This window comes from Squalius cephalus (genome assembly GCF_949319135.1).
Source record: "Squalius cephalus genome assembly, chromosome: 20".
Classification (NCBI taxonomy): domain Eukaryota; kingdom Metazoa; phylum Chordata; class Actinopteri; order Cypriniformes; family Leuciscidae; genus Squalius; species Squalius cephalus.
In genome coordinates, this window is record NC_137141.1 from 28,713,838 (window position 1) to 28,858,016 (window position 144,179).

Genomic DNA, 144,179 nt, shown 5'->3' on the forward strand with positions numbered 1-144,179 from the left:
TCAATAAATAGTCAGGCACTGGTAAAATGGGTTATATTGTAATAATGTGTGATTCATATTGTATGTTGCTTGCAGTAAATAAATTGTCAGAATACATGCCCATCAGTAGCCTGGGAAAACCCAGACAACTTCCGGCAAATTTAGATTTGCTCTGCAAGTAGTCTGGCAAAGAGCTCATTCAAGACCATTTCCAAGCCGTCGAAATCGAGGCACCAATCAGAAACGTTGAGGCGGGCTTTACACGATGACGATCGCTCTGATTGGTTTTAGGTCTATCCAATTGCGCCCCAGAGGCATTTGAGTGACGTCCGTTGGTGAAGCGCACCAACTTTTAAATGCATTATTATATTCAAATTGCAAACACATGACAGGAACACACGGTAGGAAATTAAATTAGATTTAATAGAGGATTTTAACTGTGACAAGATGATTGACAGGGCAGTTTACATGACAGGATGCACGCGACAGATCCGTCTGATAAAGATGACGAACTAGTATGTCCCAAAGCTTGCCTACTTTTTTGCTACACATTCAAAAGCAAATACCTTTTCTTCACAAAAAGAGTACATACTTTTATGGCGTAGTTTAACTTAGGCGAATTGGGATGGGACGCAGCATATGGCTTTACACGATGACGATCGCTCTGATTGGTTTTAGGAGTTTTAGGTCTATCCAATTGCGCCCGGAGGCATTTGAGCGACGTCCGTTGGTGACGCCCCTTTGGAAATGAGTTATTAAAGAAGCTTTGCCAGACCATAACTCAGTTACTACTGAGAATGGTCTGGTTTTAACCAGGCTAGCCCATCAGTGCAGTGTCTTTTGACTCCATAATGGTTTATTTATCAGCACAGACTAAATGGTGCGTGCTAACCAGCCAAATCTAGTCCCAGAATTAATACTGAAATGTATCATGATTTGAAATTTTTTAATCTCCTTAGTGTGTCTCCTTATCTCCATGTCTCCTTATAAACATGTGTAACCCCAGTGAACAGGAACAGTTCTCTCTCTATATTGAGAAAAGTGGAGAGATTATTTTTAAGAAACTGACTCCTGAAATCCAGGGCTCATGTGATATTGCCAGTGCTGGGGCTGCATTTTTGTGTTAAACCTTGCTGTAGGCTACTGTACGAAAACTCAATGCAGCTCTCTAACACCTTGCCGTCAGACAGAATTTAAGTTTCAAAGCTGTATCCCGACCAGATAAAGGTAGTGTGACCTGTGAAGTCTATTTTACTGTGCATGGAAATGGAAATACTGCCATTCAGATTGATGAAACCATTAAAGAAGAACACAAATGTTTTTAGGGTTTAGGCCAATTAGAGATGTTTTTAGGTGTAATGTTTTACTTTCTAGGATTTGTGTGTGTGTTCTTGTTTAACCCATACAGTGAGAGGATCAAATGTCCCCACAAAGATAGTAAAATGTGAAAACTTTGACATGATAGAAAACAGCTTATAAATCATACCAAGTGATGTTTTTTTTTTTTTGAAAATGTAAAAAAGCAGAAGGTTTGCTGTGAGGGGTAGGTTTAGGGGTAGGGTTAGTGTAAGGGGATAGAATTTACAGTTATACAGAATAACCATTACGTGTATGGAAAGTCTACATAAAGATATAAAAACAGGTTTGAGGTTTGTGTGTGGTATTGGTAAACCCAAGCCTGGATGCCAGCCGAACTTAGCCCCGCCCACAACATTTTTAGGTCGGGAAGAAGAACTAACCCTAATTCTGACTAGAATCTGAGTATGACGACGTCAGGCTAGGTAAACCGTATGTTATGGGACAAAATGTACTTATAGAGCTCTAACTCGAATCCACTGTTAAAAAATAATCATTCACCCCCCACCATGATTTTCTCTCATTTAGATATCCGCACCCGATCGTCACATCACAATTATTCTACTCAGTGTTAAGCATGATGATATGGTAGCATATCACACTGCAGTATACCGCTTTTAAATGAACATTTATTTAAAGCAAAAGTTCCTCTTTGGCGAAATTACATTTCCTTAAAGGTTGGGTAGGTAAGAATTGTCTAAAGAATTTTTTTTCAAATTGGCTTAAACTGTCTTTATATACCAATACATAATTAAAATGTAAGTACTTTGAAAAAGAGAGTATAAAAATTGAGTGACTATAGTGTATTTAATCTTCAAAAAACACAGCTCATTAATTCCTATCGGGACGAAACAAGTGATTGGCTTGCGCGACTGTCACTCTCCGTCGCCATGACTACCGCCGCTATTACTGGCTCTGCCCACGTGCACGCAGTCGCGCACCCGTTTTTAGGTGGGAGTGAATGGAATTAATGAGCTGTGTTTATTGAAGATTAAATACACTAGAGTCACTCAATTTTTTATACTCTCTATTTCAGAGTACTTGCATTTTAAGTATGTATTGGTATATAAAGACAGTTTAAACAAATTTGAATAAAAGTTTTTTTTAGACAATTCTGACCTACCCTACCTTTAACTAAACCAGGGGTCGGCAATAGGCAATTGCTGGCAAGTAAGCAAAAAGCGAGAGATGTGTATTTAATTCAGATAACGTACATCGCACAGCTCAGAAAGCACGAGCGCTGCACATCACTCGCACACAAAAGTTATACTGACTGACAGCTTACAGCTTCTTCTGCTCTATTTTGTTGCACTTAAAAAAAAAAACTTGAGAAAAGCAAACTCCGCTCATGTTGGTCACTTCATGTGTTTCAAATCCTGAAGCTCAATTTACTTCATTAAAAGTAGCGAAACTACATTTTTATTACCAGTGTTGATGCCGCTCTCTCTCCCATTGTGGTCTTATCTTGAAATTAGCTGAAAAGAAGTATGTCCAAATTCACAGTACTCATAAAAGAGTAAAAGTACCCGTATGATCTACTTCTTCCGGGGAGATTCTGAAGTGTGCATATGATGGACACTTTTCTATCCCATAGGGCTGCTCGATTATGGCACAAATCATAATCAAGATTATTTAATTATTTAAACTATTATTTAACACAATTATAGGTGGGTGATATGATCAGTCTTCTTTCATGATATGAAACGTCAGTGAAATTTCACAATTATCAATAGCCTACTCAAGCCTACTAGGTTAATTAATGTAAGTAAAAGTCCTCAAAGCTGTTACAGAAGACAAGTAAACAGTTGGCAATACAATAAGAACAAAGAAACTAAATTACAAACAAAACCGACAAAAAAATACAACAGAACAAAAATACATATTAAATAAAGGGGTTGATTATAATTGCACTTTTTTAACTTTTTCACTTTTAACTTTTTAACTCAAAGTTCAAAGCAAAGGGAGATATTTTCTTTTACAGAAATTGCTTTTTAAGGACTACAACAAACAGCTGGTAGGGACTACACAAGCTTCCTCCCAGGTAAGTGACATCACTAACCCTAATATTTACATAAACCCCACCCCCGGGATTCCGGGAACATGATTTATAGATTACCATGAAAGAATATGCTAATCAATGACTAGAAGATAGTTAACTCCACATCAGCTACATAAATTCATCAACTAACCATTCAGAAATGCCTTGTTGTCCGCCCCCCTGTGCCGGGAGCAGCAGCTCATTTGCATTTAAAGGGACACACACAAAAACAGAGCGTTTTTTGCTCACCCTCAAAAAGTGCCAATTTTAACATGCTATAAAAAATATCTGTGGGGCATTTTGAGCTAAGACTTCCCAAACACACTCTGGAGACATCAGAGACTTATTTTACATCTTGTGAAAAGGGTATTATACCACCCCTTTAAATAAATAGTGCTTTAGGTTGTTCATGTACTAACAGTGATATTCAGATAAGTAATAGCACAACAGAAATTAAATAAAGAAATCAAATGTAAAATAACACTGCTGGATACATTTTTAACACTTAGTTCAAGGAAGATGAGGACGATGAAGACGATGATGCAATAACACAAGGTTTATCTCAGAGTAAACAGCCAACAGCATGCTAACATGAACAATACCAGACAAGGAGTGCAGGTGAGGGAACATTTAAGAAGGAATACAAATGAGGATAATCAATCACATACAGCTGACACATATGAACTAATGATAACGGTAACCAAGGAGACAAACGAGTGGTGGGAATCTGAACAAAGAAGACACGTGACAAATTAAAAAAAAATAAAGGTCCATGAAAATGAAACTAAACTGAACAGAATGGTGACAACATTAAATACACTAATACTTGTCAAAAGAACAGTTTATTCATTCAAGAGCAGTGAGTGATTTTATCACTTGTTGTTTGATTAACAATAATGTCTGCAGCAGATTTATTAGGATGCTGTCATTTTAAGAGCTAATACACACTGCGTTACACACACGTTCTTTCTCAGTGTTTACATTCACTTGAGAGGAGACATAACCGACTGTGTTTATGAGGATAACTGCCAAAACAGCATTTTGACATATTTGTATGTAGGCTATTTGACCGTTTAGGCACCATTTGAATGGTAGTGAAGCCACGTTACTGGCCCTGTCCCAAATGGCACCCTAAACATTCACAGTCTTCCTACAGTCTTCCTTTCCTAAGTAAGGCCGCTTTGACTGTCGGTAAAGGTCTGCTGCAAAGCTCGCATATAGTGCGGGCTCAGCAAAAGTGCGCATCTGGGTGCATATCAACCGCAAAGGGGGCGCTCACATTGTAAGTCCACAAGACAAAAAGTGCACATAAAGTGTGCCATTTGGGACAGGGCCACTGACGCTGCAGGTCACATGATAATGACAGCATGGCGAATGTAGTACGTCCAGATTACATTCATACTACACACACTCATACTATATAGAGCATATAGTGGTCGTGAAGTGGCCTACCTACTCAAAAGAGCATGTGATTCTTTTCCCATAAGCACCACCACACTCACTAATGAATACAGTATTCATCTACTTGTAATTAAGAGCATTCTGAAAGACTGTTTATGTGTTATCAACATGTCAATGTATTATATAAGCAACACAGCCAATGACATTTATAGCTGGGGAGACTGGACTGATTTTCTACTGTTTAGTGTCAATCACCATCTAAATCAGCCAGTTAAGAGCTACATTTAGCCTTAGATGTTTTATGAATATGGTCCCTGGCCCTGGATCACAGGTTTTATCAGCTGACAATTTTCACTGCACATTTAAGAGTGCAAGTTGTAACTATTATTAACAATAATGGAAAGCTGACGCTTATCAGTATGTCACAATATCACCCAGTTAGGACTTTGTTTTGCACCATTTCCTGCCACTAGTCTGTCATCATATTGTATTCTGTTTACTAATACAGCTGTGTTTTGACACAAATTTCACAATTCAATTCAATTAAGATTCACAAGCTTGAGATTCTGGCAAATTTTCTCAAGGAAAAGAAATCTCTCAAATAATGCTATAAACTAGGCTATAGCCTACATGGGAGTCAATACTACATAATATTAAAGGTTAAAATGAACGGATTCGAACACTTAAATTACACTCAAGGATTTTATTATATATTTTTTATTATCTTACATACGTTTTATAATAATAATATAAAGTTTTAGTAGGACTAACTTTAAAATTACATTATTTTTTACTCAAAATAGTTTTTTGAAATACAAACATGTAAATTGTGGCTGTCAACTTGACGGATTCAAACATGCATTAGCCTATTGAAGAACATTAAAAATTATAATTAAAATGTAGGGTGATTAGAAAAATGCACTTCTCTATAGTCACTGAATATGTTTTTTGTGACGTAAATGTGAAGTTTCGACATTGTTTACAAACTGCTTTAATGGCGTCTTTCTGTGATTGAAACACTGATTGAGCTTTCATGAGACATGATACAGATTTCCATAAGTTTTACTGTATCTTTTAACATACCTTATGATGTTCATTCATGTTTATGTGTTGCTAATGCTATAACTAGTATTAAAGGGGAGGAGATGATCAGTTCACTTGCGCTTCGGGCTGCTGCTTCTCTTAAACTACAGCGATCTGTCACGCTCACGCCATACAGCAATAAGCCCGGCAAAGCCATGATTTACAGTGAATTTAGAACAGCTAAGGGGCGTTCCGCGTCGTGCCTAAAACCCCCTTAGCTCTTCTAAATTCACTGTAAAACACGGCTTCGAGGGGCTTATTGCTTTTATAAAACGGTTACTCCATAAAAATATTCATTTTAATATTTATTTTATTCATAAAATAAACACCAGCAACAAAAAATATAACGTTATAACACATTTATTTAACACAAACGGCAGTTGCGCAGTAATACTAATGTAATGCGGTCACAGGTGTATGTTTGTTGAGTAATCTACGGCTTCGAACGCGGCTCAACCAATCAGAATCAAGGACCGGAACTATCCGTTTTATAAACGGCGGGCATTTACTTTTTAAAATTCCTAAGTAAAATAGGCAGAATTTAAAATCTGAGACTTTGTTTCAAATCAAAAGCAACAAAGCTTATTACGATTATTGGATGGAAGGAGCCCTACAATGTCCCGCTCCCATTGATCAACTGAAAAAAGGATAGACTCGATTCTTGAAATTTGAAGCCCCAATGGTCCAAAAGCAGTGCTTTGCAACACAGACGGGGTGAATTTATGAATGAAAATGTGAAAGTTCTGTCACAAAACGATGTTGTTACGTATCCACGCGCTTTTTTAAGTGGGTATAACGTATACACGGAAATCCTTCACCTTTCCTAGTGGGTAGGCCTATAGGCTACTACTGCGTAGCCTATAGGCTTACCTGCTTATATAGGCCTTTTACGTGAAATATACGGTTTGTACTGTATAAAAACTATTACGTCTATGGAGAGTCCCCACAAAGAAGCGAAACCGTGTGTGTGTGTGTGTGTGTGTGTGTGCCTGTGTGGCCTACCGTTCGGTTCCTTCCAGTGTGGAAAAGTAACACAAAAGCAACATCAGTACAAACAAAAGTCACACACCGCCATCTGCTGGCCAACTAGCCTATATCAGGAGATTCAAAGTCACTGAAAACCTTGTGCTAAATCTTTCTTTAAAAAATGTAAAAGTGAACAAGTGCATTAATGTCTTCGAGTGACTATTATTACCAGATGAGAAAATTACAAAGTGTAGCTGACAAAGCCATTTCTCTCTCCTCTCACACGGACCTCCCATCTGAAAGAGATGACAAGACAATTACGCCGCCAAGATTGATCTTTCAAAAGGCTCTTCACTTCTTCTGTAATTACATACTTGATATGACGTCTAATGAAGATATTGTCAAGTTTGCAATGTATTTAAGGGGAAAGGAAAGAAAGTAACCCCTCCGACTATTTCTTTTTTGTCTCACATAAGATGCTGCAGTCTTCTTTTTTTTTTTTTTTTTTAATAGACATATATTATGTAGCCTATGTCAAAGATGAATACACTATTTTGGTATACACTGCAAATTGTTGTTTGTAAGTATAGTATCTGCCATGTAGAATTAGGCCTATACTATAAGTTCACAACATCTATTAGATCTTGCTTCTGTGTGTAAGAGCATAACATTAAGCCTCGTTCTAATTAACTAACTCTAAATAACATTTTTGGGTTAAATAAAAAGTTAGTAACATCAGACCAAATGTAGATCACAGTTATAAAACATCATCTATGTCTTCCTCAGGGCTACTTTGTTGTGAATGTCCATTAATAAGACGCTGCTGTCTTGCAAGTATTATCCTTGCATTCATTACACAACATAATTCAGAGGAGATTTTTTCCTCTCTTCTGCTTCTTTGATTTCACATATGGAATCGTCCAGGAGATTAATAAGCTTACACTGGATTTATGTGTGAAAATGTCAGCTGCGACTGCAGACCTGACTGAACAAACAAGTCACATTTCCATATTTCATCAGTCTGTGGTGTAGCCTACCTGCCGTGGCATCAGGCATTATTGGGTTTTTATGTCTCTAGCTTCTGAAAAAAATAAATCTGATGCAGCATCACACTGCTACAATCTCATTAGGAGTGAATGCAAATGTGCTTCCAACCAGTTAGAGCTTTTGAAGGTGGGAGTAGAGCATGTGCTGGATGGGCTCTAATGAAGTACGGCGTTGGAGAGGAGACACTTTCATTGATGGAACTGACTCATTCGCATGAAGAGCACTTTATGTCTTTATCTCATTAATCTTAACAAAAATACATGGGAAAATAACCACAGTTTACCACATAAATACTCATACAAATCTGTCATGTTGGACAGGAGAAGAATGAGAGCTGGTGCGAAGAGTTAGTGTACTGTCAGGTAGATTAATGACTACGGATGAAAACAAATCATGTAGTTATGGTGTCAGCTAGACCCCCTTTTGCCTTCAGAACTGTCTTAATTCTTCATGGCATAGATTCAACAAGATGCTGGAAACATTCCTCAGAGAATTTGGTCCATATTGACATGGAAGAATCACGCAGTTGCTGCAGATTTGTCTGCTGCACATCCATGATGCAAATCTCCTGTTCCACCACATCCCGAAAGTGCTCTGCTGGATTGAGATCTGGTGACTGCATTTGAGTTAATTTGAGTGTAGTGAGTAACTCATTGTCATGTTCAATAAACCATCTTGAGATGATCTGAGCTTTGTGACATGGTGCGTTATCCTGCTGGAAGTATCCATCATCAGGATGGACATGCAGCAACAATAGGACATGGTCAGCAACAGTCAGGTAGGCTGTGGTGTTTAAACAATGCTCAGTCGGTTCTAAGGGGTCCAAATTGTGCCAAAAATATCCCCACACCATTACAGCACCACCTCCATCAGCCTGAAACATTGATACAGGACAGGATGGATCCTTGCTTTCATGTTTACTGACCCTATTATCTGAATAGTGCAGACTCATCAGACCAGGCAACGTTTCTCAGATCTTTATTGTCCAATCTTGGTGAAGCTGTATGAATTGTATAGCTTCGGGTTCTTGTTCTTATCTGACAGGAGTGGCACTGGTGTGTCTTCTGCAGCTGTAGCTCATCTGCTTCAGGTTCGACGTGTTGTGCGTTCAGAGATGCTCTTCTGCAGACCTCGGTTGTAACACGTGCTTATTTGAGTTACTGTTGCCTTTATATCAGCTCAAACCAGTCTGGTCATTCTCCATTCTCCAAGGCATTTTAGCCCACAGAACTGCCTCTCACTGGATATTTTCTCCTTTTATACATGAAAATCCCAGTAGATCATCAGTTTCTGAAATATTTAGACCAGCCCATCTGGCACCTACAGCCATGCCACGTTCAAACTCACTTATATCCCCTTTCTTCCCCATTCAGATGCTCAGTCTGAACTTCGGCAGATCATCTTGACCATTTCTACATGCCTAAATGCATTGAGTTGCTGCCATGAGATTATTTATAAATTATAGCCTATATAGACTATAATACATTTTAGTAAATATGTAACCATTATAACAATTATTTTAATGATAAAAACAATAAAACATAATTTCATAATACTGACTAGAGTTATTTTCTAAGTCACTGAAATAGTGTGGGTTCAAATTATAAATGCAGACTAGAAACTAGAATAAATAGGCTAATGGTATTTTACATTTGCTAGAAGTGACAAGTTTTTTGTCAAAAATCAAATGATTAGTGTAGCTTATGTGACACTGCACTGAACTCTAGAATAGTGTAATTGTTGAATTATGTTACACAAATTCATCAAGACCTACAGCATGCACTTCATTCCAAAGCATCTTCCCAATAAAATATAAATGACTAGGCCAACGTTCAGTTTACAGACACTAAGCTAAATAGGCAGATGCATTTTCAAGGCTTATAGCGCCTCCTTTAGGAAGCATAGTGATTTACATACATTTGTAAAACTGTAGGCCTATAATTATCTTACAATTGTGAATATTAAAAAATAATAATTCAAGATTAATTTAACCAATTGCAAAGAGGCTGGTGTCCTGGTGCTATTTGTATTATGGATTAAGGTTTACTTCAGAAATTAAATCGTAAAATAAAAGGCAATAACGAAACAAAGAAAAACAACGTAGGCTAAAATGTTTTTCCAAACCTGTATTACAAAAATATGAGAGGAACTGACAGCGTCATTCATCGTTCACGGTTTCCATAGAAAGATGAAGAACGTTAACCTAGAAACGCATAGTTTACTATTGTACAGATTTTTCCTCAAACCCACAGAGCAAACGAAAATGAGCGGAACCATTGTTTCTGGGTCTAGTGTTACCCGTGTCATTCCACTGCTGCGCTCTTACAGCAGGCGGCGCTGAGCAGTCGTGAAGTAGTTTGATGCTGGAAGTGTGACAGGGCCATTACGAGAAGACCAAGAGGAACGACATGGCACTAAACTTGACTATCAACAGTAGCAACCCACCTCTAGGTAAGTACAAATGCGACGTGTTCAATATATTACAAGCTACATTGCATTTAGCCGCTGAGCTCGCGCACCGGTTCAATGGACTGACACGCAGAACATCCTCGTGCCGTCGTGGCAGAATCTAAAATTAACAGTCTGCCATTCCCAATGTTCATTAGGCTTTACTTGCCTTTCACCGCTTTACATTTTAATAGATTCAAAGCTAGATCTTTTACTGTAATAGTTTGGGACTGCTTCCCTAAAAGTGATTCAGAAGTATGGCTAATTTGTGCATGTTTTGTTTTCATTATTATGAGGGTAAGAGGGAGTTTTGTGGGTTTTGCAGTGATTACAGGGCAAAACCAAGGTTTTCTTGGTTATAGAGCCTTTCCACAATATAGCTAAGATATAGAAATGTTGTTTTAGCTGCAGAATGGTATTTATTATTTGGTAAATGAATTGAAGTGCGCCATCCAGTGCTTGGGGAAGCTGTGTCACTGGCTGATGCAAGTCATTTGAAAGAGCTGTCTGAATCTGTTTACTCCACACCTGTCTTTGAGCTGCAGGATGATCTAACTCCTTCTTTTATAAATCTTTGATTGTATATGTGTAGTAAGGTCAAATCTTTTTAATGGTCTCATGTGATGGATTAAAATTGCAAAACCAGTGGGAAATGCGATAAACCAAAATTGGTGTGACTGGTTTTATGCAGTAGCCTACAGTAAATGGGTGTCTCAGACATTTGTTGACAAACCTTAATTGTCAAACCTGATTTTCTTCATAAATGAAATTCAGAGAACGAACATGCATAAAGCAGGAAATTCCATGCATTAAATGCTTGCATAAATTAATGCAGATATGCAAGTCCTGAATTGAGGTAATAGTATCCGCCAACAGTTTCAGGGTCAAGTTTTAAAAAGCTTAATTTTAAAATATCAAGAAATGTATATGACGAAATGCTGTAAACAGTGCTTTTTGATAGTAATTGTATCCATTTTGTATTTAACTAATGTAACCCTGTTTTAAAATGTTTTCCATTTACTGTATTAGGCTATGTGATGATATTTCCTTCATGTTCATATTGTTATAAGCAGTACTAAAGATACAGAGTATAAATATATTGTATTTAATCATGCCAAATTCAAATAAACATTTAATACAAAGCCTTGAAGAAGTTGAATGTGCATTTGAAAACCAAAATGACATTTAGGCCTAAATAAAAACTAAAACAATATTTTAAAAAACGTATAATTAAGCTCATAATTAAATAAATGTAAAATTCATCAAAAGAGATTTTTTGTCATGGCTTTCCTGCAGAAAGACCTCCATGTCGTCCCTGAAAGCAAAACTTACTTATATTAGGAATGTAGGTGTAAAATGTCTCTACAAGGGAAAATGCACCACAGACATTTTTACATATTCTATTCATACGAGCTGCAAGATTCTGGATAAATTGAGAATCACGATTGAGAATTGTTGTTGTTGTTGTTTCAAATAGAGATTGTGATTCTGAACAGACAACTAAATAAAATAACATTTACTTGAGATTCTGACAAAATGTTTACAGTTGCAGTCTGTTAAAAAAATGTTGAATTAATTATTTAAAATGAGTTAAATCGGTTTGAATGACTGATTCAATGACAAATAAGTAAAAAAAAAAAAAAAATTGCAGTCACTTGTCGCCACTTGTCGCCACTTGTCGCCACAGTCACAAAAATGATTTGCACAGAATCTAGATGGACCAGTTTGGTCTGTTTGTTTTGAGGTCATCTCATAATGTAACCTTATAATGAAAGCAAATCTGTTTCTGTTACATTTTAGGTTGGGCTTTTTGTTTTCTGCTCTCGCAATTCACAATTAAATAAGATGTGCAAATTAATATTATTGTGACAGTTCAGAGAATTTGTTTGCATCAATTAATTTTTTTCTAATTCATTAGGTAATGTTGTACATAAAAGGAGGGCAACAATGCAGTATAAACAAGGAGGACGTTATTTTTAATTGCAGTTTTTGTGTGTGTGTGTGTGTGTGTGTGTGTGCGTGCATTTATGTGCAGAATTATATCATAGGATTTATTTGGAAATAATTTCAGCTTAGATTTGTGTTTGCACACAGCAGGTACTGTATTAGATTTCTCTGTAATTCACCTCTCTGCCTGTAGGGGCACTGTTGACTGCTGAACATGTGAAGGGCAGCGTCAATCTCTCTGTGAAGGAGGGCAAAGACACCATGCTCCGTGTCTCTGAGTGAGTATATGGCCTGTATGAGACTACAAGTGCATGCTTTATGTATAATATAATAATTATAGTGTTTTATGGACACATTAGGAGGATACACCACGTACAAATTTTTTCTTGTATTTTTATTTATAGTATACGCATTATTCTGTCTAATTTCCCATTTCTCTCATTCGGTGCGTCTCTTTCAGTGAGGTGCAGTTCAGTGACGTGAACTCCATCACCCGTTATCTTGCCCGAGTGGCTCCGGCATTGGGACTGTATGGTTCTAACATGATGGAGCAAACTGAGGTTAGATTTGGGAATCATAAACTACATTCCACTGGCTCTCTATAGCATATTACAGTCTTTTCATCAGTTAGCAATGTTGTTGATTATGTTCTGTCTTTTGCAGGTTGATCACTGGCTGGAGTTCAGTGCCCGTCGTCTCTGTGGTCAGTCAGATCTGTCTTCTGCTCTGGCAGATCTGGATAAAGCTCTGGCACTGAGAACATTCCTGGTGGGTCACAGTGTGACACTGGCTGACCTCTGCATCTGGGCTGCTCTCAAAGGTCAGTCATCTGGCCAAGATAAATATATATATATACATACATACATACACACACACACACACACACACACACGCATACATACATATAAACATATATACACATATATTAGGGCTGGGTATTGACACAAATTTCACAATTCGATTCGATTTCGATTCACAAGCTTGCAATTTGATTTCGATTACGATTTGATTCGATATTGATTATTTTGGATATCAGGTACAATACATTGCATATTTTCTCAAGGAAAAGAAATCTCTTAACTATTATTGTAAACTATGGGAGTCAGTGTAGCCTACAGGCTTCATTAGTCTACTATAATATTGAAGGTAAAAATGAACTGATTTGTATACAAACACTTAAAATACACTTTTATTTATTTTTATAATAATACAATTATATGAAATTATATAAAAATTTAAATGGTGGCTGTCATAAAAAACTTTCCAGATTTATTCAAACATGCATTAAATATTGAAGAACATTAAAAATTATAATAAAAATGTTATATGGTGCATATATTTAACAAAATGCTCCTCTCTGAAGTAAATTTTTCTAGCTGACTAACAAGTTTATGGTCACTGGATATGTTTTTTCTGAAGTAAATGTGACGTTACATGACATTGTTTACTAACGTCTTTCCACGGTTGAAACACTGAGCGTTTCCATGTGACATGATACGGACTTCGATAAGTTGTAATTATCTTTTAACACACTTTCAGATGCTCATTCATGTTTATTTCGTGCTATAACTGGTATTAAGGCAGAAGAGAAGATCATGTGCGCTCAGCGCTGCTGCTTCTCTTAAGCTGAGCTGCGCCAGAGCGATCTCACACCACAGCGCCAAAACGGTAGTTATGTTTTTGAATTTCGTAAGAAAATGGACGTAATTTGAAGTCTGAGACTTTGTTTCATATCAATAATAACAAAGCACAAAGATTATTGCGATTTATTGGATGGGATGCGCGCAACAATGTTCCATTCATTCATCAATTGAAAACAGGATGACTAATCGATTCTTGGGATTTAAGAATCGATTTCGTTTTGTAAAAATATGTAAAAGATTAAAATCGAGAAATCAATATTTTTTTTACCCAGCCCTAATAAAAAAAAAAAAAAAAATATATATATATATATATATACACACATATGCATGCATACATACATATAAATATACATACACGCACACACACAAACACACACACACACATATATATATATATATATATATATATATATATATATTATTCACTTTAGTTTCGAGTCCAAAATCAAGACAACTTAACATTTGTGATAATTCTCAAAAGGAAATGGCGAGTCACAGGTCAAGCCAAGCTCCTATCCCCATCTGTGCCGCTGGTTTTTGTTCCTGAGCTCTCAGGTGCCATTCAGCTCTGTGGGCAGTAAATGGGCCAGCAAGATTGCCACCAGCACAGCCACTGTGAGTTTGTTACCAACCCAGGGATATGCTTTTGGCTTTCTGACAGACTACTGCAGTTCTGTATCTGTTCTTTTAAAGAAAACAAAAAGTTTGAAACAAGTAACATTTATATTTTCAGCTAAAATTTACTTTGCACATGGAACATGCCTTTAAATGTTAATAATGTTGTTCTTTTGCATGATTTTTTTAGCCTGTGGACAAGGAAAAAAAGCAGGATGTGGGAAAGTTTGTGGAGCTCCCTGGTGCTGAGATGGGCAAAGTAATTGTGCGGTTTCCCCCTGAGGCTAGTGGGTAAGTAGCATTAATGTATACAGTGAAGGTCTTTCACAATATACTAACGCTCAGAAGATTTTTTATATATAATTCGTTACACTGAAATTTATTATATTACATATTAATCAAAAATGATTTACACCTTCACAAAATCCAAACATTCAGTAGCCGCGTTTCCATTACCCTTCAAATTGCGCAAATTGAAATTGCGAATTGAAAATACGCCCAATGGAAACTTTTATCGCAAAAAAGTTTTTATGCTTTACGAGAGGAAAAAAACATCGGTTAATGGAAACGCCATCATTTCTTAATAATAATCTTCATAATAATAATAATAATAATCATAATCTTTAATGTTAACTGATCTAGTTAACTAGAGTTTAATAAATGGAACCTTATTGTAAAGTGGTACCGATTTGTTATACACCGATTCAGTGTTGGACAGATCAGTTGTTTTAACCATTCATTAAATGGAATCGGTTCAAAGGAGTCATTAGTTCGCGAATCGGACGTGTTATTAGCGGACTTGTACGCGTTGTGTGATTATCCCGGCAGTTTAGGACATCGCACAAGATTTGTCAACACAGAAAACATTTCATCATTGGATAGGTTTTGTGGCGCACCGCCACGAATTAGTCTATGTGTGGGAAACACTGTTGTTTTTGAACTTCCGTTTTTGCAGTCGCTCTGTATATTTCTATGGCATTGCTGTCCAGGAGTAATTAGCTTTTGAAGTGGATTTACTTAATGTAAAGTTAACGAAAGTTATCATGAGGATTGTAATGTTTAAAGCAGATGTCTTAACAAATGTCAGTAGACCGGGAAGATTTTAAAACCAGCCGTGCATTCATAAATACGCAAGATCGCTGTGAAAATACAGACCGGAAGTCAAAAGACAACGAGCGCAGCGCTGAAAAGGGGCGGGGCTACATAAGGTCTATTATAACGTTATAACCGTTTAAGATATTTTATACTTATTTCATTTAGAATGTTATTTAACAAGTGCAAGCAATACGAATATTATCGAGAACTAAAATATTTCTTTATGGGTGTGGATGCCTAGCTGACTGGGCTGTGCAATGTTTTTCCTTGTTTTTACACACATTGTTTTGCTATATTTTATTTTTAAATGTAGTTATATCTACATATTTGTATATTTACAGTAGGCATAATTGGTTGGGAATAAGACATTGTGTATGTGTATGCACTATGAGTCCAAGTCAGTTTTCTCTTCATGGACAGAAAAGTGTCCATCGATTCTATCGTTTTCGTCTTTCTAATCTCCGGCACTATGCACTGGCGTCAGGCAAACCTGGAAGTGTCTATGCACACACTCGCTATATAGAAAAGCCTTCAAGGTGGTCATATAATATGCAACTAACCCATTTAATAAAAAATAAACTTTTTCAATTTAAAATAACTTTTCTATTTTTATACGTTTTAAAATGTTATTTATTCCTGTGATTGCATAACAGAATTTTCAGCAGCCATTACTCCAGTCTTCAGAAATCATTTTAATATGCTATGGAGCTCAGGAAACATTTCTTGTTATCAATGTTGAAAACAGTTGTGCTGCTTCACATTTCTGTGGACATCTGTCGATGAATAGATAGAAACAACATTATAAGTGTCATTTTTGAAAATAATGAATTTCTTTCAACAAAAAAAAAGTACTTATCTCTAAATCTTTGAAAGGTAGTGTAGATTAGTGTCTCTCTAAATTATCTTTCCATCTTCTCAGATACCTGCACATCGGTCATGCCAAGGCAGCTCTACTCAACCAGCACTACCAGGTCAATTTCAAGGGCAAGCTCATCATGCGTTTTGATGACACAAACCCTGAAAAGGAGAAAGAGGACTTTGAGAAGGTATTTTGCCTCGTTTCATACACTATTTTTGCCCATATCCTCTATAAATGGCCCATATCCTCCCCCCTCACTAATTAACACTGTATTTGAATTGAACCTGCATGTTTGGCATGGGCACCAAGCCTCAATACCTGTCTATACATGCAACTTTACACTATAAATGTAACTTATTATTATTATTATTAACTTCCAAATAATTATTTTTCGACACCCCTGGCTAAGCTAACACCTTTTTTTCTACAGGTCATCTTGGAAGATGTGGCCATGCTACAGATCAAACCAGACCAGTTCACCTACACAAGCGATCACTTTCCCACTATCCTGCGTATGGGGGAGAAACTTCTACAGGAGGGCAAGGCCTACATAGATAACACTCCTCCAGACGTCATGAAACAAGAAAGGGAGCAAAGGGTCGAGTCTCAAAACCGCAGCAACTGTGAGCTTCACTAGTACTGGTCTTATTATATGTCTTCATCACAGGAAATGTAATTTGAGGTATTATAATGAATATGTTGCGTCCGTCTCTCCTCAGCTGTGGAGAAGAACATGCAGATGTGGGAGGAGATGAAGAAAGGCACAGAGTTTGGCCAGACCTGCTGCATGAGAGCGAAGATTGACATGAATTCCAACAACGGCTGCATGCGTGACCCCACACTCTACCGCTGCAAGAACGCTCCTCATCCTCGCACCGGCTACACTTACAAGTGAGTGGATATCATACTAGTGTTACTTGCATACTAGCTATTTTTAATCAGTCTTGGTCTTGTCAAATGTCGGTTTTAGTGTAGGTTTTTTTTTTTTTTTGTCAAGTTTTATTTGACTAATGCCCGGTTTCACAGACAGGGCTTAGATAAAGCCAGGATTTAGTTCAATTAGGACACTTAAATAATAGGGACATAAACAATAAAATAGGGACATAAACGATAACAAACGCTAAAATCGAACCACTTTAATTTCCAAAAGAAGGTTAGTTTTGGGCCAGAGGGAGGACCCAACTACCGAGCAACAAGGACCTAAGTTTGATATTTTAAATAGCAGGATTAAATAAATGATCGCAATCCCACTGTACATCAAGCGCATCACTCCATTGTTTTAAATGCGCTCAACAACTAACCGGAAACAGCCAAGGAACAAAGACGTCACTTCCTTAGACCGACGAGTAGCTGTTGAAATGGTCTATAAGCACAAGTAAAGAGTGTCAATTCATACGCATGATTTATTTTGCTCATCATTGTATAATATTTGCTTCTGTTTTTTTTTTCCTTCTTTTTTGTTGAAGAACATTAACGAATTTTACACTGCATGCAGCGTGTTACCAAATATGGCTAAATGACGCTTCCTCATTGATGTTCCTTATATATTCTTTTTCTCTCCTTCCATCCAGAGTGTACCCCACGTATGATTTTGCGTGCCCCATTGTGGACAGTGTTGAGGGGGTGACTCATGCCTTGCGTACCACTGAGTACCATGACAGAGACGAGCAGTTCTACTGGGTAATAAATGCTATTGGTCTGCGTAAACCGCACATCTGGGAGTACGCCAGACTCAATCTTAACAACACTTTGCTCTCCAAGAGGAAGCTCACCTGGTTTGTTGACCAGGGCTATGTGGATGGCTGGTGAGTATCATGAGAGTCCTCACTGTCTTTACTTTATAGAAAAAAACTCTTTTGGATTGTATGGTAAAAATGTGTTTCTTGCTCTCCCCGTCTTTCCTTTCTGTAGGGATGACCCTCGTTTCCCCACAGTCAGAGGTGTGCTCCGTAGAGGAATGACTGTGGAGGGACTCAAACAATTCATTGCTGCTCAGGTATGTGTATTTCTTGCAATTAGAATGACTTTTGGCCAAGAATACAAAAGCCACAGAGTTGTTACAATGATTTTATCAAAGCAATGGCTGTTCTTTGCTGTGACACTGGTAAAATCACTAGTAATTGCACACTTTATAAAATAGCACAGACAGCAATTTTATGAAAGACATCATTGGTCCATAAATGTAGCTAGTATAGCTATTAAAACTTAACTTTATAGTTATAGTGTTTTCCCACATCAGCAGTTTTTACAATTCAGATTTAATTCCTTAACCAATTTGATTCACATCCTTTTTTCCTTTCTGCCCATTCCACTGTGTTAAAGGGAGGCTCAAGATCTGTAGTCAATATGGAGTGGGACAAGATCTGGGCGTTCAACAAGAAGGTAAATATTAAAATCACGTCATGGCTGCACCTAATCTCCAGCTGGTCCTTGTCATCCCATTCATTCACTAGTTAAATACCCTGAGCAGCTGGCTAACATCTCTACATTCTTTCAGCAATATTTTGTCAAGCAAAACTTTAATTTGAAACTAATTTTCAAAACTTTAGCCTCTAATCTCACCAGTCCCTCGGTACGCACCAGATATTCTGTTCACCTTTTGTGCTTCACTCTGCTTTTTACGTTTGCACGTCACCCTCCCTCCCACTTTCTCATTCTCTGTGACCAACTTAAATGCACTTGCATTTACTAGTTTATTAAAGTAACTTTTTTTTTTTTGTAATTTCTTAATATTAATTAGTAATAATTAAAACAAGAGTTATTTGTTCTGTGTTGCTTTTAATTGTGATTTAATGTTTAATGTTATTGCCACCATCTTTCAAAAGCTACACATGTTTGTAATTCTGCATCTGACCCGTTATCTACACCTCATTTCCTGCATCAAGCATGACCTGAGCTCTTTAACACTCTGCTCATTAGCTGTAAGCTTTAGTCTTCACTTCTTTTCTTGATTTGGCACCATTCATTTTTTCACCCATTTTTTTTTTTTTTATTGAATACTTGACCCAAAAATGCAAATTGTTGTAATTTACTTAGTAAATTAGTTTTTATTCTTAGGTGAATTATTTATTTTAAATGGCTAATTCACTCAAAAATTAAAGTTCTGTCATCAAATACTAGCCCTCATATCATTCTAAACCCAACCCCAGTACTTTCGTTCATTTTCAAAACATTTTTTTTTATGAAACCTGTTTCTGAAAGTCTATTCTAACAAAACTTTTGACCCTTCAAAAAGTTCATAAAGGCATTGTAAAAGTAATAATCCATATGAATTGAATGGTTTATTTTCACATATAAACATTGATCATAGCATATACAAAAATGATGCACAGAAGTTGAACACATGAAAACATGCATGATTGACATGCGTGACACGAGAACAAACCTCAACCTCAAGCATGGGTGTTTTAGTAGCAAGGAACTATAAAACCTCTTAAAGGGGTCCTATTATGCTTTTTCACTTTTTCAACTTTAGTTAGTGTGTAATGTTGCTGGTTAAAAAAGCATAAAAAAGATCTGAAAGGTTACAAAGCTCAATGTCCACTCCAAAGGGAGATATTTTATTTCATAGAATCCACTTTTCAAGAACTACAAAGAATGGCTCATTTGGACTACAACATGATTTTTCCGGGCTTTATGAAGTCATAATGCTCCTCATTTAAATAACCCCCGCCCACGGAATACTTAGAAAAGCAGACGAGGCCTGGGGGATCTCCTGCAATGTTATAGAGATGCTGTTTTTTCCACATCTCATTTGTTTGAACTTCCAAAGGCTGAAAAACTTAGAATGATTAAAATTTACTTTAAACGCTGTTCCTGAACATTATAATCCCGATGTTTCCCTGTGCTCTGCACATTTTATGGAGAATAGCTTCCAGAACCACAATGCAGGCTACACATAAAAGCTCATAAAAGCGGGACAATCTGTTGTTAATGAATCACAACTTATAAGTATGTCTTATTATTTGTAGTTTCGTTTTCTATTAACAGTTCTAATTATAAGGTTTATGTTGTTGCTATACACTCTCCTGGTAGCCAACATTAGTGTTGATATAGTGTTGTTTAATATAGCTTTTGTAAGCTCTCGCTTTTGTAAGGCTGTTCACCGCCCCTTAGGAAAATTAAACTTTTTTTGTGATCTATTACTGTTTGTATAACCATAGTTTTCTGACAAATGTCATGATTAAATGGTGGATAACATTGTATCAAGAAAAACATACCTCTCTGAAACGTCCTGTGAAATCCGTGCTTGCTAAGTCTGTGCATGAAATCCGTTCTGGATGATTCTCATGTTTGTTGACATTGTCAGGGTCTGAATCAGGTTTGAGATTGACGCCATCCTTTATATTTACACTAGAGCAGAACTCGCGGTTAGGGAGGGGCGGGAAATTTACCGAAGCACTGAATGAAATCTGAGAATGAAAGCACTGCCAATCACAACACACTGGGCCAGCTAACCAATCACAGCACATTTCATATTTTGGAAGGAGAGGCATCATCGAGAGACAGGAGCAGTAATAATGTAAAATATGTGAAAAATGTGTTTTTTTAACAATCAAGCATGAAAGCATATTCTAGTACACCCCAAAAACAAAATCAAGACTTTGTGAAAGGGCATAATATGACCCCTTTAATTTGTTCAGAGAAATTTTAGCCATTGCCTCTAGGGGGTCAACTTCTGGTTAGAGTTCCCTGATTTAGGTTTGCACAGGAGCGGTAATCGAGTGCTTGTGATATCATATCACATTGAAACACTTCCCGTTCTGTCTGTCTCTGAGCTCTGTATCCCCAGTTCTACATTAAACTGCATCTCACTCTTCTGTTTACAAGCTGCCAGTTAGCTGTAAAAAGGTACTCCTACTCCTCTTCCTCCTTCCTCTTCCTCCTCTTCCTCGTGTTTCCCCTACCCCTGTATTGTCTGCTCCTTCTTTCCATCTAATTTTCTATTTCCTGATCTATGGCTTTCGCAAAAGTCTGGATTATTCATCTGGCAGATGGATTCTTCACTCAAAACTGAAAAATCTCTCATCATTTAGACGTTCCAAACCTTATGATTTTCTTTCTTCCATTGAAGACACATATTTTGCAGTTTCCTGTCTGCTCTTTTTACATATAACAACATATTACAAATATTGGCCAATATATCTGCCTTGTCGATATATCGGTCAACCACTATTTACTTGTACGTTAGTTGTTGCTGTTATCAATGTTGATCGTTAAGAACTGTAAAATTTTAGTGGTATTGTATCGCCTACTGAAATAATTGGTATTTTGGACAACCCTGGTCTGTAATCTTGCACCTCGGATTCATTGAAGGCACAGATTTCTTCCTCTTTTTTTTCCTTCTGGCTTCCTCTCATATGCTGCAGCTTCTATCTGTGTTTATCGTTCATTTCCAGCCCTCATACAGCTTCTGGCAGATTCTATAGAAAGTGAAAATACATTAATTTTGAGAAATTCATGGTGTTCAAACTTATTTAGCTTTAGCGCTCCCCAGTGACTCATTTCAAAGTTTTTGCTCTTGATTTCAACTCTCTTGTTGTGAACTCCCTCATTTCCCAGTCAGAGAACATTGATAGTTACTGTTGATGTTATAAACCTACTTAAATAAAGGCTCCAAGCAGTTTTGGGCAGTAATTATGCACCCGTGTGGCTATTACAGTCTGTTTGGTACAATGTTTGGCTTGCCCTGCTCTTCATATCACTCTTCTCTACCTGTCCTTGCTCATCCTGTTTCATTATTCGGTCTGACCACCATTCAGAGCAATGTGAGAGCAAAGAAACTTGATTGACATATCTAAAGAATCATTTGTTCCCCTCTCTCTCTCTCACCCTCCCTGTATAGGTCATTGACCCAATAGCCCCAAGATACACTGCCCTACTAAGCTCGCAGGTTGTGCCAGTCTTCATTTCTGAAGCTAAGGAGGAAATGAAAGAGATTGCCAAGCATCCCAAGGTAATAGAATCTGCATGCACGCACCCCTAAAGAACTTGTCAGTACCATAGAAAATATTCTCATTAATTCATATTTAGGTGGGTAATGTATAAAGAGAGCCAGGTATATAAATTGGGCCTTGTCATTTGAGTCACATCCTATTTTGTGGGGATTTGCAGAATGCAGATGTGGGAATGAAGCAGGTGTGGTACGGGCCAAAGGTCTTTATCGAGGGTGCTGACGCAGAAACTTTCACAGAGGGTGAGACCGTGACCTTCATCAACTGGGGAAACATCATCATCACCAAAATCCACAGGTAAAATGTAAAAAAAAAAGACCCCTTACTTTGTGTGCTCTGACGCCAACTCTTGTTACAATTTAACATGATTGTTTTCTATTTTAATACATTTTAAAATGTAATTTATTCTTCTGGTAAAAAGGCAAAATTTTCAGCATCATCCTTCATTTACATGATCCTTCAGAAATCATTCTAATATGCTGATTTGGTCGTCAAGAAACGTTTCTTATCATTTTATGTGTCATTGCTAAATAAAATATTTCAAGGGCTGCCCCCTAATAGTCGACGAGAAGAGACTTAGTTGACCAAATGTTAATTAATCAGCTAGTCGCAGAAAAAAAAAAAGTGGCAAAGTCATACAGTGCACGACGGACTGATCATTAACATGACTGGTCCATGTGGTAATTATTTCGGGCAGGAAATCCAAACGTTCACCTATCATTCATCAACCTCATACATGGCTTATCATTTGAAACATGTTAGTAGTAGCCTAATGTTAGCCACACGGCTGCTCGCTCTAAGGTTAATGGTAACAGATAAATGTGTGCTATTATAAGGTGCATATCGCAAGTGTTCATGTGGAAGCTAAATTAGTACCGCGACATGTTTAACTTAACGTGCATGTCTCTCAATTGGTCCATCCACTATACTGAGATGACAAGTCAACTTCATCTTTGCAGCTGACACTAAACCTGAAAACTCTTGTTTATTAATAGATTATTAAAATATTCAGTCAGTCTCCATTCTGTTTTTTTGTTTACCTTCATAATCACTACTTTTGCCGGTGAGCCTCTGCAATTATTATGCATGCACTTGAGCTTAATTTATATTTTAAAGGCTCATTAATATGGTTTAGTATTTCACGGTCATGTGGAACTACTAGTATGTGAGTAATGGTACACAGGCCTATAATATTCTTTGTCAGCCCTATACATGTGTATTTACATGTAGATTTACTGCTGATATCTTCTGTCTTGGTGCCTGCAGGGACAGCAGTGGAGCGATCTCGTCTCTAGATGGTCGTCTGAACCTGGAGAACACTGATTATAAAAAGACCACTAAGATCACCTGGCTCACTGAATCCAGCCGTGCCCCCCTCCTGCCTGCTGTGTGCGTCAACTACCAGCACCTCATTACCAAACCAGTCTTGGGCAAGGATGATGATTTCAAGGATTACATCAACAAGAACAGCAAGGTGTGGTACTCAAGTCTGTTGTGGGTTGTTGTCTCTGTTTCTGTGGTTAAATTTGTGCCACAGTTGAGCAGTTTTTTGAGGGTGTGATCACATTAAAAAAATAAAAATCACATTCTCTTGCTTCCAGATCTGTTCTAGGCTACTTTCATGTATTATTTGAATAGAGAGTTCAAAAGGACAGCATTTATTTGAAATACAATTTTTTGTAGCATTATAAATGTCTTTACTGTGACTTTTGACCAATTTAATGTGTCCTTGCAGAATGAAAGTATTAAATTCTTTAAAAAGACACCTAACTTTTGAACAGCAGTGTATAAACCATTTAAAATCTGATGTGTATTATTATTGATTTATTTTTCAGATAGAGGAGAAGATGATAGGAGACCCTTGCCTGAAGGACTTGAAGAAAGGTGACATCATACAGCTGCAGAGACGGGGTTTCTATATCTGTGATCAGCCGTATGAGCCAATCAGGTTGCACCTCTAATCTGTTTAACACAGTATTATGAATCTTTTGTAACTATAAACATTTAAATATATTTTTTCTGTTTTTATACTCCATTTTAATTCTGTACTTCATTTGATCTATTCATTTAGCCCCCACAGCTGCAAGGAGAGTCCCTGTGTCCTGCTCTATATCCCAGACGGACACACAAAAGAGATGCCCACTGCTGGCTCCAAGGACAAGAGCAAGAGCCAGACAGCCGCTAAACCTGTGAGCACATAATTGGATCCATTTGTTCTCCTAACAAGTCAGACATTGAACAAAATGATCACTCTTTTCATATTGTTCTTCCTCCAGGTGAAGGCTGAGTCTGCTCCTCTGAGCAAAGCCAAGCTGGCTCCTGTCTCCAGCCCTGCTCCATCACCAGCAGGAGACTCTTCCTCTCTATCCTCCAGCATTGTGGCTCAGGGAGACCTGGTCAGACAGCTCAAGACAGACAAGGCCCCTAAAGAGCAAGTGGACGCCGCATTAAAGCAGCTTTTGGCCTTGAAGTCTGAGTTTAAACAACTGACCGGACAGGACTACAAACCTGGTATGGCCCCACCTACTTCCACCCCAGCACCGAAGAGCTCTGCCCCCACCCCTGCTGCAGGAAGTCCAAGCCCTGCCTCCACCGGTTGTCCGTTCACTCGTGTTGCTGAGCAGGGCGAGGTGGTCAGAAAACTGAAGGCTGAAAAAGCACCCAAGGTCTGTTGGTCATTCAGTTGCTTACAAGGGTCTGCTTAATTTAGGGTGCTATCTTAAGGTTCGGTCAGGAGCGAAATTTTACAGGCCAAAAAGTCCATTGTTAAAGTCGCCATGAAATCACAAGTGACAATTCTTGTTTATTTTTTTGTGGAATATTGCAGTATTTATTATAAAGGATTTATTTGTTTACCCTCGTAATCTTTAATCAAAATTACTTCCCCCTCCATCTTGCAACGACATCTCTTTTCTGGGTTCGTGTTTTTCGGTGCAAGGGTGGGAAAAACTCGCATGAGATCACAGCAATAGCAAACAATAATGATCCAACTATCTAATCAATTCACATTGGACAAAATCAAGTCCGCCCTACATATGTTTCACTCAAATATGTCACAATACGGAAGAAAAGAATATCGCAACTTCCATTTCATGCTGACTTTAACAGTGTATTTTCACATAGAAGTCACTTTTAAATGAAGCAGATTTCTCTTCAGTCAGCGTTGCAAATTCGCATCACCAACTTGAACGTGTGAAATGTTCTCCGCCCTCGCGTCCTTATTGCACAGATTCCTATTGAAATTTCCTATTGGATTTTACCCATGTTATTTTGCAGAGCAGAGATAAATGTGCCTGCATCTTAACAAGGTAGCTGCCTCTCTAAGAAGTATACGATAAAGCAGCTCACAAGGTTTTAGATCAGACATCATGTTAGGAGTTTAGTCTTTCTATAACTGTACCATCTTTTTTATTGTTATTTTTTTTATTTTGGGGTTTCACTGTTGACCACGTCATCTTCATTTTACAGGAGCAAGTAGATGCTGCAGTAAAACAGCTCTTGGCTGCCAAAGCTGAGTTCAAACAGCTCACTGGTCAAGACTACAAACCAGGCATGGCTCCTTCCACATCATCTCCTCCACAGCCCGCCCCTTCATCTGACTCCTCCCCTGCTGCCCTATACGGGCACGTGTCTGAACAGGGGGAGGTGGTCAGAAAGCTGAAAGCTGAGAAAGCATCAAAAGTGAGACTATAATTACATCTTGCCTTAGATTATGGTGAAATTAATATTTCCTTCAGGATTTTGTTTTTGCACTGGGGCCACCCTAAACAGTACTCAATACTTTTTTTTTTTCTAACATATTTTTTTGTTTTATAGTACTCAATATCTGTTGCAGATATGCATCTTTAACTAGCCACTAAAATAGTATTACAAAATGTTTTATAAATTGCAAATAATTGCTTTATATTATATATAAATATTTATTTAATTTATATAAAGTTATATAATATGAATTATTTGTTTAATTATGCATGCTTATAATAAAAATATAATAGATTTATTTATATATATATATATATATATATATATATATATATATATATATAATTTAAAAAAAAAAAATTTGCTATGGCGATTTCAGGAAACATTGCGTTTAATTTGTAATTTACTTGTTAGTAAAGCACCATGATTTTTCCCCCTCCTCAGGAACAGGTTGATGCAGCAGTGAAGCAGCTTTTGGCTCTAAAGGCAGAATATAAGCAGGTGACAGGGCAGGACTACAAACCTGGAGTTCCCCCCGCTGGTGCTTCTCCATCAACTCCAGCTCAGCCTGCCGCCACCACCCTTGCGGCGTCTGGCTCCTCTGACAGCTCTCCTAAGTCTATTCATGATCGAGTCACTCAACAAGGAGAACTTGTGAGGAAACTGAAAACAGACAAGGCACCCAAGGTTTTTGACTCATCTCAGCTTTGGTCATAGTTTTTAAAATATCTCATTTTTTAATGATTCTAAGTAGTATTCAACAACTGTTCATATTTTTACAGGATCAGGTAGATGCGGCTGTGAAGCAGTTGCTTAGTCTTAAAGCTGAGTACAAGCAGCAAACTGGACAGGAATACAAACCAGGCGTGCCTCCTTCCTCTGGTCCCGCCCCTGCACAGTCTAGCTCCACCCCACCTCAATCCAGCTCCTCCCCTCAGGCTCAAGCACTGTTTGCAGACATAGCCCAGCAGGGTGAGCAAGTGAGACGGCTTAAAGCAGAGAAAGCTCCTAAGGTTTGTTTGAATTTGTTTGCTAACAAGTTTAATAAATATTACATTTTTGAAGTGATTTTATTTTAGCTCTCCTGATATTGTAATTCATTTTTTTAGGATCAAGTTGATAAAGCAGTCAAGACTCTGCTTGAGCTGAAGGGTCAGTATAAAGCCCTCACTGGAGAGGAGTACAAGCCTGTGACTACCCCAGGAAGCTCAGGGAACACAGGGGGGGAAGACAAGAACCGTAAGGAGCGGGAGAACAAATCTGAGAAGCAGGGAGGAGGAGGAGGAGGAGGAGGACGTAAGCAGCAGAAGGGAGGAGAGAAACCTCAACAAGGTCAAGACTCTGGAGCAGGTGGAGCAGGAGAAGGCCAAGGGCCAAAGAAACAGACACGGTGAGAGGCAAAAACGCAAAGTAATCCGTACCGTGTCAAATGCCCTTTATTTATTTCCTTGAGACATGAGGGGCTTTCGCACCGGAGGAACCTTTTTTATAGTTCCTAGAACTATTGGCGAAAGTACCCGGATGTCGCCGTGTTCGCACCGCAGGAACTAGGAACGATTTTAGTTCTAGGAACTCTTTTGGAGGAACTAATTTATCTCCTACTTCAGAGTAGGATCTTAAACCAGCACTAAAGGAACTACCCGTGGCGTTAGTGTACACTGATTGACTGAACGCACACGAAACACCAGCACCTGCCATTTTTAAAACAGCTAAATGTTAACACAGATTATAGCCTATATATTTACTCCAGAAAAGAACTATACAAACATGGAAAACAGTGATAGATGGGCCTCTAAAACTTTACGCTGAGGAGAAAATCCAACGCGACTTTGAGGGGACCAAGCTAAACATGATTATGTATTTCTCCTCAGCTAGCAACACTGGACATCAACCACACGGCATAGGCTAATAACTTTTCATATACTGTCTACTTTCTATGTATAACAGTTCTATCTAATAACATATTAGACAGGACTGTTAGACAGATCGTAAACTAATGAACACAGAGAATGCAAGCATTGTTTGCTCTGGCGTTCTCAGCGCCGCCAAAATAAAGGTCCACCGCGCCATCAAATTAAAAGACACAGCAACAAGCTCGGCTTGCGTCACTTCAGAGTTCCTACTGGTGGTGCGAATGCAACAGGAAAACGTTCCTATGGGAACCATCAGTTCTTGGGGAACCATCCTGGTGGTTAGTTCCTAGAACTAAGTTCCTAAAACTATCTGATGCAAAAGCCCCTATGGATAAATACTTAAATGGAGGCTTGAGAAAGTTCTGCAGTTGTTTTAGTACTGCCACAACTGGTTTTGTCCTCCAAGACTAAACCCAGAATACAGTCTCTTTTCTCTGAATTACTTTTTCAGACTACACGCTGTGTTCATGGACACTTCACTAAAGGCTATTCAATTATTTATCAAGTATATTTTGCATTTACCAGCAGGATCTATAGATTCACTCACTTATTTTGTGTTTCTTAAATGTAGGCTGGGACTGGAGGCAAAGAAAGAGGAAAACTTGGCTGATTGGTACTCACAGGTAAACTGTGCACACATGATTTTGTAAACCGTAGAAGAACTATCTTTTCAAAGTTCTTTTTATTCAGCTGTTTAAAAATGTTTGTATTTGCTGTTTTCAGGTGATCACTAAGGCAGAGATGATCGAGTACTACGATGTCAGCGGCTGTTACGTGTTGAGGCCCTGGTCTTACGCTATCTGGGATGCCATCAAAGATTTCTTTGACCGGGAGATCAAGAAGCTGGGTGTGGAGAACTGCTACTTCCCCATGTTTGTCTCTCAAGCTGCCCTTGAGAAAGAGAAAACACACATTGCAGATTTTGCTCCAGAGGTGAGAAGCTGGAAAGAATGTAAGATAAGAAGTTTAGGGTCAGTTAATACTATTTTTCAGCAAGGATGCATTAAATAGTTTGAGTCACAGTAAATACATTTATAATGATAATCTGTCACTTTTTCTTCAGTCATTTCCTGTCGGACTGGTTCACAACCTTCGAGTCACCAGTCTGACTCTCTAAACATTAGGCCACGACTACCCCCTAAAATAGGGCTGTGACAGTTGCAGTTTTTTACCACCGCGGTGGTAATGGACCAACTACCAGTGGTGGTGCGGTGGTTGGGGGGTTGTTTTTAAATAAGAGAAACAAAGAAACAACACACTAAAGCCTGTAAAGCATTGAAATAAATATCAGTAAATACTGGTAACTTAAATAATATAATAAAGTTGAATCTATTTAAAAAAAAAAAAAAAAAACTTTCCTTTAATATTTCCACACAAAGACGCGTGATATAGCCTACCGCTCTGCGCTTTGAGAGGGATGTGGGACACGAGCAGGAAAGAGACCATCAATCTCTTTTCTGATATCTTCATGTTTTCTACTTGTTGTAAAAGGTATGAAGAGCGAATTTTATCTTCCACAAGGGTAGGGCATTTAGGCTATGTTTGATATTGTGCTGCCAGAGAAAGCCAAACTAAAATCACCCGCGCGTGTGAAACGCGCTTTACAAATAAACTTGACGCGCCTTACCAATTACCATATGTCTAATAACAAGCACAAACTGTGTTAAAAAGAATTTGACGTACAAGTAAAAATGTAGGCTATCTGTCCTACAGCGTTTTTTCTACTTTACCACAGTAAAGAATACGGAAATAATAGGCCTAATTAAAAGCGAACAAAGGAAGAAACATTTATAATCCCCTTTGGAAATGGGTGAGACGCGAGTGACGATATGGGAAAAGAAACAAGAGATTCCATGCAGGGATTTACATGCAGAGGCACAATTTTTGAATATTCGATTAGTTGATTTAATTATAGAATATCTAATAGTTTGAGCGATTATTCTCTAAAATAAAATCTCCATGTTTTCGGTGCTGATGCGGTGGTGACGCTGCCAGTAACGCACATAACAGCTGTCACAAAGAACCGGCAAAAGTAATGATTATGAATGTGTCAAATATAGCAAGGAGACATTTGAATTGTTTATTAATAAAGTGTTTTCTGTGTCAGTGTCGGGCTGCAAAGATGAAGTTGACGATGCTGACTCGTCATCTTCGCAGTGAACGCGCCTATAGAGAGAAATGCACGGAATACATAAGCATATGCTAGTCGGTTTATTTTCATTTGAATTGTTTTGTTTAAAAGTAGACAATTCAAGCTTTCTATATGGAATAACTAATGAAATATTGTTAAATTCGCTGATAATCGGGTGACCAGATCGCAAACCAGAATTCAAAGCCGACAAAGTTTAAGTTTATGGGCTCACGCACAGCTCTCTCATTCGTCATGCATTCAAACTTTTCCATGGCTGCGATGTAACATTTAATTGCTAACCTGTTATTTCTTTTGTAAACAAAGCTTTGTGCTTCACTCGTGTCATAATATTAATGTTAAACAGCATTCACATACAAAAAAATTGTTTTAGCGAACCACCGCTGGTGCTACTCAAGTTTACCAGCACAGCCCTACCCTACAAATTAAAAAAAATAATACGAAAATCTTACTTGAGAATTAAGTCAGCATATTAGAATGATTTCTGAGGGATCATGTGACACTGAAGACTTGAGTAATGGCTGCTTGAATTTTAGCTTTGCCATTACAGAAATAAATTACATTTTAAAATATATTATGATTGCAAAAAGTTATTTTAAATTATTTTCTTTTAAATTGTGTTTTTAATCAAATAAGTGCATATTTTTTAAAATTATAATAATGGATGATTGGAACAAGATCATGTTATGGTGGATTGTATTTGGGGCTTTTCAGTGTGTGGATAATAAATATGTATAAATAGCCACTCAAAAATGTGTGCTTTTTATCTGCAAATGTCTTTAGGTTGCTTGGGTGACAAGATCAGGAAAGACAGAGCTGGCGGAGCCCATCGCTGTACGTCCCACTAGTGAGACAGGTGAGCAACTGCAGCTGTATCTGAAATAGACTGGATTCTTATCTTTGTATTATCTTTTTAATACATTTGCATTCTTCTTACATTGATGCAGTGATGTATCCTGCCTATGCCAAGTGGGTCCAGTCACACAGAGACCTGCCAATCAAACTCAACCAGTGGTGCAATGTTGTGGTCAGTTTCAGCCTCAGTCGTACACTTTTACAAACACGTCTCAATTAAAGGCCTGTGTATTTATTCAGTTTCTTGCTGTTCTCAGCGTTGGGAGTTTAAACACCCGCAGCCCTTCCTGAGGACCAGAGAGTTTCTATGGCAGGAGGGACACACAGCGTTTGCCACCAAAGAGGAAGCTGTAGAGGAGGTTGGTTAAATGTGATCAGTCACACCTCACTCGCAACTTAATATTTACATGCTGATCTTGAAATAGTTGTAGCATGTTTCTGACACACTCTTTTAACCATTATGTGTGCAGGTGTTGCAGATTCTGGACCTGTATACACGGGTGTACGAGGAGCTGATGGCCATCCCTGTGGTCAAGGGCAGGAAAACAGAGAAGGAGAAGTTTGCAGGAGGAGATTACACCACCACTGTGGAGGCTTACATCTCAGCAAGCGGAAGAGCAATTCAGGTAAGCGTATATCGAAATTATTTTAATCCTAAGTGAAGAACTAAAAAGAACTTTGCCGTGAGCATATCAGGGCCTTTATTTTACAGTCATTGTTTAGTAGGGCTGAGAACCTTCTGATTCAAGATAAACTATATTTAGCTGCCATTACAAAATGTACTGCAATACGTTTATTACATTTTTTAACTCATTTAGCATTATGCCTTTTGGCTCTTGATGTCCATAATGTTTAATTCTGTTTAATTACTTTCATTGTTTAATTATAAACAAAATTGAATTATAAAAATAAAAAAAACATTGATGATATATTTGTGCATGATAAAGTATTTTTTCCAAATATTAAAAAAAATACAAAGAGACATTCTCTGTTTACAATCCCTCAAGACAGTATGGACTGTTTACATATAAACATACATTTTCAAAATGCTTGTATAATGCACAAAAGGTCAATACATACTAGAGCATGTTTCTGAGACTTGTATTTTTAAATTCAAACTTATTTAGCATGCAATGGCATCTTAAAAGCACACATACGTGAGACGCTGCAAACCACACAAGACACAAATGCAACATTCAAAGACAACTAGTGCATGTTTATGTAAAAAAACAAAAACAAAAAAATGGAAAAGCCCAGTGGATCACAGTGGAAGTCGGCCATACCTCTGCTGCAGAAAGTTACCTTTTTCTTATTGTATCAGCCATTATATCATCATCTCATAGCATTTAAAAATAGATTTTTCATTGTGGCAATTTAAAAATTGTTTGTCTCAAGAATGGCTTGTTTCCTCCCAAAGACAAGAATCACTATTACGATTGGTTATATTTTGGGTTAGGGATGTGAAACATTTTAAAAGCACTCGGAACAACTTAACAATGCCCTGGAGAACACCCGCAGCACCCTAACAGTCAGAAAAATTAAAAAATTGTTGCAGTATCGACGTACTGCAGTAAGATCTAAAACTCCTTATTGCTCTCTCAGGGTGCCACATCACATCACCTGGGCCAGAACTTCTCCAGGATGTTTGATATTGTTTTTGAGGACCCTAAGAGACCAGGCGAGAAGCAGCTGGCCTACCAGAACTCATGGGGAATCACCACTCGGACCATCGGAGTCCTGACGATGGTTCATGGAGACAACATGGGCCTGGTGCTGCCACCCAGAGTAGCATGTCTACAGGTGTGCTGGAGATCCATCATTTCTTGTTTATAATGGATTATAGCATTGTATGCAAACTTACACTCTGATTTGCAGGTCGTCATCATTCCTTGTGGCATCACAGCCACTCTGCCAGAAGCAGAGAAAGAGCTTCTGTTGGCCCAGTGCTCCAAGTATCTTTCCAGACTACAGGAGGCCAATATCAGAGTCAAGGCCGACCTGCGGGATAACTACTCACCTGGCTGGAAGTTCAATCATTGGGAGCTGAAGGTATGTAGGTTTTTCATCTCAGCATAATCACATCAATTAGGGCTGCTTGATTATGGCAAAAATCATAATCACGATTATTTTGGTCAATATTGTAATCATGATTAACACGTTTAGGAGTGGGTGATAGGACCAAAATCTTTTTGTTTTGTTTGTGATATATACTGTATCAAGTATATTTTGCTGGAAATAAGGTTGCTATATCAAAATTTTGGATTACAGTGAAATTTCACAATTCTGAAATAAACAATGCTTTAAGTATTTCATGTAAATCTATCTAACAGTATTCAAATAATAGCTTACTATAGAGAAACTGAATAAAGCAGTCAAATGTAAATAACACACTGCATAGTCTTCACTGTATTCATTGATTATACACAGATTTTTATTAAAGCAACTAAAGTTATAAATAAGATGTTTTTTTTCTTCTTTTGTAACATTGGCACAGACAGCAGCAGGTATATTAGGCCTAATTCACGGATCCTGTATACTGACAGGCATCTGATTTTTTTTTTTTCTCAACTGTTTATGCTCATTTAAGACATAACTGACTGTTTATGTGAATACTCACCAAGAGAGGCATTTTGACACTTTTGTGTATTTGACCATTTAAGCAAGTACCCAAAGTATACTTTGCTTGTCTTTGAGTATTTTTTCCAGCTTAATATGCTTATAATAACTCTCTTTAATATCAAACATCCTGAGTGAGTAGACTGTATTTTACTACAGTCACATTACATGATTTGACTCATTTGGATGCTACATTTGGTATCAGTACCAGTGGTATCAAAAACCAGGGATATGGGGTACCTGCTGATAGGCGGCTGCTTTCAGACGCTCACGTGTGTATCTGTACAAGCGCTGTGTGAAGAGCTTTCTTTTTACAACGTGTTTTTGAAATGTTGATCATTGTAGCCAATCACAGACATATCTCTCGTGTTTAGGAACGCAATGGCCAGTCAGAGGTGTTTAAGTTAGTCAGAATCCATTCAGCACTGCTCAGAACACCACACATTTTAGAGTTCTGCACACTCGCAAATCCTTTCATTGTTACTTACAAAGTGTAAACACAATGTAAATAAGAGATTAATTGTGCTGTGTAGACAGCTTTTTTTGTTAATATTGTTTTTGTATCAGTGAGCAGGCGCTGAATGTAGCCTAAATGATTGACGGTGATTATAAAGAGAGTGCTCTTTGCTCGCTTTCTGTTTACAACCCATGTACATTTTGGATAAAAGTTTTGTTTCTCATGCTCCTCAATACACTGCAAAGTTTCTGGATTTGCAACTTAGTTCCAACAGTTTTTGCTATGATACCGAAATTGGTACAGAGAAACGTGAAATTTTACTGGTATTGGTATCGAGTATTGGAATTTTGGTATTGTGACAATCCTAGGAGGAGCAAAAGCCACCACTTTAAATGAAGGGAACTGAATGCAGCTCGTAATTTATCTTGATTATGGTGTTTTCATAATTTAAATTATGAAACTAAACTTCGCACAGCCGTACCACCAATGCACAAAAGCTTTGTCTGACATCCTGTTTTCTGAATGCAGGGTGTGCCCATAAGGTTGGAGGTTGGGCCGAAGGACTTAAAACAGGGCCAGTTCGTAGCAGTAAGGAGAGACACGGGACAGAAAGTCATCGTGCCAGAGGCTGATGCCGTGAAGAGAATCCCAAACCTTCTAGAAGAGATCCAGAACAATCTCTTTAAACGGTACAAACAAACTCCTGCTCTCTAGTTCTTCACCTAGTATCACTACATTTGAGATCTGCCGTTTCCATCAGAGGCAGAATGATTTACTATTTTCAACTTGTCACAGGGCCTCTGATGATTTGAACAAACACATGGTTGTGGCCGATACGATGGAACAATTCCAGAAAGATCTGGACCAGGGAAGGGTAAGTAAACTGTGTGGATCCAGAGCTCTTTGGATACTATTTATTTTCAATTAAAACCAGAAAGGTGCCTAATTTATGCCATTTCTTACAGATTGTACAGATTCCCTTCTGTGGAGGCATTGAGTGTGAGGACTGGATTAAGAAGATAACAGCCAAGTAAGAGACTAATCTATGCTTTCGGGTTGTTTTTCCTAGATAACCAGTATTTAGTTTAGTATTTTTTCTTTAAACATTTCAATGCCAAAATCTCCCGAATATGATGATCGTCTGCAATGGAATTATTTTCCTACAATATAAAGGCAGCTATATATTTTAATGCATTATAAAGACCCAAAAATATTACGTGTGATGTAGAGAGACAGCAGGTCCTTAAAAAGTCTTAAATTAAGGGGCCAGTTGCATAAATTAGTCATCACGTTTTTTTTCTTTAAGACTATTCATAAATGTCAGTCAGTTACATAAAAACGTACATTGGTCTAATTTGATACCAAAAAGTACGATTCATTACCCTTTAACTAACTGCTAGTTGGTCATAGTAGTACTAGTTTATGCAACTGGTCAGATGTATCAAATTTAAGGTCATAAAAAGTCTTAATAATTTCAAGAGGTCTTAAATTTGGGGACAGAAAAACAGGAATGGCAATAATGCAGTGATTTAAATTCAAAGGGCAAAGATGTAATGAAATAAATGTGAGCGCTGCACATTTCAAAGTAAAAACGTGTGCTGTGGCGCCTTTCTTTGGCTCCTGGTTTTAGAGAGATGCAATCAATGAATACTGCACATTTATGCCAAGCAATTTCTTGATTATCATCTACTGTTGCTGAATCATGACTGTTTACTTTATGCCATTTATATCTCTTAAAAATGGTTTGATGGCTGAAATTTTAGGTTTTATAGAACATTTTATCAGGCTATTTATTAGGCAAAACATTTAATTTGTATTAGACTATTTGAACTAAAGTTGAAAAAATCATAGTTTTTAGTCTTTTTATGGTTTAATACGTGATCATAGATCTTGCTCTGCCTCACCCAAATGGCATTCATTTTATTTGTGTAAATTAATCAAATATATATTTTATTTTATTAATACATTTTATTGATTTAAATATTTTAATTTCTTGTATATTGTTACTACTAAAGGCGAAACTAATTCTAATATTGTAAGTTGGTGGCATTCAAAGTTGGCAGCTTTTTTTATACACAGTTATTGTTTATTTATTTCTGAATATTTATTTATTTCTGTTTATCAAATTCTGTAATAGTGTTAAAAATTGATACATTACACGTTAATACATTAACCAAAGATACACACACACACACTTTTTTTTTTTCATGGACCCCAGGAAGCCCTATTTAAAAACCTCTGGTCTTGAACACTAGAATATAATTATATCAATTAAAAGAAAAAAGATAAGATAGAAGTGGGTACTCTTAACACATACACTTTTTCCTGTGTCTCCAGGGATCAAGACCTGGAGCCTGGTGCACCTTCAATGGGAGCCAAGAGTCTGTGTATCCCCTTCAACCCGCTGAAGACCCTGCAGGCCGGCCAGATGTGCGTCAGCGGGAAAGAGCCTGCTCAGTTCTATACGTTGTTCGGTCGCAGTTACTGAAACCATCTGCCATCCCAAAATAGTGACTCCCCTTATCAAATGCACTAGTAGGATAACTGTAAGACATCTGTCATCTCTAACCACTCTAAATACTGCTTATTACTATATTTTGGAGGAACCCTCTATTTTTCTGGTCACAGATTTACTAGCTGACAGGCAGAGTTTTAGGCTGAGATTTGATGTTCTATGCGATATTTGTTCCATACTAAACCTTTGCACATCTTTGTCCTAAAAAAATTGCTGACAATTGTAAACAAAACATTATCTGTAATAAAGGGATTCTTAATTTCTATTGTTTTTGTGCTCTTTGTGACTTGTCTGGTATGTTTACATGGGGATCAGAAATTAAGGTGTTTTCCTAAATGATTATGTAACACTCCATAAACCAAGGGATTTCACTCTTCTTTATGTACATAAACATTTACTACACTACAGTAGTGGCCAAAGGTGATGTCAGGAGGGGATAGTTTTTAATGTCCCTACAAGTTCAATTAAACCATCAAAATATAAGGAAATATCATTTTTTATTAATTGTTTTAAAAATATGAGGAAAGAACAAAACACTAAACTTGGTTTATCCGTTCCAAATCCGTTCTCCCACCCCCATGATGAGAAATGTTGATATAGTGGCTTAAAATAAGCTTATTCTATTTTGTTTGTGGATGGAACGTAAGCATCTTCAGATTAAATAGTTATTTGTGGGTGTTTTTTCATTTTATTATGATAGAAAAGTATGTAGGACAGGAGGCAAAGAGGGAAAGAAAGGGGGACCGGATCAGGAAAAGTTCTCAAGCCTGGGCTAGAACTCAAGAAACTCAAAGTGCAACCATGTTGTAGATCAATGTTCTAACCACAAGGCTATCAGGAGAACCTAGCAAGCATTGGTTTTGTAAATATTAGAACCTCATTGTGTAAGAAACATGGGGGGAACGGAATCCGATGGCAAAAAATTCAGCTGTCGGATTCCGTTCCCCCACCCCCATTATGAGAGGTGTTGATGTAGTGGCTTAAAATATGGTGATTTTATGGTGTGGATGGAGCTTAAACCGCCATCAGATTAAAGATTTTTTTTCGGGTGTTTTTGCATTTTATTATGATAGGACAGTATGTAGGACAGGAAGCAAAGAGGAAGAGGGAGAGAGAGAGATAGACTTGAAAACTTCTCAAGCCTGGGTTAGAAATCAGGTCACTCAAAGTGCAACAGTGCTTTAGATCAATGTTCTAACCACAAAGCTGTCCCCGACATCTCACCAGGTTTGGTTTTGTACACATAAGAACCTCATTGTGTATGAAACATTTGGAGAACAGAATCTAATGGCAAACAATTCAGCTGTCAGATTCCGTTCCCCCATACTTATGATGAGATGTTGATGTAGTGATTTAAAAGTAGCTGATTCTTTCCTGTGTGTGCATGGAGCTTAACCGGCATCAGTTTGTAAACAATAGAACCTCATTGTGTAAGAAACATGGGGGGAACGGAATCCGATGGCAAAAAATCCAGCTGTCAGAATCCATGGTGTGGATGGAGCTTAACCAGTATCAATTTGATAAACTTCTTCCTTAAACTTCCACATCATAATCCTCTCCAAACTTCATAACAATGCAGATTAAGTTAACTGGGCAATAGTCATTATACTCTTCAGGACTGTTTTTATTTTATTTTGGAACTGGTATGATAATGTGTGAATCAATGGACCTCTGAAAAACGTCCACCCATGCAGGGGCTAGAAGCTAATTTTCCAAGAAAGCAGTATTTTCCAACGAGGAATGTTTTTACAAACATCATAAAGGTTATTTATAAAAAGCATTATTTTTTTTATTTTATTTTTTTTGTTGTTGAATAAACATTGTTTATTATAAATGCTTTTTCACTCAAATGCAAATACTGAACATACAAAGAGAGAGAGAGAGAGAGAGAGAGAGAGAGAGAGAGAGAGAGAGAGAGAGAGAGAGAGAGAGAGAGAGAGAGAGAGAGAACTACCAAAATAAAAAATTGTCAGTGGGTAATAATATAAAAAAAGAAAAAGGTATAAAAATATTAAATAAATAGCTTTGCAAAGGTCACTAAACCTCTCACAAAGTCGTTATATAACACATTATTTATAGCTTTCTTATTCATAGTGACTCTCTAATAGTGATAGGCAGTATCTGTAGTGTCATAATTGCATTTATGAATGTGAAATTGGTTAAAAAAAATTATGAAGGCAAGTATCAAGTAATGAAGGCTATGAGAAAAATATAATAATGAGCCGAGATAATGTAAGTTACTGTGAATCTCGCGAGACTTTTGCAGTAGGACGGGCACCCTTCTAGACACGAGCACGTGCTGGGCGTGTTGTCAAACGTACAGGTGCGCACTTCACTCTCTCCGCCTGTTCGCGTGACGTCAGATTTGTGGAAGAAAATTGCGGAAATGCTACGTGGAATAACTATTATAGGCAATCAGCGTTTTATTACATCTATTGCTGTTTGTTTATGAAGGTAAGTGTGATTGTCGTTTTATTGGCGTATATTTCAGTCAGTTTAACCACAAGACGTTTGTTTACTATTAGAGAATGTATCACACAAAAGGTTTATTTACTGTTAATCTGTTTACTGTTGGTCTGTTAATCTGACCTCTACATTGTTGAAAAGGCAAAGCAACGTTAATAAAAATACGATAAAGTGATAACTGATTGATAAAAAAATCATATATTTGTGTCAAAAAGCAACTTTTTGTAATGTAAGCTATGATTTTTAGTGGTTCTCAGCCTTCACAGAGCCCTCCTTTCAGACTGTAATATTCTCTATAACATCATAGCGCTTAACAGATGAAATTAATGTAAATTTTTTTTTTTACATAACTTAATTATTGCTGTAAAAGATTAGTTATGTAAAACTGGAAAGTTAGAAAATACATAATAGTTTATATCTTTAAGGTGTTTACAACACATGGAATAGAAATACAAACTACATCTCAATTCAATTCAATTCAATACACTTTATTGTAAATTTGTCTTGGACTCTGGTGCCCACATACACATACACAGACCAAAAACATAACAATCCATAAACCATACACAAGCACATAAAAATGTAAAATAAATAAAAAGTATTGCTTATTTAAAAGTCTAATCAACGTAGGTACAAAGGATTTCTTAAAACGATTGTATACACATAGGCAGCCTATATCATCTGCCAGAAAGCAGCAACTCATAAACAGTACTCATAAATAGCAACTCATAAATCGCTTATCTAAATAGTTTGTTTACTTTTTGCACAATTTTTTATTCTGTTCAACTGTTTTTATTAAAAATGTTAAATTGTGTTTAATGAATGTTCTATAACCAACAAGATACAAGTACCTATGAAAGCTTGTTTTCCGCCACAGAATAAAAAACAAAACATCTCCCCCATCATAATTCTGACTTTATGTCTCGCAATTGCGAGTTTATAATTCTGACCTTTTTTAAGAATTGTGAGATAAAAGTCAGAATTGCGAGAAATAAACCAGCAATTGTGAAAAAAAAAAAAAAAATATTTACCTTTTTTTCCACGATGGAACCAAGCTTTCATAAATACCTCATATGCAATTGTCCTGTAGGGATTAATAAAGTGTAAATAAAATATAATGTTTATGTAAAATTTTACTCCACAGACATTTTGTCTTCAGATTCCTTGGTCCTCTTCCTGGAAAAAGAAGCAAAGCAATTGAGGAAATGTCTTTGGAAGGAAGCATGTGTCATCTAACCTGCCTCTGAAATACAATGGGAACTCCCTGCAAACTGCACACTGCCAAAAGCGTAGCTACAAAGACGACAACAACAGAAATTAGGACAATATAGAGGCAACCCCTGCTGATCCTGCTACAGTTGGATTACGTTGTTGTGTGTAATGGGGGAATGTATGCTGGACCTCTATGGTGAAGATGGTTTTCAAAGTTGTGAAGGGTTTGACGAATGGTCCACGTTCAGTTCTGCGGACTGGACAGAACCCCAGCAAGATGACAAAGGGGTGTCAGACTTGGGCGGATTACAGGACAAAACCAGGAAGGAGGAATTATCAACCATGCCTGTGACAGAAACAGGAACTTTCCAGTTTCCTGAAAACGTACGTTCTGCAGTTTTGCATATTTAACTGTGGTTGCATGATACTAAAACCATTTAGAGGTGACATACTTTCAAACCGTTATGTCTGTGCTAAGTGTTACTGTGATATTTAACACTTATGTTTTACAGGCTGAAAATGGTGACAAAGTAAATCCCTGGTTCATTTTTAATGACTGCTTTCAAGTTGAGGAGGCTGAGAAAAATCTTATCATGATGGAAATCCCTACATTGTCCCAGCTACAACAGAGCACATTAGACATGCCCTCTCAGTCTGCAGCAATATCAAGGTACAAGTCTATTGCTTTTGCTACTGTTCACTATGAGATGCTTTGCAATTAGCCAAAGTCATTACAGCAGCCATCTTCATTTTTTTTTTTACTCGGATCTATTCATTCATTCACAAAATCAATTATAAATGCACATCATACAAACAATAACTTTCGAATATTACTCTTCAATGACTTGCCATAATCTTTAGATTTGCCTTTAATCTTTAGATTAGGTTCCAATTCTCACTATTAACTACGACTTATGCCTCAATAAATCCTAATTACTGCTTATTAATAGTTAGTAAGGTAGTTGTTTAGTTTAGGAAATGGGTTGGATTAAGGGATGTAGATTATGGTCATGCAGAATAAGGCATTAATATGTGCTGTATAAGTACTAGTAAACAGTCAATATCCTAGTAATATGCGTGCTAATAAGCTAGTAGTTAATCGTGAGAATTGGACCTTTAACGAAAGTGTTACCTATTTTATTATTATGAATATGTTTTATAAAAAATACAGTGAAGCAGTTTTGTTAAGGCGTTATAAATATTTGAAAACTTTTATCTGACAAATAAGATCATGTGGTGCAACCAAAAAAATAGAAACATAAAAAACATAAAGCTGGAAATCATATCATATAGAGATTATAAAACTTTATGAATCTTTACAAAGTCCTGATATTTGTAAAAAAAACGTTTTATCTTAAATGTTTGGAAAATAATGATATTCTTATTCTTATTCATTCATGTACACTCATTAAGCATGTATTCAAGCTGTATGGAAAATATAATTTTTACTTGTTAGTTGAAAAACATTTGGCAACATTTCTCACTTTTGTTTAATTTAACCTGAATTACTAAAATAACTAAAACAAACTAAACTAAAACTTTCTTATCTTCTTGTACAGTGACCTTGAGCTTGGGAAAGGCGCTTTATAAATAAAACGTATTATTATAATTATTAAAAATGACAAAAACACAAAGCCAAATGACTAAAACTGTAACTAAAATGTAAGTAAAAACAGAAAATGTAACATTTAAATCTAATAGCATGTGTGTACATTGTCATCATTTGCGTCAATGCGCTCAAACTATTTTTGCACAGTAAAATGTTGTGAATTATTACTCTGCGCACAAGCCTGTTTTAAATGATGGAATGTCATTGTCAAAAGTCTCTCTCTCTCTTTCCCATCAAGCCAAGCTGCACATTTCTGGTGTCATCTACAGTCTGGGTCAAGAATTCTGAGACTGTCCGGTCCCAAACCTAAACTATACTCCCATGAAGGACTGCTGAAATCACTGCAGCTCAGACACCCCGACGCACGCGCTGACTCACAGGTGCGCAGAGAGTGACATGGCTATGGACGGAGTATTCAGATTTAGCACATCACTCGACCCGCATCCTTTGTGCTACAGACATGACCTCATGTGGCTTGTTGAGGGGAGAAGTTGTGCTGTTACATATTCAGACTTTTGTGGTGCTATTAAAACAAAGCAACTTTCATTTTTTATTTTCAGACCACAACTCTGTCTGATCTTGAACTAGAAAATCCAGAAGACCCTCCTGGAGCTCTTATTCAAACCAAGGTTGGTGACATATCAGTATGATTTCAGTACAATCATTTTCAAAGAAAGTGTTTGTTTGTTTCATTTCTAATATATTTTTAGATAACTGGTATTAGTTATCTAAAAATAAGTTAACCTTTTCCAAGACATTTCATGCTTTTCATCTTCAGAAAGATCTTACTTCCTCCCCATATTGCTTGAGACATTTAAACAGGCATAAAAACAACTAATATTTGGCAAAAACTGAATAGAGATTGTCAGATTAAGAGATTGAACCACAATAAGATGGCAGTCTACCAAAATTATGGACTGGTAAAAATAATGTACAGTAGGATATAAACTAAGAATGATTTTTACACTCCTTAAAGGAATAGTTCAATCAAAAATGAAAATTGTCATGAACACAAAATATATTTTGAGACTTTGTTTGGACATTCAATAGAAGTCAAAGTTAACCTAAATATTTTGGTTACCAACATTCTTCAGAATATATTTTCTATTCCACAAAAAAAAAAATCATGCAGGTTTGGAATGACATGAGGGTGAGTATGGTAATTGATACATTATTTTTATGTATTTTTTAAACTGGTTTTTAAACTGGTTTCCTCCAAATTTGAGGTGTTAGGTGGTCTATGATTTGATTTATTTATTTTTTTAAGTATTTTTTGAAAATGATTTAGAGGAAATGAATTAAAGGTAAAAAATGAACAGGTTCATTGACTTTTAAACTATTTTTTGTAGCTGATGCCATCATCACACTGTCAGAATTCTCCAGGATTCCTCTATCAGATCTCACGCCAGTGGCTCAACCAGTACAGCATTAACCTGCGGCCCAACCAGCACAAGAAAGATCCTCTGCTGTAAACATCACATGTACACACACACACACACACACCGTACCTGGGTAAACTGTCTCTTTAAACAAAGTACAAACTTTTTCCTTTTTTCCTTAATGTATACACAAATAAGCACAGGTAAGGTCTTCACGCACTTTCACAAATATATCGCGGTAAAGCCTGCTTGACAAAAGCACAGGGACGTACTACTATGCACACTAGCTCAGGAAGAATTTCCTAACTTACTTGACATACACACTTACTACTAACGTAAAGAAGAGGCTGTTAACATAAGCATTAGAACAGAACTAACAAGTGCCTAATAAGAACAAAATCAAACCTCAAGTATATGAAGTTAACAGCCATATCAATATTTCTACATTCAATTGTCTGTTGCTGCCTAAGCTCATTGCTTACTGTTCTTAAATCTGTTATTTTTATTGAGAACTGATATCTTAAATGTTTGAATGTATTTGGTATATTTATATTGGAACTATTTAAACAAGAATAAATTAATATACAGCTCTAATAATTAGTCCTGCACTTTAGATCAGTTTGCCTTTTATTATTATTATTTTGTTTTTTTAAAAAGGACTGAAAAATGTAACTCAAATGTTTAATAAAAAAGAGAGGTTTAAACTCTTATGGAATAATATTTATTTCTGGTTGGGTGTGTCAATGAGTCTTAAAAATAGATTATTACATTTTCTGGAAGTCCTAGTGGCTTCTGGAGTAAATGCAATTAGATTTTTTTAGACTCAATACATGAATACAGATTAAACATTTTTGCATATGCTTTAACAAAAGTATATCTTTTAACTCAGTCAGGGTTTTTTTATGTGTCAGGAGGTTGGGCGATATGACGATATCGATAGAGATTTTTCTATATTTTCTGTATGTAAATATATCCGTGCAGAGCAGGACTGCTTAAAAATGATAGAGCAGAAAATAAACATGGATGCATGAAAAGAAAAGCGGGATATGCTTGATGATTTATTAAAAAGCACAATAAATACTGTACAGTACTGAATTCGGTACGGACAGGGAATGACAACGTGACTTGAACGCTTAAATACACACATCTATGTATCAAAATGGCCGTCTTGTTGAGTATTCACCTAAACACAGTCAGTTATGTCTAAACTGAAAGTAGAGAGTTAGGCAAAATTATTATTATCCAATATTGGATGCATACATAAGGTCTTAAAGTGACAGCAGCCTCATACAGGCCTACCTGCTGCTGTCTATGTTGTTAATGTTAATCGAATAACAAAAGAAAAGAAAACCATGCATTGCTCTTGACTGAATATCTTACATAGCTTTATTATGAATCTGTGTAGCCTATATGTAATTCATAAAATGTTAAAGGGCTTCCTGTATGTTATGTTAGAAGGGATGCCTTTGACTTTGTAAACTCCTGTGACTTACTATAGCTAATTTCAGTTTAGGGCTAATTTGATATCAAGCTTATTAATTATATCAACACAATTGATCACCAAATTAGTCAAGTTTAATGTTCATCAGTTTGAACAGTTTGCCTGATTTAGTCGACTGATAAATTTAGCTTTATGTGGCACTCCTGAGTTATGTGAAGCTGAGTCTGTCACACTTCCTGTCATTGTGTTTGTGTTCAAACTGAAAACAGAACTACTCTATATTTGGTCAAACCTAGCAAATAGGAAGTTCACTACTAGTTAAAAAGGTCACAGAAAATACAAGTTAACACATTTGATCTGAGCATCCGTTCTCACGCTCAAAGCATCAAGAACTATCCAGGGAGAACTGATTGATTACTCAGTCTTACCATCTGTTATCATTTATTGTACAGGTCTCTTTGTATAGATGTGTGTGTATTATTTTTGGAAACGTTTTGCATTGATTTGAATATAGAACATGAAAAGCTGATTAGATGAACATCAGATGTGGCAGAACCACATTTACCCTTAAATGCACCATAAAATGCTTTGAATAAAAGCATCTTCCAAACACACAAACTTCACTTTTGGTAGTCCTAGAGAGCAATGAATCACCAAACTGATACATTTGACAACCTTTATTTATAAAAAATAAGCCTTTTATCAGCCACATGCGTTTGATTGTGTAACTACGTGTCTTTATGCAGGCACACAGTCGTACGTGGCTATGATTCTCACCTGCAAGCGGACAAAACATCCTCTTTTTTTTTTGCTCATCAGCACCTTGCTCTAACCATTTCCTCTACAAGTGTCTGTGGCGTCTCGCATTATTTCACCAACAATTGCACAATGTTCTCCTGAATTCACACTTTGGCAAAATCTTTTCAAAATCTAGTTTTCAAGTTTTTAGAAAGGTCTCTTTGTTTATGGCAGGTTCATATTGTTTTGAAAACTTTTATAGTTTCAAATGAATGACTCTGAAAATGTCATGTGGTGTAACCAAGTAATAAATAAGGTTAAATAAGGTTAAAGTATTTAAATTATTTTATCAAACTTTTTAGAAATGTCATGCATAATCAACTTAAATTATAAGAGACATTGACAGTCACAACAAGGGTCCTTTCTATGATATCATTTCCTGCTTTATGTTAGTGACACCATTTGACTTTGGCAGAAAACAAGTTTTTTAAATATTAATAACTACTTGAGGTTTATTTAAGTAGTTAATATAAACCTTACGCAACAAATTAAAGTTGGTAATTTGAATGAAAGAGGTTGGATTTATGCAAACACAACCATTTGAGAAGTCTGCTATACGTCACCAGAGAGAAGTTGTTTCACCGTAACAAATCAAGTAATGACATTTTGATAAAAAAGTAAAAGTCAAAACATATTCAGGGATGAATCGTTCACAATAAGATCAATTAATTGTTACTGTAATGATATCAAAGGTATGGATGATTCATTTTAAAATAACAAATATAACAGGAACATTTCATATTTAAATTCGGTAACACTATTTTAAGGTGACGTAGTTACACGTTACCACATGTACTTACGTAACTCTATAATAAGTACATGTAGTTAATTAATATTACTCAGTAAGTAAGTACAATGTAACTGCGTCACCTTAAAATAAAGTGTAACCAAATTCTAAATTCTATTCATTCTTTAAATGTTATACAGGCTTCAGGAAGAGGAAAATAAAGTCCCAGTTGAGAAAAAATAAAATAAAAATCACACTAAAGAAGAAGATCTCGAGCTGCTTCGTAACCCTCGCAGGCCTTTGTGGATCCTCTTAAGAACACTGTCGCTGGTGAGAACGTAGAAAACTGGATTTATGGCACTGTTGATGGTAGACAAACCCAGAGAGATCGTATAGGGTGTGTAGACACTTCTTTCAAAGTCACATTTCCCCTTCAAAGAGTGATTGATGGCGCGTAGCAAAAGGATGACATGGTAAGGCGTGAAGCAGATCAGAAAGAACAAGACGACAGCCACGGCCAGGTTACGAACTTTGACTTTGGTCCGTAGCTTCAGGCCCGTGCTAGCTTGCACGTTAACAAGGATGGCCAAGTTGCAGACTATTAAAATGCACAGCGGGATGAAGAAACCGATGAAGAAGCGGGCATAGTTGAGTGCCGTCACAACATCAGAGGGGTTGCTTGGCTCGAAGCACCGCTTCTCCTCCATTTTCTCCGAGTTGCCCTCTGTCATGATGAAAACCGGCACGTGTCCCACAAAAACGACTACCACAATCACAACAGTGATGATCACGGCATGCCTCATCTTTCTCAGACCTCGAGACTCCACGGCGTAGACCACCCCGACGAAGCGGTCCATGGAAATGCAGCACATCAAGAAGATACTGATGTACATGTTGTTGAAGAACACATAGCCGGTGACCTTACAGGCCAGAGAGCCCCATTCCCAGTGATGGCCTCTGTTGATGTAAATGGCCCAGAGCGGAAGTGTCCCTAGATACATCAGGTCACATACTGACAGGCTGAGGAGGTAGATTCCTAGAACGTTCTTCCGATACACTTCGATGATCGTGAAGAAGACTGTGATCAGGTTGGCAGGCAGACCTACTGTGATGACTATACTGTAGAGAGCCACAAGTGGAAGTGGGTTTTCTTCATCGTAAGGCGGCTCACAACCGTTTGAGCGGTTTTGGGGTGTTAACGTTGTACTGGTTATGTTCATGGTCACTGGGAGGCTGAGGCTATCCAAAAAGATAGAAAAAAGAATAGTTAAATTGGCGTTCATTTAAAGAAACATGGGGTTAGCAGTAGTATGGCAATAGTATCTTAAACAGTGCTACCTTAAAGCTACACTGTGTAATTTTTTAAGTTGATTCTTTGCAAAAAAAACACTTTGTTCTTTCAAAATGATATGTAGTCATTAATGTGTAATTACTTATACCATCTAATCAAGTATTCTCGTAAGCGTAGAATCTGCCATTTAGAATACATACGAGCGAGTCGCTCTAATGGCGGCAGCCATTTTGCGCCTCCATCTTGAAAATACATTAGCCAAAGAGGGACATACCTGGAAATTCAAGCTTCGCCTTTCGCATTTTGACACTCAGTGGCACTGTGACGAATGCGAGGGGGAGATTACTTGCGACTGCAAGCAGATTTGAAATAATACGGCCACCGTAGGAGTTAAAACGCCCTCGGAATGGGAGGGGCTAGAAAGTAATATTCAGTTGGTAGTCATAAACAATTTCACCGCTAGATGGGGGAAAATCCTACACAGTGTAGCTTTAAGTATAATAAATACATTTTCAGAAGTATGTTATCGATTCCACTCAGATTATTTCCCACAGCAAAGTCAAATATTATAAAATACTATATAGGCTATATACAGGACATTTTCATATTAATCAATGTATTAATATATTGGACAAACTAAACTCACAATTTTTGAGATGGACATTTTAATCAGAGTTAAGGTGCGGTCACATTGTTCAGGGAATTTTCACAGGTGAAATCCAGTCCAGAATCACGCAACTGCGAAATTTAAGTGAGGGGAAAAGATTTCCTCTCACAGATTCTGCAACAGGTCTTTGTCCAAGAGATTCACCGCATTACTAGCAGAAAAGCTGCTTGGTTTGAAACAGAGACTTCTCTGCGAGTTGTGCGACATATGTCGCTACACTATTGACAATAGACAACAGACCTTTTATGCCTGCAAAATTTTGCTCAAATTTCACTAATGGGACCACACCATTTAGTTGAACTTACAGAAATAATTGAATGAATTATGAAGCCACTAATCGTCACGTGACCTACTGAAAATATGGCGACCACCATGAGGGACCCACACCATGGTAAATAAAACAGATTATTAGGATACTGATAAATTATTTGAAACATTTTTAAGTAGCCTACTATTCATTTCTAGATGTGTAGCTTTTAATGAGGAGAAAAAAAACAAAACAAAAAACACTACACCCAGCTTTAAACAATGCTGACTATTATCAAAGTCTTTTTATCCACCTTTTAACAAAATCATAAACATTCGATCCTGATAGAGAAAAGAATAGAAAGTATATAATATCAATATAATAGAATAGAAAGTATATAATATCAATATAATATAATATTTTGACATCTTAACAAAAGTATGAAGTCAAAATGTTCTATAAGTAGCTCTTAAAAGATGATATGCTGCATTAAAAAGCGTTCTTTTGTAGCATTTTTTTAAGCTTCAGAACAGTAGCTATCAGTAGTTTTATCAAATTCGATTTTACATTTCAACAACATGATGCATTGGTTGTTTCCCTTGAAGAGGTAAGTTGAATCCACAACTATTTTGCATAACGAATAAAACGGTTACCTCTTCCAGGTGATCGCAGAAACTCTACTCAGTCTCAGTGTTCATATCATCAATCTCTTTTCCTATTTGTCAAATTATATTATACAAGCCCGAACGCTCTTTTTCATCCCCACGAATGCATTAGATCCGTCCAGCAACACAGTCAAAAGGAAATGAAGTAATAAGGATGAGCAAGTGTTCAGTTATCTGCAGTTACGTGTGAGATGCTGTCACTCACGTACGCTGTAGACAGAGGGTTAATAGTATGCAAATAGTATCCGTTTTGATACCTTTGTATCAAATACGTTTGAGACAGCAAGCCACCTGAGTAACATTTTATTTTACATTTCCTTAAAAAGGCGACGTCAGTTGTGGACATTATTATTATTGTTGTTGTTTTCTTCACATTATTTTATCTTTAAACACGTGGTGGCTGAACTTACCTCGCTTTCCCTTACTGTAAGTAGCCTATTTATTTTGTTGCATTTGACCTAAGCGTGCTAAAACGTGGTCCTAACCACATCTGCGTTTACTATGGGGTCATATTTGAATAAGACAATCTCTGATTATTAAACATTAGATAAACACCCAAAACATTTTTCTCGTGACTATATTTGGACTGCATGCTTACACAACTGCGGCTCTTCAGTGTTAATAAGGTTCAATCACCCACTTAGAACGTAAGACAAAAGGTTCCTCCAGAGGGCGCTGCAGGGATACAAATGTTATTGTTGTGTGTGTGTGTGTGTGTGTGTGTGTGTGTGTGTGTGTGTGTGTGTGTGTGTGTGTGTGTGTGTGTGTGTGTGTGTGTGTGTGTGTGTGTGTGTGGAAATGGCTGCTTTACAAAGAGTTAAAATTCTTTAATAATGTATTCACATAGGTCCAAACCCGTATGACTTTGTTTCGTCTGTGGAACACAACATCATCATCACATTATTATTCCTTGCGACTTAATGAAATTTGGACTAAAAATGGAGGGGAAAATGAAAATCTTGTTAATAATAATTTGATTGAATCTTCCAGTATACTGATACTCTAAAATAATAAAAAGTCATACATTCAACAATTACTTTTATATAATATAACATAATTCTTATAACCTTTTATATTACTTTTTTGTGTTATGTAATTTTGTATGTCAAACCACATGCTTTTATAATTTGATTACAATCAATGTAGCCTATATTTAACTTTTTTGTGAATCCATCAAGACTTTTAAACTGTTGCAAATCCGTCCTGGATGTGTTGCTGTGGTGACGCTTTACGGCATTTGAATCATGGCGGAGTCGCTGAACGGTGTACAGTTGAGCACGGTAAATATTTGATTTTAACCACCTCAGACACAAATGCAATCGCATGTCACGAGTTTTTCAATAGATTGTGCTTTTAGCAGGGAAAGATATATGCTGAATCTGTGCGGTTAACCTGCAGATTATGTTTTATTTACGATTTAATGATGAACATTTTGGTCAGATACCAGATTTTGTTGACATGATTGTTGTTTATCATCCAGCATGTTTAACCAGCAGATTTTAACAGCGCTCTATTCTACATCATCGCATATTCTATGGCATTTAGTACGGTTTTTGTCTCTTTAAATTTGTAACATGAGCTGTTAATATTTTGTGTTAAATGGTTGGTAGAAAATTATGGTATGTTTTTTAGTTACATTTGTGGGCTGATGCTTTTAAAAGTTTAATTTGTTTACGAAACGACGAAAATCATAAATAAAGATCCACTCTCACTTAAATTGAGGTGAATAAGACCTTTTGAGAGACAAAATTTTTACCAGGTCTTCGGCCTTGTGCAATTTTTTTTTCCACCTTTTAATGCAGCCTTTTTTTTTTTTTATCTATTTTCATTATTTATAATCAGAATATTTGATAATAGTTTTTTATTTGATATCTGCTAGTACATAATGTATATTCTAACCATATTTAATATGTGGTTAACTAACTTATACTTCTTAAAAACTTATACTCACTTATACTTATACCTATACTTACACACACACACACACACACACACACACACACACAAATAACATTTAACAAGTTTAGAAAAGTTTGGTTGTGAATGTTGAGCAAGATTTGAAACGCAAGTTTGCGTCAGGACTGACCCTTGGTTTTCCATGAATGATCCTGTGGCAGACAGTGAGGTTAACTCAGTTATCAAGTTATATTATAATTAAAATATATTTCTTCCTGGTCTAAACAATAATCAATTTTTTTTTTGCAAGAGATTTTTGTAAAAGATTGGGAAGACTGTGATCAGACTCATCATAATTGTTAGATTGTGCCAACAATAAAGAAAATCTTTAAACTAGTTGTCAAGCTTGACTTTCACCGTTTTACAGTGTTTTGGAGAGTGTTTTGATTGCTTAAATGTAATTTTTGAACACCCATATACAATTATAAATTCCATATTTCATCATATGATCATTTAATGTATTTCGTTAGTTTATTATATTGTTTATGCTCTTTCTCTTTTGCCACCAGAAATGGCAGGAGGCTTCAAACAGAGGGGCTGCTATACTCAGCTATTTGGGGGAGCAGGTCCCCCTGATTTACTGCCTAGAGAGAGAGCCACAACCGGGAGAGGAGGAGCAAAAGGTTGAGGAACGCCTGCTGTATCCTCTGGAGTGCTTTCTTTTTGGGGAGGACCCCTGTGTGGGCTTGGAGAAGCTACAGCAACACAACAGCAGCTCATCAGCTCAGCAGTGTGGACGTGTCTTCAAAGAGGGCGAGACCGTCTACTCCTGCAGGTTAGAATGGAGACCGTTTAATAAAATACTTCATGGTTTATGCAGTCACCATCAACTGAAAGTGACATGTGAAGGCCGAATTTGGTAACCCGTACCCGGAATTTGTCCTCTGCATTTAACCCATCCAAGTTAGTGCACACACATTAGGAGTAGTGAGTAGGGGACACACTCTCTGCAAACCGTGGACACACACCGGGAGCAGTGGGCAGCCATTTTGCTGTGACACCTGGGTAACATACTCCTATGTATGTTTGTAAGGAGTACATCAGCAAGACTGATTGATGGGCCGGTATTTCTGTATTTGGGCATTGTTTCGATGCGCATAATGGACAGCCTTGGTCAATGGACAATGCACTCTTTGCTTATTCAATTTAGTGGCGAGGCCAGAATTTTTAAAGTGAGTGGACCTTGGTGAAATAGGGTGGACCTCAATGCCTACTCTCAAATTACATAATTTTACAATTCATGGGATACAAATAATTAGACAATGAAGATGAGTTAAATGTGATTTATTTTCAGCCAACAGTTTCATGAAAACAACTAAATCTATTATAAACAGGCTTAAAATAACCAATAAAGGTAAATAATTATAGACATAGTGTGTAAGGCTGGGAAAGGCTTCCCCTGGTCTTGGACTTGGATTTGGCATGGGATTTTCTCACTGCTTCTGATTGCTTTTAGACTTGTAGGGGAAAGCTGCTCATAACTGCTGGTTTGGGATCAGTTTGCTCCGTAATAATAATAGCACATTGGCGATTTGGCAAATGATCCTGTGCATATCATCTGTGTTTACACTCTGGAGATCATCAAATGTTTATTATTACAACATGCTTTTTTAGCATTGAGCAGTTGAGCTAATGACAGACATGTCTGTTGAGTTCTTGAATGCAATGGCCAATCAGAGGTGTTTAAGTTAGAATCCACTAACAGCTCAAAGCCGGAGTTTTGTCCAGTTCTGCACGCTCACAAATCCTCTCATTAGAACAAGGTGTAGACATATGTGTCCCTGGATCACAAAACCAGTCACAAGTTGCACGGGTATATTTGTGGCAATAGCCAACAATACATTGTATGGGTCAAAATTATTGATTTTGCTTTTATGCCAAAAATCATGAATGCAGCACAATCGCAAACCTAAATACAACTTTAAAGGTGATTTTCTCAATGTTTCGATTTTTTTGCACCCTCAGATTCCAGATTTTCAAATAGTTGTATCTCGGCCAAATATTGTCCTATCCTAACAAACCTTACATCAATGGAAAACATATTTATTCAGTTTTCATATGATGTATACATCTCAATTTCAAAAAATGTACCCATGTGACTGGTTTTGTAGTCCAGGGTCACATATTATTTATAAGCATTAAGCAATATCACATGAGTAGCTGTGCCATATGGCTCCATAGTGCCGTAGGCAATCACAGCCACGCTGATATAGAGCCATATCGCATGGTTACGAGTGTGAAAGTGTGCTTATTCAACAACAGTATGACGGCACAACTGTGTAAATAAATCAGAAACAACAATGGAGTGTCTTTAAAAACCCTCTTCCTTCCGCCACGGATTCAGATCTCAGGTTGACAGTTTAACAGATGAGCCCAAGCCACTGTTACTAACTCTAAAATGTCACTTTAGAAATAGCAACAAGGAATGCTGAGTCGCTTCATTGAAGCTTCTTGTATTATGTAGAGTAGAGTATAATGAGAGAGAGAGATCGACTAAGCCAGTGCATTATCTCCTTCTTGCTGATATTCTTCAGGTCAATCTTATATTCATAATCCTAAAATCTGTGTGAATGTGTGCTGAGGAAAGCAATATCTTTGTCTTTGTCCTTTTAGCAGTTAAGGGGATTTCCCATGACAGCGCTAGTCAATGCATTTGTAAGCTGCGTGTGTATTGTTTACAACCTTGTTTCAGTCACTTTCAATAGAAGTCTTTGCTACTCACTTCCTCATAAAGACCATCTAATGTTGTAATGTAACTTTCACTGAAGTCGAAATCAAAATCACTTTCTCAATATAAAATGCATATTTGAGGTATAAATAACTATAAATAAAATTAGTTTTATTATAATATATAATATATCAATGAAGTTTTTATGATGAGATTATGAGGAGCCCTGTTCAATGTATAGGTTGCATTTGACACTATTGCTTTCCTTGCCTTGAATCATCCTTATATGTATTTCCAGGGACTGTGCAATAGATCCCACCTGTGTACTCTGCATAGAATGCTTCCAGAATAGTGTGCACAAAAGTCATCGCTACAAGGTAATCATCATCATTATTATTTTTTTTTTTTTTTTTTTACTTTTAATGTTTATGATATATATTTTTAAAATGTAATTACTAATTACATCAAAATGTATAATTTTTTATTCTTATATATTATATTATGTATTTTGTTATTATAATTATTGTTATTTGCGTTGCGACCGCAGATGCATGCTTCAGCAGGAGGAGGTTTTTGCGATTGTGGAGACTTGGAGGCTTGGAAGACCGGACCCTGCTGCTCTCAACACGACCCTGGCACTTCAGTTGCTATGGAAACGGTACAGTTCATTCTCCAGAAGCTTATCGATGTAACGATTGTTGTCGATTTTTACCGTGAACAGTATTGTTGAACTAACTTCCTGCCTTGAGGTCAGAGGAGCTGTTCTACCCCTGCGTTCGCTAACCCCCAACCCTCCCTCCCTCCCTCTGTGGGAAAACGGAGTGTGTGGGAAAGTGACACGCAGGAGGGCTGTGATGCAAAACCAGCTGGAAAAAACAAACAGACTACAGGGGTAGAAGAATAAGCAAAGTCTTTCGTGAGAGGGTTTGTTGTACAAGTAAATAAATGTGTTAGAATGAAACTAATAGACTTGGTGTTTAAGGGTATAAATCCCAGTATTCCATCAAAAGCTAGGATGCACTGATATGGGATGTAATCATGGCAGATTTCTAGCTGTGTGCCTGGATTTTGGCCTGGAAAGCAGATGGTCTGTTTCAGTGGTCAGATAATTCAATAGATCCGCCGTGATCAGATCAGGGTCTAGATCCACACTCACTCACCACATACTCACCTTTGTCGGAAAACAGCAGGTGGCTTTTTGTCTTTGACACCCTCAGGCGAGATCTAAACATGCACATAATGAACATGACAGATTGGCATTAAACCAAAACAACAAACATCATATCCTGCTCAAAGGGTCTGCCATGTTTTGCGTCTTATCTTTTTGCTGCACAGTCAATTTATGAGCACTTTCGGTACCTGAACTCTTTTATTGGAGTGACTGGCTTTTAGGAGATGTTACTGATTGTGATCTTCTGGTGGTGTTCAGAAAATTGAGGATGTTTAGAAGGTTACTGCTGTAGGCCTCTGGGAGCTTGACTTCTTGCCAGATATTAGACACATATACAAATGAGAATAAACAACAGTGATGTTATTTTTGTGATCTTCCCTCTGTGAGCCTGCTGTCCCAGTATTTAGCAGAATTCCCAAGCTGTTCTTTTCCACACCGTGAAAGTGAATGGGGACTAGCGCTATCAAGCTCCATAAACAAAAATAAAGGCATCGTCAAAGTAGTCCACATGACTCGTGCACTGTATTTCAAATCTACTAAGGTCATGTGAGACGAAGGCCACAGTTTAAATCGTTCACTGAAAATCTTCTCATCCACTCAAGCTCTGAAATTTTCATCAAATTGACAGGCAAGGGTGTCAGTACGTAGCTGAAAAAAGGAAATGAGGGGCTGTCTATAACCAGAGCCGTTATCCAACTGAAAGCACTGGATATCGGCAAAGACCTGAACATACCCGCCAGCGAGGAAACTCATTTCTTATTTCGGCTACGTACTGACACACTTGTCTGTCAATTTCTTCGATGTGGCGTAAGAATGATGCAGTCTTGGCCAGCGCTTGCCCTCTGACTTCAGGGAGAAACTGCTGTCCTTTCAGCGCTATGTGATCGGGTTAAGGAAAAAACATTCACATGCCCTGGATCAGATAGATAATGCAATCAAACACCTGTGTTTTTTGAAATGCTAATGCTTTTAATGTACATAAAAAGGTGAGAAATCAGTCATTGTAAAACCTTCTGGAAATGACTATTGCTTATTTTATGGTATGCCATGAAGTGTCTATTTCACTATTTATTTCATAAAGTGTTTATAATCACTCCGCCCAAGTAGCAGTGCTTCGCCTTCTGAGAATATAGTTCCCAGTATGTATACGGTTAGAAGATGGCTGTGTCTCATGTGATCTTGTTATTTGTACACGCCATGACTATACAAAACACAACATGTAAATAGGAAAATGTTGGCGTTATTTTGTCACTGATTGGGAGCAGTATGCTAGCTGGAGCCGTTTACCTCCAGTCTTTGTGCTAAGCTAGGCTAGCGGTGGGTGCGTCAGACAGAGTTACGGCACGCACAGAGATGAAAAGGGTATGTATGGACTTATCTAACTCTGAGGATACGGTGAATAAGCTAAAGTCCCAAAAAGTCGGCGTGTTCCTTTAAGGGATGTAGAATATGGTCATGCAAAATAAGGCATTAATATGTGCTTTATAAGTACTAATAAACAGCCAATATCCTGGTAATATGCATGCTAATAACAACTAGTAATCATGTGAATTGGACCTTAAACTAAATTATTTTTAAATAAAAGCATTTTCTTCCTCATCTTATAATCAGGGTCGTCTTATATTTGGAACAATGCGGTAATAGATTTTTGTAGGTGAGAAGAAAACCAATTGTTTACAAAAAGTTTAACCATTCTGTGAACAACTAAAAACGAAAGGACTCTCAGTGACAGTTGCCGTTATGTGTGTCACAGGAGGAGTGTGTGATGGATCCAGGTCTTCAAGGAAGGGCTCAGACGCTGTTCCACCTGTTGCTGCGGTACACGGCAGACATGCTGGTTTGGGAAGAGAACAATGAACTATCAGAAGAGCTGAAGCCAAAGTGAGATATGCAGTTACGTGCTCCAACTTCAGCAAAAAAAAAGGTTAAAGGTTAATGTTATTTAATATTGTGTTTAGAGTGAAAGAAGACACCTACTTCTGTGTGCTCTACAACGATGAACATCACTCATATGACCACGTCATCTACACACTTCAGCGAGCAATCGCCTGTGACCAGAATCAGGCTCAAATCTACACTGCACTCATTGACAAGGAAGTGAGTTTTCTTGGCATCCGCTTTCCACATGCTCTTATATTGTCAATGCACAGACTTTTCAATAGTGCCGTTATTATGATGTCAGGGGCGGAAAGCAGTGAAGAGAGGTACCCTCAGATCCTGTCAAGACGCCAGGGATAATATCAAGGTAAACATACTTGTACACTCTTTATATACACTCATTTGGTTGTTTGTAGATGTAACGACTATTTCAAATTTGTTAACTCGTGTTTGAGTTTCCTGTGCAGCGTAACTCAGAGCACATTATCCAGAGACCTTTGCGGGTGGAGATTCTTCACACTGCTGTTATGGCCCATCAGACCTTCGCCCTCAGACTCGGCCCATGGTTCCAGAAGATCATTGGCTACTCAGGTAGACCATTTAGGACTCATGCACTAAGGACTGGTTCTTATTCATAACTGTTCCATTTTTAAAATTATATAATACTGTTCACAGCAGTTACATTTACACGGCATCCGTTTCATGGCTGTAGTAAGCCCTTTTGAATCTATTGTGCAAACATCGAGTCAGCCCTTCTGAGGGTGTGTTCACACTTTTCACACTCCGGTGCGATTGCTCTGATAGTGCAGTTGGTGCACAACAAATGAACCCTGGTGCAGTTCGACTGAAATATGAACGCAACACGGACCAAAGACATGTAAACGAAACGGCAACATGAGATGAATTCTCAAGCATACAGTAGTTTTTTCTCTACATAGTCGTGATTTGGCCATCCCAGTTCGGTACAGTCAAGTCATCTTCATTTATATAGCGCCTTTAACAATGTAGATTGTTTCAAAGCAGCTTTACAGAGATAAACGTATAATTTAAGGTAACAGAGACTGTTTTGGCTTTATAGCGGTTCTTTAATAAAGTTATTTTCCAGCTAAAGTTAGTTTTGATTGATTCGCTTCCGTCGCAACGATCATTTGTTATTAAATTAGGGGCCGCTAAGACGACACCATTCTCTCTACACAGACTTTAAACGCGGATGTACAGGTGTCAGAACCACGTCTCTTTGCAGCAGATCTTCGTTTGTGTGTGTATAATGGAGGAATTCCTAATATACTTTAAAATATAATTTATATCTGTGATGCAAAGCTGAGTTTTCATCAGCCATTACTCTTAAGTGTCATTAGTGTCTTCATTACTCTTCGGTCTTCAGTATCACATGATCTGTCAGAAATCATTTTCAGGATTTCTGTATTCAGGATTCATTGAAGAATAAAAAGTTTAAAAGAATTGTAGCATTTTTTTCTAACATTATAAATCTTTTCTATTTTAAATAAGTGCTGTTCTTTTTTAACTTTGTATTCATCAAAGAATCCTGAAAAATTGTATTACAGGTTATAAGAAAATATTAAGCAGCACAACTGTTTTCAATGCTGATTATAACTGAGTATCAAATCAGCTTATTAGAATGATTTCTGAAGGATCATGTGACTGATGACTGGAGTAATGATGCTGAAAATTCAGCTTTGCATCACAGAAATAAATTCTTTATTAAAGTATATTAAAATAGAAAACCATTATTTTAAAATTTTAATAATATTTCACAATATATTTTTTTTTCTGTATTTTTGATCAAATAACTGCAGGCTTGATGAGCATAAGAGACTTCTTTCAAAAACATTACAAATAGTAATGTTTCCAAACTTTTTACCGGTACTGAATAACAATAATCTGTATCTATTTATACATTTTAATATTTTTTTTCCTTAAAAGAAATGTTACCAGGGTTTTGACACTGCTTATTTTTATAAAGAAATGTTGAGGTTTTGTCCTTGTCGTTGGTTCTGTAGTTGGCCTCAGGGAGGTGTTCTGCCAGGTGGCTTTGGAGCCGTCCGCAGAAAATGATAAACTCTGCTTGATCAGTCGACTCATGCTGCATGATGCCAAACTTTATAAAGGTAAATATTGCAATCTCTACAACAGGGGTGTCGCGATAATCCTGATATTTAAAAAATTCAATATCGTTATGTTATTAAGGGTTGTCCCAAAATGCTGGTATTGGCGATAACAGTAATATTTCAAATGAATACTACACATATGATGATTTGACACGTAAATGGACAAAGACATCCTGTAGCTGAACAAAATGCAGATATAGAGACATTTTTACTGATCAAACATGAAGAGAATTAACACACCATTGCGACAGTAAATGGTTTATCTGTGTTCTTCAAGCCATCTCGAGTATTTTCATAAAGATAATGTATATTTATAATGCAGTGCCAATTGACATAGCCTTTATCTCCATATAGAATACTATAAAATTGTATAATTTCTGCCTCATTCTGTGATAAGAAGCCACATCAATTCACAGAAGGAAGTTATTTCAAACTGGTTTCCATTAAGTGTAATTGTTCCTTTTGAATGCAATGGTATAAAAAAAAAAAAAGATAATTTTGACCGATAGCATTATTATTATTTTTTTTTATATTTCTATATTTTATTATATAATAATCTATAATAATTATCATTATTGTGAATTCTTTTGGCCATGATAATCATGTAGTGAAAAATCTGGTATTGTGACAGCCCTACTCTTCAATTAAGTTATGCACGTTCAATAGCCTGAAAACATTTAAAATCTGATTAGATCTTCTTAGTACTGTCTCTAAATCTTTTTTTTTTTTACTCTCCTCAGGAGCCCGCAAGGTCGTCCATGAGTTAATTTTCACTAGTTTACTGATGGACACCGAATACAAGAGGCAGTTTGCCATGAAATTCACAGAGGTATTATTTTGCAGCTGCATATCATTTCACATATATTTTAATGATTAAGTAATATATTGTAGTTGTTGTTTTACGCTTGTCACATGCTTGGCATTAGCAAAAACAGCTGAGATGAGGTCTAACGTGTGTACATCGTGTTTCAGCACTACAAGCAGCTTCAGGAAGACTTCATCAGTGATGACCATCAGAGGAACATCTCCATCACAGCCTTGTCTGTGCAAATCTACACTGTTCCCACGTTGGTATGATGAACGTCTGTTTATTACAGCAGTCATGTGTCTAAAATGTGCAGCGTTTTTCTGTATCCAGAGATCCATTGTGTTCTTTGCATTTATGAGTTTCCTACTCATAAATGCAATTCAAATGTAATTAAATATAATTACAAGAAGTCTACATAATAACCATAGTAGTTCCGTACATTTATCCGTAGTTACAGTTATTATAACTTAGTAATTACAAGGAAACTCAGTTTTGCATGTGTTGGCTTACAGAATGTGAGAATGCAGTCTGATCAGAAATCAGGCAGATCTTGTTCTTGTTCAACTATTGCACACAAGTTGTACGGACCATAATACATATTAAAATCTAAAACCTTTTTTTTTTTCACTATAAAGAACCTTTTGTGCATTGAAAATGATAAAGGTTTGTCATGGAACCGTTGATGCTAATAATAATCCTCTGTTTTTAAGAGTGTGCTGTAAGTAAATGAAAGAAGAATATTCATTCAAGTCCATTTAAAGGTTGAAGGCATTTAACATTGTCTTTTTTTCAGGCCAGGCAGTTGATAGAGGAGGGCAACGTCATCAAGGTCATTATAGACACTGTAATGGAGATGATGCGGGAACATCTGGACAGCAACCACCGCTTCCACTTCCAGGGCCACAACCCCGACAAGTTCTTCCGGGTTCAAGTTATCTTCCATGACCTCAGGTCTACACACAAGCCTTGAATTACGGAACATAGTAACAGCTCTGTTTAATTTTGATCAGTTGGCTCAATTCAGATTTTGACGTCATCAGGTACATTCTCATCAGTAAGCCCTCTGTGTGGACGGAGGCGATGAGGGTGAAGTTCCTCGAAGGTTTCTGCGTCTTTCTCCGCTTCCTCTGCTGTATGCAGGTGATGCTTTCTCCCATCAAAAGCTTATTTGCCTGAAAGTCTGTGGTTTGGTTAGATCTGTAGCTTAATTAAATCTCATTCTTTGGTGACAGGGGATGGAGGAGGTGAAGAGGCAGTTTGGTCAGCATGTAGAAGTGGAGCCGGAGTGGGAGGCGGGTTTTACCCTCCAGATGCAGCTACGCCACATTCTTGCCATGTTTCAGGACTGGTGTTCATCTGACGTGAGTCACGGCTTGTCAGAGATCTTGCTTTTCTGTGCTGCTTTTTCGGATAAGATACATAAAAATAATTGATGATAGGGAATATTGTATGTAACATGATTATATAGTATGAATATATTCAATAAATACACTCCCAATTAAAACTATGTTACATTGTTCCTTTCAAACTGTTTTGGCAGAACATCTGCGGACATGTATGCCGTGAGCTCCAAAAGCCTGTTTGACTGCATTCCTTTTAAAAAACTAATTTTAAATAATAATAATTAATAATAATTTAATTAATAATATTTTTTAGGATTCTTTGATAAATAAAAAAGGATTTATTTGAAAAAGTTGTTGTTGTAAATGTAAGAACTAGTGACCTGTTACAGATATTATAACCGTCCATTTCAAGATAACATACATTTCAATAAAATATACCTAACCATCTGGACAGTTTCATATTGAATAAAAATGTATGTAAAAAAAAAAGAAAAAAAAAGAAAGTCAAATATGTCAAGCCAATCACAACCAATTGCCCACCAAAATCAGACAAGGTTTCTCTCTTGATTTTGACATTGCAATGCAAACTGGTAATTGACATAATGAAAATCCAAACAAAGGAAGTGCGGATGGTCTTTTTTGTTTTGTGGTTTTTTAATTTTGTCCTCAGCACATTCACTCATAATTGACAAATATTTTCAAATTTTTAACTTTGTGCCACCAGCTGCAAAGTACAATGTGAGTGCAATCGTCAAGTCAAACTATTTCTACTTTTCTCAGTTACAAAAAAACACTGTGGTAAAACAGATTGTGCTTTATTACCATCAATTATGTTTTATAATCATACTCATGGAAAGAATCGATCAACTTCAGGTCACCGATTGACTCCCTGTAATGCTGAGACCAAGTGCTTGAATTCTCCACATTTACTTTTCAAGCCTTTCTATTGCTTGACTGATTATCTTACAAATTGTTTATCCACTAGTTAATGAATGACCTGAAAATGTGACACTGTGTGGACGTGTACGTGTGTGTGTGTGGCCCTGGTAAACCTTACGTTGTGGGGACAAAATGTCCCCACAAGGACTGCAATACTATCTTTGACATTTTTGGTACCCATGAGGAAAACAGCTTATAAATCATTATAAATGATGTTTATTGAAAATGAAAAAATACAGAAAGATTTTGTGAGGGTTGTGTTTAGGGGATTGAATACAGTTTGTACAGTATACAAATCATTATGTCAATGGAAAGTCCCCATAAAACATGGGCGTGTGTGTTCTTTACCCACAGGAGCGGGTTCTGCTGTTGGCGTTTCAGGAGTGTCACAGAGCTCTAATGTCCTGCACCAACCAGCCCTTCCGCAGCGAACCGGCGGACAGCTACATGTGCAAGCAGATCCTCCACTCACGGCCGTACAAAGTCTCCCAGGAGCCCGTCTCCATCCACCTGCCCATCTCCAGACTACTGGCTGGTTAGCAGAATTGTTGAATTTCTGCATCAGAAGTCAGAATTTGGGGGGTTTCTCGCTGCTGATATTTTGAAATGACACAGGAAGTCGTGTCTGCGGTTTCTTCAAAAATTGCAGTGTTCTTGCATGAAAGAGATGATTTACTATTTTTCAATGCAACCCATATTTTCTCTATCAACATTCTTTTATTTTACATTGTTCCTTATTCCTTGTTACATTGGTCCAAACTATTTTGTCAGAACATCTGTGGACATGTATGACTGTGCCGTGAGCTCCAAAAGCCTGTTTGACTGCATTCCTTTTAAAAAACAAAACTAAAACAATAATCTGTTTTCGTTAATTAGATTTTGTGACATGCTTTTAATAGATTTTGTTTTATATATATATTCAAATCTGTTTATATATTATATGTATGCACAATAATGTATAAAAGTAAATGTAGTACAGCTAAAATATAATTTGACTCTGATTTAACTACCATTTACTACCATTCAAAAGTTTGAGGTCAGTAAGATTTTTATTTTATTTTTTAAGTCTCTTATGCTCAGCAGGGCTGTATTTATTTGATAAACAGTCATATTGTGAAATATAATTACAATTTAAAAAAGCAGTTTTTTTTTAAATGTTTAATTTAAAATATATTAAAATAGAAAATAGTCATTTTAATTGTAATAATTTATTCCTGTGATGGTAAATCTGAATTGTCAGCATCATTACTCCAGTCTTTAGCATCACATGATCCTTCAGAAATCATTCTGATATGCTGATTTTGTGCTCAAGAAACATTTCTTATTATTATCAATGTTGGGAAAAGTTGTGCTGCTAAATATTTTTTAGAAATATATTTCAAGATTCTTTATTGAATAGAAAGTTTAAAAGAACACCGTTTATTTAATATAGAAATATTTAGAAATCTTTTTGTAAAATCTTTCATTTATTTATTTTGTCTTATTTATTTGTAAGGCTTTACTGTCACTTTTGATCAATTTAATGCATACTTGCTAAATAAAATGATCAGTTTCTTTAAAAAAAAAAAAAAAAAAACAACAACAAAAATGTAGAGACCCCAAACTTTTGAATGGAAGTGTATTTCCATATATTATTTGAACTCATTGATCATTTTTTTTGTTACTTCAGTAATCTCTGGCTGTTATCTAACCCTATCTGAATCTGCTCTCAGGTCTATATGTGCTGTTGTGCCAGACTGGAGCAATCCAGTACCTCCCTGACTTTGTGGATCCTGTGAGTGTAGCATTCATGAATAAAATAGTAATGTGTGAAGTTCTAGTTCTGTGGTTTATAGGTGTGTGTGTGTTTCAGGTGCATCTGAACTTCACTGAGCTAGCGGATCAGCCCCTGCGCTGTGTTGTGTTGGCGGCTCAGGTCGGTGCCGATATGTGGCGCAGAAACGGCCTGTCACTCGTCAGTCAGGTGAGGGCGACACTAATTCCAAAAAATGTTTTAACGCTTGGTCACACATCAGATGTCACTAAAAACATCAAAGTAGACAATATTTGTAAGCACAATAGTTAAATTCTCTGAAAAACCTGAATAACATGTTCAAAATCTGAACATAAAGTCTCCAAATAAAAACTGTTGATCATCAACTGATATTGATGATATTTCAAACACATCCATAGTTTCATTTTAACATCTTGTAAATTTGGATGTGGTGTGAAATGTCTCTTAATGATTTTGATGCATTCGATATTGTATTTAATTTGTAAGAAAATATACATGAACGTTTGTATTGTATATTTGAATGAAAAGGACAAAAAACACACACTATGTAACACAATTCAAATGCACAAATTTAAAGGGGTCATATGATGCTAATTAATGTTTTCCTTTAGTGTGGAATGTATCTGTTTGTGCATGTATACGATCTGCAAAGTTATAAAACTCATAGACTCCAACAAAGAGATTTATTCTATCTGACAGAGAACACTGATCCAGATCCACTGTGAAACATTCTGCTCAAGTCATGCTTGCAAAGTTGGTTTCGATCGACCGGCTTGATCATCTGCATTTTCAGAATCTGACTCGGGGCCGAAAAGATACGGTAAAATCGATGACATTATTAACTGTGTGTTTACAGTTGCTTAAAGCTGAAGCTCGCGATTATGGTAAGGGGGCGTTACATTTCCGACACATGCTTGAGCTGTTTGGCCAATCACAACGCACAAGGTCAGCTGGCCAATCAGAGCGCACTGAGGATTTTCGGAAGAAGGGGCTTTGTAGAAATAGAGGAGCTGCAATAATGTACAGTATGTCAAAAATAATATTTTTTTAAACATTAAAGCATCTTAACCTATACCAATAATCTAAAATAATGAACTTTTAAAATAGCTTCATATAACCCCTTTAAATACACAGGTTGTGTTGTGTCATTTATGTATTCTAACTTTGGCTAATGTTTGTTGGCTCTGTTGTTAGGTGTATTACTATCAGGATGTAAAGTGCAGGGATGAAATGTTTGATAAGGATGTTATGATGCTGCAGGTATGTGCATACAATCATAAATGTGTGAATAAAAAATATAATATAATTCTAAAATTAATACAAATATATTGATATTAATGACATTTTCTGGCCAACCACAGATTGCTGCTTCCAAAATGGACCCCAATCATTTCCTCATGCTTGTTCTTTTGAGATTTGAACTTTTCGATATTTTTAATGGCAACTGCTCCAGTAAAGATCAGGTGAGTAAGTTGAGATAAAAAATGAGAATTTTTTTTTTCCTCATAAATAATTGTTGATTTTGATTGGTTTCTGTGCCTTTTCATCACACAGGAAGTACTGAAACAGTGGAATAGGTTAACAGAGCAGATGCTCTACCTGATAATCGTCATTGTTGGTAAGATCTCACAACATGACCTTTTATTCCCACCATAGTTAGTTATGGACATTTTTACAGTTTGCTGCCTCTAGTTGATGTGTTATCAGTTGTTTTATGTAAATGGTTTTATTGGAGACACTGCCTTTATTGTTTTACCTCATGTATAAATATTTTACATGCAAAATATGCAGGTGAGCGGTACGTACCTGGAATAAGTCATGTGACTAAGGAGGACGTGACTATGAGGGAGGTTATCCATCTGCTCTGTATTGAACCCATGGCTCATAGCAGCCTGGTCAAAAGCCTGCCTGATAATGTAAGACATTTAGTGCATTTATACTGTATCTAGTGCATATATTTCATGTTATTATTTTAATTTATGTATTGATTTATTGCTAACATTTTACAAAAAGCTCCCATTAGTTAACAAACTTTAACAATTGTAACAGTTTTTATTAGACTAATGTTAGTTAATATAAAGTACAACTGTTCAATAGCAGTTTCCATCCAAAGTTGCAAATTTAACGTGCAAAAATGGAATATCGCTTAAAACATTTTTGAAACAACGTTTCCATTCCATATGTTCAAGAGAAAAAAAAATCAACTTCTTGGGAAATTGGTGCAAAATATCTGTAATGAAGATGGAAGTTGCTGCAGTCAGGGAAACCACTTTGGCTCTTTTTTTGAACATCATAGATGACTTGCGCCTCAGAGCACAGACGAAACACTATATACGCTGTCATGCTATCTTGTGTTCAGATGCCTGGTGTTTGGAAATGCAATCATGTGAGACATTTCTGGGGAGGAATTAAACCAAATCATTCTGATGAGACACTTTGGCTCAGGCGTTTCAGAATGATCAAACCAATATTTGAGATGCTATGCAATGAAATTGGTCCGCTGTTTGGTCCAGTTTTCCAATCGCATCCAAAAATGTGTTTCCATCGTAGTTTATGCACGTGTTCTTGTCGGATAAAACATTTACAGGGTTCAAGCAAAAAAAAAAAAATTACATTTGGAAAATGTTTGTTTTAACTGTTGTGCTTTCAAGGTTTGAAATATGCTTGAATTTTGAAAATCATCCTTGAAAATGCTTGTTTTTTTTCTTAGAACGCCTCGATAAAAAAAGAAAGAAAAAAATTACTTTTGAAAATAGTGGTGGATCATTTGCGCATCATTGCATTGATATCACATGAGCATTTGCGTCAGATGTAGTGTTGGGCGATGTGCTCTATTAGTCAAATCGTCCTATAGGCGATACACAATATTATCGCTGTTTTTATTATTCATATTAACTTAAACAGTTAACTAAGTTAATGAATAAACCTTATTGTAAACTGTTACCTATTTAGTTGATATTTATTCAATTATTCAGCATTACAGTAAAATGATGGTAGCCAGTTCTGACTGAGATTTACGTACATTAACTTACTAAATTACATTGTCTGAATGTGTGTGGTAGTTTAAAAACTTTTATAAAATTTTAACTGTTCTAACTAAATGAATTTTTTTTTTAATGCAACACAGGAAAGCCACGAAACAGTGCTTGAAACGGTTATCTCCAAGGTTGCCACTTTCAAGTGAGTACATTTCACCAAATCTTTAGTTGGTTATATCAGTTATTACACTGTTATTACTAGTTATTATACCAGTTGTGTCACTGACCGCTCTAAGAAATGCAAAGTATATTCCAAACAGCACTCTCTAACATTTAACTCTTTGTTAAATGCGGTTTAGAAAACCGGGAGTGTCAGGCCATGGCTTGTATGAGCTGAAGAAGGAATATCTGAAAGAGTTTAACCCCTTCTTCTATCATTATTCCAGACCACAGCATAGTAAGGTATATGATGCGCCTGTTATCTCATTGTCTCATTCAGTAAAACACATTAGTCTTGAAACAGCAGGATGTTTTTTTGTTCATGTTAGGCAGAAGAGGCTCAGAAGAAAATGAATCGAGAGGGCAGTAATAAAGGTATGTAGATGTGTTTTGTACTGAAAACAAGCATGTAGTGCAGAATAAAAAATGAAATGGATTTTTTTTTTTTTTTTTTAAGTGCTAAACAAAAATGCAACATTTGTTTATATACAAGTAAAATAAAATAAAAATGTATTAGCAATTATATGATAATGAATATGAGCAGATCTTTTGAGTCATTTTTACTATAATTGTGAATTTTTGCACCTGAATGCTGCATTGACCAATCAGAAGCCAGGACCGGAACTGCCCATTTATGATTTTTCAACGGAAAATTTCACTTGTCGTTGATATCTGATGTTCCTCTATTTTAGCCCTCTGCCCCCCAGTGCCCCCTCACTTTTGTCCAGCATTCTCAAAAATAGTGCATCTCCTCTGCTGTGACGTCTTCATCCATGTTCTGAGGAGAATTCTCCAGAAAGCAGTGGAGGACCGTTCCAACCGATGGACTGAACCCATGATCCAGAGGGTACGACTTTTACGGCTTTTGTTTTTCTAAGAACATTGTTAATTACCTGGAATATCATTGGCTGTTGCTGTTTTGATATGGGGATTTTTAACGTGCATGTCTGACTTTAGGCACTGCACCTTGTAGGCCAGGCTCTACTGGAGGAAAAAACACAGTTGGAAAGCAGCGGTGCTGAAGAAGTGAACTTTGACTTCAGTCTAAAAGCACAAAGTAAGATGTTACCCTTCATCTTGGCCTAGCACAAAACCTAGTGTGATGCTTTGCATCTTTACATAGACAGCATCCTAACGGCACTGTTATACTATGAGATATGAGAGCGGCGTTAAGATGAATATGTAAATATGTGCTGTGCGCTTTCCTTTAAACACACAACAAAATGGCAGTGGTGAGAAAACAGCAGTAAAGAAAGCATCTGATCATAGTGATGTGGATATGTTTGCACAAGCTCTGCAATTCGAGTCAAGTCATATTTTTTTATATACCGTATATACCCTAAAAATAGGCTGAAAAATGGGGGGTCGTCTTATATTCGCGATATAGACAAAATAAGCAACATAATATCTGTGTTTAACTGAATTAAAACGCTGCTCCTCTCTGCCGAGAGAGAGAGAGAGAGAGAGAAAAGAAAAAGAAAGGTGCGTGCGCGAGACGCAGAGCGAGAGAGAGAGAGAAAGGTGCACGCGTGCTGGAAGAGAGAGAATGAATTTTCCCTGCAATTTTCAAATAAAATTATTTTCTGTTGAAAACCAGATTTTTTTTTTTCCCACAAAAATCTTTTTTGTTTCAATTTGTGTCCCAAAAATAAGTCTGGAAAATGGGGGGGTCGTCTTATATTCAGGGTCGTCTTATATTCGGGTATATACGGTACCACTTCATACAAAAATATTGCTTTAATACTTTTACATTATTAAACATGAATAAGCAGTGTCAGTGTCTTTTAATTAGAATTGCAACTTAAATTTGCACCGTTCATGCTTTTACGGACGTCTGACCATGACCGACTCAGAGCACAGAGCCTTTGCTAATTATATTGCGATATGAAAATAAAGCATACAGAAATTGTATCAAGTATTTAATTAAAAAAATACATTTCCTGTACAGCTGTGAAAATACAATACTAAGGGTACGTTTACACGACAGCGATGTACTAAAAACATTGCGTTTTTCACGTACAGATGCCAGTAGTTGGCGATGTAAAAAAACACCACGTGCCTATAGACTGAACACGTAATACGCATGCTCATGATGTCACCAATTTCACAAATTCACGTTTTTGTAGTTTACATAGTGACTATAACAGTATCGTTTTCAAAAACTTGCACTTTGAAACCAGTTTTCAAAAGCTTTCGCTTTCAGGCCCCCAAAACGCCATTGTCGTGTAAATGAACGACCAAAACGCATAAAAAGTTTTTAGTTTCTGCACATGCATATATTTATTTAATTAAATTGCAGCCTTTCCCACTAAGCCAAATCACAGATTTACTGTTTGATTTTATTTCAGTATATTAACCGTTAGCAATGAAGGCCTTGCTGTATGTATTTGCTGATCGATACAGATGTGTTTGTATTTTCAGAAACTGGTTCTGAACATGGCAAGTCTTTGTTCCACTTCCTGAACAGAATGAAGTCTTTACCTTCTCTGGAAGCTCAGAATGACATGATCACATGGAACTTGCAGGTATGAAGATGATGATTATTTAATGTGTATCTGATTGTTTGATTCATCGATTTGAAATGAAAGACGTGAATGTCTCCACTGCAAGATGTTTGAGGTGGTGAAGTGTCTTCGGGAGAAATCCGGTCCTGTTGCTTCATTTGCTGTAGATCACAGCAAGTCAGAAGAGGTATTGCGATTCACACAGATTCAAAAGTGGAAATGCTTCCGTGTCTTCGAGGGGTTTGAAGTGTGTTGTCTCTGCTCAGAGCGTTCAGGATAAGGAGAAAGTGGAGCGGAAGAGAAAGGCTGAAGCTGCTAAAGCACACCGGCAGAAGATCATGGCTCAGATGTCGGCCATGCAGAAGAACTTCATAGAGTCCCACAAGATGCTTTACGACAACGTTCCTGAGAGCTCGAGTCAGAGCGACACCGCCACGTCTGTGGAGAGGTCAACACTTCTGCTCATCACTTTCTCTTATACCTTGTTATTCTTTTTCGCTTTTTCACTTTCTTTTTGTTTTTTATTCATTATTGCACTGTTCACTTTTGTTTATTATTTTGAGAAGATTCATATTAAGGTTCCATTTATTAACATTAGTTAACTACATTGTTTACAAATACTTCTAAAAATACTTCTAAAGCATTTACCGTATTAATCTTAGTTAATTTATTAGTAAATGTAAAAAAAAAATATCAAATGATTAAAATAAAATGTTGGACCTGAGCTAACATAACATAGTATTTTTATTAACTTAAATTAACAAAGTGTAATAAATACTGTAACAAATGTATTCCTCATTATTAATGTTAGTTATCCAATAAGGTTCCGTTACTTTACATTAGTTAATTTTAGTTCACTAATGGGACCTTATTGTAAATATTTAACATTTAACAATATTTTTAAGTTCTATTGTCATAATTTTTTTAATACATTTTTACTCTGTTTCATGTTTCTATTTTCGTTTCTTTCATTTTTAACTTTTGCTTTTAGTTTTTTTTTTCACTCTTGCTTTCTTTCACTTTTAGCCTTTTTTTTATTAGTGTGGCATTTAATCATCCTTTTATTTACTTTTCCCCTTTCTTTCTTTCTTTCTTTCTTTCTTTCTTTCTTTCTTTCTTTCTTTCTCTTTCTTTCTTTTTCTTTTTTTCTTTCTTTGCTGCTTTTCTACCAATTCCTTGTATCCCCCCCTTACTCATTCTATTTTGACTCTTTAGTTTTTCACTTTCTCTTCTACTTTTTCTCTTTCACTTTTTTTACTGTTTCACTTTCTTTTGGCCTTTTTTATTGCACTCATTGCACTTAGTGTTTTTTATCATACATCTTTTTTCATTATTTTGCTCTTTTTCACGGTCTTTCCTTCTTTTTTTCGTACTTTTCACTTTTGTTCTGTTTTGCTGTAGCCTTTTAATTATTTATTTCGCTGCTTTCTTGTGATTTTTAACAGTTTTATTACAGTATTTCACTCTTTCATTCTTATTTCTTATTCATTTTGCTTTTTTTTGTATTCTTGCTCTTTCTTTTACTTATTTTTTTCCATTGTTCTTCCCTGTCATTCTTTCAATCTTTCAGGATTTACTGTTTTACTAATTTAATTATTTCTCTTTCTTTTATGCTCTTTAGTTTCTTTTGCTTTCTCTTAGACTTTTTAAATTTATTTTGCTCTTTCACTTTCCTTTTCCCTTTATTCATTTTTGCACCATGCACTTTTTTTTATTATTATTTTTATATTATATTATCATATTTTCATTATACATTTTTACTCTTTTGTTTTTTTTTATCCATAATTTTTCCTTTCGGTTCCTTCCTCTTTGGTTCCTTTCACATTTCTCTCTTTTGCTTTTGAACTTTTTACTCTTTCATTTTTATGCATTTTCATTTTTTTCCTTATTATTTGATTCAGTATTTTCTTTAATTCTTTTGTTCTTTTGTCCCCTAAAGCCTGCCTATCAGAATAGCCTATGCCTATTGTCATTTGATATCATTTCGGCGAACACAAATGTGATCTAAATGAATTCCACGGTGTGTGTGCAGCTGTGGGATGGATGTGGATGAGAGCCGAGTGGCTGTGGGTCCTCAGCAGGGCTTTTGTTCCTCAGACTGGGAGGCTTTGACCTGTATCCTGTGTCAGGAGGAGCAGGAGGTTCAGGCTCAGGCAGCAGCCATGGTCCTCACGGCATGTGTGCAGAGATCTACAGTTCTCACCCAGAACCGTGCGAAGACGCTCACCACCAAAGGTACCTCTCGAGTACATTTATTGCTATGAAGCTGCAAGCATTGACACAAGACACGTTGAGATGATTTAATGACACAATGATGAAAGGAATTATGCAAACATTGCTAATGTACTGTGATGCTGAATCAGACTGATTTCTTTCTTTTTTTTGTCCAACAGAAGGCTGCTACCCCGTGATTATGCCCGCTGATCTGGCTGTGGGCACACACACTGGCAGCTGTGGACATGTGATGCATGCCATCTGCTGGCAAAAGTGAGTCAGTGCTTAAATAGTTACTTAAAGGTGCTGTATGTATCTTTTTCACTCTACTAAAGCATAAAACCACCAATAGTATTTCGACACCCTGGGAATGCCAGTTAGGATCCCCATAAAAAGCCTCGGTATCCATCTAAAAATCTCTGTGAACGAGAGCATATTAAAACGTGGATAAATCAACTCATTAACTTGCGTGTAAGTCTCCTCGGCTTTCATTGTCAATTGCACTCGTTCCTGTTGCGTGTCCTCAAACTGGCAACCCGCGTGAGCGTCGAGTCTGAGGAGGGGGCAGGGTAAATGATGATCTCTGATATTTTGAATTTGGATTTCTGTTCCATTTTCCATTTACTATTGTCATTCTTACAGACTGCATCTTTAAAGTGTAACTTTCAAAAAGCCTTAAATTTGACTTTTAAAAGGCCTTCAGATACCATGTAAAGGTGATTAACATTTTTTTTATATATATATTGAATATACTTAATGCCTAACAATTACCTTATCCATATTTCATTCAGTTGCAAAACTCAAGTATATAAAAGTCTCTCTATATTTTAATGTTTTTAATCAAGTAATGATTCATAAAAAAGGACAATTAAAAGTTGCTCACTCACTCTAAAATTAGATTTTAGTTGTCAGTATATACCTTAGCATTACTACAGTAATGATAGACACACAGGTACAGTAGGCCTTTGTTATTGTCCAGATTGGCAGTATTGTCTTAATAGACTACTTGCACAACCACTTCCACGTTCTACTTATTACAACTCGAGAGTTTCTGGTAACAGCGTTCAGCGCACCTATATACACGAGAATGCAGATTATTTCTACGTTTTATGGCTGTCAATTGATTAAAACTATGAATCATTTTCTCTGCATTAACATAAATTATCTTGAACTTGCTGAAATGTTCCTATAATATATTTGCTTTCCAACTGTGCATTCTGAATAATTAAATATATTTCCCCACTAACTGCAGCAGTGCAGAGCTCGTCTTCTCATTAACGTGTTTTTCTCTTACTGATCATATTTCACAACTGTTGAGTTTACATTTTTAAAATGAGTTTGACTGATAAAAAGGATTGCTTGTGTCCGCTGGTGCTCTTTTTCCAGTATTTTAAAATATTAGAATAAATTTAACGATAGATTAAAGACTAAATATTTAATTAATCTTAAAGAGTAAAGCACAAAACGTAGAGGAGACTAATAGTCAACTACTTTGAACATTAAGCATTTTGGGCATAAACATTTAAATTACATAGAGCAAAATGATTGACAATGAAAAAATAAAGGACAGAATAGTCAATGCAATATTTAATTAAATAAATGTTCGGACTGATCTTAATCATCAGGACTTTCACACTTCAGCGTCACGGTCACTAGTTTAGACGAGCACTGACACCCTGTGGTGAAACTATCACGTATGTTTAACAGCCACTGCTTTCTCAGATTAAAACTTCATGTTCCGTTGAGTTTAGAAAATTCTTTAAACGTTAATCATCTCTTCTCCTGTCTCTGAAAATGTCCAGATTTTTAAATCATTTTAGGTGGCGTTTAGTCAACTAGGTGACTACAGCACATTGAAAATATACATAACCAGAAATAAATGAGTTGTACTATTTCAAAACGGATACTAAAAATATAGCACACCTTACATCGTCATGCCTTTTTGTCTGTTTGCAGGTACTTTGAGGCTGTGCAGAACACCACTCGGAATCGGCTGCATGCAGAGCTGATCATAGACCTGGAGAACGGCGAGTACATGTGTCCGCTCTGCAAGTCCCTGTGTAACACGGTCATCCCGCTGATCCCTGTGGAGCCCAGCAGGATTAACTAGTACAGCACCTTTAATAACCTTTTTATATTCAATATTTGGTGTTGATGAGTTGAGTTGAAATGTTCACTCTCTCTGTTTTCTCTCTGACAGTGAGAATGCTGAGTTAGTTGGTCAGCATCTCACTCTTGAGCGCTGGGTTCAGATTATTTCTTCTCGGATCAGAGGGCTGAGAGCCACATGGGAAGCGGGTGAGACTCTAAACTGATGTGTCTTTTCAATTTCTTAATGTCATTGACACTTTCTTTTTAATTTGGATGGATTTGTGTGTTGGTGTATTTACAGACAATAACAGTGAGGCAGCAGCGGAGGAAGCAACAGCACTTTTTGACGAGTGTCAAGCTGATTTCAGATCCATTCTCAGTTTTGGAGTTCAAGAGCCGTGAGTCTCTAAACAGACTGATCTTTACTTAAGTCAATGTGGCATAAAAAAATGACCATATTTACTTAATATATGCTTCTGATCCTTTATGTATTTATTTAACTTAATGAGAAATACATGATTTTGTTGGTTTTATATAATATGTTGGTCATATACAGTCCTTGTCAGAATAATTGGCATGGTAAATATTGGATAAATAAATCTGCATATAAATTCAGTTTACCAAATGTAAATTAATTGAATGGTTGGGGAAATCACATTATAGTGCAATGTAGATTTATTTTTAACAGCTTTCTCATAAAAAAAAATATTTTTTTTTTTAAATATTATATATGTGTGTGTGTATGTACATATACATAAATTAAAAAATAATATAAATTATTGATTTCTTAAGAATCATGTGACACTGAAGACTGAGTAATGGCTGATGAAAATGAAGCTTTACATCACAGAAATAAATGATATTTTAAAGTATATTCAAATAGAAAACCATTCATTCATTTTTAAAAAAATAATATTTCACAATATTACTTTTTTTTTATAAATAAATATTTATTAATATTGACATATGACAAATTCATGTTGTCACTGAATATGATCATCTAAAATCCCCATTTCTGATCAGGCCGAAGTTCTCTCGCAGTATCACAGAGATGTTGGGGGTCTGTGCGACTACGGTGCACAGGGTGGGTCTGCAGACGCCTCCCAATGACCTGTGCCCGTACGTGCCTGTCATGTCCTGGAACACTTGTGCCTACACCATCCAGGCCATCGGTAATGCACTCCTCCGTCATAACTGGGGCCTTTGTTAGGCATTGTTGTTTGTAAAGCTGCGTAAAAACAGTGGCAACATTCACACCCATAACCATATTTAAGTTTCACTCTGAAATGATCAGTGCATCAGCAGTGTGAATGACACTTCCAACTGTGTTCTGCTGCTTTGTGAATGTAGCCATGGTGTATTGTGAAAAGTAGTATACAAGTAAATTTGACCCAACTCCATAGACTTCATAGATAACTGAGATGCATCCTTTCATTTAGACTTGTGTGTTGAATCTGATTTCTTTCTGTCTCTTTAGAGAACATGTTACAGGAAGAGGGAAAGGCTCTTTTTGGATCCCTCCAGAACAGACAGGTCTGGATTGGCTGTACTGATATTGATCATAGTATGCACCATTTAATGTGGGATTGATTTCTTAAACCGTGTTGTTCTTCAGCTCTCTGGACTCAAAGCGCTGGTGCAGTTTTCAGCAGCTCAGAGGCTGAGGAGCAGTCAAGCTGTCATACAGAACCATTTTGCTGATATGTTAGCAGGTATGTCACGTTTATGAGAGGATGGATATGTTTGGTGGTTTTGTTCATATAATAATTCTCTTTGCCTCTTTCTAGTCCTGGTTCCTGTTCCAAATGTAGAAAACACACCATCAATATTAGAAGTGGATTTCTTTCATCTACTGGTGAGTGTTTTTTTTGTTGTTGTTTTTTTAACTGGACCTTATAAATAGTCAACATGAATCCATATCCATCTGCTAAATAAATAAAATGCTAGAGGAAAGGCTAAATTATTTTTGCCTATGGATAGATAGATAGTAAACTTGTATTGAATTGTACATTATTTATTGATTTATATGATTGTGCATTTATATTAATTTTACAAAAGTGCAGATCCATCCATCGTCTAGATCTAAATAAATAAAATGCTGAATGACTGAAAGGTTACATTTTTGCCTGGAAGATGATAAACAAGCACAAAAAGAAGTCCCATAGACTTGCATTGACCCAAACCATATCTAGAGACTTAGGGAATGGCTCTTTTGCTCTGAGCCAGAAAATAACCAGCCAAAATACCCTAGTATCCACATACCAACATGCTAAAAACCACACAGAACAACTCCGCAACCACATGTCAACGCCCTGGCATTATGGAGGCGACTTCTGCACGGGCACGTACCATTAACAATTTTAGAAAAATGCTCTTTTATGCACTTAGACTTCAAGCGATAATTCAGAGCAGCTAGTTATGTTAGTTCTAAGTGGTTGAACATTACCATTGAGTTGTTGGACTGTATGTTGTGATGTTCTGCTCAGGTGGGGCTGGTTCTGTCCATCCCAGCGTTGTACCAGGAAGAGGCCGTAGACCTGCAGCCTTCGGCAGTCAGCACAGCGTTCAATCACCTCTACCTGCTGCACCTGGTGACTATGGCACACATGCTGCAGATCCTGCTGGCCTCACACGGTAAACACACACACTGCTGGATGCCAGTGGACACAAAAGTATGACATTTTTGCAAAATCCTTTGCACAGCACTGTTTCAGCAATATTGTGTGTATGTGTGTAGATTGTGCTGTGATAGGAATGGCGGAGGAGGGCGACGAGGCCCAGGCTGCAGCAGAACTCTTCTCTATTGTGTATCAACACACAGACGGGTGAGTTTATACACGTCATGTAGGGGAAGACGCCCACTTCCTCTCTTGCTGGCTCTCATGGTCTCTCTCTTTCTCAGGTTGAGGCCTGGTGTATCTGGCTTCACTGTAGAGAGTGTAAAGAGAGGTGTCCTTCCCTTCCTGCGCTGTGCTGCACTGTTCTTTAATTGCCTTACAGGAGTGCCCCCTCCAGAGGAGCTGTCCAGTACTGCAGGTCACTGCACTTCATTAGTTGGATTAAACGTGCCACACTGCTGTTTCCCTGAAAACACTTAAAGGTGCTGGAAGCGATTTCTGAGAAACCTTGTTGAAAGTGGATCGGACCTGAGTGCCTAAACACATTTGTAGCCAATCAGCAGTAAGGGGCGTGTCTACTCATGAGGGGGGAGGTGCCTGTGTTGCACAGCGTGTTGGTGAATTTGGGGGCGGAGCTATCAAGATTAGGGCTTGTTTGTTTCTGGTGATTTCAAATATCAACAGTATTTTTCAGAAATCGCTTACTGCACGTAAGTTTATCATCCAGGATATCATTCAGTGAATGAATTGGGCAGTGTGCAATATTGTTAACAGTGTGTGTGTACTGCGTACTGGAGCAAACTCCACAGTGCTGTATCAGTATAAATTGTATAAAACCATTATTAATCATAATTCATCTTTGCAGAATCACCTGATAGTCAGCTCGCTCTGCTGTGTAGTTACCTCTCCTTACCATCCAACCTGTTTCAACTGTTTCAAGACTACAGGGATGTCGTAACTACCTTATTAAAGAGGTAAACATCAGATGATGCAAGCTCACAACTTTTATTTTTTAATATATGTATTAATGAGCCATGTCTACATATCTACAATATCTCCTACATTTTTGCTAATGAACTTCATTACTTGGTATAATAATAATTATACAATTAAATTAATAATAATAATAATAATAAACAAAACAACAATAATAATAATATATTATTGTTGCTGTTTAGTAGTTTATTATTATTATTATTATTATTATTATTATTAATAATAATAATAATAATAATAAACAGTATTGTTTTTGCATTGTTATTGTTGTTGCTGCTGCTTTATTGATAATCATTATAATTATAAAAACAAACAACCAAAGTAATACAAGTAGTATAATAGTTTTGCTGTTCAGTTGTTGTTAATTAATTAAAAATTATTGTACAAAAAAAAGATTATATATAACAATAATAATACATATTGTTTATTTTTAATAATAATTTAAAATGTACAATTAAATACAAATTAAATACAAAATACAAATTGAACAATTAAAATTATTATTGCTGTTTAGTTTTTGTTGATAATTAAAATAAGAATGATGATAATAATAGTTAATAATTGACAAAAATGAACATTCCTAATTCCATATTTATCCATTGATTGAGTTTGATTATAAACATTGCTTTGTGTCTGTGTTTTAGGTGGTGTGGGAATACAGCCATATCCAAAGCCCTCAAAGGAGAAATGCACATCATCAGGTTTGATGACACTCGAGTTCTCCTCCGACTGATAGTAAACTCCCTTCCTCTTTATTTAAGCACTAATTTCTTTGAATTTCTCAACTGTTATTCAGGTATCCTCACAAGAGAAATAGGCTAATAGATCTTCCAGAGGACTATAGTGTGTTGCTCAACCAAGCTAGTCACTTTAAGTAAGTACTATTAATAAAGGATTGCCTAGAATGTCTGTTGAGGGAATTGAATATTTTCTGCAGATTAATAGGATGTTTCCTGTGTTGACTATATTTTTTCTTCCATAGATGCCCAAACTCATCAGATGACGAGCGGAAGCACCCGACTCTGTGTCTGCTGTGTGGGGTCATGCTGTGTGCGCAGAGCTCATGCTGTCAGGTGCAGCTGAACGGAGAGGAAGTGGGAGCGTGTACGGCCCACGCCACAGTCTGTGGGGCTGGAGTGGGAATGTTTCTCAGGTGAGAGGAAGGAGAAAGTTTACTGTGTGTATCTTATTTTACAAAACAAATGTCTGTTAAGTAGGGAAGTAACAGTACACAGGAGTCACGGTTCGGTATGCACCTCGGTTTTAAGGGTCACGGTTCGGTACAGTTCGACACCTCGCATCACTGCACTGTAGTAGTGAGACTTCCATGAGTCACGACACAAACCAGCACAATGACAAATGATTTTGCGTCATAACAGCAGAAAAAACTTTAAATACTCCATCATTTATGGTGATATGATAAGAGTAAGACATCATTCGAAACTGTAAAGTTTCAATCCCGCTTTCCTTTTCATTAAGCTTGTGGAGCGCATCACGAAAATGAATCGAAACTCAGCGTTTAGGCTACTGTGGCCCTGTCCCAAATGGCGCACTTCAAGAGGACTTTCGGTCTCGTGGACTTATATTGCGCGTGCTCGCTGAGTCTACAAGTCCGTAGGCCGTCCAATTCGGCATTTTAACGCTCTGAAGTGTGCTCAGCAGCGCCCCCTTTGTACCCTTGAAGCGGTCTTCCACGAAGCCCGCATAGATGCAGGCTCCACACACTTTAACTACCCAGGAATCCTTGCGAAAGGCCAATCAGACAACGGATGGGAGGAGATTTCGCTCACGGACAATTGTTGACATGTCTGAGAAGAAAATATTATGTTTTTTATGACCTAGATGTACAGTTTATACAAACATTATGGTCATCGAGCAGTGGTTGATGTCTCAAACATAATAGCGCGTTGAATAATACGATCGCATTATGATTCATTAAATAAGTAGAACCGAATGTCAGGGCTTTACTGAGTCATATATAAACACAGTATGAATAATGAAACCTGTAAATTCATCTGAAACTCATGCACATTTTCATTATGTGTTAAAATTGTAATCTTAGTTCAAATGGTACATTATGTATTATCATGTACAACTGTATACATCATTTAAATAAGCATGATGTATCTATTGTCCAGGTGGCATGCATAATATCAAAATATAGAACTGTAAAATTAGGCTGTGTAGTTGACATGGAGATAAGACTCAACAATGTGATTTCTCCTGTCCAACAACAACCAGACTGTTGTTTCCGGCGTGACGATCGAGTCTGCCCCAAAAATACCTCTCAATGCGCCCTCGTGGACTCGCACCAAGGGCCCTATAGGTCTGCACTACATGACGTCACCAAAGTGTGGACTCTGAGGAAGTCCACAAGTCCGAAGTGTGCCATTTGGGACAGGGCCTGTTTTGGGTTAGTGCATAGATCGTATCATCTTCTTCTGCTCTTTTTCCTGTTGTGGCGGTCAGCAAACAGCGTTGCATTACTGCGTGCGCCCCCTTCTGGATTGGAGTGTGGATCTCCTGTGACTGACTGTATTCGTCATCTGGCTGAATGCACCGAACCGTGACACCCGTACCGTGACGGTTATACATACAAATTCTGTTTGTGTCTTTCTGAACAGGGTTAGAGAGTGTGAGATTGTCTTGATGGCCAGTAAGACACGGGGCAGTCCCTATCCAGCACCTTACCTAGATGATTATGGAGAAACAGACCCTCAGCTTGGGTAAAGTTCATTGTTGTGAATGAGAAGTTGACATATAAGATGTTTTCTATAATGTGACTTATTTTTTAATCAATATTAAAATATTTAATTAGCATTTTAGTCAGAAATATTCAGATCAGATCAGAAATATTATAATTAGCATTTATCATTTTGTAGATAAATATTGTTTCTTGCTATATGTTATTAATGCACATAAGTTGATATACTACCGTTCAAAAGGGGTTGGTAAGATACTACTTTTTTGGGGTTGGTAAGATTTAATGAAGTCTCTTATGCTCACCAAGGCTGCATTTTGATTTGATCAAAAATACAGTAAAACAGTAATATGTGAAATGTGAAATATCACAATTTAAGATCACGTTTATTTGAATATATTTTAATATGTAATTTATTCCTGTGATGGTAAAGCTGAATTTTCAGCATCATTACTCCAGTCTTCAGTGTCACATGATCCTTCAGAAATCATTTAATATGCTGATTTGGTGCTCAAGAAACATTTCCTATTATTATCAATGTTGAATTTTTTTTTAGGATTCTTTAATGAATAGAAAGTTCATTATAAATGTCTTTAGTGTCATTTTTTTTATCAAAAAAATCTTACTGACCCCAATTATTTTGAATGGCAGTAAAAAAAATGGTAGTAAAAAACTAACATAATGTCTTCATAAATCTTCCCTCAGCTTTAGAAACACAATATAATTTAGCATGTGCTTTGTCTGTATATTCTTTATTAGCACCAATGTTAATCTGTATTTCTTATATAAATCTTCCCCAAGCTTTACACACATCATCATTTAGCATATGCTTTGTCTGTTTATTCTGTATTAGCACTAATGCTAATCTGTATTTCTGATATAAATCGTTAGTTACACAATATCTTCTTTTATCATGTGCTTTGTCTTGTTTATCTTTTATTAGCACTCATGCTAACACGTATTTGTTTGGACTTTTCTAGGCGTGGGAACCCACTCCACTTGTGTCCAGAGCGCTACCACAAGCTCCTTCACATGTGGCATCAGCACTGTGTCCTGGAGGAAATCGCCCGAAGCCTGGAGGTCCTCAACGTCATGTTCCCCTTTGAGTGGCAGATGCTTTGAGCTCCGCGGCGGGAAGAGGAGTAGCAAGACACGGCACATTCGGTTAGCCAAGCCTGCGCATGACATCAGCCTGACAGCAGGGAGTAATAAACACCCTCACATCTCTTAAATACTGCGGTCAGTGCATTATGGGTAGCCACACTTAACAGGCCCATACAAGATATTTACAAAGTATATTTGCTTTCTCTGCTCTTTATTTATTTGGCTTCGGTTGCGGATCTACACTCATTTTAGCACTGCATCTTTTTCTTTTTGCTCGTTGTGGTGTTTTTGCATTTGTTTTCAGGTTGTAAAGATTAATTGAGGGGCTTGTGTCACTACGAAACTCAAACGTGCTTTTATACCTCTGTGAATTCTAGTCCTCTCACCCTGTCACCGCTTGTTTGCTCTTTCATCTGTGTGAGAAATGTATTCATGTGAATGTAATATATCTCTATACTGCTTTATTAAGCAAAGATGCCCTCAAAGTTAAAAATAATTGCCAGTGTTTCTGAGCGAGACGCTGTTTTGTAACTTATGTTCTCAGGTGAATCTCACAAAAACATGTCTGGGTCACATGCCACCCTCAATTCAGAAGAAGAAATAAAGATTTATTTTGCATAAAGGCACCTGTGTTTAAGGCCACTACAATTTTTCTATTTACCACAGTCTTTTTTATTTTTTATTCAATTATTGTCATTACAGTAAAAATAACTAAAATGCATTAAAATCATAATTCAGTATAAATGAAATATAATGAATGAATAAGAATTTAGAAAGTGAATGCTAATAATATACAGCTACAGTTCATATACAGTTTTTACAGTAATGAGAATGAGAAATTGGGAAGTAATAATCTAGATGCAAATGATTTTAATGGTCCTAAAAATAGGCATTATTTAATTCAAGCACATTTTCTTATTTCTCTGGATTTCGGGATGAATTATGAGCCAGGCATATTCTTGACGGATTTCATGAGATTCACTCATGCTATGGATGTCACATTGAACATGTATATAAAACAATGTATAATTAGATTATGCTATTTTACTATAAGAATGCAGCTGTGAATTAATGAATAAACAAAAAAAGGTCAATCATCACATGTATCAATGCCTATTGGGTGAATTCAAATATATCACTTGTCAATATGTATTAAATCAAACGCGTGTTTTTCTTGAGTGTCAGTCCAAGTTCAGCGTTTTCTTTTTCCCCACACTCATCGGTTGTTTCAAGCTGTAAGGTGCTTTTAAACTTCTTACTTACATGAAATAAACTCCTGAGTGACATCATGTCCATGCTGACTGATCTCTACCTTTACTTCACATTCTGTCCTTCTCATTCTTAACGCGACCATTTTAACTCTATTGTGTCGTGGTTTCCCGTCTCATCCGCTTCCAGTTATTTTAGCTGTACACAAACTGCTTGATATTGCAAACTTACTATCATATCATTAGGGGTTCAAGCATGAAATGCTGAAACCCTATTGTAATTGTAAGGATTTGCCAAACCGGAAGGCCGACTTGAAACCTGGCCAGATGGTAGGCCTCAATTTGGGGAGAACCTATCAGAGTATGACCCCGATTGGCCCATAGGTGGCGCTCCAGCAACCAAAAGTACAACCGCTCATAACTCTTAGACCGTTTGTCCTAGACTCAAGTGTCTTACACCACTGTGATCCCTGGCTCAAGGCGGACAAAATGTGTGTCTTAATAACTGTTAAATGTTAAATAACTGTTTAACAATAACTGTTAAAATGTTTTAAAACCATATATTTCCTATGGTAAATTGGCTGTAAATGGTCTTTTACATCTATTATATCAGTGGTTACATGCTTGCTAAATAAAACTTAACTTTTGATGCTTTTGTGCTTAAAGGCCTTAACTGCTTGAACCCCGATAAATGCTGCTTGCAGCTTTAAAGGAACACTCCACCGTTTTTTCATATTAATATATGTTATTCCCTTAACTGAGACGAGTTGATACATACCTCTCTCGTCTCAGTGCGTGCACTCAATCGCTCTGGCGCGGCGACACTTTGATAGCACTTAGCTTAGCCCAGTTCATTCATTAGGGACCAAACAGAGATGAAGTTAGAAGCGACCAAACACCTCCACGTTTTCCCTATTTAAATACAGTTACACGAGTAGTTACACGTCCAAGAATGGTGACACATAATAAAATGTGGCGCTTTTCTAAGCGGATAAAAAGGATAACTATAATGTATGGCGGAATAGCACTTGGGAGCACTTCGACTCGGCGCAGTAAAAAGTCTCACCTGAAAAATCCTCTCCCTCTCACTTCTGTCATTAGAACCAACGTGACTTTTTACTGCACCGAGTATATTTAATATTGTATTTATAATGTATTCTTTATATATACATACTTCAAGTACAGTGTTACCAAAACTTTTCAAATGCTTCATCGAGTCAATAAACTGCACACGACCCTTGGTACCAACACTTTAAGGTTTTAATGATGAATTAATTCAATTTACATGTTGCATTAATTGTCACTACATATTCATGATCATTTTAGGCATGGGTGTGCTTAAAATATACATCTGAAAAATCTTTTAGAGGCTGTTTGTATCATGTTTTCACAAGTGATTACAATACCTGGCTTTAGGCACGAGACCAAGGCATGAAACAAGAATTCATGATGGCTTGTGAGTAAGCTGACATTTTTGATATCTTGGAAATATTGAAAAAAAAAAAAAAATTGCTTTATGGAAATATTGAAACTCTCTAATTAAAAACCTACAGTGAACAGTGTTTCCTCTAAACAAATCCAGTGACGCTCTTCGATAATCACAATTCATATGAGAATCTCTAAAACACACACAAATGAAACTGTTGCATGCTCGATGAGAGGCAGTTAGAAGGTTTTAAGACTTTGAAGGCCCCATGATATTTTGCCTTATGTTCTTTCACATTAAATCACAATAGAACTTCAGTATGTTGTGATATCACTCTGTTCTTGCTTTACAATTCCATCTAAGTTTTCACCTAATCTTTAAGTCATATAGCATCAGAGTCCAGTCCTCTGTAGCTTATGTAATGTTTCTCAGCAGAAGGAGCATTCTGGAGGGTTAACTGCTCGTGGGAAGAGGCTTCGGAGGCACATTATCTGGACCATAATGTGCTGTAGGTGGTCTATCAATGTTTGGATCTCCATTGCTGGCTGTGTTGATCTGATTGAACTTGCCCAGGTGTTTGATGATGTTGAAATTAGTGCGAGCGGTTTCCACAAAGCTGTTCTCCAGGAGCCACCCGTCAGACTCGCACTCGGGGTCCCCCTGTCGCAGCACGTTCTCCAGGGACGTTTGGAGGTAACGGACCCCAGTAAGAACCGAGAGCTGTCAGAGAAGGAATCGATGAGGTTGTTTTGACTGATAGCAGTCTGATACTTTTTCCTATAAAAAAAGTTGATTCAACTGAAACTATTGTATAATTCATTCTGTTTGAAGTGCTACATGAAGCTTCACATGCATTACATACTGAGGGATTGGAGTGAGTGGTGCATAGAGCAGATTATAAAAGGAGTGTACAATCCCAGGATGGGATTAGGCCACAGAACCGGATCAGATTTTTAAAGCTAGGGTGGGCAATTTCGGAGATGCTAGCAATAGCAAGCTAGCTTTTAAATCACAAGATCCTTCCCTTCCTCCAGGGCAGGGATGGGCAACTTCGGTCCTGGAGGGCCACTGTCCTACAGAGTTTAGCTCCAACCCTGAAAAAATCACCTGCCTGTAATTTTCTAGTAATCCTGAGGACCTTGATTAGCTTGTTCAGGTGTGTTTGATTAGGGTTGAAGCTAAACTCTGTAGGACAGTGGCCCTCCAGGACCGAAGTTGCCCATCCCTGCTCCAGGGTATCTCCAAAGCCATGCCTCCTTCAAAACACATGAACGCGCACAGCCACTCTCTTAATTCCGGTAATTATGACATGTCGTGAACACAAGAAAAACACGTTGTTTTGGATCAGGAGGAACTTAAAGTTGGCAGTTTGTTTGAGGCGTGGAAGACGCTGATGATGTGTGATGTGTGTAGAGGTATGCAAATACATACGCTGATAGGCAGGTAGGATATCCTATCATTGCATTCGGACCGAATGCAATGATTGGATGAAAATTTTTTGGACTGTCAACACTTAACCAATCAAATTCAAAGACTGGTGTCATGAATCCAATGTTTTGTAAAGGTGCGGTCACATTTTTGCGGACGAAATCCAGTAATTTCAATAGTCATCCACGTGATCAGGAATTTTCTTTGTGAGGGCGAAACATTTCTGCACACAGATTTCGCACTCGAGTTGGTTATACAAATTCGCTGCGTTGGCCAACAAAAAGCTGCTTGGTTTTTAAAGTGCCATCTTTCATGCTTCTCTACACTTGGACCTTTTTGCACATGACATTTCACTAATGTGACCGCACCTTATTGTATCAGTTAAGCCTAGTTATCTTATTACTGTAGCCTGAATAGAGTACCCATTAAAAGGCAGATTGCTAGGTGGACTCATTTGACCAGGCCAATGTGAGAGAATGATTGAATATAAGTTATTTAAACTTTGCAAATGTTATAATATTGAATCCTTCCCTAATGTATTGCCAAAGCAATTGACACAACTAACCTCAAAGAGCCAGATGATCAGAACAGTGAGGCCGATAGAATGCATGATGTCTGCGTAATAATCTAGCAGAGCCTGACGACATCCTCTCATCCACAGGTTGAGCTCCTCTGTCTGGTAGTCGTAGTTGAAGTGGGCGGAGTTATTGGTGATTTGATACTGAATGCACGGCCGAGGAGAATTGACATTACAGCAGCTGAAGGGAACCCCGTCCATTAAGTATTTTCCCTCCACGTTGCTCCTTAGACGGCTAGAAAAAAAACAATTATAATTGTAAAATTGCACCAAAATTCGATTTATTTCATTATTATTTTAGTGCCCCTATTATGATTTTTCAGATTTTACCTTTCATGTAGTGTGTAATAGCTGTTTGTGAATGTAAAAGGTCTTCAAAGATTCAAAGAGTTATTATCACCCAAAAGAAAGAACTGATTTTGCCTGAAACAAGTCATCAGTAATTCCAGTCTTACTTCTTACTCAAAATTACACAGGTTTGTAACAAATTTGCATAATGCCAGTCTATGATCTTCATTGGCTGCCAGTGAACAACGTCTACTTTGACCTGTCCTCAAACACTGACTGTAGTTGTAGCTGACTGTAAGAGTTTGGTTTGTGTTGTCCAGAAGATGCTTTTTTTCTATGCTCGAATTGAAAACCGACGCTATTGTTTCTGTTCGTATCAGTAAGAAGGGTTAAGGAAGATCTGGAGCTAAAATTCAGATATGGTAATAGTGTTTCGTTTCCACACTCTGACCAGTAGACCAATCACAACAGACTGGGTCATCAGACCAATCAGAGCAGAGTTAGCTCTCGGAAAGGAGAGGTTTAGAAAGACTGAATCCTTGATTGAACCGACACTGTGAGAAAACAGGTGATGCTGTAATTCATATTATGAGAAAATTAAACTGTTTTTTGACCTTGGATGTATGTAAACCTATTGTAGGAGACCTGCCAATCTAAATTAGGAACCTTTAAAATAGCATAATAGGGGCATTTCAACTAACTAATTACATATGAACTATTTATATAACTATTTGTTTCAGGCCCGACTTACTCTACCACTTCCCGTTGAGACATGTCCAAGTATCGGTTGCTGACCCACTGGATCTGGAACCAGTCTCTGTAGCCCTCGTTCCCACAGCACTGAAACTGAATCTGCAGCAGGTCCACTGTGTGCTTCAAGAAGCAGCGGCCTGGTGTGTCCGTGTCCTTGTAGTAACGCATCGCGTCACGTAGCCCCAACGTTAGCGATTCCTCCAGCTGTCCGAGCATGCTGTAGCACATCAAGGCACCCACAAGCACGCTCAGAGTGAAGAAAAACGTACAAATGATGTACGGGAGCATCACCAACTTCCAACGTAAGAACTTGTTGGTGTCCACACAGTCATAGCAGATCTTTCCTCCCAAAAAGTTAATCGCACAGGCTATAAGTCCCACGGAAATTAGCATGTTTGGCACGGATTGGAGCTGACGCCCGACCATTAGATCCTGCCGCTTGTTGATTTCCACTTTCAAAAAGATGCCCAAGCTAAAGAGGATGATTCCAGTTACAATGGAAATCCAGTTCAGCACCCACAAAACCTGGGCCAGTTTGTCTCTCTTGGTTTTGGTGAATCTAACCGGCAGCACAGCCATTTTACAGTATGTGTGTGGGAACTGGCTCAAAATTTCAGAGAACCCTACACTTTATATAATTGATTTTGTGGAAGTCTAATGGAGTACAAAAATCAAATAGCTAAATTAGAAATTTGAGATGAAAGTCATTGAGGTGTATAAGGTTCTTACAGAAGATGACATGAATGGACTAATGCTTCTTAGCTATTAGCTTCTTAGGCTAACTTAGTGAGTGTCAATCAATAAAGGACCTTGAACTGCAATCGCCAAACAGCATTCATGCAGCTCATTCATTTAAATAATGAGAAGAACTAGATATAAGTAAAAAAGAATTGGGAAAAACAAAGCCGTTTTATGTTTTGATTTGTCAAACTCCTTGGAGATGCCATGTGAGGTCCATTAGAAACGTAGTGAAGCTGAAACTATTTCCATTTTGTTTTGCAAATGTATGCCTGAGAGGCAAAAAAAGAGAAAACATACTTAGCAACAGCTGAGACAATATCAAGAAGAGCATTATTCCATACCTTTAAAAGTCTCATAGACATAGAAGGATAGAGATTGAGTCATATTGAATAAAGATTTTGGATTTAGATTTACCACATGAAGTATATAGTCAGGTTACATTTTTGTGCAATAATTGTTATCTACGGCACAGTTACCATGCAAATATTTTCAGCCATATAACTCTTCAAAAAGCTAAGAATACTCCTGGCCTGAGTACTGAAAGCTCAAAATAGCAGGCGAAACAAAATGAGTTCACCTGAACGGACAGACACAGGGCTTGTCCTCAGCCAGGAGTGGTGAGGGAGATGATCCCTGCACAAGGGTAGTAATAATCAGATAACTACTCACCCATCCATGTCTCTCCACCCCTCAATGGCATCCCGCCCTACTCCAAGTGATTTCTTTCCATCAGATGTTCGCAGCTTTCGGTTAACAATCTGAATGCATTGTTTGCAAATGAATACTAATGTGTGTGTGTGTGTGTGTGTGTGTGTGTGTGTGTTAGTGTCTGCCGCAGACTCAGCTGTGACCTCTCTCGTAATTCTGTCTAATCAGTAATCAGCCCAGTTGGATTTGGAAGAGTACCTTCTGCCACCAGCACAAATCTCACTGACTGGAGTGTGTGTGTGTGTGTGTGTGTGTGTGTGTGTGTGTGTGTGTGTGTGTGTGTGTGTGTGTGTGTGTGTGTGTGTCTGTTTGTGTGTTAGAGAGTAAAGAATGAGAAAAGGTTTATTGAGCTACTAAAAGTCTTCAACTTTGCATGTAGTTACATTTTTATATCCTTTTTTTTTTTTTAAATGACATTATTTACATATTATGTATTATAGATTTATGGTAGCGCTGTCAAATCAATAAATCAATTAATCAATTTATCAATTAATAAATATATATATACATATATTATGTGTGTGTGTGTGTGTGTGTGTGTGTACGCGTGCGATTAATCACGATTAATTGATTTGATAGCACTAATTTTATGGTATTTTATATATCCCATTTAAATACAAATATTATAGATTTTCATATTACTTTACTTTGTAGTTTCTTTTTTAAAATAATATAGACCTGAAAGCTATGGAGGAAAAAAAATTGGGATTACTTTTGAATCTTTTCCCATAACACAGGCAATATATACTTTATATGTACCAAAACACACATATGTGCACAAGATCCTTGTTTATTTAAAAAAAAAATGAAAATTATTGCTAAATAATATTGATAAATAAATAAATAAATACATTTTTATTTTAGAGAACAAAACAGAACACAACAGAACTGAACAAAACAGTCTATTTATGGCTTAGAATATGTTCTTCTATACATTAAAATTCCCTTTTAGAAGTGGGACTCCTGACTCTGAGGCTGTTTGCTTTGTTGTATACAGTGGGCATTCTTTATTTGGCCGACTCCTGTTTTATGCATATTTGATGTAATACCACATGTACTGACAGCAAATGAAATCCAAAGGATTATTCAGGCCTAAAGGGGATTGAGTCAGGGGAAAGCACATACTAACTAGTCAGCAGATCTGAATGCAGGACACTGGATGAAGGGTGCTTTATCTGGTGAGTACTGGTTACCACAATGTTTATGAGTTATGAGCTTGGACAATTTTTCACTTACTCTATAGATGAATAACTGTTAAAATACACAAGCTTTTATACTGACTATTTAGCATTTGAATATGCACAAGTTAAAATAGCTTTTTTCTCCTTTCTATGAACATGGTTTAACCCAGGTCTAACTTTTAAAGCCAAGATTGGGTAGTTGATATCTTTAAGGTTTCTGTGTGGAAACACTTGGAAGGATCTTTATGGAAAAACAGGATGATGCTAAACACAGAGGTCTTGTGGAATAAAGCTTTAACAGACAACAATATCAAGGGCCTCATTGGCTGCTTACGGGGCCTTTGTGCTGAAGGTAGGACTTCAGCGTCTAATATTGTACCAGCGTCTCGGTCCAATATGGATCACAATGATGTGACACATTAATTGTTTGATGTGTTGTTTCCTATAGGTGAAGGGGATACGAGTAAATGTTTGGCCCGTTTTAACTGCTGGCTTCAGAGTTCAGCAGAACTGGCCAAGAAGGAGCTGTTAATGCTCTGTGAGTAGCTGAAATCTTATTAAACGTTGAGGTTTACCGCTTTTGTTTAGGGTGTTCAGATAAACCTCACTTGGCTCTTCTCTGATTGTAGGTTTCGGTCGATGTAAAGGCTTGTGGATGTTTGTAGATGAAAACTCTGTCGCTCTAGTCCATAAACTGGTCCTCAAGTTGAAGAACCTGCTTTCTCTGGTCCACCTAGTGAAGAAACAAAGTGAGCCTCTACACTCGAAACAAGGTCAGTCTTGGAGTCTCTGTTCACTTTATTTGACAAAACACATGCAAAGTCAACATATACAGCATTCAAAAGTTTGGGGTCAGTAATATTTTTTTTTATGTTAATGAAAATAGTCTCTTATGCTCACCAAGGCTGCAATTTTTTTTTTTTCAAATAAAGTAAAAACACTGTTTTATTCATTTTATTCATTATTCATTTTGTGTTTTATCTATTGCAAAACAAAAGAAATGCATATGTAGATAGATACCAAAACAATGTTCTCTGAATTTTTTTTTGCGATATTTAAAAAAAATCCAAAGATGTCAATATGTTTGTAAACAACAGTACAGTATGATACTGTTGGGATATGAAGTGGTCTAACAAACTGGTTTTCAATCTCTGTTCACGGGTGTCCCATATGGGGTGTGTACACTAGGAAGCAGGGCTTCATATATATGGGGTTGTTGGAAACAAGAGCATCATGCCATGAGGCAACACATCCTGCTGGGCCGCCTGGTGCAGTGGTGGAGCATCACTGGACTTCTGCCCAAGTACCCAGGTGATATTCTGGATAGGGGACTTTGTTTATGTAAACGAAGTTTGTGTCTTTACAAATGTCTTTACTGTCACTTTGATCAATTTAATGCAGCCCTGCTCTAAAATATTCATTAATTTAAAGTGCCCCTACTATGCAATCTTAAAGGTTCCTAATTTTGTTTTGGAGGGCTCCTGTAATAGGTTTACATGTATCCAAGATCAAAACATTTCTCATAATATACATTGCAGCATAACCTCTTTGCTCACAGTGCCTGAAACAGTTTGATAAAGGATTCAGTCTCTCTAAACTCCTCCTTTCTGAGAGCCTACTCTGCTCTGATTGGTCAGATGGCCCAGTCTGTTGGTTGATTGGTCTACCGCTTAGAGGTTGATTGGAAATGAAACACCTATTGCCATATTTGAACTTCAGCTCCAAAGGCTTCCTCAGCACTTGAATACACAGTTATACAGTAAACAGTGGATAATACGGTTTTACCGTATCGGTTCGATGAGTCCTCATCCTTTGGAAGCAAAGTGGATTTTCACAGCTCTTCCAGTCTCAGCTACAACTAGTGTTTGAGGGCGGGTCAAAGTAGACGTTGTTCACTGGCAGCCAAGGAAGATCATAGACCGCCATTATGCAAATTTGTTACAAGCCTGTGTAAGTTTATGCAGAAAGTAAGACTGGAATTACTGACGACTCATTTCAGGCAGTTCAGAATCGGTTCTTTATTTTGGGAGACAATAACCCTATTTATCATGCACTTTGATCTTTGAAACTTTTCAGACATTTTACATTCACAAACAGCTATATAACACACCACATGCAAGGTCATATCTGAAAACTTACATTAAAGCAGGGTTTCTCAAACTCGGTCCTGGAGGGCCACTGTCCTGCACAGTTTAGCTCCAACCCTGATCAAACACACCTGAGCAAGCTAATCAATGTCTTCAGGATCACTAGAAACTCACAGCTAGGTTTGATCAGGGTTGGAGCTAAACTGTGCAGGACAGTGGCCCTCCAGGACCGTGTTTGAGAAACCCTGCATTAAAGGGATAGTTTACCAAAAAATGAAAATTCTGTCATCATTTACTCACCCTCAAGTTGTTCCAAACCTGTATGAGTTTCTTTCTTCTGCACTGTAAAAATAAAAGGTGCCTGGAGGAACCTTTTGGGGTTCTTCACTTCGCCACACCGGCGGAACCGTCTGTAGATCCTCTAGGCACCCTTTAAAAAGGGGTGGTTCTCTGAGGAACCACACAGGTTTCCTGAGGAACTCTTATATTAGGCACTGTGTGGAACCACTTTGGGTGCCTCCAGGAACCAAATTTCATTTTTTTTAAATATTTAATTTCATGTTGTTACTATGGTTACCTTTGACATCTATTATAATAAACAAATTGAACCAAATACAAAATAAGAATTGTTTATTACATATTTGATATTCATTTTTATACATACACTTCCATGCACATGGGGAAAAAAGCTAACTACAGATTAATATCAATGAATGCACAAAAAAATAGTATAATACATAAGCAACATGAATAATCAACCATGTATATACAATAGATAAACAAGAAAAGACATCTCAACAAAATGCATGGAAACACATATGTTCCACGAAATAAATCAATGTAAATAAAATTACATTTGAACTAATTAAAAATGTCCATCATACTTAACTTTAAAACATTTGTGTTTCAGTCCGATGGTAAGTCTGACATCACTGTTTCCAAGTCCAAAAGCTCTATCAGATGCCAAAAACAAACAACAGTGCTAATATACACTCATTGTGCTGTAACCTTTATCTCTATACTGAAATCTCAGATTGTTAGTTATTCAGCTATTTTGAATCATAAAATGTTTAAGTCTGGGATGCCGTTAGACTGGAGACTGTAATGTACACTATGGCTTTTGAAAATCTTAAATGTGTGACTTGAATCAACAGTGTTCATAAATGGTTGTTGAGTATTCTCATGAAACAAGATAGAGGAAGTAGAGGCTTCGACCCGGAAACAGAGTTAAGGTGCAGTAAAATTATCTGTTGTTCTGTGAATGTTCACTGGTGAATTCAGTCATTTCACTAAGAATCCACACGATCAGCAATTTCGTTTGTGGTCAAACATGTCACTATGGGACCAAGTTGGTGTGAGGTACTTAAAGAGTTAGAAAAGTGAAAAGGTACAGCATCGTTTTCCGTTTGTTTTTCCTCTGTTCTGGTGGATGGTCGGTCCAGGCACTTCAGTGATTTTCAGGTCTACAGGAGGATTTTTATTCTTGATCAAACTTGTATTTCAGCTTACTGAGATCCCTGCAAAGTACAAAATTTACTGTTAGTAATGTTATTAAAGTGATAGTTGTGAAATTTAAATAATTTCCTCAGCCTTGTGACGTTCCAAACCTGTTTGACTTTCTGTCTGTGGAACCCAAAAGCAGATCTCAGGCATAATGCAACCCCAGTCACCGTCCGCTTTCACTGCATGAAACACAAGAAGAAAACAAATGTGTAAATCATTCATGAAACCATTCTTATGTACACTTGTCTAGTTCAATTCAATGCAACAATTTATGTAAAAATGGTTAAGCTCCAAAAATGTCCCAGAAAAGATCCTAAAAATAATCAATGAGTTCACAACTCATGTGTTATGGGTTGTGTTGCAAGTCTTCTGAAGCCTAATAGCTTTTTCCTTTTTTTTATTTTTTTTTTGTCGAAAAAGACTAAACTTGAAGTTATAATTCAGAGTTAAAATGTCTATAGCATTTTTTGTGAATCAAACCTGTGATATTATTTTTCTGAGTAACATGAATGAGATTTGAGATCATGAGAAAAGATTTTCAGAGAGTAACTGATTAAAAAACACAAGTACACAGTCAAACAATACAATTGCACACAGAGAAAGTTCATAGTAATAAAGTACAGCATGTGGTGCAGGTAACTTACTGTAATTCAATGTTGCCACTGAAATGTTCAGATTATTTTAGAAATGTAATGGTTGTTCTGGGGAAACAAAAGAACAAAGCTGATTATTCACAACATAATATTTATTGACCAGTAAATGGCTTTAAAATGGTATTTGAGAGAATGAGGGCACCTGTAGTAAGTAAAGTTAACGTTAGGCTAAACAAAAACAGAGCAAACTATAACCTGTTTTTGTTATTCATAACAAACGCCAAGAATCAGAGAATTTTCTAAATTAGTTAGGCTATATCAGCAATTTGAAGACACAGTTGTACAAAATATGTTGAATTGAATGACTAAATCAATCTAAGACAATAAGTCAATCATTTCCATTTGTTCATTAGATCAACGTAGTTAGCATCGCGGCTAAAACCAGATACTGTGCAATAAACGAATGGTAAACACTGTAAAAACGTAGTAATGTATAATAAATTTAGTTTATATATATGTGTGTTTAAATATATAGTGAGTAGACTGTATTTATATTTATTTGGCGAGTTTACAAACCTTGTAATGGAGAGCCGAACAAACGGCGGAAGCTTTGATGAGAGGAGCCGTTACTTTCAAACCGATGACGTCGATCAGCTGAGCTTTGATGCGCGCGAGCAGCGCGAGCATCACTGAAGCGACGACAGCAGAGGAATAGCAGCAGTTTCGTGACTGAATAAAACTTCTCTCCTCCTGCTTCTTCTTCTTCATATAATATTATTATTATTTAGTGTTGTTGTTTAAGGTTTAAATGACTTAATAAAATAGGCCTATACTAAATATATGTAAGCTACCCAAGTGAAAAAGACTAGTTTACTGTTAAATGTATTAAAAATGCATTAAAGTATATTTGTATTGTAGGTCTACTAAAAACACACTCAAGTACATTTTTAATACATTTAATAGTACGTCTTTTTCACCTGGGTATGTATACTGAATCAAACTTAAGTAGCCTATAATAATAATAATAATAATAGGATAATAATAATAATAATAGAATAATAATCTAATTCAGGCCTCACTGAACCATTGGGTTCCTCCAGATGCTGGCTTTAACTTAAGAGATCTTCCAGGAACCACTTAAATGTTAAAAGATCTTCCAATAACCCTTCTATCGTATTCAAGTTCCTCTATTTTCCCCCAAAGCACTTCGAGGTCTCATAGTAATGAAAAGGTGACTCCAGAACCTCTGAAGTAAATACAAAGTGCTTAAAGGATCCCATAAGTTCCAGCAAGAACCTCAAAGATTGTCAATGCTCTTCCAGTAACCCTTCTATAGGAAAAAGAGCTTTGAGGCACCAAAATTACATTTTGAAGTTCCTTGAGTATCCAACAGGATACTTGAGGCTCCTTTAGTTTTTACAGTGTGTTGGAAAAAAGTAAAAGTTGGAAAAGTAAAAATATTATGGAAGTCAATGGCTACCGTCAACAGTCTGGTTGCCGACATTCTTCAAAATATCTTCATTTTTGGGTGAACTATCCCTTTATATTAAATTGTATTATAGGCTATTTAATAGCTTTTCAGCCATTTTTATTTCTCTTTGCTTTGTCTTTTTTTAGAAGCCCATGAGCTGAAGAGGATATCTCAGATGTGGCGTGAGATGGACCACCAACAAAGGAGAACATGTCTGCAGTTGAGGTAACTACTTTTCCACTCTGACAAAATCCTGGTTATTTAGCATTTAACAGTAATTAATGAGTTCATTAATGTTTAAATACTAACCAACATTCTCATGCTCTGTCTCTCATCAGCAGTTATGCTGAGGATAAGTACCGATGGAGTTCTCTTATTCAGGGTATGGTAGCTCATATGGACAAACAACACGGGCCAATATGGGTTTCAGAAGACTGTGCCTACCAGACGTACCCACCACCATCTCTAGAAGCTTTACTAAAGCTAGTGCTGCTGCCTAATATTGACATGGTGTCTGTCCAAGCCATTGTATCCTGCTTGTTTTTATTTTAATATTTTGATGTTGAAATGTTATGTTATTCATTCATTCAAAATTCTGTTACCCATATGTTTGTATATCTTTTCCATTTTTAGTTTATAAATGTTTTACTGTTTATATTTAGCTATTAAATAACCTATAATAGAATTTATATACTTTAGATAGCATTTCATATTCAGAAAAAAAAAGAAAAAAAAACTAGGGCTGCATTAAATTGATCAAAAGCGACAGTAAAGACATGTATAATGAGACAATATTATATATATATATATATATATATATATATATATTTCAAATAAATGCTGTTCCTTTGAACTTTCTATTAATCAAAGAATCCTGAAAAGAAATGCAGCATTTCCACAAAACTATTAAGCAGCACAACTTTTTTCAATTATAAGAAATATTTATTGAGCAGCAAATCAAAATGATTAGAATGATTTCTGAAGGATCATGTGACACTGAAGACTGGAGTAATGATGCTGAAAATTCAGTTTTGCCATCACAGGAAAAAATAGAAAACAATTATTTTAAATTCCAATAATATTTCTCAACATGATTTTAGTGTATTTTTGATCAAATAAATGCAGCCTTGGCGAGCATAAGAGACTATCTTATATTGGAAACACTATAAGTATATGACTATAAGTAACGTTGCACCTACATGTCAACTAACTCTCATTAGAGTATTAAACTGTCTGCTTAATATCTGCGTACACTTTATTTTGATGCTCCCCAACAGACATTATACTGAGTAACTTTGCAAGTGTATGTCAACTTATTCTACTAACCCAAACCCTACTCTAACCTAACAGTCTACCAGTACTCTAACGGGAGTTATCTGACATGTAGGTGCATGTTACTTATAGTCAACAGAATGTCTAAAGGGGACCATCAAAATAAAGTTAAACCTATTATTTACAAATATTCATGTCTCACTTTTGGTTAACTTTCTTTAATGAGGCTCCAGGTAATGTACTTTGTCCTGGATGTGTCTAACTTCCTGCAGTGTAAGGATGATCTCCTGCAGTCATTCTGCCATGTTTTCAGTATCCCATCTGCATTATCCCAACAGATTTTTGGATTTTGGCTTCTAGATCACGGATTAGTAACAGTGAGACGCTTTTTAATACCATCATTCAGTGTTATCAAAAATTGTCCTGGCATCATATTGCATGGGTCTAAACTCCTTGTTTGCTGAAGATATGGCACTTTTTATTCCCAGGATTCAATGGATGTCTTGTTGAGCCCAAGAGCTTGTCCTCCAGCACTGTCATGGCACCACTGTGCTGTTCTGAGGACCTTATTGAGGACAGGAGAGAATCAAGCAGCATTGAAGTATCTATACAGCATCACACCAGCCATGGAGAACATTCATGATATCAAACTCTGTGTGGATGTATTAATACAGAACAAGTAAATCACAATGATTCTTATTCTGCAAAATCGTCCTGTTGTGGTGAGCATAATTTTGCCAAGTACATGTTCCTGAATCAACATATGTGTTGATCCTGGAACGACATTCCAATCAACCAATAAGATTTGAAGTTTAAAGTTTATGTCAAGTTTAGTCTTACAACCAGGGTTATGTGCTTCAACATCAGTGTTATTCACCTGCCATTTCCCTCTGATTTTAGGGATACCTAATGGGTAAGGTTGGGTTTTTAGGGGATAGGGGATGTTGTTCCAGATTCAACAAAATATGCTGATCCAGGAACAGGTTTTACTTAGCAAAATCACGGTGACCCCTATATTGCGAATAATTATGGGTTGTGATTATTTTTCAGATGTATCTCTGCAGCCTGGGCTCTGCTCAGAGGACTTCACACTGAAGATGTTCATTTGTTCAAACACTTCATTCACGTCTGTGAGAATTGTGGGATTTGTAGTCATACGTTGGCCACACTATGCGAGGTGATACACACACTGTAAAAAATTTCCAGGATTTCACAAGATATAACTGTAATATTTCACAGTTAATTACATTATTACCACTTCACAGGCTTTAACTGTGATATTTAGAATAGAATAGAATGAGGCATTTATATAGTGCTTTCATATGTACTACTGTACACCCAAAGCGCTTTACAATCATATCAGGGGAAATATTTCACAATATAATACCATATTTAGACTTTAGACTACAGCAGCTTACTGCTAAATCACAGTAATAGGATGGAATAATTACTGTGAAGTCACAGTATACAGCTGTCATTTCACAATTATTTACTCTAAAAAATTATACAGTAACTTACTGTGAAAGTCATGCAACTGGTAACCTGCAATTTACTGTAAATTTACAGTCAAATAATTAACAGTGCAATGATTTTCTCCCTGGGGTATTTGGTAAACAAATCTGTTCTTTGACAACCATCTAATTTTCATGGCAGGGTATGGCTCATCTCCATTTGACGGAAACCCGAAATATGCAGTTCGATAAATCACAAATACTGAATCAAGAAACAATAGGTCAACGTCCAGTAAGACCTGAACCAGGTAAACTATGCTAAAGTATTCATATCAGATATACTGTAAGATGTTAGACGTAGTCCTCTTATTCTGTGTAAATGATGGGGTTTCAAGGACACACTCCCCGTCCACTGTCTGCATGGCTGTACCAGACGGATGGCCAACTGACCCCTGGAGATTTTGTCAGGATTCTCAGACAATCTGTTTCTGAAATATGTCCACTACCAAAGAAAAGAAGGTAAGAAACAAGCACTGTAAAAAAAAAATCTCAACTCATTGATTTTGTTCATTTTCAGCAGTCAGTACTTCAGTCTTCAGCGTCACATGATCCTTCATAAACATTCAGACACAATTATTATTATCAATGTTGGAAACAGTTGTGCTGCTTAGTATTTTTTATGGAAACATATTTTTTATAACGTCAGCAGAACATTTTTAGAACATATTTTTGTTTGTGTTTTTAGCTGGGAAATAACAGATGAACAAAATCTAGTCTCTACATGTTTTCTTGTTTGAGAAGCCATTTCAATACGTCACAATAAAGAAGAAAAGACTATTGCAACTTCCGTTTCATGTGAATTTGAATTAATTTGGTCATTCTGTTATGTTGCTATATGATATTCAACTGACAAACAATTATGACAATTCTAGCAGTGAAATGTTTTAAACATTCCGTTCTGTCATTGTTATTCAGTCGAGCAAAAGGCTTTACAGCTGTTACTATGAAATGATTCCACATTGAGGATGATGCTGTGTTATTTGCTGTTGTAGGCTCCTGAGCACACTTAACCTCCACCCTAACTCCTACAGTAATGAGGACAATCAGTACTTTTCCAATCACTCAATTCCTGAGATCCCGACGGAGAGTCATAACCTTTTATCACCCAATCATGGTGAGTCATTGATATTTATGACTGGTAGTTTTTTTAATCAATTGAATTTTTCCTCATAATTTAGAATCTAGTTAAAGCGGTCGACTCATTCCACACGACAGAATAATCACAGAAGAGATCATGTCTGTAATATCTCAATTATTAATCTCACCCCTAGACAGTAGTGAGATTAAATGAAGAGCAAGTGGAGACTTTTGCTTGTGTTTTGCAGAATTTGTCTCTTGAGTAAAAGACCCCAATAACCTCACATGTATGTCCTATAGAGTTTCAGAGGAGATCTTAATGTCACACACTCAGAGATATGAATATGAATTTAAATAAAACTCACAACGTCTCAAGTCTAGATATTCTGAGCTATGCTGCACACTTTCTATTTTATATAGTTTATTTACTTAATTTTTATGTTTAGTTTTTTTTTCATGCAAAAAATAGCGTTTTTTTGGTTTTATTTTTTATTTTATTTTTTTGGGGGGTGAAATATCTTAGACAAATAAAATATATTGATGCTTCTGCTACAGTATGAAAGAACAACCTTTAAGCAATACAGTTGTTCTCGAGGACTGCTTGTGCCTCAGAGTGAGCATTATCACTCGTTTTCCACAGAGAAGTTCATTTACCATAAAACTGTGGACGATGCCGTTAGCATCAAGCCCAAGAACTGGACTGAGACTGAAGAGTGGATTATTTCACCAAGAGAGCCGAAAACAGAGTATGAATATCTGCAGGATTCTGACAGTGTTGAGGCGTCAGGAACCTCCAGCTTTCTGGAGCTGAAGCCTTTAGGGGTGAGTGACGTGTTAATGACTATATCGCAGCTTTTATTTAAAGTGTAAATCAACTCACATGTGTACATGAGTAAAATACAAATGTATGCATTGATAGTATTCTTCAAAATGTATATAAAATGTTATTAAATAAAAATTCTGAACATAGCATCAATAAATGTGATTTGGATCATTTCATTCATTCATTCATTCATTCATTCATTCATTCATTCATTCATTTATAAATATCATTAAAATTTTCTAAAAAAATGTGGCCATGTATTGCAACATCATTTAATGTGATTCGGATTGGGTTCGTAAAAATAATTTGTTTATTTGTTAGTTTGTTTAATATGAACATCAGCTTTATTAGTGTTCTTTAAATATTCAGAAAAATAGTATTTGTTTAAAAAAAAGGCCATTTATTTTCAGCATCAATAAATGTGAAACGGATAAGATTAACTAAAAGTAAAACATATATATATTTATTTAAATAATTGCATTAATTCATTTTTTCATTCATGCAATATGAATTTATAAGAGCAGTGTATATATATATATATATATATATATATATATATATATATATATTTATATTTATAAGCAGCTTTCATGAAATGCTTCTTTTTATTTATTTTTTTATTTTATTACAATATTCTTAAAATATGAAAATATTCTTAAAATATATCATAAATTAGTATTCATAAAAATCTGACCATGTATTGCCTCATCAATAAATGTGGATTTGGTTCAATTTCAGTACATACATAGCCTACATTTGTTATTTTATTTTTATTTATTTATTTAATATATTTAGTCTATTTATTGGAAATAACAAAAGAGATGGGAAAATTTTTTATTTAAATAAAAAAATTGCTTGTTTTATGAACATCAGCTTCAGTAGTGTTCTTTGGTAGTGTTATGAATAGTATTAAAAAAATCTGGCCATGTATTTCAACAGTAAATGTGATTTGAATCAGGTTGAAGACATTTATTTAAAGTATCTATTTATTAATTAAATGAGCATCACTTAAATCGTTTAGCATCTGTTAACAAAGCTTTGACTGTTGGTGTTGTCTCTCTCCCGGGTGAAGGAAACTCAGGAAGGCTTCTGTCGTGACCCTGAGGATGCCGTAGACCAGCCAGAAATCCTCACTTCCTGCGGCTTCACGGATACCATGCACGACGTCCCGGCTCATCTCCAACAGACTGACCTCTCAGCAGATGATGGAGAACCCTATCAGGCCTGTTCCCTAAGAGCCCTTAAAGGCTCCATCATGGATATGGACCTCAGCTTCATCCGTCTCTCCCAACCATCCCGTCAACTCCAGAATCCCATCGACTCCTGGCTCGCCCTCACCCCGCAGCTCAGTCTCTCTCAGCAGTGCAGACACAGTGAGTCCAGGGTCTCCAGCACACAAGAGGCGGTGTGTTTCCGGGCCGGCTCAGACCGGGTGGGTCACTGTAAACAGGCCAGCTGGTGGAAACAGGCACTGGAGACAGGCACTCTGATTCCTGCATTAGAGCAGCTTTCTCCCATCACACCGGCTGGTACTGTGGCCAAAAATGATCAGACATTGAGACATTTACTTTAAAGAATGATAGCGCACATTAACTGAACGGTAACTGAAATAAAACAAAATATACAATAAATTGTTTTATTTCAGCTAGTTGCCAAGGCAAGATTTCTTATTTTGATTGAGTTTAACTTAATTGATGTTCTAAAATAGCTAAAACTAAAAGTGAAATAAAAACTAATAAAAACATAAAATTTTTACTAAAATAAAATGAAAACTGGAAATATAAAAATATGGATAAATCATGAGTAAGAACAAATATGAATGAAAACTATAAAAGTATTTTAATACTATATAACAGGTGCAAACAAAACAAAACATTTCACAAAGAGGAGTTTGTAAAATAATAAAAAATTGCATATACCATTGAAAAAATATGACAGAAAGTATTTAGATAGGCACCCTTTAGTGAAACATTCATAGTTATTGTGATGAATTAGCGCCACTAATTCAATGTATTCATGAAACATATTAACATATAAATAATTAACATTTCAGATTGACCAATACATAATTTATATAAAACTGTTCAAATAATTCATGTAGAAACATAACTGTTTAACATAATTGTTACAATCAATAAACATTGGTTGCCATTGGCTGTCTGACTTTTATTTTTTCTCTCTATATGACTGACAAATTGATTAAGAAAAACAACTGGCTGCTGCTTTTTCATTTAAAATGAATAAATTAATGTATAATGAACAGTTATTAATTCATCATTTTGTTTCTACATTTAACAACTGTGATTGATTTATTATTTTACTGCTACATTAAATACAGTACATTTTTAATTATGGATTACATAAAAAGTTTTAAATATTTTTATTTATTTGTCAATTTGAAATCACTGTTACATTTAATAACTTAAAAAAATAATTAAAGTTTTAAATAAAAATGTCTTTTTAATTTCTATTTAATTCTATTGGCTCTCTAGCGGTTAAAAAACAAAACTGCATGCATTTTGCGGAAGAACATTGTTTTGGTTGTTCTTCAGCTCTGTGGATGAATATGTTTCTTTCTCATAACTTAAAAAAAGAGAAACTTACTGCTCATAAAACATTCACTACTATAACCAGTTTAGATGGAAATGATCTCAAGCTGACTAGCTAAAGACATTACTATCTATATCCATTAATAGACACGGGACTTTCTTGAAAATAAATTCCAGCACAGCGCTACAACATCCATAATGAAACGACCCTCTACAATAGATAATGCTTTACAACTCTGAACTCTGTTAGAGAACTACAATTTATCTGTTCAATAAAATACCTTACCAAACCATCTCCGTGTCACTTTTACAACATTTCAAATCCCTCAGTTCTCATCATCTCTGAAAAGCAAAGCTAATGTTGATTCTTGTTTTATTACGAGCTCTGTCGCGTTCTCTCTTCCCCAGCAGACTCTCTTCTGTTCTGTCTTTTGTAAACGAGTGATTACCTGTAGGTTAGAGATTTAAATGCTCCACGTCAGCCTTTCTTGATCGTGCCAACTAACCTCTGCCACTCCCACACCATAAACCATAAACCATCCCGCCCGGTCTAAAATATGAACATTTATAATAGGCTTACCATAGTGAATCAGGGTAAGACAAAAACACGCTTTGGAAGAAGCTTGATGATTTATTGACACATTATTTCAAATTTTGTTCATTTTGACCAAAAAAGTTACATACCGTTAAATTGACAATTTTATTTTTTTAAGTGGTTTCACATTGTCCTTATTCTCTGGGCCACTAATTTAATAACCCTCTTCTTAGGCTCCTCTATAGAAAAGCGGACATCTCCTGACCCACGACGTCCTCCACCTCATGGGCTTGGAAGCTTCTTAGACTTTCCATCCAATCCACAAGTGGAAAAACGAGAAGTCCAACAGGTATGACTTGCTCATTTAATATCAATTCACAAATATTGATTTGTGTAAGAGGCATTTGTATCGCATTTACAGAAACATCAGAACAGACTTGTGCCCACATAGTGGCAGTATTGCATCAGTAAAGTGGGCTGATTTTTGCATTACAGCTGTGCATTGCATAATCATTTTCTTTCAACATAATCACTTGATTACTGAAAGCCTGTCCTTGTAATTAGACTGCTAAAAATGAACACATGGAGGCTTTGCATGTAAATTGTTGTTCTAAATTTTTTGCTTCTGTACAAACTAAGAGTGAGAGTTGGTGAGAGTTGAACTAATCAGTCTCACAATCTCATCTCATTTTATCTGCTTAATTGGTGATAATGCATAATTAATATACTATGCTCTATGGTTATTATGTAACTTGCCCTTTGGATGTTTATTTCAGGCCCTGCAAAGTCGATATATTATTCTATGTAATTTATCCCCAATGGGGATTTTTTATTCAATGTTGTGGCATCAGTATTTCAGTTACTATACAATGATAACATCATTAATCGTGGCCAAGCAAATCATCTGGTTTATTCATGGACTGTGATGATTGTTCTTCTAGGAGCTGTTAACAGAATACATGAAGGTTATAGCAAAAAATGTCTCACCTTTTTTCTTTCAATTGGATTATTTCCTGTTGTGACAAACGAGAATGCCAAAAAAACCTTTATCAAAGACATTTAATCATGGCCTTTATCAGCTGCATTCTTTTATATGATTTCTGCTCTGATTAATGGCACCAGGATATTGGTTCTCTCATCCCATCCACACACATTCACAGGAAATGATGAGAAACACTTTTATTTAGAAAAACAGCTACATTTATTTTATTTTATTTCATTTTGTGCTTTCAGGCAGTGAACAGTGAATTAACAGGTCGGAGAGGATCTTTTAAAATGACCATTCAGATGGATCACGGATCAACTTCACATCGAGGCCGCCGAGGAAAGACAAGTAAACGAATCAAACGAGCTTAAAAGAAAAAAACGTTTGCTGCTTGCACATGTAGGAGACGATGGGTGTTGTAATATGGCGAGTTGTAACACCATCAGTTAAACCAATTAAAAAATTAGTTATAGGGATGAAATCATTTGGAATTTTTTTTTTTTTTTTTTTCAAACGTAGTAAGTATTTGATTATCAAAATAAATTCATGTAAATTTTTTACAACCACATCATCTTTAAAAAGTTACAATTTGAGATTCTATGCATTTTTAATGATGAATCTTCTATTCAGTTAAATGAGAGAATGCTTTTTCAAGGCACAGTATTTACACAATATTATGCAAAGGTATTTGGACACCAAAGAAACTCACGTTTATTGCTATTATTATTTGTACACTGTAAATTATTAATCAGTCATGGCAACTTATGTTTTTAGATTATCTCTTGTAACAACTCTTTTAAATTTTTTTTAATTTTTTTAAATATACAGTAAGTTATACGAGATTCAATAAAAATTTAAGTTGAAGTTACTTTTACAACCAAGTTGATTATACTTAAAAAAAAAAAAGTTAGGTCATTTTTTTTAACAGTGTAAAAACACTTCATAAAATGGTTTCTTATTGTCCTGTCCAAGTGATAACACAATATTGTTTATGTTATGATGCTCTTACTGTACAGGCAGTGACAGAGCTTTCACTGCACTCACTACAGAAGGCCTCTTTGTAACCAACCGTTTCACTTATTTGCACTCATTGCTTCAATGGACTTTCTGGCACTGGCTGTTACTCAAAGGTAAATGGACCCACATACAGTAATTTCCTCTGCTTGTTGCCGTTCTGCAAGAATGGTTTCTTGGCTGCTCTGCGCCTCACAAATCCACTTTGTATAAAACAGCTGAAGCGTGTACAGTACAGTACAGTACAGTGCCGAGTGACTCTCAAATGCTGAGCAAGCACCTCACTGGACTTCCTTCTGCGCCTTAAGAAAGCTTTATGTATCTACTGTTATGCAGTACATATTCATGTCTTGGATAAAATATTAACTATTGTACATAGGCTAGTACAATCATATTTTTCTTTTATACTTATTCTTTCTGTTAGCTTCTAACAAAAAATGAAAAATAAAAGAAAATTGATTTAGAAATAAATCAAATGTGTTTTCCTTTTCCTAATTGAAATGTTTTTTATTTGTCTTTTGAAAAATGTTTAAGCTTCATAACCATAAGGGTTTCCCCCCACTTTCAATTCTTTTACTTCAATGAAAGGTTATATTTCTGCAAATTTCAAAAGGATAAACAATGCAGATTTATTTTCACAGGCATCTTTGATCATATTTACCAAGGGTGCCAATAATTCTGACCATGATTGTACACGGGTCTTTCCTGTTACGCAGCACCATTTGAGGTAATAAATATATATGTTTGTAAATTTAAAGAAGTATTTCTATAGCAGCAGACTCAGAAATATACTCTGGTCAAGCTCAGGCACTTGAACTTATAGATTACCAAAGGCTGTCCAAGGATCACAGCTGGAGAATTGTGTAATTGAGTTGAGTATATTCACCTAAAACACTGTTTTATTAATTTATATTAATATTAATGAACTAATATGATAAAATCACGTCCTGGTGCATCCTTTCATTTTTGACAGCTATTCAGCATTTATTCTTTTTACCTTGTGTGGAACATAAAGATTCATGCATCCACCATATTTCTAAAATGAACTATTTTCATTTTCAGACCTTTCATTGAATTAGTATTGTGTAGTAAGCCGGAAGCCAGAAGACTGTGTTAATGGAGGTCATATTTGTCAAAAGCTTGATTCATATAGCTTGATTTTTGCTCTGTCGTGCTTTGTAAACTGGTTTTGTATTTTTATGTGCAATTTTTGAATAATGTAATATGATATATTTAATGAATATTTGAATTAATGTTTATTTCATTTTAGTGTCTGGGTTTAGATGATTGCCATAATAAATAGTAACAAAAAGGCTTACATTTGACTTAACCTTTCAGTGTTATTTAAAAATAAGTAGAATTTTGTTATTAAACTTCTGGAAAGCTGCATATTCTTGAAACAATAAGTAGGCCTACTGTTAAAAGCCCTACACTAATACAACTGGCCTATGATTTGTTAATTTAATAATGTACAGTAGTAAGTGTATTAAACGTGTTAACAGATTTTTTAGCATTTTGTATTGATTAGACTTCCATAAAAACTACTAGCCTACTAATAAGTGTTGTGGGGTTCTGATTCTTTTTTCTCCAAAAATGCCCTCAGCTGTATCTCTGCTCGCCTGTGCTGCAGAGTCCGACTGCGCAGCCGCAGCAGCGCGAGAGAGAGCTCGAGCCGCACCGACAACACAGCTCGGACAAAATGCCAATGGATAATTTAATATTTGCGCAATGCATCCTTTATTTTTTAGCCTTCGTCTTTGGCTTTATAGCGATAGTCCCTCTGTCGGAAAACACGGAGGATTTTCGTGGAAAATGTTTGCTTTTTACCCGGGGTATGTGGCAGAATGAGAACATCACGGTGTCTAAGCAGCGCTTCATCATTGAGGAATGGGGACCTCAGTCCTCCTGCAGCTTCATCACCGCTGTCGCCATCGCGTCCCTCATCCTGGCCTCCGTGCAAGCCTGGAGGCTGCTGCTCTTCATCTGCAAAGGCCACGATGAGTGAGCGATTCTTCATTTCATCGTTTAACTTGTGAATTTGATGTCTCACATGTAAGCTATTAAACCCGTGCCAGTGCGGTGATTGGGAAGCATGGATGCAGTTATTATGTGATGTCATATAGCATATTACTTTAGTTTAATATTTTATTATATGGGACAATTGTTCAATATCATAACAACCTGATACTATCTGTGATTATGTAGTTGTATTATGTAGAAATAAAGTGTAATTGAGCTGGTAGTGATAATACATTTGAAATAGGCCTATTTAGTCACAGAAAAGTAAAAAAGTCATTGAATGAATTTGCATACTGATTGAGATTATATTGATTCATTATTGCTATCTGATTTTAGTCTCTAGCCTGGCATCAAAGACCATGTGTTTCACTTTTAATAGACATGATAAATATCCCACTCTTTTAAAAGTAGGATATAACTAAATTACAGTATAGCCTACTTAAAGGGTTCGTTCACCCAAAAATGATCCTATAATTGGTCCTAGGTGTATATGACATTCTTCTTTCAGCCAAACACAGTCGGAGTTATATTAAATAATATCCTGGCTCTTCCAAGCTTTATAATGGGAGTGAATGGTACCATTTTTTTGAAGCCCAAAAGAGTGCAGCCATCCATCATAAAAGTAATCCACGCAGCTCCGGGGGGTTAATAAAGGTCCTCTAAAGTGAAGAGATGTGTTTTTGTAAGAAAAATATCCATAATTATAACTTTATAAACTTTAATCGATAGATTCCAGTAACCGCCGTCCTCGCGTTCACGAGAGAGTTGAGTACCGGTGTATGACGTAGGAGTAGCTTAGCTTTAGCTTAGGTGAGAGTAGACGCCTCTCGCGGTTCAAATAGTTCTGGGCAACAAACTCAACCTCCTCTGACATTTCTCATTAAAAATTCTCATTTAAGACTTCTAATTCATGACTGGTGTTTTGTTTTGATCTATCCTCTGCGTCAATAATTCATGCGTCGGGTCAGAGGTCACTCTTCCACTGGAACTAGACTAATGTATGGCCATATAACTTTATAGTTTATAAAGATATATATATATATATATATATATATTTTGATATTTTTCTTACAAAAATGTGTGTAAACGCCACATCCTTTTGATTTTCCCAGCAAAAACGTCCTCAGTCCTTTACATAAAAAACTGTCTACAGAGGTTTTCATAAACAACCTTTTTCATTAAAAATAACAATGGATTTTTTTTTGTAAACCACCTATTAACATATTCTAAACCCATATTTATTTCCTACATGTAACACAACAAGAGACATTTGGTAGAATATCAGAGCTGCTTTTTTCCATGTAATGTAAGTATATGGGGATTTATGGTAAAAGTACCATAGAAGTTGTCCATGTACTCCAGGTCTTTTATGTGAGGAAAAGGCCAAAATATACATCAAGATGCTTTGTGCCAATGGTGTCAAACATCATTCTTGCACATCTCATCCCAGACAGCAACACAGTGTCGGCCCAGATCCGGCCCACATTCGGGCTGTGTGGAATCCATGTGTACCAGATGTGGGCCGACACATGTTGCTGTCTGGGATGGCTAATTAGACAAGCAAGCTTAATTGAGATTTCAGTCTTTTCAATTTATATTTATATCTATTTGTAAATCTTCAGGACACTTGGAATAGAAGTTGTATGGGGTGCTTGCAGCTTTTTTGTGCATTTTGGAGTTAAACAGTGTGAATAACTGTCCTTTCATTTTATGGAAAAGAGCAACTCAACATTCTGCAAAATATCCTCTTTTGTGTTCCACAGAAGGAAAAAACAGTACATGTTTAGAATGGCAGGAGTGTGTAAACAATGACTTTTGTAAACTATCTCTCTTCTATTTATATAGCTCAATCTTCAATGCCTTCCTAAACCTGCTCATCAGCACATTCGTAGTGTTTGCTGTATTCCTGTCCAGCACAATAGTAAGTGTGGGTTTCAACCTATGGTGTGATGCCATCACAGAAGGAGGCAGTATGCCCAGCAGGTAAGCATGATGTTCAGTTAAGCCTGTATGTATGTAGATAAAGGAACACTAAAACAATGTGAGATTTATGTTTTCAGACTGCCTTTATAGCGTGGAAAGAGCCCCAATTAATTGTGTGGGCGTTTTTTTCTCTGTCAGAGGAGGGTTAATGACATTGAAATTAGCCAGGGGCTTTTTGCCTCAGTTCACTTCAGTGACTGTCAAAGTTCAGTCACGTTTCAGTGTCCATAAACTGCTACAGTATTTGAGTTTGTATAACAAGCGGCTTTGCTCTTCAAGTTTTTATGAACAGAATCCTCTCAATAAATGTTGATTCTTCAAGAATCTGTGAATCATTTCTAACAATGACTACTGTTCATTTCTAGCTGTGAGGATCTCCAGGACACTGATCTTGAACTAGGGTTGGACAACTCTGCTTTTTATGACCAGTTTGCCATAGCACAGGTTGGTCAGTTAAGAAAACAAACTAAAATGTAAAATGACTACATGAGTGCTTTACTGTATATCAGCAGGGTTCATTATGTTGTCTTAAGGGGATAGTTCATCTAAAAAATTTACTCACAGTTTACTCACTCACACAATTACACTTATTCACTTGTGTGACTTTTGTTCTTCTGCAGAGCACAAAATAAGATATTTTGAAGACTGATTTCCATTGTTGAGATACACTGATTTCTCAAAATATACTTGTTTTGTGTTCCACAGAAATAAAGTCATACAAATTTAGAATGAAATGAGAGTAAATATGACAGAATGTTATTTTTTTGTGAAACAAACTTTTAACAAATTTATGTAGTACTAAAAACGTAAAACTTTTGGCCGTTCATTTACACGACAATGGCGTTTTGGTTGCCTGAAAACGCAAACTTTTGTAAACGGGATTCAAAGTGCAAGTTTTTGAAACCGATACCATTATTGTCTCTATGTAAACTACAAAAACTTGAATTTGTGGAATGGTGACGTCATGCGCATGTGTATTACGTGTTCAGTTTATAGGCGCTTAGTGTTTCTTTACAAAGTGACATCGCCATCTACTGGCCTGGAATGAATAATACAGCGTCTTTAATCATTTTCATGGATCCATGTGAACGGGATCGTTTTGACAACAATGTCGTATGTACACGAATGATGCAAAGGAAAAACTTTTCCGTTTTTAGTTCATCGTTGTCATGTAAACAAACCCGTAGTCAGATATCTGCAAACACTAGAACATTTTCACAACAACCAGTAACAAATTAAGACACTTTTGCAACCTCCTATAAAAGCTGACATTCTTTCAAAAATCAAACTGTTCAAATATTTGAACTATAAGGCCTATCCTTAAACAGACCAAACCACTCCAATAGAGTGATGCAGTGATGAGGTATTGTAGGCCAGGTATTGGAGGTATTGTTTTTTTTGCATCATTCTGGCTCCCCTTGACAAACATCCAGTCGGATTTTTCCATTGGCTTTTGGATTATTGAAGAAAATAAGCTCTGTGGCTAACAAAAGTTTATGATTCTTACCGTCTAACATTGAAAACACGGAAAGCGAAAAATTCCGTTTTTAAAGTCTTAAAAGAAACATGAAAATACCTTGATGGTGTTTTAACCACAGACCTTATTTCAGGGATTTAACCAAAATCCCATTCAAAAAACCCATTGACTTTAGGATGATGGACCCGAAAGTTTCTCTATTAACCTTCAAACTGTTGTAGACTTCCAGATAAGGCATCTTGCAAAGTTTGTTTTGATAAATTTAGCTTTTCACACTGCTTATTACCAATTTTTATCATGAATATAACCGTCAGGCCTCCTCTGCTTTCCTCTAGTTTGGGTTGTGGGCGGCCTGGCTGACTTGGCTGGGCATCACAGTCATGGCCTTTCTGAAGGTCTACCATAACTACCGTCAAGAGGACCTGGTCGACAGCTTGATCCACGAGAAAGAGTTCCTACTCGGACGCTCATCACGCCGGTGCTCAGATGTGGTAGATGAGAAAAGTGGCATGATATGATAAACTCAACATTTTGCAACGCAACTATTATAGAACATTTCCATTAATGTACTGTCAAGTAAAATGTATTCATAAGCTTCTAAATATGGCTCATTAGTTGGTGTATCTCAACTCAGTTGAGCTTAATTGAGCCAAATGCTTCTGAAGAACATTTTATTTGACATTGGACGATGACTGAGAATAGACATTCATGTGCACTCGATTGTTTGGACTGAGGTCACAGATCATTTACCCACAACATTTTTTGATGTTGAGCTTAAAACACAAGACCCTGAACAAAATGAACAGTGAGCATGAATAATGTAAAAGGATAGTTCACTCAAAAATGAAAAATCTGTCATCATTTACTTGCCATCATGTTGTGCCAAATCCATAAGCCTTTCCAAAAGATGTTAAATCCAGCGAAAACCTGTCTCTCCAGCGAAAGCTTCAGAAAGTTAATGACAACAGTGTAAAAGTAATCCATGTGAATTAAGAGATTAATCCAAGTCTCTTAAAGAGACATAATCACTTTATAAACTCTGATCAATGCACATAGCACATCAAAAATGATCAATAGAAGCAAACCTCATTGGTTCTCACACGTCACATTTGAGCTTCCGTTTACCATAGTTGATGTGATTTATGTACGTGCATTGGTCAGTTCTATGTAAATAAAAGCCTAAATTAAATCTATTAATCATATAAAGCAATCATATGGATTACTTGTATGGTGTCTTTATTAACTTTTCATTGGAGGGACAGAAATCTCTTTATTTGTGTTTCAAAATTAACAAAAGTGATATGGGTTTAGAATGACATGAGGGTAAGTAAATTATGACAATTTTCTTTTTTTGGATGAACTATCCCTTTAAGGAAGTGTGCTTAAATAAATGTTCTTATAAATCCTGTGTGACATACAATCAAAGTCTTACTGACAATTATGTTTTTTCTTAACCAAATGCTTTCCTTAAATCGGTTCTAGATAAGAGCGACAGCTTCCAGTCAGTCTCTATTCCTTCAGCGTTAGCTGAGGAGTTGGACTTAGTACATACATTGTAGCTCAGGCAATACTAGAGTTAACACTATTTAAAGTGTGTGATCCATTTCAGGATTTCTTTACTTAAAGATCATTCCCTTCCAGTACTGCCTACATGTGTAAGACATATATAATCATGTATATGACTGTGATAGTATCTTTCCTATGTAAAGGGATTTAAAACATGCGTGCATGTACATATATGCTATAAAAATACACAGGTGAAGAGGAAGGCTCTATAAAGATATTGAAGTGACTGTCTTCGGGACATGACATCACTCTGATGAAATATGTGAGATTTGGAGGGACTATTTAATGATTTGCTTCATTCAGTTCGCTTACTTTCCTAGAATCTACAAAGTTTATGCCATAACACTCCATATAGTCCACTATGTTTTGAAGTATTATTGCGCATGCTGGAATAAATTTTGATGTATGCCTTTTATTTATAGGATTTATAGGATTATATTTTAGTTTTGCTAGTTAATGGTGTGTGAGCATGAGTCGTGATTCGCTGTAATTCTGTAACACACTCAGGCCCACAAAAAATTATGCAGACATTGTTTTGTGCATCATTTTTATTTATTGTGTCATAGTGTGAACACATCTCTTCGACATTATAGGCCTATATTTGTTTTAGGGCTTTTATTTAATAAAAGCAGTGATAGCAGTATAAACAGCAATGATGATGAAAATACAAAGCAATTGGTGATTTTTCTGATCATGAAAATAAAATTCAGTCTTTAAACTAATGACCTTTTAAAGCTCTGTTTGGTTTTTAATATTTACATTTTTGAAACAAAAGAAAGGAAAAAGAAAAGCAGTGAATATACTGCCAAAAAGCACCTCTATTGAAATACACATCACAGAAAAGGAGCATGTACTGGACCTGGGGCAATTTTATTGCTTCAGTGATTGGCTGGCCCAACAGTACAACATATTTAGTTGATTTCCCTTTTGTCGTCTGAATACCCCTCAAACGTGTGCCAATTAACTGTCTATTGCATACATTTAATAACCGGTGCACAATGCACATATAAATAGCAAATAATACATAATGTAAATGACACCCATATAATAAAACATTTGTTCTGTGTCTGAAAATATCAGGCGCTTCTATCAAAGTAACTCACAGATGATTTGTACACCTTAAACTTGTTTCTCTTCGTCACTTGCACTAATGAATTTAATCCAATTGTATTTTCATTCAATATGATAAAAAAAATCTAATATTTGGGTTTGGTAAGCAATGATTTTGAAAGAAAGCTCTCATATGCACCAACGATGCATTTATTTGATCATAAATACCATAAAACAGTAATATTGTGAATAATTATTACAAATAATATTACAATTAATTTAAATGAACTGTTTCTTATTTTAATATATTTTAGAATGTAATTTATTCCTGTGATGCAAAGCTGAATTATTCCATTATTCCTGTCTTCAGTGTCACATGATCCTTCAGAAATCATTCTAATATGCTGATTTGATGCTTAAGTAACATTTCTTATTATTATCAAACAGTTGTGCTGCTTAATATTTCTGTGGAAAGCGTCCTTAGTGTCACTTTTGATGCACCCATTATGAAAAAAGTATTAACAAATCTTACTGACCCCAAACTTTTGAGTGTGTGTGTGTGACTAAGGCTGTCATTCTGCCTAATATCTCCTTATTTACTATAGCAATACATGCCAAATTGGTTGCTAATGGAGAAAATATTAAGAATGACAAATTATTTTTGACACCAGAATCCAAAGACTATTGTATATTGACTATTCTCCAAATGCTCGCCCAAAAACTAGAAAACAGAGACTGCTGCTATAATGGAATATTAAAAGACTAAAAGTATAAAACTTAAGTGGAATAGTAAAAATAAAGACAGAAAAAGACAATTCTTGTACAAAACAGAGTAAAACAAATAAATGCACCATAGGCTTAGGCCAAGATGCTGGTACAGGTTCATGTAAAATATAAACTCAAATGTTGCGGGCGTCATAAAGCATTCAACTCTCTAAAATGGCATTCTTTCATTTGCCAGTTAAATCTGGCAGTGCATGAGACAACATATGGCCAACTCATCCTTGAACAGTCTTGTATCTCTTTTCGGGGAGAATTTGTGGCAGATGGAAACGTTTGTGCTTAACAACTTTGCCCTTCGTTTCAACTCGTAAAGTAGATAAATGCTAAAGGTGTCGTCATTGTGCCAGTTCTTCTCTTTTCACATGTACATTATATATAATATATTCTTTAACAATGATTAGTGTCATTCTGTTAATACATGTTGATAATGCATAAAACGCATATTTGTACTCTAAACATATTTGATTATTAGTAAAATAAATAGCATTGTCTTGCAATCCACAGACACATTCAACCACATTATGTACAGCAAGTGCATTAAAAAATAAAAGGATTAAATAAATGAAATAATTTCTGACATTAAAAAGCTGTGATACATTGATTCACAGAGAACACAGTGTGCACATTCTGTAGAGCCCGACTGATTTTGGGTCTGATCCAATGGCATAAGAGTGTTCATGATAAAGAAAAGTAAACATGTTTGAAAAAAATAATCTAGAAATGTACTCTTTGTGTTCATGTTGGTTTCATATGGTTTGGAAACGTATAACATTTACAAGAAAAGTTTATGCTGACTGACATTAAAATGATCATGTGGTGTAACCATCACGTAAAAAGTAACAACACATTTTCCTCAGACGAGTGTTCAACATTTTAATCATTACTTAAAAAAATCATTTAAATATAGTGTTCTTTTTTTAATTCCAATGAAGTATTCATTCAGTAAATATCATTAAGTTTTCGGGGAGTTGTACTACATGACATTGTACAAACTTAACCAATAACAAAATGTATATTCAAGTCAATATGTAATGTAACTGCATTCGTAATATTTTTAAATATTTTAATGTTTTAATTGCATTTGCACAAAAAATGACAAGATACTGTCATTGATCTAATATTTAATTAAAATAAAACGACACCAAAACATTAAGATGTTTTTGAAGCTGGCATGAAAATAAATCCATTCTTGAATAGGTTGGAGCATAAATAGATCTACAATATAATCCTGTCTTTATTCGTGTAATACAAGAAATTAAGTGCAACGGGTTCCTAAATTCACCCTTTGAATCAGAAAGCCCTTATATTGATATTTGTATCTTATGACAAAATAGTGAGGTAAATATTTTAAGCAAAGAATGCAAAGTACAACACTAGCAGGAATTGATCCAGCCATGCATTTAAACATTCTATAAGCACATGCCATATGATTGTGTCTAAAAGTGTCATCGGCATTAACCCTTAAACACACCTCGGGTCTTTGTTGACCCAGGACATCATTCACTACCCTACCCCTCATTCATTTTTTAAAGGTAGACATGAACCTTCTTAGAGAGTTCCTCAATCTATTAATTATAAACAATATAACAAGAATAAACATTATAAAAGAATGTCTGTTTTCTCATTCATTTTTTGTAAAAAGTTTATAGGGTCGCTAGTGACCCGAGGTATGTAATAGTGTTTAGTGTAATAGTGTAGAATTGTTTTTCTGCGCAACAATAATTAAATCTCTTATGACTCAATAAGTGCAATTAATTTTTATTCCTCAAGGGGACAATGTCTGATACGCAACGATGTTGTGATGTTTCACTCGTAATTACCACGGGCATAAAACAAAAGAATATACAAGTGTCATCAGCAACTTGATATGGCTCAGCGATTTACTGTAGAGCAAGTACTGAACGCAATCAAATATTAGTCTCACTTGATGGTGGAAGAAGCCGTCAGCAATCAAAATATTGATTTTGAAGACGATGAAAATGATAGTTTTGAGAATATGTTCGTGAAAAAGACAGATGCTGAATGTACTCGGGAAATGAGCTCTGACGATAACAGTGATGATGGTAAAAAGCATCTGCTCAAATTGAAACCCTTTAAAGCTCCAAAAAGTAATGAAATAAGCTTTATTTTATTATTTTGGAATTATCAGGAGAGTTGTATGCGATTGCAGCAGTTGGAGATCTATCCGTGTAAGATATAGTTTTGGGTTGCAAAAGACCCGGTAATAAAGATTGGTGAAACACTCATGCATTTAAGGGTTAAAATAGAACTATTTGTGACGGTAAACATGGCATTATGCATGTTGGCCTACTCACCGTTACATGTCGTTCTTTTCAATATTGCTTATTAATGTCAAATACAGGTTCTCAGTATATCTCGCATGATAATATTGACCTACAGTACCAATATATCAGTCGGGCTCTAAGTGTTATAGACGGAATTCATTCATTCGTGTTATGTTTTGACAGTCCTGTATAATTCTGATTGATAAAGGGTTTAATTACTATTGCTGCACAAGTATTATTTGGAAAAGGACTAACAGATGCTTTAAAACATAATCGTCCAGAAAAGCTTTACAAGGACAAATAGCTACATATACAGATTTCTGATTATATACGATTCAGTATAATGAGGTTGTGGCAATGGATATGCCACCATAAAGGGCAAAAAAGCACACCATCACTTAATGGCGTGGCCTTCAATCAACTACAAAATAAAAGAGGCGGATGTTGAACATCCTCAAAAACTTTAACTGGTGACCAGTCTGAATATATAACAGTGAAAATAAAGCAATAAAAAAACAAGGACCCTTTTATTTCCTCCACAGTCCTTTAAAACCATTCTGACCTTTCGTGGGGGGTTTTCTGCTCGTTGCTGCCCTCTGTGGTCGGTTATGGTCATTGCATGGTCAGCCAGATCCAGCAGGCCCAAACAATCTGTTTGAATTGAAGCAGGTACACAGCCAGTGCCGTCTGCAGCTCCTCGCAGGCACGCTGGGGTCTTCGGCGGTCCGTGCAGTACAGTGCTAGACCCAGCGCAGACAGCAGCAGGAACAGGCAGGTGAGCAAGGCCAGGTGCAAATGGCTCTGGGGGGTGTCGTACACTGGAGCACAAAAATCAAAAAAGATTTGGTGTGAAATGCTAAATTTGTTGGCTGCGCAACTGCTTAAAACAGTCATTCTTTAAAGGTGCTGTAAACATTTTTTTTCTTTTTAGGTAGTTAGCTGTTAGCTTGTCTTAGAGGCTATTTTGCTAACGTTTCTTAAGGGGCTGTTTACACGACACTGTTTTCAATTAAAAACGTAAAACTTTTTATGCGCTTTGGCCGTTTGATTACACGACAACGGCGTTTTGGGGGCCTGAAAACACAAAGTTATGAAAACAGGTTTCAAATGGTCTCTGTGTAAACAACAAAAACGCGAATCTCTGAAGACGATGACGTCATGCACATGCGTATTACTTGTTCAGTCTATAGCGTTTGATCTAATGGCCTGGCAGCAGAATAAAGGGGTTTTTATTAGTTTTCACGGATCCGTGTTAATGGGGATTGTTTTGACAATAGTGTGGTCTGTACGCGGAAAAAATCAAAGGAAGAACTTCTCCGTTTTAAGCGTATCGTTATCGTGCAAACAAGACAACACTGAAATACAATTCTTAAAGGGGGGGTGAAATGCTATTTCATGCATACTGAGTTTTTTACACTGGTAAAGAGTTGGATTCCCATGCTAACATGGACAAAGTTTCAAAAATTAAGTTGTACGTTTGAAGGAGTATTTTTGTTCCAAAAATACTCCTTCCGGTTTGTCACAAGTTTCGGAAAGTTTTTTTCGAGTATGGCTCTGTCTTACGTAAGATAGGGCGGAATTTCCTTATATGGGTCCTAAGGGCACTTCTCCGGTAAGATCGCGGCCGCGCGCGCACTCGTAGACCAGAGCAAGAGAGTGAAAGCAGTTCGCCATCAAAGCGCCCTGCCCGGCTTTTGGGAAGTCAATGTCACCAAAGAAGTGTGTTTTTGGTTGCCAGGGCAAGACAACCCTGCACAGATTCCCAAAGAACCCGGCGTTAAGGAACCCGTGGCAGTTTGTTTTCCTGAGCATAAACGGAGTTGTGTAAGACTTTTGTTCCCTGCATTTCGACGATGATTGTTTTATAAACAAAGCCCAGATCTACGGATTTGCAGATCGTCTAATGCTTAAGGATCGAGCAGTCACAATGATAAAGGTTCGCGGCCGTGCGTTGGAACCGGACGGTGAGTAAAACTGTTTGTTGAACAAATGTCTCTGTGTGTTGTCACTAGCTTGGCGCGTTAGCACAGCTAAGCTTCGCCCACACGGCCCGCCCCCAGCCGCTCGGTTTTTTCCGGAAAGACTCGGTACAGCCTATCTTTATGTTAAAAATTTAATAAAACAAAATACTTTTTGGAGATATGAAGGATGCAATATTACTCTATAGGTACTCAAGATTAACAGGAGATTGAGTGAAAATGAGCATTTCACCCCCCCTTTAAATACAAGTTTTTTAGTAAGAAATTAGACGTGAATAAGTCGAATATACTGTACACCTAAGAAATACAAGATCATTTTGATACCCTAATTTACTAGTTGGCGGACCATAAACTTTAAACATAGCAGAGGAGAGAACTATTGCTGTACTGAATGTTAAGTTTTATTCATTTTCCCACAACATCTCCATTCCTTTCTCTTTCCATTACAGTCACTGATCAGCCACAACATTAAAATCACTGACAGGTGAAGTGAGTAACATTGATGAGATGGCAGCAGGATGCATTATGGGAAGAAGGCAGGCCGGCAGAGGCAGTGTTGTGCTCTGGACAACGTTCTGTTGTGAAACCTTCAAGTGGATGTTACTTTAGCGTTCCAGCATGGACGCTAAAGACCGCAGTCTCTTCCGTTACTGTAGTAGGGTGTATTATCCTGCTGAAAGAGGGCCTGGAAGAGGCCAATGCCATCAGGGAATACCATTGTCATGAAGGGGTGGTCTGCACCAATCTTTAGGTAAGTGGTACGTGTCAAAGTAACATCCACTTGAAGGTTTCACAACAGAACGTTGTCCAGAGCACAACACTGCCTCTGCCGGCCTGCCTTCTTCCCATAATGCATCCTGCTGCCATCTCATCAATGTTACTCACTTCACCTGTCAGTGATTTTAATGTTGTGGCTGATCAGTGACTGTAATGGCTCAGAGTGGGGCGAGTAGGACTGGATGGGTTACATTTGGTGCCGTGACCCGTATGGGAGTGAGGTTTAGGGGGGTGAGTGTAACGGAGGCCAGATGGTAAAGAGCTGTGAGAGTAAACCTCACTCTCGTGGCCTCAAGAGGCCAGAGACGCCGGTTCGAACCCCGCTCGGAGCGGGTCTAGTAGGACCGGTTACACCACACTGAAAATATTGTTCAGGAATGGTTTAAATAACATGACAAATAGTTCAAGGTGTTTCCTTGGCCTCCAAATTCCTCAGATCGCGATCCGATTGTGCATCTATGGGATGTGCTGGACCAACAAATCTGATCCATGGAGGCCCAACCTCACAACTTGCAGGACTTGCTGCCAATGTCTTGGTGCCAGATACCTGTTTTGGTATCTGGGACGGAGCTGTTTTGGCATCACGAGGGGGACCTACACAATATAAGGCAGGTGTTTTTAATGTTGTGCCTGATCAGTGTATATTTACGTTTATAAATAACCATTTGATTACTATTGTAATCAATACACTACAAAAACAGCACTTATTTGACTGAAATTCCAGAATCTTCAGCAAGCTGACTGTGAATGTACAGCGCAGGTAATGTTTGTATGGTTGTCTGCGAATGGGGCACTACATTTTATTTAAGAATGAAGAATAGTGTGAAGAATAGCAAGAATGAACCTAGTGTCCTCCATGATTAGTAACACCTAATTATGATTTCAGAAGTGGGAAGTAGGAATTTTCTGAAAGCATGTGGGCAGCATTATTCACTGGCTAACAGCACTCTTTTAACCAAAGAAAATTAAGAAAAAGGTCTCTTTCTTTGGGTTTTACATGCACAAATGTCACATTTTTGGCACAGGCAAACAAATTGTAGTACAGTTCATGTGAATTCTTAAACCACAGCAAAGAGTTACTAATAAACTTTAAGGCTGTTCTGAGTCCCAGATTGCATGCAAGAAAATGTCATGCACGTTTTCATGCATTTTTGAGATCTACGACACTGTTCAACATTTCTTATCTAGAGTTCTTACCTCCTAAACAGTCATAGTACGGAATGTCTGGAAAGCCAACATAAAAAAGTAATAATGAGTTTTAGGTTTGAGTTCAAGTTAGTCAAGGTCTTTGTAAAGCTCATAAACATTCATATAACTAAAGGTGCGGTCACATTTACCATTGTTCTGCGGACGAATTCCCGTCATTTCAATAGTAACTTGAAATTTGCGCCATTGACCAACAGAAAGCTGCTTGTTTTGATAGTGATGTCTGTATGAGCTGTGCTTCATACATTGCTACACTATTGACAATAGACATCGGATATTTGCTCGTGAAATTTTGGTAGTGTGACTGCACCTTAATTCTACTTGTTCATTTCTGACTTGTGATGCAGCCTAAATCATAATCGGGAGAACTGGCACCTCGACTGAGCCTGGTTTCTCCCAAGGTTTTTCTCTCTATTCTGTCACTGACTTAAGCTGAACAATGACACTATTTTCATAGAGCTACTGTACAGCCAAAATGAACTGTTTAATTCATTGAATAATTTTCCTGTTATCACAGTAAAGATGCTTTGAAACAATCTGTATTGTATAAAGCGCTATATTAATAAAGGTGACTTGACTTGACTCTAGCGTATGAACAACCGGAAGCACATTGCCTTCATTTTTCAACAAGGCCTTTCGACAAGGCTAGAGCTCTTGAGAGACAGACAAACTGCACTAAAGTGTAATTCTTTAAATTAAATTCTTTGTTTCATTAACTTAACAGTCTTGTTGGCACAGATGCACACTGCCTAATTTGCATGCAAATTAGAAAGTAATTCACTTGGGCAGGTTTGTGCATCCCTTCTTATCTTTTTTTTCAGAATGAGGGAATTCATTTACCTCAGCTCTAAGAAAATCTTTTACTAACCTACTTTTATTTGACTATTTTACAATTTTTCACTTTAAAGAACAGTTGAAAAAGACTCTGGAGATTTTAGGGCCTGCTAGAACAGGTTTATTTGAACTCTCTTACCATGAACAGTGATCTCCGGCTCTCTGAAGCGAACCCGCCTCTCGTTTTTTCTCCTGCGCGAAGAGTCAGACTCTACATTGCTCAAGTTGGACCTTTTCAGGATAGAGGTGGGCAGTTTTTCATTTATGACCTGAAATCAGAAAAGACAAAACTATTGACTTCTAGAATGTTTGATAGACATAATATGAAGTCGTTTCTAAGACCATTCCATGTGACAAGATTCTTTGCAGTATGACATTTTAAAAGCACAAAGTAGTCTAATGTGATTGACACAAGAAATGATGTTGGTCCAAAAACATTTGCTATATCATGTGAGTAAATCACATTAAGTTGAGATGTGGGTATAATTGGGCATCGTATGAATTTTAGCGATTCCGGTACCAAGTTTAGATTCCAATAAGGTAAAAAAATTATTCTTTGTCTTTTTGCAAAACATTATGTTGCAGCTGAATACCATGAACAAAAATCAGCAGCCTACAGAACTTTTGCCTATGGTTTTAACAAAAATTCCACAACAAAAACAACTAACAAAAGCACAAATAAATACAACTCGTTCAGATCAAATGTAAAATAACACTGCAAAATAATCCTTCATAAAATATAGATTAAGCCTTTTAAAGTTACAAAAGTTATTTAGTCAGGATTAGTGAGTGATTTTCTTTGTCTTTTGTTTTTTAAGATTAATGACACAGACAGCAGTAGAAAGTTTAGCCTGCTGTCACTTTAAGACCTAATGTACGGATCCAATATACTGGTACACATGTGTTTTCTTTCTCAACTGCTTACTTTCAGATAAAAAGACTATGTTTCCGAGAATATTTTGTCAAAATTGTATGTGTATTGGTCCGTTCAAGCATAAGACGTGAAAGAGTGCTCAATTCAGTATAATGCACTATGGTCGTGTGTCCAGCAAAGCGCTAGGCGAAAACGCTTGAGAGCGTTTGGGCAGTGCAGCTTTTTTTTCAGCTTTGCTTGCTATGATGCAAAAGTCTCATTTTACAGATAGTTTTTTTGTGTGTGTGAGCTTTGGATGCGTGTGCAGCATAAAAAACAGCGTGCCAGTGATGAATTGAGTTCTCTTTCGCATCTTCTAGCGCTTGAATGGTTTAAAAGCACATTAAATCAATAAGCTTAATAGAAATGCGCGTGCCAAGTCCACTGTTCTTGGAAATTTGGAATTTGTTCTCGATACCCAACCCTAGATATGGATCAATAATGTGATGAATCTATTATAAAAATTGAATACACCTCTATGATGAGTATGTTTTTCATTTGGCATAAAGTGAAAAAATTTGAAACAGTTCTGATACCATAATGAAGAAGAAGAGGAATAAAGAAGAAACTGATCATATCAGACAATTTAATGAATAATTTTGAATGATCAGTTTCTTTATCATGGACACTTGTCAATGACCAGATTACCTTAGTTTTAAGAGTTTCCTGTTGTATATATGGCTGTTTTCTGTGTCGTAACTCAGAGTGTCTGTCCTTATGGCTATGAGAAATGCCACTCAGAGCGTCGCTAAATGACTCGCTGGCTGAGAACCTCTTGGAAAGAGTTGACACACACTCTCCCAATGAATCTGTAAAAATCAACACAAAGAGCACTTTACAAACTGCAAAACAACAGATTTGGCATTTAATCAGCAAAATAAGCAACACACATTTGTTTCTACAGTCTGTATGATGAAATTAGTTTAGAAGAGAATAATTTAGCATTGAAACTATGACATAGTGCCACACAGGTGATATGTTGTGGGGAAAGCATTTTCTCTCAAAAAGCTGACTTGGCAGCTGAGTTTGACGTACGTGACACATTGCTGCCCTATACAATACATTTTTCATCGTCCAGGAAAAAGGCAATAGGGAAGACACAGAACGACACGTCCCTCCAGAAAACTAGCAAAGCATTTCTGCTTACAAAAATGCCCTGGCCTCAAACTGTCAAAGACATGACCCAGCTTTTCAGCCAGAGATCTACAACGCCATCAGCCACTGACAGAAAGTGCAGGCTTGGAATACATGTTTACTCATTCGATTGATTTACCTCCGCAGTTTTTTAATCGTACAGTATGTACAGTAGACTTAGATGCAGTGCAATTTCCTTGCTTCCTCACTGAGTGGAAATAGTAAAAAAAAAAGTTCTTAAAAGAGATTTCATTGAAAGGGATATTGTGATATGACAATCAGAACACTTTGCTTAGAATATAAAAGATTGCTGGCTTGGATGGGACTAGAATGTACAGGAATGTAATGGTTTGAAGGTTTGAAGGTTTATACAAATTTAACATATAGCAAACTATCCAGGTAAGTTGGTTATAGCCACCACTATCATTATTAAAAACGATAAAAACAAATCAAACTAAAATACAGAAAGCTTTCATTTGAACGTCACCATGAACTCAAAATGGACAAATCTAAATTTTATTTTATTTGAATTCATGTGCCCTCATCTTTAATCAAACTAACTGCCCCTCCCTCTTGCAGCTCATCTCTTCTCTTCTCTGATGATGTGTTTATTGGCGCAAGGGCGGGACAACCTGTCACTCACATGAGATCCACCAATAGCAAACCACAACCATACAATCAATTCCCCATGGACTAAATCAAGTCCTGCCCTACATACCAGTTTTCTACTTTAATTTCACATTTTATTCAATGTGTTGCTTGCAGATAACTGTTTGTAAAATTTACTATCAATTTCTGAGTAAACATTTTTTCCCAGTGTATGCATATCATGGTATATTTTTATAAGGACAATTACCTTTCTAATTATTTACGTAATGTTGACAATGTTTTAGTGGCATGGCTGAATGGAAACTGAAGACATAACTTCATGTGGAATCAAGAGGACTTATAAAAATAGTGAAGTTACTTGTATATTCTGTTTTGCCAATCTCAGCATAGACAGTGGCTAGCAGCTCCAGACTCCGGGCTGTGATGGGGTGGTCATTACCAAAAGCCCGCTGGTGGATTTTAGTGGCCTAAATGGAAAAAGATGGAGAAATTACAATTACTTCAACATTTCCTTAGATTTCTCCTCTTTAAAAGCCTTCTGTCATTTTGCATGTTCACTAAACCACAATGTACGTACCTTGCCACTGTATTCTAAAGCAAGATGGGGTCTGAAAACAATGAAGAGTGACAAAAACGTTAGAAATTACGGTCCAAAATGTGTGTGTGTGAGTGTGTATTTGTGTAAAATACTGATAAATAAACTGATGCTATTTCTAGTACTTTTTTCACATTAGAAAACAATGGTTAAATGCATTGCATTGTGAGATACAGTATTCTTTTTTTAGGGTGTCCATGCATACAAAATGTACAGTGTACCAGTGTTGGGGAAAGTTACTTTGAAAAGTAAGGCATTACAATAGTGTGTTACTCCCAAATCAAATAATTAATTGTGTTACTAAGTTGCTTTTTATGGAGGATGCAGCTCAAACTTTTCAGCTGTGCTGTCATTCTGGATTACAGAAGAATAGGACACATGAGAATAAAGTTCAATGCTTTTACTATAGCAATAAAAACAAAGAAAAAAATGAAACACAATGTGATTTTGCTTATTGGTATGGTTGAATTGGATCATCGCAGGTCAGCAGAAAAGACACTGGTCACTAATCAAAGTGAGATTAAATACATAAAGTGTATTTACCTTATTTAACATTTTATTATTGCAGGTTTGCGTTATAGTCTGAGTTTGCATTTCACTGTTTTTATTTCTTTTAAGGAATACTAAATCTGTTTTTGTACAAACGCTCACATTTAGTCTAACTTCAATAACATCATGTTTACACACAGCGCACACAACGCCTCTGCACTTACTCCTGATTTCTCTCAACATGGGGACAGGAGAGCTGCCAGTTAATGAATGGGAAAACAAATAACTTGCATAAGAAAAAGTTTTTATAAAATATTTTGTTGTAAATTTAAAAGTATTACTTTACTTGAAAAAGTAACCTGATAACTGTAATGTAATGTGTTACCCCCAACACTGCAGTGTACAGTACATACTGCATAAAAAATACTATACTGTAAATAGTATGGAAACATGCAGTCTAAACATCACCGAACATGTGTCTGCCTATTTACTGCACGTGTGAGAGAGATGCATGCACATGTTGTATATTATCGATCAGCAAATCTATATGATTGATTACACGTTGGGGACTCGGTTGACCCTTTTCTGTTACCTCAGCCGTAAAGAGGGAGAGAGTAACAGTGTATTTACAGAGAGGGTCCAATATAATATCACATATTTAAACATATTATACTAGATGGATCATTAATATTGATATGTTTTGAGCAACAGCAAGAACAATCCATCTAATGGAATACATCAGAGGAGATCAAGTAAAACCCATAATACTTGCTGTACAAGTTTGCTTGGTATCTTATAACTTGCTTGGTATCAATTTTATTTGCTTATCAAAAACGTATCACAGCAGGTCAGTATATTTATAATTATAAAGGAAAGTGTGAATGAAGTGAGACTGTCAGGCAAACTTGACACTCACTGGATCTCTCGCCCTCTATAAAACCTTCTATAACTACTCTCTTGATACTGGAGAAACTCTTGACAGAGAACATTGTCACCTCATGGAATAGCACACTGCTTACTGTGCAGTATATATTAAATACTGCCTACTGTTCTAAAAAAAAAAATTGAAAGGTCAAGTTGTTGTGTACATTGCATTTTGGGATGCAGTGTACCCTGGTTCTATACTTTACAATTTGGCTAATGTAGCGCACTACCCTTGTGAAAAGAAGTGCACTTAATTGTAAAGAATGTGGACTTGTAGTGTACTTCAAATCTCAAATATATATATATATATATATATATACACACACACACACACATTTATATTAAACAGTATGGCAAATAATATAATAGTAATATACTTCAAATGAAAAGCCACTTAAGTGTAGACAGAGCACACGTTTATGTTTCTTAACACACTCAATTACACTTTTAAAACATGCACTTTGTAATTGTCAAGTTAAAGTTTTCACTTTATAGTATTTTTTTTATTATATTTGTTTATGCTTTAAAGAACTACACTTATTTTGATGTGTTGACTAACATATAACAAATACGTGGTAACAATTGTAGTACTGTAGTGCATTATTAAATTACAATATTACAAGTAAATATATTTTAAATGTGTCAAAAAGCACTTTAAACTTAAGCTAAGTTTAAACTATAATACATTTTCATTAAAGTTGCACTTTTAATGCTTTATTCCTGTATAAACACACTTTTTAAAAGTATAAAGTGTCCTTTTTTTCCAGAGAGTTATGCATCCAGAAAAGTCACATATCGTGTACAGTACATCCTGTATAAATAGCATGAGTAATGCTGTACGCTATTCTGACGGTAAAGATGATTCATAAGGTTTGGTACACTTGAACATTTGTTACAGGAGCCTTAGGCTATGTAAAAAGCAAATACAGAAGAGTTTTAAATGACAAAGACATGCATGATGAACTATGATGGCACCAACAATAACAATGTGCATCCTTTATCTAAATCCTCTGTGACTCATACAGTATATATACCATATTTTATCCATATAGATTCTGTTCTGTCTATATTTACATATACTATTGGGAAGCGGTTGTTAAAAAAAAAAAAAGTATTTGATCCCACATGCCTGGCACCTTTGCTTAATTTAAGCACAGATACAGACCGTTTCAGAATACCACAGCAATAGCCCACCTCAGTCAGGCTCGGTGAGGCATGCGGATCCATTACAGCACCCGTCACAACAAATCTGGGCACACGTGTGCTATGATTCCTAAAGGAGGTAGTGGAAATGTGCGGCCCGTGCCAGAGATATGGCACTCTATTCTTTTTAACTGGAACTCTTGGCATGTGTGTGAAGAATGGTGCTGTTTGGATAGGCGATGCTTTGCCCTCGAGGTGTATAATGAGAATGTCCTGAGGGATTTCACATGGAACTTTTTCTTCATGTGGTCATTTAGCACTACACAGTCCATATTGCAGCACTATTGTTTTGTAAAATGACTTTAATTAGCTTTTTTGCATATAGGTCAGGAATTCAATATTGAGTCTGTGCTTTGAATGTCAAATTTTGTAATACTCTTCTGTACTTCTCTCTTCTAAGTACAGAATGTTTTTAAAACCCAATACATATGTCAGTGTGGTTATTATGGTCCTGCTTAATTAATAATGACTAGGTGTTGGTTTGCACTGTTTTGGATTGTCCTCAAAGGACATTTGATCGGACACAACATGGCAAAGCTCTCAGCTACAAGAGCACTTCCTGCCCCAACACTGAAAGATTCAAGAGGCAGAACCACTTCCTATTCACTCAATAAGGCTTGAGCTACATTTTGTGTCAAAACTATCAGACATTCAAGTAAACTTATTTGTTACCTGAAAAAGTAATACAAGGGGTATCAGTGGGGTGTCAAATAAATAAATGGACATGAAACATTGATTTGAGGGTCAATAATAAAAGAACGTCCACTGTCTATGGTTAAGAAAAGGAAGAAAATCGTATATAAATGTTTTTTTTTTTTTCACACAACTTGCCTTGTCTGTTGTTATTATGTTTTTGTGCATGTTGCACCACATGACTTTCTAAAAAAAATATTCGAAGAAATATTATATTAAGCCAAACTACTTAATTTTTTCTGTTCAAGAATTTCATTCTAGAAACGAGTTTTATTTCTTTATTATCTATTTTGCTGTAGATCATTAAATCGTTATACTGTGTGCGCAAATGCTGCCTGTGAAGTCATTGCCTGATAAGACAGGCAGCGAGGCAACAAGTCAGCTGCCAAAGCTTTCGGACGCAGCCATTGTTAAGTAATTGTGTGTTTGTATGAAATATATGATGTTTTAAAATAAATTATAAGGTCAAAAATGAGTGTCCTGACATTGACCTTTAAATTATTATTAAAAGGAGAAATAACGAGGTCACATTTGTTCAGGGATTTTTTAAGCTGAAATAGCAACAACTTCAACCATGACTGCTGTCCTAGTTTACCAACAGATCTTGAAGATCTATCCTGTTCAGGTTTTCAAGAGTTACCTGAGCCAAAGTGTTTAAGGCATTACATACAAATGGTGTGGATACCCCCACATTTCTTTGTCCTGTGAAACATTATCTTATTGGAGGAGCAATAAAACAATCTCGTTCTCATTCAAGTTTAATGCCATTCTCTCTCCTGTGGCATCAACAACCTACCTGTCTCCTTCCCTGGGACAATCAGGTTAAATGCTTTCAGTCCCCAACAATGGCCAACTGGTGGTCATAAATGTCCTCAAGTGTATGTGGTAGTGGCTTACAAAAGACCGCCTCATCATTTTAAGCCCCTGGAGGAAAGCGGACACCTCTCTCAGAGTGTCCTAGTAACATCTGAAACCTTGAGACTCACATAACACAAGTCACCTTTCTCTTCCTCTCTCCGTACGAGCGCACACTTGAGCCAATATAGTAAGGGATTCCTATATATAGGAATAAAAACTTGTGTACATCCCAGAATATTAACTGCACTCCCAGAATATGCACCAAATCAGAAGACTGTAAAACATGCAGTTATAAATCAGGTATAAATGCTGACCATCATTTTTTATATTTTAAATCATTTACATTTCCTCTTTAATAAAACCATTTAAGCTGAATGTTACCATATGAAACAGTTCACTCTTCATATTTGTTTATATTACTAGAGCAGCAGTCAAGTATTTCTTGGATGAGACATAAACAAGGCATGTAGTGTGGACAGATAGCACAAATAAAATGACCTTGTGTAAAACTGGGCCAAATTATGTAAGAATGATTGAATGCATCTTCCTAAATCATGTATCAAGACCATTACTGCTCATTAAATGCCCTCTATCAATACACATTGACTTGTATTTGGCATGGCATTTAATGTCAAAATTAGACTGGTAAAAAAAAACCAATCATGCTGAATGTATGCAGTATCATTTTCAGTTCACTTTCCTACCTCTTGCTCATGATGCAGAGCTCAGCCAGTCTCTCAAGATCCTGGGCCTGAGAAGCCTGTTCTGATAACTCCTCTTGAGACAGACATCCTGAGCTTCCCAATGTCCCGTCTTCCTGAGACCCTGATTCAAACAAAGCCTGTCAGAAACCTCACAGACAATGCAAAAACACTCACAGAGACACTCGCATGTACAGAGACAACAAGACAGTGACAAGACTGAAAAAGACAGAGAGGAAGGGAGGGAGGGAGGGAGGGAGAGAGGGAGGGAGGGTGAGAGAGAGAGAGAGAGAGAGAGAGAGAGAGAGAGAGAGAGAGAGAGAGACAGACAGAGAGAGACGGCCGATCACTGCCACCACACCCACAGATTCAAATGCTCTTACAAGGATATGAAACATATGAAAAACAGAAGCTTAGAGAGACCAACTAGAACTGGCAATTCCAAGAAAATTACTAAATTATATTTTCTGCCTGAGTATCAATATTGAAATGAAGACCTGATTGTAAGCTTAATGTTCTGGCAGTACATGAGCAATATCACACGAGTAGGAGTGTGATATGGCTCTATCTCAGCACGGCTGTGATTGGGCCATAGACACAAGGCCACAGGCCGAGTCCAGGAGGCGATCACAGACGCGCTGATACAGAGCCATATCACACTCCTACTCGTGTGATATTGCTTTCATACAACAGTTTGAAGGCACAAGTGTGTAAATCAATAAGAAACAGCCACAGAGTGTCTTTAAAAACTTCCTTCCACCACGGATTCAAATCTCAAGCTGACAGTTTAAAGGGATAGTTCACCCCAAAATGAAAATTAGCCCATGATTTACTCACCCCCAAGCCATCCTAGGTGTATATGACATTCTTCTTTCAGACGAACACAATCGGAGTTATAATAAAAATTGTCCTGGCCCTTCCAAGCTTTATGGCAGTGAATTGTTGTTTCTATTTTGAAGACCATCAAAGTGCATCTATCCATCATAAAAGTGATCCACACATCTCTGCGGGGGTTAATAAAGGCCTTCTGAAGCAAAGCGATGTGTTCGTGTAAGAAAAATATACATTTTTAACACGTTACAAAGTAAAATTTTAGCTTCCGGCCATAAGCAGTCTTCTTGCGCCTACAGCGCAACTTGTGATGTCAGAAGTAGTGTAGTTCGTCATAGCGTAGCGTAAATATCAGAAGTACGTCGCATTACTCGCATAAGTTGCGCTTTAGACTTAAGTGAAATCCATGGAGTACAGATACCCTAGTGTACGCGTAAAAAATGAAGTATTTTTTGGGCTTCATGTCTACGACGCTGCAAAAGGCATGAGATGCGAGCGCAACGGTCAAACACATCTGTCTAGCGCATGTTTCCATATAAAACAATGAAAAACCACCGAAGTGGAGTGCAAAAGTGAACAGCCCCTAAGAAATGCACTTCTGTATTCAAACCTAATTTTACTGGATCAATACACCTATTAAATGTTGCAGACACAATATCGCTATACATAGAAATCTTTTGGTGTATCCAGACTGCATGATGGGAACTGAGTAAGGCCAGAGGGTAGAAATCACACAAAGTGCTGACTCAGGCAGCGTCTCCATGGTACTCAACAGCTCTTTAATGAGGTAATGTATAGCGTGGTCATAAATCTCTCTAGGCTCCTGTACTCTCTGCCCATGCTAGAACTCTATGCTGTCTCAGCAGCAAGCAGAGAGCCAGAGGAAAGGCAGACGTCCACCATGGGAGGAGATCAATGGGTCTCCTTCATCCATAAATACTGGTTCATCTCACGGCAAATAAAGATGAACCTCTGTTAAATATATTACTGCTCTCTGACAGGACCTTGGGGACAGGTTTGGTTGTTGGGTCAATTTTCAGTGTTTTGTGGAAGCAGACTTGAACCCTTGCGATTTATTTGCTGCAGATTTGTGATTAATCTGTGGCAAATTTATGGCAATGTTTGCCAGAAGAAAGTTTGAAAAGGACAGAGATGATTACTTTCTGAAATGTATTGAATGTACATAGGTGGTAAATAGGTATGTTTGCATACACTAGTTTTCGCCAAAACGAATGAACCCAGTCCGATTCCAGATTCAGTTTATAACAACCCTAAACGTTGCACTCCGATTCACATATTCACTTACATGTGCATTAAATGTAGGCTATTACGAACAAAATATAATTCAGATCAAACTCAATCGAATTGATTGAGGTGTAAAATGAAGGCTTTTCAGTCCGCTTGAGCCATCAATCCTATTATTTGGGACTCGGGAGTATGTAAATGTATAGCTAATGAATCATTTAGTCAAAATACTGATTCATTCAGGAATGAAACAAGCAAAATATGAAAAATGTAATTTGGTTATATAAGATGTGTCTTCTTATCTTATATAACCCTTAATAATGATAACTGTATTGTAACCATCGCATCTTGTGCACTTTTTACCGGTGAACAAATGTGTAAAAACCAAACCTGACAAATTCAATAATCTCAATAATAACACCATAGCCATTTTATGCCGTTTGCAGTGCCCTTTGAAATGAGCATGTACACTCTTAAAAATAAAGGTTATTGACTGCCATTGATGGTTCCATGAAGAACCTTTAACATCCATTTAACATCCATAGAACCTTTGCATTTCCCAGAAAGTTCTTTACAGTGGAAAAAGTTTCAGAAAATGAACCAAAAATGGTTCTTCTATAGCATTCAGTCTGAAAATTCCCGTATGGAACCTTTCATTTTAAGAGTGTATGTTCACTTTGAACTGGAATTTCACTTACGATGGCACAATACCCATTGAAATGTACTTCACAGGGAACTTGTGGTCGATCGGAATGCACCTAATATCTTTGTAAGTAAGCTATTAAAGGGTTACTTCAGGATTTAGCATTAAGCTTTGTATTAGTAGAAAACCTGTAGTATTTTCGAATTACCATGCTTTCCCCCCTCATATCCCCCTGAGAGGAGAGATTTATGTATTTTTTGTCTGGAAAAAATCCTACGATGACGCAAAAATCGTCATTTTGCGTCATCGGAGGATTTTCTGGCCAGAGGCTAAAGACTACAGCCAGTAGATGGCGTTGTTCCGCATGTTTTCAGCCGCCCATACAGGGTGGGATCTCACTCACAGAATGTACACAGTATCAGCCGTCTTTCTTTGGAAGCTAAGCTAGCATGCTCTTGTTCTGTGGAGAAAGCTGAATAATAGGAGAAAGCTACGGTGGCCGAGAGGTGCAAAACAAATCACAATTACAAAAACAAAATAACAATTCAGAAAACACAAGACAATTTAGAAAACAAAATAACAATTCAGAAAACACAACGACATTTCAGAAAACACAACGACATTTCAGAAAACACAACGACAATTCAGAAAACACAACGACATTTCAGAAAACACAACGACAATTCAGAACAGACGGAAAAGGTAGGTATATTTTGAGAATGACGTACTTATCACTGATTGGACGAGATACCCGTCAATCAAGAAATTTGTGATCAACTTTGTTTTGCTATGCAAAAATAGAACACATTAAACTTTTACTTTGAAGAAGGACATTCATGTGCCGTGATTGTGGACATGCTGGCGACATACCACATAATATTTACTATATTAATAGTGTGTCATGAGTTTAGTATGCCTGAGCACATGGTTAGCATGAGTGTTTCGCGATTAGCGCGATAGCCCGCTATTCATTATAACTGGTCATAATGAGTGTATGACAGTACATGATGTTGTTTCAGTCATATTTAGTTTGTAAAAAGCATGAGATTAGTGTTACTACCAGCTGTCACACGTCATTTTGGGGCTAGCTAGAGCATGAGACCTGCACAGAGAGAGTGTTAAATAGCTTGTTGATCATATTTTTCCTTCTAGTGTGATGGAATGTTTAAAGTCACTTATGTGTACAACGGTCATTACTGTAAAAAAGTGATATACATGTTGAGATTGTATGTTTTGAGCTTTTGTTATGCATATTCTCTTATGCTTCATTTTGAGTAAATACACCAACAAAGAAGCCTTCACTGCAATGCTCTCTTTTATTTCATTTTTCGACATACCACTACATTAAAAGCTGCGTCGACCAGGACAGTTGTTCGGCTACCGGACAACGTGGTTAGTAGCCTACTTCTCTGCAGAAGTTGCGTGTTAAACGTGATATGCGGCTGCTGCAAGAACTCGACCCACCAGGGACAGAACAAGGACACGTCGTAGATTCGTTAGGCGCACCTATCACTCCATGGGACCGAACTATCTTTGGCACGTTGATGGGTACGATTTGTTTCTACCGGTACTTCCAGACAGTATCGCTTGATTCCGGTTCTGGCTTGATTGACAGGTATCTCGTCCATTCAGCGATAATTACGTCATTCTCAAAATATACCTACCTTTTCCGTTTTTTCTGAATTGTCGTCGTGTTTTCTGAAATGTCGTTGTGTTTTCTGAAATGCCGTTGTGTTTTCTGAATTGTTATTGTGTTTTCTGAATTGTTATTGTGTTTTCTGAATTGTTATTTTGTTTTCTAAATTGTCGTTGTGTTTTCTGAATTGTTATTTTGTTTTCTAAATTGTCGTTGTGTTTTCTGAATTGTTATTTTGTTTTTGTAATTGTGATTTGTTTTGCACCTCTCGGCCACCGTAGAAAGCTGAGTAAGTAGGGGTTACCATCTTCCTTTTCCCGGACTTGTCCGGCGAGCGAGACTGTTCAAAATGTCCGGGATTCGGCTTTTGCTTTCTGCGGTCGCCATTCATTGTTTACATGCACACCTCTCGTTTCAATCTAACTGAATTCATTCCGATCGGTGAATCTGAATGTAGTGTTTACATGAACGCTAAACAAGTGATCGGTTGATGTGCGTTTTACCCTTTACCCTTGCTAAGAAAATTCCCGCTCCTCCGTGAGAGATGCGAGACCCGGCGCGTCTCAGTAATGACGCCACCGGCCTCGCGCCGTTCTTCCGCGGCCGTCAGCCTCGTCCTGCTCGCCACAGTAAACATGATGAATGAATGGCGACTGTAGAACGCAAAAGCCGAATCCCGGACATTTTGGGCGATCTCTAGAGATCCCTGGCAAACTCATCACGTAGGCTAAGTAAGCCTTGATGTTTTCAACTGAGCACTCTTACCGGTAGGCGCGGCCTCCTAAGGCAGCGAAGCAAGTGCATTCTGGGAGTTGTTGTCTTTCATCCACATAAGCCAAAAATACATTTTCTTTCTGGCTTTTCTCAGTCTAGAAAGCTCCAAATTCAAAAATTTCTTCACATTTCTTCTACTTAAATGACCTATTTTAAATACACATTCATCTTCCCAGAGGTGAAGTATCCCTTTAAATAATTCACTGAACCAATTAGTTCATAAACAGATTAATTCTGGAAGGAAAGCTTTGACTTCAGCTTTGGCTGAAACTATTGTTGTTGATGGGGCAAAAATACACAAAGTTTGTTTGTTGAACAGTTGTAAAAAAGTAGTGCACACTCTCACAATCATTCTGCTGACCAGAACATAGCTATGATGATAATGTCTATTGTGAATATACTGATCAAGGAGACACATGTCCACTCAACAGCATCATACAAATATATTTATGTAAAGATATAAAAAGTGGACCTGCCTGTGCTGGCCTGCAGCGAGGTGAGCTCGATCAATGCCACTTCGTAAAACATCTTCTCCGCCTGAATGAACTGCAGAGCTTTCCCATCTGATTTTATACGGGTCAAGGATTAGACATGCTTGTCACCATGAAATAGACTTGATCACACACACCCGCCCAATTACTCCAGCTCAGTGAAATCCTGATTTGTTCAGCTGCTAGCATCACCAAAGACAATAAAGAACACTGGTGTTCACTGAAAATTTGACGTATTGCCTAAACAGAAAAACAGTCAAACACACAATCCCTATTCTAGCTCAAGGCCTGTTTGATATTTTGATTGGTTAGTGTTTGTGTCACCTTCTCATTTTAGCTCTATAGAAAGACACAAAGCTTGCAGCAGTTCTATAAATAGTCACTAAAGAGTTTGTTCAATGTTTTCAAAGGCATGCCATTACTATCTCTTTGTAAGAAGAACATATTTGCCCTTAAGTGTCATTACAAAAATACAGCCAGAAAGGAAAATGTTCTTAAAATAGCCGTGAATGACCTAGATATTGGCAGTATTTCTTATTTGTATGTGCAGTGATTTGCTGATGTTTCTATTTGATATCATAAAGTACAGATGAAACTCTTGTTAGAATTGTGAAAGTTTGCTTTAGCTACAGTATTAATTATATTAAACAAACTAAAAAAGTCAAACAAGTACTGTATATACACTATCATTCAAAAGGTTAGTAAGATTTTTTTAAATAAATTTATATTTTTCAGCAAGGATATCTATCTATCTATCTATCTATCTATCTATCTATCTATCTATCTATCTATATACAGTATATGTATATATCTGTATATCACAGTTTCCACAAATATATTAAGCAGCTCAACTATTTTCTTTGATAATAAAAATATTCATATTACTTCACTTAATATTCAACAATATTATTGATTTGACTGCACTGACTCTATTGGATGAGAACTGAACTGAGCTAGATGACGACATCACTGTTTTTCTGCAGAACCGCTTTATAGAGGAAATGAACTAATGTAATAATTGATGATCTTTATAACAGAACTGAATCAACACTGAACTGACTTCAGCAGAACAATGACACTATTGTCTTTTAGAGCTGCTGTACAGCCGAAATGAACTCTGTTTAAATCATTGAATTGTTTTCATTGTAAAGATGCTTTGAAACCATCTGTTTTTTTATAAAGTGCTATATAAATAAAGGTGACTTGATAAAAAGAAATGTTTTCTAAGCACCAAATCAGCATATTAGAATGATTTCTAAAGGATCATGTGACACTGAACACAGGAGTAATGATGCTGAAAATGCAGATTTGCCATCACATAAATAAATATAATGTTAAAATATCTTGAAATAGAAAAGTTATTTTAAATTGTAATAATATTTCACAATATTACTGTTTTACTAGATCAAATAAATGCATGATTTGTGAGCATAAGAGACTTCTTTCAAAAACATTTAAACATTTTATCAACCCAAAACTTTTAAACATTAGTTTGCATGGTCTAGAAATAAACTTAGAAAAATTAGAAGTTTTTTTCATTTACTGATGACAATGTGTGTGTCTCATTATAAGCAGTGCTAAGGCATGTTGTCCCTCTTAAAATGATCTTTTCCAAGAATGGGCAGCATATTCCCAGGTGTCCCGGACATATTTTTAGATCCCAGCTGGCTGAGGAACATCTGAATTTGCTGACTAACCACATGGGGATCAGTTTGAAAGTGATAAATCTATTTGTGGTGAATGTGATGCTAACCGTTGAAATATCTGTGGAGGTGATACCAGGAGCAATGTGTTCTGTGTGGATTTTGTAGTCATTTTTGTCGTTCATTTAGCATTGCCTTCCTCTCCATTTGATTAAAGGCCAGTGTCTTTATGCTTCATATTTTTAGAAATATTGCTTATTATACAATATATAGTCAGTCAGTGTTATTTTAGTATCATTGAGATAATATTATATAAAAATGTTTTTTATGGTTTGAACAAAATGAACGATGCGAAAATGAAAAAATGTAAATAATTCGTCAATACATCATCAATCCTTCTTCCAAAATGTGTTTTTGTCTTAGCCTGACTCACTTTGACGTGGGCTGGTACCAGCACGTTGCAGGTACTCTGACTACCCACATGATACTCAGTGTATAGAATCGGGTAATGAATTAATTGTATGTGTTGCGCGTTCTGAGCTTTTATAAGCTGTATGATGTGCATGTGTGGATGATGATACCACAAAAAGTCAGTTTTGCTAAAATAAATAAACAAACCTCACGAAGGAGCATGCCCTGGGACCCCGTTCATACTCCAACCCCCCAAAGTTCAAACCAAAACTATAACCTTGCAACCGAGGGAGACAACATTGTCCCATTTATTCATGTTTATTTGATGCTATAAATTAACTAGAAGGAAGAGATGATCGGTTCACGAGCAGCTTTAAAGGTCCCGTTCTTCGTGATCCCATGTTTCAAACTTTAGTTAGTGTGTAATGTTGTTGTTAGAGTATAAATAATATCTGTAAAATTATAAAGCTCAAAGTTCAATGCCAAGCGAGATATTTTATTTAACAGAAGTTGACTACAAAAAACGGCTGGATTGGACTACACCCCTCTACTTCCTTCTTTAATGATGTCACTAGAACCGTAACCTCCGTCCACAGGAACACAGGCGTATTGATGGCGAAATGTCAACAGACGTGGTTGATGTTTATCTATAATCGGATACCGCAAAAGTTTAATTCGAAGTTGTTAGTTTGCTCTGTCCATTTCACCACGGACTGTTTTTCTAACCTGGGATAATATCAAGCAGACTTCTCTCAGCGTTTCATACTGACGAAGGGGGCAATTTCAACTATATTCCAGCAAGCGGTAAGTAGTGATTTAATATGGAAGTAGCGATCAACTTCACATTGTTTCTCTTAGTAGGATGAAAATAATCTTACTTAAACTGTGATTAATATACAGAAAGCGATCAAAGAACAATCCCTTTCCAATCGGCCAAGCTATCAATCACACAGCGCGAGTTTATCTGGACTCTTGCCAAAACTCGTTATGAAATCAATGACGCTGTTACACTGCACAACGAAGCTCTTACTGTATTTATATACCTCATGTTTGCATTGGTGAAATCATTAGTGAGAGTGCAGAAACTGCGTTGCAATGATAAGATCTTTCACGCGATCAACAGACTGTCATCTGCTCAATGCTCATCACTGCAACCTTTTATGTGATGGTAATAGATCTAAATACTTAAAAAACTTCTCACGATTCGTTAATCCAGATAGCTGTAATAGTAAAAACGTATAATAGCTGTAATAGTAAAAGTTTTCCAGATAGTTCCAGATGTAATGCCAGATATTTCATATGCAAGCATGTCAGCCAATCACAGCAGAGGGCGTTTACACTGAAGTCTCACAGCAGACACGCCCCTTCAAACAGAGTGTTCAAACCAGGGAATGAAATCAGGCTAGGAAATATGCCTTTTATTTCTAAATAATACAAATTTTTGATCTAAAAAACATACTAACAATATAAGGGCACCCCTGGAAACATTATACAATAATAAAAATAATCCATGGAATGGGACCTTTAACTGAGCGATCTGTCAGACACATTAAAGAGCCACAAAACAGTATTTATTGTTTAAATTTCTTTAAAAAATGACCAAATTTGAAAGTTGAGACTTTGTTTCATATCAAAAGTAACCTGGTCTGTCCTGTCTGTCAGCGCGTTGTCAGTGTCCTCTTTGCTCCGTGATGTATTTTTCACTGTGTGAGAACATGGTATGTGGCGTGAGAGCGGTGTGGCTTGCCGGACATAGCAACAGTAACTAAATGGGGCGGGTCTTTGCGAACGATCAATTGCGTACATACGTCACTCGCCCGTCTCATCATATCCATAAAGAGAGACAAGTTGCTCCGGGTACTTTGTCGTGTCTAGTGTGGGAGTGGCAGAGGTTAGTTGTCACAACGAGAGACAAAGGTTGACATAGAGCAGCTAAATCTCCAACCTCCGGGGAATCACCTGTTTAAAAACGGCAGAACAGAGGAGAGTTGCTGGGGAAAAGAGAACGCGACAGAGTTCGTAATAAAACAAGAATCAACATTAGCTTGGCTTTTTTCGGGGATGTCGAGAAATGAGGGATTAGAAATATTGTAAAAGCAACAGGGAGATGCCGTTTTTATTACTCAACAGGTCAGTAAAGTATTTTATTGAACAGATAAATTGCCATATTTAGCTCTCTAACAGAGTTCATTGTAAAGCATTATCTATTGTGAAGGGTCATTTCATTATGGTTGTTGTTGTAACGGTGTGTTATGTTGTCATGTTTCTGGTTTGTGTTTTCTCTGTCTTTGGTTTTTACATTCAGTTTCTTGTTCCTGTTCATTGTATTCAGTTAGTCCTAGTCTGCTAGTCATGTTAATTAGTTCCCTTGTTTCAGGTGTGTTGTCTTCTCAGTTTGTATGGTCCTGATTATTGTGCTCATTTGCCCCAGCTGTGTCTCGTTCCCTCATCCCGCTGTGTATTTAAACCCTGTGTGTTCTCTTGTTCGGGGTCAGTTATTGTATGTAGGAATGTATGTATCTTCCATGAGTAATCCCTGTTCCAGTTCTGAGTCTTGCCAAGTCTTTGTTAATTAAATTCAATTGCTGCATTTAGATCCGGCTACCGTCTTTGCTTTCATGCATATCGTGACAGTTGTAGCACTGTGCCAATATCCATCTATTAATTGATATAGCTATAGTAATGTCTTCAGCTAGTCAGCTTGAGATCCTTTCCATCTAAACTGGTTATATATCTTAAAAAACGACACATCTAAAAATAAGTTGTGTATATGCTAGCTTTAGAAATAAAGAATGCAAAGAGATGCATTGGCAAGGCAGATATGTGCATTACTTATTACTATCCCAGCTCTGGTGCTTTAGAGGAAATACACAGCACTTTATCAATACATAAATATACTAGCTTTGTCCTTCTGCTTGGCATGTATATTTCCTGCAATCTCAGCATGACTGTGGAAGCAATTTCTACATTTCTTTTTCTTGTTGATCATGCCGGTTCGGGAGTGTCAGTCTCACCCATTGTATCTACACAGAAAATGAGTACATGATGAAAGTTATGCCTTTCATCTTCCTGAACTGCAAGCCTTTTGATGGCATACATGTAATTGAAGAGATATGATAGCATGGTGTCATATAATATGTTTTTAAATTTCACGTGGGTTTGAGGTCTGAAAAACGTTTGTTTGCTACAATGAGTGCTTTGGAAGAAGAACATTTACTATATTTATTTACGTTTGCAAGGTTTGTGGCATAAAATCTTTCCTTTTACACTACCAAACGTTGGGGATTGGTAAGATTGTTTTAGTCTCTTAGGCTCACCAAGGCTGCATTTATTTGATTAAATACAATAAAAACAGTAACATTTTGAAATATTATTACAATTTAAAATAACTTTCTTTCGATTTGAATATATTTTAAAATGTAATTTATTCCTGAATTTTCAGCAGCCGTTACTCCATTACAACCATGATCCATTTTTCAGGTGAAAAGTAAAGTAAAAAAATTTAACATAATAAATTACGAATGTATTTTAAATATAAATCATTTGTCCGATTATACATGTCTACACTGTCACTGTCGCTTAATATCCTTCTTCTTTTAAAAACAAATCTTACTGACACCAACCTTTTGCAATTTTCTGTGCTGGACTGTATGTATGTGGGCAGTTCTGTCAAAATAATGTGGACCAGACTTAATTGACCATTGCAAGCAAGTATATGTGTTTTACACCCTAATTCACCATTCTGCCTTTTATTGATATACAGGCTTTGCATGAGCACTGGTCCATATGAGGATAATAGAATGGCAGAACATTCCAGATAACATCTCTGTGTAACCCAATTCATCCCCAGCTCCTCAAATCACCTATTCCAAATTCCCTTGTTGTGCATTGATTGAACAGACTAATGTTTTGCATGTAATTAAATAGCTTATTCAATTAAATGATAAAATCTACAACAATTATTTCTCTTTTATGTAATTACACAGAGATCACATTTTTCACCAAGTCCCACCACTATTTACTGCTCAAGATCATAGAAAATATGTTAAGACCAATTCACATGTAATTGGAATTTAATTGGAAAAGAGGTTATGAATGATCTTGGTTAATGACTTGTAAATGACCCGTTTGAGCTGAAACTACCAGTCTTGAACCCGTTTAAACTCTATGCTTTAGTAATTGAGAGGCCATGGGTTTAAGAGGGAATGTATGTCACGTAACACTAGCCTTGCTGTTAATGGCAGTCCGTGGATGAATAATGACAGGGGAGCTCATGCTGGGTCTAAGCAGGTTAATTAGCTGTGATGCTCTTTCAGCTGAGATTCGATAAGTGTCCACAAATCCTCTTAGGGAAAAGACCACACTGAAGGCGCTACAGTTGTAAAGGCCCTGCATTAACCAAACCGCACAACTGCTTTGCACATACAGCATACGGTAAAACATACAGTGTTTCATTACATGTATGTTTGTTTTGCAGATATAAAGGATTTAATACTTTATGTTCAGAACACAATGTGGAGCGAGGATTGATACTTTATCAAAAAGGATACAATTCTTCTCATCAATGTAGAGTTCAGCAATCTGTATGAAGGAATTAAGAGAGAATATTGTCTGAAAAAAATCAAAACTTCTAGTGCTTCACAGAATAAAAGAGAGAAAGCATGTCCAGAGAATGAAAGAATTTTTTTCATGAGAATTAAGCATATTCCCTCTATCCCTTATTACCATAATGCATCATAAACATAAATATATAAACTAAATACATGTATAAAACAGTAATACATATACAGTATATAAAGATTGATTGGCTATGCAGCTGGCTTTAGGAGAAGCAATGATAAAAAAATAATAATATCATTTTTTTGGGCAGCTGATAGCTTCTCTTAAAGTCGGCTGCATGGACCAATCATTCTTTTGTTCTATCTACGTAACCTATTGATTTCTGTCCTGAACTGGCTGCAGTGTGCAATGGGAATTTCCCTAGTCCGCCACCTTCCCCAGCACCACCTGCCTAGTTCTGCTAGTTCTTCCTACTTTCCTTGCAACAGCTTGTATCCTATTCCCTCTATGTATGTGCATTTTTTGGAAGTAGCCTTCACTTATGCCAGCAGCAGCAAATCTAGCCCGTCAAGACAAATATGTATTCCATTCTTATAAATAAAATTATTTTCAATTGTCATGATCTCTCTCTCTCTCTCTCTCTCTCTCTCTCTCTCTCTCTCTCTCTCTCTATATATATATATATATGTGTGTGTGTGTGTATCTTTTATATATATATAATATATATATATACATATATATACACACACACACACACACACATACATATACATACACACATACATTTATATATATACTGTATATTCACATTACAGTAAGGCATTTTTTGGCAGTAATCTGGATTAAGTGCTTAAATAAGTGCTTAAATGTCATGAAAATGATGACACAATGCAAAAAATATGAATGTTCTTAAAATTTAAATAATTAAAAAAAATAGTTTTCTTTTTTTCAATTAATTTTTTTTTTCTTCCTTTTGAATTTAGGCTAAAATATGACACACACAATGGATCGTCAAAATGGATTCACTCAAAATTTAACATTCTAGTAATTATAATTTTCAAAATGTCAAAATACCTCAGATTAAATATTATTGTTAATGTTAGTGATAAATATTAGCAAATTCTAAATATGTATTTTTCGTAAGGTCAGAAGCGACTCCGTCTGGCCAATGTCATAACACACATTCCAGTACTCTTGTGTAAGAGCCACTGTTTATATTCTGGACATTGCTTGGGACCCTTGACAGAGTTTAACAGAGTAACCCAAAGTGAGAAAGCAGGGATGAGTGTTTTTATCTGAAGGACTGTCATCGAACAGATTCCATGATTACTGAAGGGAAGTGAACACATAAAGAAATATGTATACAAGCTGCAGACATTATTCGATAAATTGCCCTGATGTTTCATGTAAACACATGATGGACACTGAATAGCTATTGCAATAGCTTGCAACACAATGATAAACAACCCTTGCTATAAGCGTCAAGCACGTCTCCTGTGTGCACCAGCAAACAAATGTGAACACACAATCTTTGCATATGAGAGTGTTTTTGCTGTGCTGGCTCATGCTGTCAGTGTACAGCATTAATGTTTCAGAATGCATTTGCCAGTTTAAAATATGCATTGACTGAAAGCTAGTTTTAGGTTAGTGTGCCATCGAATCATAAAACTACATGCATGAGAGATGTTTTTGCATGCAAACTACAGCTTTATGTGCAATCAACTGTGCATTATTTGCACATGCATGCTCTATAGCCTACAAACTATTTTGCATGTAAATTGTCATCTCCTACATTTGAATCCCATTTGAATGGGTTCTATTTCCCATAATGCATCATTACAGAGCTCCATCCTGCAGGGCTCACCTGATGCAGGCAGTTGGGAAGCGAGTGGAAGCTCTGCACATGTGTGAGTCCCAGCAGGCAGCTCAGAAAGCAGTGCAGAGCAGCTTGAGAGTCTCCTTCCTGCTGGAGCTGCCTGCCCAGTTCAAACAAACCCTCACGGCTCCCGTTCAGCATCCCGCGCCTGGGATGTCCCGCCAGAGAGACCAGCCGCGCGCGTTCATGTGCCAGACAGCCGCTGCACTTCCGTGTCCCATCTGAGCTGAAGCGCGAGCATGGAGAAACACAGACGGTCACCGCAATCTCAAAACACGAGCAGATCACTCCTCTGCTCTCCGTAGGAGTCAAGGGCAGGAGGCGTGTGTGCGTGGGAGGCAGGAAGAGAGGGATTGTGGGGGGAGGAGAGGAGACACACCGCCTACACTGCATCAGGACTGGAGGATTTGTCGCTTGAGTGACGCTGCTCGTGGCCTATTGTTGTACAGCAACAGCTCTGATGATGGAGTCGTTCTCTTCACACTATGGTGACACTATTAAGGAATCTTTGCAGATGTTTGCTCTTATTCTGAGAGATAAATTGTATGTTCATGGGATACATAAAAATGTCAAATTAAAGCCTTAAAATTAAGCTTTCTACAGGAACCTGTATAACGCATTTCAGGGGTTGAATACTGATTAGAGATCAGAGTAGCAGGTGGATGATATGATGTTAATATTTAACACACACACACACACACACACACACACACACACAGAGCAAGGCTGTTTATTTGATTAATCATACAGTCAAATATTGTTACAATTTAAAATAACAGTTCTCTATTTGACTATATTTTAAATTAATATAATATATAGATAATTTATTCCCATAATAGCCATTACTCTTAGTCTTCAGTGTCACATGATCCTTCAGAAATCATTCTAACATGCTGATTTGGAGCTCAAGAAACATTTCTTATCATTATCAATGTTTATTAACATTTTTGTGGAAATCATGATGCATTTTTAGAAGACTTTGATGATTTGAAACATCAAAAGAACGACATTTATTTAAAATAGAAATATT

General features: G+C 36.7%; 8 protein-coding genes across 14 annotated transcripts; 5 read left to right on the forward strand and 3 right to left on the reverse strand.

The window, feature by feature from the left end:
• The first annotated feature begins 10,166 nt into the window (after positions 1-10,166).
• On the forward strand, positions 10,167-36,903 carry eprs1 (glutamyl-prolyl-tRNA synthetase 1). The gene is made up of 34 exons (XM_079853833.1): positions 10,167-10,321; positions 12,459-12,543; positions 12,726-12,825; positions 12,929-13,085; positions 14,390-14,523; positions 14,714-14,814; positions 16,538-16,664; positions 16,908-17,100; positions 17,197-17,368; positions 18,049-18,282; positions 18,389-18,473; positions 18,800-18,859; positions 22,323-22,433; positions 22,592-22,728; positions 23,698-23,905; positions 24,267-24,379; positions 24,503-24,620; positions 24,708-25,097; positions 25,900-26,112; positions 26,578-26,820; positions 26,916-27,146; positions 27,243-27,523; positions 28,618-28,669; positions 28,770-28,979; positions 30,979-31,051; positions 31,143-31,222; positions 31,308-31,409; positions 31,521-31,676; positions 32,653-32,850; positions 32,926-33,099; positions 34,652-34,812; positions 34,919-34,997; positions 35,089-35,153; positions 36,461-36,903. Exons 1-34 carry the CDS (start codon positions 10,279-10,281, stop codon positions 36,609-36,611), a joined length of 5,037 nt encoding a protein of 1,678 aa, XP_079709959.1. The 5' UTR covers positions 10,167-10,278; the 3' UTR covers positions 36,612-36,903.
• Positions 36,904-38,936: 2,033 nt separating this feature from the next.
• On the forward strand, positions 38,937-43,403 carry LOC307148248 (uncharacterized protein). Of its 2 annotated transcripts, none has more exons than XM_079853642.1 (6): positions 38,937-39,092; positions 40,249-40,700; positions 40,829-40,986; positions 42,164-42,305; positions 42,486-42,554; positions 43,275-43,403. In XM_079853642.1, exons 2-6 carry the CDS (start codon positions 40,485-40,487, stop codon positions 43,395-43,397), a joined length of 708 nt encoding a protein of 235 aa, XP_079709768.1. In that variant the 5' UTR covers positions 38,937-39,092; positions 40,249-40,484; the 3' UTR covers positions 43,398-43,403. The 2 variants fall into 2 exon arrangements, with proteins under 2 accessions (XP_079709768.1, XP_079709769.1); XM_079853643.1 differs by having other exon boundaries at positions 38,997-39,092; positions 40,264-40,700.
• A 947-nt stretch (positions 43,404-44,350) lies between these two features.
• gpr132a (G protein-coupled receptor 132a) lies at positions 44,351-49,351 on the reverse strand. 2 transcript variants are annotated; one of them, XM_079853640.1, is made up of 2 exons: positions 49,129-49,351; positions 44,351-47,509 (listed from the first exon to the last, which is right to left on the reverse strand). In XM_079853640.1, the coding sequence occupies exon 2, from the start codon at positions 47,488-47,490 to the stop codon at positions 46,522-46,524; it is 969 nt and encodes a 322-aa protein (XP_079709766.1). In that variant the 5' UTR covers positions 47,491-47,509; positions 49,129-49,351; the 3' UTR covers positions 44,351-46,521. The 2 variants fall into 2 exon arrangements, with proteins under 2 accessions (XP_079709766.1, XP_079709767.1); XM_079853641.1 differs by lacking the exon at positions 49,129-49,351 and adding an exon at positions 48,208-48,283 and having other exon boundaries at positions 45,415-47,509.
• Positions 49,352-50,359: 1,008 nt separating this feature from the next.
• On the forward strand, positions 50,360-82,520 carry ubr1 (ubiquitin protein ligase E3 component n-recognin 1). 2 transcript variants are annotated; one of them, XM_079854261.1, is made up of 47 exons: positions 50,360-50,420; positions 51,606-51,871; positions 54,063-54,141; positions 54,312-54,422; positions 56,689-56,816; positions 56,894-57,032; positions 57,118-57,180; positions 57,281-57,404; positions 58,835-58,942; positions 59,683-59,771; positions 59,915-60,013; positions 60,544-60,701; positions 60,791-60,890; positions 60,983-61,111; positions 62,387-62,567; positions 63,745-63,806; positions 63,885-63,995; positions 65,001-65,066; positions 65,168-65,269; positions 65,361-65,424; positions 65,598-65,722; positions 66,934-66,986; positions 67,144-67,246; positions 67,333-67,378; positions 67,696-67,850; positions 67,961-68,060; positions 69,425-69,528; positions 69,614-69,694; positions 69,774-69,955; positions 71,540-71,742; positions 71,901-71,994; positions 73,678-73,830; positions 73,922-74,019; positions 74,114-74,210; positions 74,836-74,984; positions 75,290-75,345; positions 75,428-75,524; positions 75,600-75,667; positions 76,299-76,446; positions 76,550-76,637; positions 76,715-76,848; positions 77,296-77,404; positions 78,071-78,127; positions 78,223-78,300; positions 78,409-78,579; positions 80,051-80,152; positions 81,108-82,520. In XM_079854261.1, the coding sequence occupies exons 1-47, from the start codon at positions 50,385-50,387 to the stop codon at positions 81,247-81,249; spliced, it is 5,208 nt and encodes a 1,735-aa protein (XP_079710387.1). In that variant the 5' UTR covers positions 50,360-50,384; the 3' UTR covers positions 81,250-82,520. The 2 variants fall into 2 exon arrangements, with proteins under 2 accessions (XP_079710387.1, XP_079710386.1); XM_079854260.1 differs by having other exon boundaries at positions 50,362-50,420; positions 57,269-57,404.
• Positions 82,521-83,679: 1,159 nt separating this feature from the next.
• Positions 83,680-88,588, reverse strand: prph2la (peripherin 2-like a). 2 transcript variants are annotated; one of them, XM_079854263.1, is made up of 4 exons: positions 88,322-88,588; positions 86,910-87,921; positions 85,859-86,105; positions 83,680-84,642 (listed from the first exon to the last, which is right to left on the reverse strand). In XM_079854263.1, the coding sequence occupies exons 2-4, from the start codon at positions 87,488-87,490 to the stop codon at positions 84,589-84,591; spliced, it is 882 nt and encodes a 293-aa protein (XP_079710389.1). In that variant the 5' UTR covers positions 87,491-87,921; positions 88,322-88,588; the 3' UTR covers positions 83,680-84,588. The 2 variants fall into 2 exon arrangements, with proteins under 2 accessions (XP_079710389.1, XP_079710388.1); XM_079854262.1 differs by having other exon boundaries at positions 83,680-84,585; positions 88,322-88,584.
• An 891-nt stretch (positions 88,589-89,479) lies between these two features.
• LOC307148183 (protein ELYS-like) lies at positions 89,480-102,719 on the forward strand. 2 transcript variants are annotated; one of them, XM_079853537.1, is made up of 15 exons: positions 89,480-89,538; positions 89,712-89,893; positions 89,990-90,079; positions 90,171-90,314; positions 90,730-90,852; positions 95,342-95,420; positions 95,534-95,723; positions 96,701-96,844; positions 96,956-97,146; positions 97,518-97,644; positions 98,121-98,226; positions 98,314-98,437; positions 98,971-99,092; positions 99,696-99,877; positions 100,951-102,719. In XM_079853537.1, exons 2-15 carry the CDS (start codon positions 89,800-89,802, stop codon positions 101,449-101,451), a joined length of 2,217 nt encoding a protein of 738 aa, XP_079709663.1. In that variant the 5' UTR covers positions 89,480-89,538; positions 89,712-89,799; the 3' UTR covers positions 101,452-102,719. The 2 variants fall into 2 exon arrangements, with proteins under 2 accessions (XP_079709663.1, XP_079709664.1); XM_079853538.1 differs by lacking the exon at positions 90,730-90,852 and having other exon boundaries at positions 89,498-89,538.
• Positions 102,720-106,590: 3,871 nt separating this feature from the next.
• On the forward strand, positions 106,591-112,737 carry tmem179ab (transmembrane protein 179a-B). Its single transcript, XM_079852895.1, has 4 exons — positions 106,591-106,962; positions 108,826-108,963; positions 109,329-109,407; positions 110,776-112,737. Exons 1-4 carry the CDS (start codon positions 106,661-106,663, stop codon positions 110,956-110,958), a joined length of 702 nt encoding a protein of 233 aa, XP_079709021.1. The 5' UTR covers positions 106,591-106,660; the 3' UTR covers positions 110,959-112,737.
• Positions 112,738-114,690: 1,953 nt separating this feature from the next.
• Positions 114,691-143,598, reverse strand: cUnh14orf180 (chromosome Un C14orf180 homolog). Of its 2 annotated transcripts, XM_079852893.1 has the most exons (10): positions 143,138-143,598; positions 141,264-141,294; positions 134,645-134,731; positions 129,043-129,163; positions 124,154-124,184; positions 123,935-124,043; positions 122,482-122,642; positions 121,060-121,189; positions 120,078-120,104; positions 114,699-116,942 (listed from the first exon to the last, which is right to left on the reverse strand). In XM_079852893.1, exons 1-10 carry the CDS (start codon positions 143,540-143,542, stop codon positions 116,737-116,739), a joined length of 1,308 nt encoding a protein of 435 aa, XP_079709019.1. In that variant the 5' UTR covers positions 143,543-143,598; the 3' UTR covers positions 114,699-116,736. The 2 variants fall into 2 exon arrangements, with proteins under 2 accessions (XP_079709020.1, XP_079709019.1); XM_079852894.1 differs by lacking the exon at positions 120,078-120,104 and having other exon boundaries at positions 114,691-116,942.
• Between the last annotated feature and the right edge of the window lie 581 nt (positions 143,599-144,179).

What these genes read in the sequence shown, in the direction of transcription:
- eprs1 (XM_079853833.1), top strand. Translation starts at nt 10,279, where the DNA reads ATGGCACTAAACTTGACTATCAACAGTAGCAACCCACCTCTAG. An exon ending in ACATGATGGAGCAAACTGAG is followed by an intron (nt 12,826 to 12,928) that starts GTTAGATTTGGG and finishes TGTCTTTTGCAG; the next exon opens with GTTGATCACTGGCTGGAGTT. An exon ending in CAAGCGGAAGAGCAATTCAG is followed by an intron (nt 31,677 to 32,652) that starts GTAAGCGTATAT and finishes TTGCTCTCTCAG; the next exon opens with GGTGCCACATCACATCACCT.
- prph2la (XM_079854262.1), bottom strand. Translation starts at nt 87,490, where the DNA reads ATGGCTGTGCTGCCGGTTAGATTCACCAAAACCAAGAGAGACAAACTG. An exon ending in TCTCAACGGGAAGTGGTAGA is followed by an intron (nt 86,106 to 86,909) that starts GTAAGTCGGGCC and finishes TTTTTTTTCTAG; the next exon opens with CCGTCTAAGGAGCAACGTGG. An exon ending in TGATCATCTGGCTCTTTGAG is followed by an intron (nt 84,586 to 85,858) that starts GTTAGTTGTGTC and finishes CTTCTCTGACAG; the next exon opens with CTCTCGGTTCTTACTGGGGT.
- LOC307148248 (XM_079853642.1), top strand. Translation starts at nt 40,485, where the DNA reads ATGGGGGAATGTATGCTGGACCTCTATGGTGAAGATGGTTTTCAAAGT. An exon ending in CAGTCTGCAGCAATATCAAG is followed by an intron (nt 40,987 to 42,163) that starts GTACAAGTCTAT and finishes TTTCCCATCAAG; the next exon opens with CCAAGCTGCACATTTCTGGT. An exon ending in ACGCACGCGCTGACTCACAG is followed by an intron (nt 42,306 to 42,485) that starts GTGCGCAGAGAG and finishes TTTTATTTTCAG; the next exon opens with ACCACAACTCTGTCTGATCT.
- LOC307148183 (XM_079853537.1), top strand. Translation starts at nt 89,800, where the DNA reads ATGATGCTAAACACAGAGGTCTTGTGGAATAAAGCTTTAACAGACAAC. An exon ending in ACGGGGCCTTTGTGCTGAAG is followed by an intron (nt 89,894 to 89,989) that starts GTAGGACTTCAG and finishes TGTTTCCTATAG; the next exon opens with GTGAAGGGGATACGAGTAAA. An exon ending in CCACTACCAAAGAAAAGAAG is followed by an intron (nt 98,438 to 98,970) that starts GTAAGAAACAAG and finishes TTGCTGTTGTAG; the next exon opens with GCTCCTGAGCACACTTAACC.
- ubr1 (XM_079854260.1), top strand. Translation starts at nt 50,385, where the DNA reads ATGGCGGAGTCGCTGAACGGTGTACAGTTGAGCACG. An exon ending in GTTATCTTCCATGACCTCAG is followed by an intron (nt 60,702 to 60,790) that starts GTCTACACACAA and finishes TGACGTCATCAG; the next exon opens with GTACATTCTCATCAGTAAGC. An exon ending in CATCTCCAGACTACTGGCTG is followed by an intron (nt 62,568 to 63,744) that starts GTTAGCAGAATT and finishes ATCTGCTCTCAG; the next exon opens with GTCTATATGTGCTGTTGTGC.
- tmem179ab (XM_079852895.1), top strand. Translation starts at nt 106,661, where the DNA reads ATGCCAATGGATAATTTAATATTTGCGCAATGCATCCTTTATTTTTTA. An exon ending in GGAGGCAGTATGCCCAGCAG is followed by an intron (nt 108,964 to 109,328) that starts GTAAGCATGATG and finishes GTTCATTTCTAG; the next exon opens with CTGTGAGGATCTCCAGGACA. An exon ending in ACCAGTTTGCCATAGCACAG is followed by an intron (nt 109,408 to 110,775) that starts GTTGGTCAGTTA and finishes GCTTTCCTCTAG; the next exon opens with TTTGGGTTGTGGGCGGCCTG.
- cUnh14orf180 (XM_079852893.1), bottom strand. Translation starts at nt 143,542, where the DNA reads ATGCAGTGTAGGCGGTGTGTCTCCTCTCCTCCCCCCACAATCCCTCTC. An exon ending in TGGCAAAACAGAATATACAA is followed by an intron (nt 122,643 to 123,934) that starts GTAACTTCACTA and finishes TGATTTTTACAG; the next exon opens with ATTCATTGGGAGAGTGTGTG. An exon ending in AGGAAACTCTTAAAACTAAG is followed by an intron (nt 121,190 to 122,481) that starts GTAATCTGGTCA and finishes TTCTGATTTCAG; the next exon opens with GTCATAAATGAAAAACTGCC.
- gpr132a (XM_079853640.1), bottom strand. Translation starts at nt 47,490, where the DNA reads ATGAACATAACCAGTACAACGTTAACACCCCAAAACCGCTCAAACGGT.